General features: G+C 44.4%; 4 protein-coding genes across 5 annotated transcripts; 2 read left to right on the plus strand and 2 right to left on the minus strand.

Moving 5' to 3' along the window:
* Positions 1–14717: 14717 nt before the first annotated feature.
* Positions 14718–15641, plus strand: LOC104254924 (G-protein coupled receptor 55). Its single transcript, XM_009808823.2, has one exon. The coding sequence runs from the start codon at positions 14724–14726 to the stop codon at positions 15639–15641; it is 918 nt and encodes a 305-aa protein (XP_009807125.2). The 5' UTR covers positions 14718–14723.
* A 19504-nt stretch (positions 15642–35145) lies between these two features.
* On the minus strand, positions 35146–59015 carry ITM2C (integral membrane protein 2C). 2 transcript variants are annotated; one of them, XM_059822755.1, is made up of 6 exons: positions 58908–59015; positions 43518–43655; positions 41385–41573; positions 40961–41071; positions 36883–37033; positions 35146–35554 (listed from the first exon to the last, which is right to left on the minus strand). In XM_059822755.1, the coding sequence occupies exons 1-6, from the start codon at positions 59013–59015 to the stop codon at positions 35463–35465; spliced, it is 789 nt and encodes a 262-aa protein (XP_059678738.1). In that variant the 3' UTR covers positions 35146–35462. The 2 variants fall into 2 exon arrangements, with proteins under 2 accessions (XP_059678738.1, XP_059678737.1); XM_059822754.1 differs by having other exon boundaries at positions 58866–59015.
* A 22764-nt stretch (positions 59016–81779) lies between these two features.
* On the minus strand, positions 81780–103435 carry CAB39 (calcium binding protein 39). The gene is made up of 8 exons (XM_059822486.1): positions 103305–103435; positions 94906–95070; positions 90929–91047; positions 87721–87889; positions 86917–86976; positions 86204–86269; positions 85212–85355; positions 81780–84342 (listed from the first exon to the last, which is right to left on the minus strand). The coding sequence occupies exons 1-8, from the start codon at positions 103416–103418 to the stop codon at positions 84154–84156; spliced, it is 1026 nt and encodes a 341-aa protein (XP_059678469.1). The 5' UTR covers positions 103419–103435; the 3' UTR covers positions 81780–84153.
* A 36645-nt stretch (positions 103436–140080) lies between these two features.
* Positions 140081–141941, plus strand: LOC104260037 (transcription cofactor HES-6). The gene is given in 5 exon segments (XM_059822933.1): positions 140081–140202; positions 140204–140282; positions 140752–140847; positions 140982–141060; positions 141496–141941. Coding segments are annotated over 5 exon segments (822 nt in total).
* The last annotated feature ends 2238 nt before the right edge of the window (positions 141942–144179 follow it).

The raw sequence follows: 144179 nt of genomic DNA on the forward strand, positions 1-144179 counted from the left end.
CCAGCAGTCAGGGCAGCACCAGCAAAGCAGGAGGCTGCGTGCAAGTGTCCACCAACTCTGCCTCATGTTGCTCCTCCACAGCAGCCTGATTTTGGGTTACAGCTCGTCTCAGGCACCCGCTGCCAAGCCCCCTTTGAAGAAGAGGTTTGGAGAAGAGGAATAGGTTGCAGAGCCTCTTGGTGCGCTCAGGACCATGACAGTGATGCTCACAGCTGAGCCATGGTTCTTTTAAACATGCCTACTAGTGCATCACGTACAGGTGATGTCGTCCGTGACTCACCTCTGTGGCCAGAAACCTCTTTAACAGCAGGGTGTCATGAATCATAAGGTATAGAAATTTTTTCAAATTATTAAAGATTTCAACTCCACTCTTTTTCTGTGATGTGCTTGCATACTTCTATAACATAAGCACAGCCTGGAGAGCAGCACTGAAGTTGGGGCATGTTGAAAGCCGGTCCCTAAAGGACAGAGTGCATAATAACGCACTTGCTGCGTTGACAGCACACAGCTTCAAACCAATTCCTCTGCAAAGGTCAGTAAGTCAAAAAATACATCTATTATAAAACAATATAAATAAACCACTGTCTGTTCCCCATCACCACAGGCAGCTCAGCTACCAACACACACTGGCAGAAGGATCCCAAGAGCACTTTCAGTCTCTCAGCAAGTGCAGAGTTTCCTATGGGACAAATGCTGGGCTAGCTACGCGCTTCAACCAAAATTTCTTTCATTTTTTAAGTGGTTGTACCATCTAGAGTACCAAATACATCACAATCCTCCTCTAGGTCCTACGGTAATACCAATTACTCCAAATTTTAACATTCTGGGCAACATGTTTCAGTCCCTGAGCATGGCCTTGGCTGAAATACAAACCCTCTTCCATTCCCGAGCGCTGCACCTAAAATTTGGCTCCTTAACCTTACATTTCAGTTCTCAAAACCGGTTTGTGGCTCAGCTGCTTAAATTCAATAAAGGTCCTTACCAAACTTTCCCATTTTCTTGTCCTCTAACCTCCACCTAAAGTAGGAAATTATCCCCTGGGCCAGGGAAGAGAAAAGCCATCTCTCCAGCACCCGCGGTGCTCACCTGGAGCAGCCATCCCCCTCCTCCTGCCCCGCAGGCATCCTCTGCCTTCTTCCACCTTGTGTTGCCCATTCAGCAACCTGTCCACAGGGCTCTTTCCCCAGGCTTGATGCTTGCTAGAAAGCCTCAGCTGGGACTCTTCAGAGAATCTGCCCCAGATTTCCCTCATCAGTGAGAAAACACTGCTTTTTCCTGTACATTGAAAGGCGTGGGATTGAGTCACCTTTCTTCTCATTTCAGTGAGCTGGGAGACCTGAAGATCTTGTGTGATCCTGGGGGTGGGGAACATGGTGCTACATAAAAAGTGAAGAACTTAGGGGAATGAAATGACTGGTGTGCAACACGAACACAAAAACCCTGCCTGGGTTTCCTTCTTGCCGGGAGGTTTGCTGCACAGCACCCAGACCCTTCTCAATCACTCGCCCAGGTTTGCCTTCAGCAGCATGACACAGCCCGAGTGTCTCCTGTACCTTAGTATAGGAGACGGACCTATCTCAAACAAAATGAAACACCTTTAAATAACGAAAACACCTTAAAACACAGCCCTTTACCACAGGCAGAAAGATTTCTGAAGAGATAGCTTATCTCCAAGCTCAGCCCACCAGGAGGAAGGCGCAAAGTGGCAATATTCAGGGTCCCACAGAGCCAGCGCTGGGGCCCTGCCTGCTTTTCCTGCCCTTCTGTTGGGCTACTGGCCCTTGGAACACCTGCAAGCTGGAGGGGGGCTAAAGGCAAGTGGTGCTTCCTCCGTGCCCGCGCGCCACGGCAATGCACGACCTGGCTGTGAAAACTCAGCTGAAAGCAAAACAAAACCCAGCACTCACATTCGCTCTGCGGTTCCCGTATGTACAAAAAGAAGCGTCATGGTGTAACTAGCATCAAGTTAACAAATACAAATGGTTTTACAACAGTGTCACGTACCTCTTTTTTTTCCTAGCCTGCTGCTTTTGTATTGTTAGGACCAGGCTGTAAATTTCTGTCCTGCTGAGTAGCAGCTCCCTCTACCAGTGGTCACTTAGACATTGGTGTGGAAGGTGCTGTTGAGCAGAAGAGTGGCAAGCCACAATTATATAGCGCGTCCATCTGTTTGTGGGGGAATTACAATCAAATGCGTGGGTTTTCCTCCAAACATGTATCTTCTCCTCAATCCAGAATCATAAGCAAGAGTTCTCCTACACAGGAATGGTCAATATTTCTTAGTTTGATAAACCCAGTCAGGTTAAAAGAAGAAGAAAGCACAAAAAGTAGTTACTTTAGGATGGTTACTCTTTTTTCCTACTCGAGAGGAATAAATTTTAAACCACTAGTTTTAGTTCCAGGAAGAGATTTGGCTGAAATGTGGCAGGCTATGTACTTGCTATTAAACTGCAGTTTTAGAAGCTTGGACTCATCTTGATCTCAAATTTGATCTAACTTTTCACAAGTCTATGAGATACAGAAGGAATGCAAGAAACAATATTCTGGATCCTGGAACAATTTACTCAGAAGAACCAGGTGGTAACGCTGCAAAGCATGAACCAAGTGTCAGCTCCGCAAAAACTGAACTATAGTAGGAATATTAAAAAAAAAATCCTGTAGTTAAAGCTATTCTAACACTTTCTCCCCCTCCCCCCTTAATTCAGATCACAAGCCTGACTGCTAAATCAGCATCAAAGCTATAGCCCTAGTTAGTTTTGCTTCAGTGGTTGTGGTTATTTACAAAGAAATGCTCAAGGCCAGAGAAATTTTATGCTAAAATGTTTAAATACTTGACTTTAGAACTGCTTACCAGGAAAACAACAGGAAACGGATGTGGCCTGATAAATGCTTGTAACAACTTCATCACTGTTATATTTATTCATATGAATTTGATTTCACTAAGAATTAATAAGTGTGAGAAGTCTGAAGCATATGCATATCACTGTACAAAATTGGCAGTTAAATAAGCTCCATTTTCAGGCAGGAAGACAGACATTTTTAAACTCACAGCAAATGCTGTCTGCTAAAAGCCCTTTAAACTTTTCACTGAAGGCGCAGAAAAAAACCCAAAAGGCACAGAATGGTGCAGCCTCAGCCCCTGCATAAAAACCCCGGAGGAAAGGAAGAGATGGCCAGTGGAAAGAGAAGGGGGGAGATGGCAAGAAGGAGAGGGCAGGAGCAGGGGCTCTCCCTTCGTTCGGTTAAAACCCAGGTTGTGGTGCCATGTGGGCCCCTTTGTATAGGGACTACATATCTGACTCTGCATACATACTATAGCATATAGTTACATATAGATACAAAGGCTACCTTAGAGTACAGAACCTCTCCCTGCCCTAGTTCTGCAGGGCAGAAACACCCTGCACACACCTGCAGCGAGGACAGACGGAAAAACGTAAAGAAAGCATATAAGGACAAAAAATCCCTCATAATTTCAGCTGAATCCCTGTAAAAAGGCACAAAGGCCATCAAACCCCTTTCCTCTGTCTTTCCCTTCCATTGTGTCATGTCTCTCCCCACGAGTATGTGCAGACAGACAGCAAGCAGAGGCTCCATCACTCCTGATCAAAAACCACCACTTCCACAGTATAAAAAAGAAAAAAACAAAAAAAACCCCAAACCAAACCAAACAACCAACCCACATTCTATTAAATTGCATTTCTTCTTGTCTCAAAGCCAACAACTTAGTAGGATTCAATGGAACAATACAAAGATGCAAAACAATGGGTATTACGGGTATTAGGAAGAACCACTTCCCTTAGATCAGGTTATTTTACAGGTTATTTCTTGAGACAATGGTTGAACCTTTATCTCCCCAGACTCTGCAGTATGACGGGCTCAGAGGATTAAACATGCCATTTGCTGCGTGCTTTTCTGAACACACTTCTAAGTCTGACAGTTACATCCTGAATGTCGTTCAACAAATGCTTTTCTAAGGACAACGTGACAGCAAAACTATTCTGTACGTATTACCCCACAAACATGAATCCTCACACTTTCCTCATTTTAGAGGTAAACCAACACTGAGGGGTCTATTCACACTGTCAAACCATAGGGCTGCTAGTTGACCAGCTTCTTGAGGCATGTTGGTCCGCTGCTTTGGTTTACAACAAGCACTGGTGCCAGCCTGCAAGACAGGAACAAGCCAGCGACCACTGCTCAAACTGCCTTGCAAAGTCCTGGCCAACACGTGCGCCAGGGTCCCTGGGTCCTGTCCCAACCGTCCTGCAGAAGGGCCCCTCTCTGCCCCATCCCATGAGGAGCTCTCCTTCCATCAGCCTCGATGCCAGGCAATGGGAAGATGTCCACAAGGTCATCGGCAGCCAAGAGGGCAAACCACATCTTGGGGTGCATTCAACATAGTATAACCAACCGGTCAAAAGAGGTGATTATCCCACTGTATTCAGTGTTGGTGCGGCCTCACCTTGAATAGTGTGTGCAGTTCTGGGCCCTACAATTTAAGAAGGATGTGAAGGTCCTTGAATGTGTCCAGAGGAGGGCAACAAAGCTGGTGAAAGGGCTGGGAGGAATGTCCTACGAGGAGCACCTAAAGACTTTGGGTTTGCCTAGTTTGGAGAAAAGGAGGCTGAGGGGCGACCTCACTGTTCTCTGCAGCTTCCAGAGGAGGGGAAGCAGAGAGCAAGGTGCTGATCTCTACCTCCTGGTATCCAGTGATAGGTCATATGGGAATGGTTCAAAGCTGCGCCAGGGGAGGTTTAGACTGGACATTAGGAAGCATTTCTTTACTGAGAGGTTGGTCAAACACTGGAACAGGCTTGCTAGAGAGGTGGTCGACGCCCCAAGTCTGTCAGTGTGGAATTTCAGAGTTCCCTTTCTGCACTCAAATGTAGTTATTGCACAGTACCTCTCCTCAGGAGAGCAGCTCAGAAGCTAGCTCTTGCAAAGGTACCCAATGCCAAATGGTAACGACAAGGGACACAAAGCTATCAGAAGTTTTCCTCTTCCTCTGCCTTTCATCTGAACATGAAAGGAATGAGGGAATGGACTTCCTTCTGCATAAACTTCTCGCTGTTAACAACCAAAGCTCCAAAAATCAGCGCCTCAGAAAAAAAAAAAATACTGTATCAAAGGTAAGCAAATTACAAATGTGTGAAAAGGAAACAAAAATGTGCAGACTATTTTCCATGATTCAGAGACACGTGGGATGTCTCACGCATGTTTCACATAGAAGAAAGCAAATGCTTAACACCACTGCTTAACAGTAGTCTAAAAACCATCAGCAGCACTGCAATAGGCTTTAGCGTAATCAAAGTGGTGTTTCAGCACCTATGCCTGTCTTGAGAAAAATTGTGCTTGGCAAGGCGCGAAAAGAAGAAAGCCTTCTGCTAAATGCACAAGATACGCTTGGCCAAAGAAACCAACTATTTAGAAGTACAGATTCTTTCTCTAAGCTGTATCATCTTAAAAGGAATAATAATGGAAAAAGAAATTATGATCTATGAGGGCTCAGCAAATTTCCATAATTTAGGTGAATAAACGATAAGTGCTTCTGCACAAACACCATACCATGAACACACAACAGTGCAAGATCTGCTTGAAGGCCACCACTTCCCAAGTTCAGCTACAGAAAAAAGGAGGGAGAAAAAGATATTCTTCTCTTAATCCTTGCTGAAATCTGCACAGAGTATAACTGCAGAGACACTATGCTTTTATCACACATACACAGTCTCACCCTAACTAAAATGTTACTGAAATTAAATAGAAAGACTGAAAGATTCAAATGAATCACATATATATGGAAAATTACATTAAATACATGTTGCCATATTCTTGATTACTTCTTCTGCGTGTTACTACGTGGTTTCAACAAAGTTTCAACACTTACCTGCCGAGAATAGTTAATTCTGAATATGAAAGGGCAGACATACAAATTATTTCTGAAGAAGGACTTCTAGAAGGTGTGTGAATATCCAGACATGACTGGTGCAATGCTGTGTCTCCTGGGCTGCAGACAGGGAGCTGGGCCCTAGAAAGGAACAGTCTAAAAATAGTGTGTTGGCATTGGGAGGGAGGTGTCTGGATATGGGAAACCGAACTCCACTGCAGTTGTTTTGTATCACCTTTGAAAGTCCTTTTGCTTATCTCTGCTTCAATTCCCCACATGTAAAATGGAAAAGATAACAGACCCTACCTACACTACCAGATGACACCAGAACAGTTACATTTAGGAGAGGAGAGAAAACCTCAAACTTGACAGTGTCAAGCAGGCAAGCCTGCCATGGTTCATTGCAACGTCCTGTGTAGACACCCAAATCACCCTAGAAGTGGTCTGTTTAGGCACAGCAAACACCACACCTCATCAGCACAATGCTCGGCAGAGCTAATACTTAATAAACAGGTTGTAAGTTTAGTGAAGCACCAAACTGACATGTCCAACTATGCATACAACAAGAAGAGAGGGATTTTCATTAACAGCCAAATCCTCTGTGCACTCTACCTCTGGTGATAGCAAAGTTAAATCTTACTACTACGTTATGATATAATAAACGTATGCATTGCTGCTGGCCTGTTAACATTATATAGTAGACCATGAGTTGACGTTTGGCACAATAATGGTACATGCAGTTTACATAATTAAGTAATAGAGCAGAACACAGAGAAAGCAAAATGAATTTTAATTAAAAAAAATTTTTTTTAAGTTTCAATTTTTTTTCCCTAAATAAGTCTTTTGGAAATGTGTAATTTTGTAAAAATATTTCCTTTGAGGAATACGTTATCAATATAAATTCAGGGAAAAGTGTTGTTGCCAAATTCTCACTGCTGTCACTGCATTTCTAAATAATTCATCTCTTCATGCTAATTATCTAAACTCAGAGGTTTGCTGTCTTTCAATTTCTGCTACCTTAGGAAGACCGGAAACTGTGATTCAGCTGGCAATCTACCTGCTTTTTCTGTTGAGCAATTCTAACAAACAAGCGACCTCTACTAAACACTGGAAAATTTAAGTTGTAGTATCGCACAATTTGTTGTTTTGCTTGGTTTTTTTAAGAAATGTTCCTGAAGCAGCAGTTGTTAGGTAATACAGTTCATCAATATCCAACTGGCTCCCTAAAATACTAAAGATACAGGGATAAAACATTTTGGTATTTTCAGCATAAAGATGCTAGATTTGTCTGCTAAATAGACACGCGCATATCATGTTCAATGCATAGCATATATGTGGAAGGCCTTAGTAGAAAAACACTGTGGGATATGGGAAGAGGAAAGTCTAGAACCTAACTAAGAGAGCCTTTATGATCAAGCTTTCCTTATTTTCTACACTGCTTATTGCTGGAAGCACTGTCAACAATGGGAACGCAGTTTCTTAAGCTCTTCCCGTAAACATCCACTGCTGGCTTCAGTCAAAGACAGGATACCATATTAGACACACTTTTTCTCTTGCCTAAAATGACTCTTATGTTCTTCTTCAGTTAAGTATTTTCTCATAATGACATTCAATGAACTTCCCTCCCCACCACGAGGGCTGTCCTAAATATGCCTAACAAATTCTCACACACGCACGCTGTGCCATTACACAGACCCCAGAAACGAGGCAAGGAAAACTGACCTTTCCCATTAAGAAGAAATGGAGCCGTGAGCCATGTGGGGTCTGATCGAGACTCTCCTGGTCACCACGGGGTGCACCCCAGAAGGAGGCAGTTCCTCAGTCATACGAGCAGCCCAGTTGGCTCAAAATGTGTACGAGTGCCTTTTGGAAAGGAGGTCCAGTTATGCAGTTACTTTCCTAGACTTGTATGTGCACTTCAGCACTGCAAAAAATAAAATGAGATCTCCTTGATCATCTTCAGTAACTGATTTTTTTCCCACCTTGCAAAATTACAGCTGAAGTGCCTGTCTCATCATGCCGGGGGAGGGAGGGTGTCTTATGGTTTGGAGGTTTGTACGATCTGTTGGGAAACAATTGATTTATGAAAATGCTGTCTCAAGTCTTTCAAAGGTAACTATGAGTTGAAGCCCAGTGTAGCTAATGGTTTGAGTAGGAAAAAAAATATAAAAATACCTTTTAAGTGTCAAAATGACTCAGTCATTAGGCTGGAAAGATGCATATGCTGTGATGTGGTATGTACGGCCCTCAGCCGCGGTGTGCAAGACCCGCTTGAACACCTGCTCTGTGGAGTCGGAGAATAACTAGAAGTGCAATAACTGCAACACAAGAGACAGATCTCCACCAAGTTGTTGCTGTTGGTGCTGCAGCTTGAGAGTTAGCAAAATAAGGACATAGGGGAATTGCCTGGGCCTTAGATCAGAATGCAGTAGAAGATTTGGGGAAAAGAGTTTCTTTTCCTTTGGGTTTATTCACATTTCACCAGTCTCAGAGCACTGACACAGAAAATACCTACCCTGCAGACCTGGCCTCAGGAGTCCCATGGGAGCATCCTCAGATGATTTCTCTGTGGAAACTGAGACATGCTTCTCAACAAATACTAGATCACTTCAAAACTAAACATGTCAGGGCTCAAAGAGAGAAATCAGCTCACCTGCTCTCCCAAGCAGCAGATTTAGCTCCTCCAGCGTTGAAAGGACCCTTCTCCACTGGGACACTCTTGGCTCTGGTGCACAGCCAACATTTGCTGGTGCCTCCCTCAAGCTGTAGGGTCCTTCCAGAGGGCACTAAACACCAGTGAGAAGGCCATCACTTGGGGTCAGACGTCTGTACCAGCACAGCAGCTTTCTGGCCCTGGCCTCTCAGCCTCACCAGCAACACGTAGGCAGCACTTAGGGCCACTTCCTCTGCAGAAAAGCTCCATTTCGGCCGTTTCCGTGCTTTGGCCCTCTCTGCCCATGACTATCAGAGCTTTTAGCTCTCCGTTTCTCATCACTCCTGGGATGTTCACCGTGTGGATGGTGGAGCAAACACAGAGGCCGGTGAAGACAAGGAGTCTAGTGCTCAGCTGGTGGAGGCAAGTTGAGGGATAAGCTGTCTGAACGACAGGATAAGCTGTTCCTCCTGGTGATCAACCACAGACAGAGACATCATAGGGCTGAAGCCATGTTTCTCATTTCCCCTGTAGCCACGAGATGGAGCAACTCAATAACAAACGGCTCTGCATAGCCACCGGATTTGGGTGATGGGACATTTCATCCCAGTTCTGGCTCACCCCGAGGCTGCAGGCAGCCCTGGTGGGATGCTACAATAGCCCAAGATGAGTACGTGGCCCATGCAGGCAGGAGCAAGCTCCAATAGCCTCCCGGCCCATGTCCCAGGTGGCTTGCAGGGAGAGGTTGGTGTTCCTAGGTGCCACCCAGCAAGGCCTCATAGCAGTCCAGGGAGCTCAGACATGCTCTCAGCCCCCCATGGCAACCCGAACCAAGCACACTCTAGCAGTAAAAGTTTCTCTGGGACCATCCCAAGGCTCCACATGTTGCTGTTATGGCCTCTGCTGCCCAACCTCCTGCTGCTTTCTTCTGGCTGGCTTCCAAAGCCTCCTCCCCAGCACAGAGCTAGAGCAGGCCTTCAAAGATGAGAAAATCCAGGGGCCTGGGGACATGGTAGGACAGGGGGAGGTGAATGAAACTGAAAAGTGGAGAAGACTTGAAGAGCATCTGGGAGAAATCAAGGAAGAAAGCAAGGGGATCACAGCAGTGGATGCTCTCCCTTCTCAAGCAAAGCAAATATTTTTCTCACTGGTTAGACTCTGATTTAGATCAAGAAAAAAACCACCATGCCTCCACTGCACAACCCTTTGCGGTGCAATAATTACTGATTTAGCCAGGAAGGATGTCAGCAGCAGCAGCCCCATACTGATGCTCTTCCTAAGACCCAGGACCAACAACTGAAGAGCCAAGACCATGGCGCTGCTGTCAGTGGTGCCATCCAGTGTCAGGGCACAGCAATGGACCAGCAGTGTCTTGGGATGGCTGGCACAGCCTGGCACTGCAAGGAGAAGGTTGACCCCAAGGACAAGCACAGGGAATCAGCAGAGCTTCACTGGTTGCCACCCAGGGATGCATGCACAGCCTGAAGAGGAGGTCTATGTGGCAGCGGTGATATGGCAAAGTCCTCAATACTAGCAAAAAAATGCACGTGAAACAGCTCTTTTGTCATGAAAAAGGAACAAGATGATGCATTCAGCATCTGAAATCGCACGAAGCAGCAGGTGCTTTGCATGCTGGTGGCATGGGTGACATGCACAGAGGCACCAAGGACAGAGCACAGTTTGCAGGGTGCAGCTCTCTTCTCCCCCGTCTGCAAGAAAAGGGACAGCACACTTGGTCTTGAGGACTTAGTGTAAGTCACGTCCCATTATCACAGAGTAGGTCCTGCGGCAAGAAAAGAAAAGTACCTTGGCTGCCCACAGCTTCCTCACCCCTGCATCACAAGTTAAGTTATGAATCAACAGTCTGAGAGTCCTTCACGGACTATTCCAGCTTTTCCATTATGCTACTCACTCAGTTTCATTTTCCTCTCACTATCAGCCCTCAGCATCATCCTTTTTTACCCTTGTGATTTTGAAGGGAGAGGAGCCTTCACATCTTGTCCCAAGCACATTTGTACCCCCAGCATGCCTTCCTGGCCATTTCTCCTCAGATCCCTCCCTAAAAAACTCACAAGGATGTTTGCTGGAAAAAAAAGCAGACCAACCGCTGGTGGTGGCTAGACTGTGACATGCCAACCCTGCCACTGCTCCCCTTTCCAAAGCGTGTTTCTCTAGACGTGTAGCCACACAGGGCACTGTGCAGCAAGCGCACCCAGGGAGGCACGCTTCTGGGCAGGTGGGCAGCGCTCAGGTGGCATGAGAATATGAGTATCAAAGAGAAAATGAGAGAGAAGAGAAAGCTCCAAGGGTGTGAGGGGAAAACCTTGAATGGGGAAGAGAGAGAATCTGCTCCGAGCATTGGTGTCAGAACTGGGATGTGCAAACCCCAAACCAGGGCAGGAGCACAGAGAGCACACGGGCAGCTGGGCTTATGTCCTGCGCTCACGGCAGCCTCGGTTCCCACCACCCAGGCTGCCTCAGGCCCCAAATGCCTTTTCATGGTAGTCATGCCTGCCTGTGTTGTGTGGGAGTTTTTGTTGATATCGAAAAGGCAGTCACGGTCACAAGACCATCACTGGATACACAGAACTGAAACCTAGCTGAGGAATGCAATGAGGTATTGTTCACTCAGACCTTCTATCATGTTTTTTCCCCTTGGTGGTGTTTCTTTTTTGCCTTAAGTAGAGTAATTTCAATTAAAATACCATGGGGAAACTCCAAGTACTATTTTTTTCTCTCATCTCCTATCCGCCATCTCTCTCACAGATGTACAGTTTGAATTCAGCCAATGTAATCCTCAGTTTTGATACTTAAGGGGTATGCAGAGGACCAAGCAAAACTACCCCTCTGGCCTTTCTTTCCCCCTTTGATAAGAAAATTGCAAACACGCATACAACAGGGGAGAAAAAAAAAAAAAAAAAAATCTTTTTTTCCCTTTCCCCCTGGACCAAATCAGTGCCTGACACTTCCCATGGGTAGATTCCCTGCTCCCTAGGAGTAAACACAGATTTAAGAGTAACCCTTGCCTTTTTTTAAAATACCAACTTGAAAAGAACATATCAGATCACCACTGAAAAAATCAATGATCTCTTTTTCCTTTTTGGTATCATGAAAAGTAAAGGAAACAATGACAGTGATAGCTCAGGATTTAGCTTAAAGCACATTTTGACAGCTAACACTCAACCCACAGATGTTACATACAATGAATAAAATCATGTCTTGTAGAAAAAAAAAAATCAGAGAAAGGTCTATAGGGCCAGAATTTCCTTCTCTGTTACTGGAGACTGTTTTGAATGTGTGACTCACAGAGACGCTAGCCCCACAAAGCCATGTATTTACATCCTTAAATGAGCTCTGTGTGACATACTATGTACATAGTGCGTGTATGCAGATACAGCGTGGGGAGACCGATGTTGTAATGGACATATGTGATGAAACAAAAAGCAGCAGCACTTCGTGCTTTCTGACATCCTGACAAGCAGTTACTTTGCATGCAGCTCACTCCACCACCTTAAAAGAAAACACAAGACTTGAGAATTACACAAGCTGAGGAGAAAAAGTCAACAACCGGAGCTAGAGACAGCCCAAAGGTAAGATGACAAAAAAGAATATTTCATTGTAGTGAAACCTTGCCTTAAAAGCTTTCTTCTTGCTACAAGATCTGAAAAGTAAGTATATTTTACATAACTTGTTTTGCTTATAGCATATCTACATAGTATTTTTTTAAGAATGAGCAGAGCTACCCTTTGCATTTATGCTTTAAATAATATTTTTTTCTGTTTTGTTTATAAATCTACACAACAGACTCTAGTCTAAAATTACTTTTTATCATAACTAGATTTTTCTCAGGTGAAAATCTTGATAAGAAGCTGAGATTTTATTTCTCCAGATCCAGAATTTCCTAGACACACTATAAAACAAACAAAAAAAAGGACTGGGAAAAAAAAAAAGGGAAAAAAAAAAAAGGACTAATGAAATCTCCTACAGAGGCAATGAAGTAAAGAACTTTGTCAATATTTATTACTTTTCAGTAATTCCTTAATTAGCTTTTCATCCCTTTGGCTCTCAGTAATGCGTTCCCTCCCAGCGTTAGACTCACAGTGCTTCACTCCACGAAGGGGACTCTGCAGGAGAGCAGCACATTGCTGAGCCTAGGCCACCCTCTTGTACCGGGCAGTATCTCTGCCCAGGTCACCAATGTAACCCCTCGTCTGCCACGGGCCACCTAAATCCAGAGGTTCAGGGACCCAACCCAGCTCCCAGCAAACTCCCCAGCCCAGTGGCTGCGGGAGGGTTTGACTACCGGGCAGTGAGCAACTTCCAGCCTAACAAGGGGTGCTTCTCCCCTCCAGCCACTCAGATCCCCAAGCGCTTCACAAACTCAGCCTTTCCTGTCCTTTTTTATTTGGTCAAGGGAATTTCATTATTTCCCCTCAGAATTCTCTCGGTCCCTCACAGACGGCAGCAGAGCGGGTGCTGCTGACAGGATTGCTGCCCCACTGAGCCACGTCCCCCCATGCCTTACGGAGAGCTGTGCTGGAGAGTGGAAGGTGCTGGAGGTGGAAGGAGAGAGGCTGTTAAGTGCTTTACGCAGCCAGCAGCACTGCCTGCTGCGGGGACCTGAATAAAACCTGTACCTGCTACAGCAGGGCAGAAGCTGCAGTTGGATCCCTGCCCCTGCCCCTGTCAGAGGTATGCTCTCCTGCACCCACAGCCCTGCCAGCACCCCCAGCCCTGCCAGCACCCCGTTCTCCTCACCCGGCTGGGTTTCTGGAGCTGGTTTTCTCACTGCTGGAATGTAAACTAGTAACTTACAGAATCATCTATCTGGCATCAGTGTGCCCTTAAGGAGCAAACAGCCAACCTGCTCTTGCTTCCTACCAATAATTGTTATTTTTTAAGTAAGAAATAAGTTTCCTTTTTGCTGATCCTGATCTCTCTCAAACCACAGCATGGGAGAGCTTACCTCTGAAACACTGGGGGACTGACTTGATCTGCAGAACAGGAACTTTTACTGCATAGTTGACAACCAGTTGGCAAATCTGAAATGAAAACAGCATCGGGATCAGTAACTCGTGTAGCAAAGGCACTAGGTCGAAGCAGTAACAATTACAGAACGGCAAACGAAAGTAATTTCTGGGCGCTGACATAAAGATCTTTGAAAGGCTTTATTTACAGGTTACAGTTGCTGTGACAGAACTGGCTGGAAGAAAGGACCAGGTATTCCTGTGCATTTGCATTTGTAAGCAATTCCAGCTGAGACCAGCACTGCAGAAACCAATGAGAGCCTTCCCAGTCCTTACCAGGAGAGTCTGAGGGCAGGATCAATCCAGCACCCTTTCTCTAAAGAAGAGAACTACTTCATGACCCCTGCTTGGAGGGCACCTACCTCGACTTTTTTGGTTCCCTCTTTCTGGAGGAGAAACCAGCTGCATGTTTTCTGCAACTGCTGTCTCTGCAGATAGAAATTTATCCACTGTGGTAAGTCTGGCTGGTTTAGGCAAAAGGTTGGGTTCTTAAATATCATTCTTCTTCTAAAGACTTAACCTCTGCTAGAAATAGCCTGTTTGAAACTTCCTACCTGCCTCTTTTTAGCAAGCTTGTCAGAAGGGCCAGCTGTAATCACAATCCCTCTTTGCCTAGTGGCAGTGGGAGAGGGTGCAGGATGGCAATGACTGTTTGGGATCTCCACATTAATAAATACGACGGACCCTCATTCTCTTGGCTCCCCAAGGTCTCTTACAATAGCTTGATTCAGGAAATCCAATCCAACCAATTGCCTCCATCCCCACAATCCAAGTAACCCTAAAATCAGGGGCTGCTACCCTGGCTCTGCAAAGAGATTGCATCACTCCAAGGGGATGGTGTGGTCACATCTATACTTTGCCTAGCCTAAATTATAGGGCAGCACAGTTTGGGGTAAGAGGTAACAGTGCAAGTGAGGCTTGGACCCCAGAAAGACTTGCTCCTCCTTGAGGCACAACCTTGCCCCAAGATCGTTTGGCACTGTGCAGCTCCATGTTACTGGGAGCTGCAATTCAGCACACAGCAGCCCAAGAGGAAAAAGCATCTCCAGATCTGTGGACACACAGAGACCTCATTGGCCTTTGTATCGGGTCTTAAATGCGATCTGCATCCTTCCTTGTGGTGAAGGTGATTTTCTTCTCTTCCAGCATACCCGGAGATATGAATGACACCCATGCCAAGAGCAATATCAGTGCGACCGTGGAACTGTTCCAGCTCATCATGTACACCCCCACGTTTACCCTGGGATTGCTGTTCAATGGGATGGCTCTGTCGTTCCTGTTTTTTAAGGTTAAAAAGCTGTCAGAATCTACGGTCTACATGATAGCCCTCATTTTCCTGGATACTTTGCTGCTGTTTACTCTTCCTTTTAAAATAATTTCCTACCACCTTCAGGACAACTGGAACTTAGGGTCTGTGTTTTGCTCCACCTTGGAGAGTCTTTACTTTGTAAACATGTACGGCAGCATCCTCATCTCCTTCTGCATCTGTGTAGACCGGTACATCGCTATCCGGCACCCCTTCACAGCTCCCACGCTGCGATCCACCAAGAAAGCTGCTATGGTCTGTGCTGTCATCTGCCTGGGCACTTCAGCTGGGACAGTCTCTACTTTCCAACTGCATGGAGAGGGCCTCAACATCTCATCCTGCTTCCATAACTTCGCCAAGAGCACGTGGGAAAATGCAGGCTTGTTCAGCGCCTTGGAGACTACCTTCTTCGGCAGCATGGCAGCCATGACTTTCTGCACTGTTCAGACCATCAGGTGTTTGAGAAAGCACAGAAAATCAGACAACCCCCAAACACAAACCACCAGGGCGGAAAAGATAGTGGTGACAAACCTTGTGGCATTTTTGGTCTGTTTCACGCCTTACCATGTGGCATACTTCATGTACTTTTTGGTGAAGAATAACATCATTCACCCCAGTTTTCAGAAAGTGCTACGAGATGTTGTTCAGGTCACCCTTTGCTGGGCAAACCTGAACTGCTGTCTTGATGGGGTGTGTTATTATTTTGTTTTAAAGGAGTCCTTGGAAGGCCCATTAAAAAACAGTGAAAAAACAGCCACGCGAAAGCCTTGATCCATGTGCTGCATGTTAGTTACTTGGGATGATATGTGGAGATGCTTTCATGGAAAGTGCAAGGTCCTGAACTACTTATCTAAGCAATTTACTTTAAATATTCAGGTCTGAAAATTTTTCATAAAAAACAAAACTAAGTCCATTCCCAGGAGACTGCTCCTAACTTATTTACTTCCATAATGTTTTCTGTTAGCATTTATGGGTAAAAAAAAATTGAATTATTTCCTATAAATGGTGATGCATATCTCTTTGGATGTGATTCCTCTTTACTTTGAAAAAAAATTGTTCACTTATATGTGGTAGCATCTTTCAGCCTCCCTGTCTATATGGCAGCTGCAAACCTCCCCAGGCCTTCAGTCACTACAGGCTTGGGCTGCTGAGAAACAGAGACTTAGAGTTTATGGTAAAAAGCTTTAGACTAAATTCTGTTGCTTCCCCTGCCCTGATCACGTATGCTTGTGCTCCCATATGTGCACACTTGTCAGGTTTAGATTTGCACATGCTATTTAAAAAAATAAAATTATTGTAACTCTAAATCCAAAGGCATCTTTAGGTTAACATGGGTAGAGCAAGATCTCCATGCCATTCCTCCATTGGCTGACTTGCTCTGCAAAGTGCAACACTTGTTTTAGCGACAGGTCCTTTGCCTACCACATCGCACTTCTAACTCATATTGCCAGCAGCTCATGTTAATGGCCTATCCCAGTTCCAGGCTTCCTCACCAGCTCCTCTCCGGCTCGCAGGCTTTTCACCTATCTGTTCCTTCCTGCTTGGTTACAAACCTTGTTTCATGAACAGAGCCAAACCAAACAAGAGCATGAAATAAAAAGCCTGAGTCCAACATAGTGGCAAACACATGGCTCTGAAGGAAAAAACCCCACCTTACTGGGGGATAAGATAAGAGCAGCCCTGATCCCTACAGCAGCAGCCAGCAACATAGGAGCCGGGGGAAAGCAACCTTTCAGACCTCAGAGCAAGCTGAGCACCACCGCCTCCCAAACAAACAAGGCAATAAAAAAAAAAAAAAATCCACCAACAGGAGCCTAACATGCCAGCCAGCTACTTCTTATCAGTGCTCACAGGCGTCTAGATAAACTGATTGACAACATGCTCCCAGCCTGGAGAGAGGCAGCTCCCTGCTCTGGGGACCCCCATTGCTGCCCTTACAACTACCCCAGCGGCCAGCTGCCACTTTCCTGAGCGATGAGGATGATGACAACCGAAGCAACTAGTTTTCATATCCATGTTGAGCTGGATCCTGGCAGTGTATCTTCCAGGCAGAGATACTAATCCCAGCCTTTGATCTGTCTTCTCTCCGTATTCCTGAGAAGGATAATGCATAAACCGTGTATTGATTTCTTCCCTGAGCTAGCGACTCTGCCTGTGGAGACTCTAGTGTGTAAAAGTGAAATTTTTTTGAAGTCGCTATATCTATGTATGAGATTGTACCAAAGAAGTCCAGTTACTGAGGAGGGAAACACTGACCCGACATAGACATAAGCGTGTGCTGGTGTTTACAGAGTCCTTTTGGTGTTCAGCCAATGAATCGTGCTTCTGGGGATACAAGGGCTGTGCATTTACACCAGCCATGTCCTGATTATGTCCAAGTGCATGAAAATAAAACCCACAAGGATATTCCAGCAAGAATTCCCTCTCTGTATCAACTGCCATTTCCACTGACTCCCTCAGTAAATTCAGAATATCTGACTAGCTTCCCTGCCAGCAGACACCGAATCCTCATCATCTCCTTATTCATAACTTATCCCTTAACTAACTGCACTTCAGTAGACACAAAGGTTTTACCACTGAGATTTCAGAGTCCTTTTGGAAGCAGAATTAACAAATAATAGAATAAAATAGTGCTGATGCAGAAGATTTATTTTACATTTCAAAGCAGTGGGCCATGCCAAGAGGGCCTTCACTTTAACGGATAATGCCTGAACATAGGGAACAGGGATTTTGTCAGAACCTCAGGAGGCAGAAAATGCCCAAGTATATGAGGAAACTGATCTCAGTTGCATTTCTATAGCCTGAGGCAGCTCCATTAGTTTTACTGACATGACTTTGGGCTTATACTGCTGTAACTGAGACTAGAAGCTCACCTGTAGTTTTACACTTCCTGTTGCTCAGCTTTTTTTCCATTTTTAAGTATGCCTGTTCTTATTTGTTTGTTATCCTGCTGCCCTTGGTCCCACAGATCATAAAAGTAACTTGCACTGTAATTTCATTTAGAGTGCTGGTAGACAGTAGTGAGATGAATACCAAATTTAGGAATTTTTGCCTTGGCTACCTCCCTCAGCAATAACACACCTCTTAGAAGAGGCAGGGATGTTGACCAAATCAAGCATAGTTAAAACTGTACGAAGGACAAGTTAAAAGCACTTGAGGCATTTCTTCTTCTCCCAAGCCTCTCCCCTAGGCTTCTCCAGCATTTCTGGCCATTGATTTTTTTTTCTAGAAACAGACAGGCTGAGGTGTGGAAAAGCTACTACCTCCCCACAGACAGGGCACAGCCACCCACCATCTGAGCTCCCTGCCTCTACGCATGGCTCACAGTGCCTCTGCCAGCTCTAAGAGAGCACTAATTATCAGGGCAGGGTAACAACTTTCATTCTAGATTTCTGGGGGAAATGATAATTCTGCAAAGGCAGCATTTCCTACTCAAAAGTTCCTGCTGGATCTTATTGCTTGTAGACCTCTGAACATTCACCTTCCAGGTCAAATCTGGTGTCGTCTGATCCATTCTCTTTGCTCAGGTGGGTTGCTGTAACAGCTTTTTCATTTGTAGGGCTTTATATCCAAATCATGACACCGGGTATCTAGTGAGACTACAGAGATTTCTGTTTGCACCAAGAGAATATTAAAAGGCATAGAATGCTAAGAAATAAGAGGGGGAAAAAAAACCCTAAAAATCTGCAATCCAAAGCCATCACAGGCTTTCCAGAATACAGGTGATGATTTATCTGAGGAAAAAAAGAAAGCAAAACCCAGGATTTGTTTGGAAATTATTCACCCCTAAGAACTGAGGACTCATTCCTAACACATACAGTTCTTAGCTAAAAATTGTTAACTTATTCTGAAAGAATAAGAATGGGGGGTAGAGAGCTGTTATGGAGCACCTTTTTCCACTTGCACTTGGTTTTGCATTTGAATAGTGCAAGGGAAAGGGTTTAAAGCAGCACTGAAAGCATAGCGGGTCTTGGGAGGTGGTAAAGCTGCTCTGCCGGGGAACTTCACCCTTCAGGCCAACCGACCCATTTCATCTGAGAGGCCTTTCTCAAAACGCACCCTGAGGCTGCCAGATTTCTTGCCGAGAGACCTGTCTTGCAGACATTCATGCATGTATTGCATTCACTTAAGTAACTTTCCTACTCACTTATTTCCAGGTAAAAGACTGGGCATGTGTTTCAGCAGCTTTGCTATTTCACACTTAAACAAGCCAAATGTCCTATTTCCTGAAGACTCACTCACCTGGGAAAGCAGTGAAGCTCAAATTTAGGTATCCACTAACTCTGCACATCTATCCTTAGCTTTCCAAATTTCTTTTCTTCTAGAACAGCTGTTATCTCGTGTTTCAGGCTGGGGAAGTATCTGTTTGGATTGGGAAGGGAAAAGGTTTACAAGAAAACATCACTGATGATATTTGCATGTAACCACGGAAATCCCAACCAAAGCATTCATCTCCCAAAAAGAAAGAATCAGCACAGGCGCCAGGCATGCAGTATCCCCTACAGATTCCACAGTTGCCTTCTATGCTTTATGAAAGATGTCCACATACAATGAATGGAACAAAATATTTACCATCGATGGTCAGCGATGATGAGAAAAACCTCAGAAAAGCAAGTCTCAAGTGAAATGCATAGGCTTTTATAGAAATTTTCATAGGCATACTCTCCTCTCAAAGTGGTTTTAACATTTCTATTGACACTAGAGAAGGTTAAAATTGTCCTTAGTTTTCTCTGCCAAAAGACAGCACCATGAGCTAAAGATGAATTTGTAGCACTCTAGATGCTAAGGAGAAGCCCTCTGGAAATACTCTCAAAGACAAGAAGTGTGAAATAGTTAAGTTTGCTGTGAAAGTGGAGTACTACAGATAGGCACATGCAGAAATCACACCCCAGCTCACTTCACAGTTATTTCCCCACACAGCAAAGCTGTTTGCGTGCTCTTTTCATCTGCTGCATTTACTGGTGGTATGAGATGGAAGTCTCATAAAGAAGCAAAAATGTCCCAAGTGACACAATATAGTGACTGAGCATTCCCATTGCTGATCTCGGTGCGACAGAGACATGCAGAGTCCTGGACGTGTCCAGTTTCAGTGGGAGGATACTCTGACTCTAAAACTCAACCTGTGCAGCTTGCTCCTAGATTTGCAACTGGCCAGTGCAAAACTACAATTCAATCAAGTGCTCCAGCTCACCTTACTCAGTCCTGTCTTCATCCTTCCTTCCCTTTCACATGCCTCTGCCATCAGCTTTTTTGAGACACTGAATTCCCTAGAAATACTGAGACTTTTCCCTCCATAAGGTTTATTGCTCACTGAGAAACTATTACATAGCAACAAACTCTAATGAATCAGTGTCTTTAGCTACTGTGAAAGGCAAAGGACACCTACAACTCCTCCGTTTATCCTGCATTTTATCTCATTTATTGTTCTTATTCTGATTTTGATACACTGTTACTCCATAAGAATGGTATTTACCACACCATCTAATATGATAAAAAAGTTGCTGTGAGATACTGATACAACCAAAAATCTATGAGGAAATGTTTCCCAGGAAGAAAAGCTGAATCAGTGCCATTTGCAGACACCAAAGGATGTAAACCCTCATGTCTGCTGTATGCCACAGATTCCTATTAATCCTTCTCTCTATTCCAAGACAAAAAAGGCATTAAACTGGGATTATACCTGGGAGCAAGTATCAGCAGTTTAGAGTTAATAAACATTGCCAGGCAATTGTTCATCCAAAACTAAGCATTACAAACCCAGGAAATCCAGTTTAGATTACACTTCAGAGCACTCCAACACAATCCCGACCATTCCCTGTTAAGTATTAACTTTGTGACTACAAGTAAAGCCATGTCCCAGAGACCAGCATCTAACCTGGTCCCACTCGGCCAGCCATAGTATCTGAGACAATGAAGGTCACTATTTGAAATAGCTTTATTCCGTTTAAAGAGGAGCTTAGGAAAGCACGAGAAGTTGCAGACAGCAGAGACCTGTTTGACTTCAGTCACGGTAATAGGAAGTGCAGTGGCTCAAAACCGTCGCAATTGGAAGGGGGCAGAAATAAAGGGATGGGACTTGCGACAGACCAAGGTCGGTGTGGCTGTAAAACCCTGCAGATAGATTTGTTTCCCTCATGCAGAGTAAAATAACTTACTAATAAATATGTTTATGTAGACCATTTTATATGAGCAGTGAGAAGATAAAAGAAAGCCTGAGCTATAAAACACTCTTCATCTCACTCTCAGCTCAGGGTCTCACTGCCACTCCTGCCTGCAGCTGCGCAGAGACCTGTTGGGACCTTGGGGCAAGACCCTGCTGTGTGACAAGGCATGTTTGCTCCCATTTGAGATGCCCTGGGGTATCCCATCCAGCCTCCCACTGAATGGGGATGGGCTATTCTGGGCCTCTCTCACCTCCACCCGTCTCTCACTGCAGAAAAATCACACGAAAGGAGCCACATCACACTTAATGGAAACCCACAGCCTGACACACCTTGCCTTATGATTCCTCAGAAAAACACATTTAGGCTACCAGGAGTGGGAGGAGGTAAAGCAATGGGCTGGGCGCATTTGCATTTGTAACCAACTCCATGCTATAATGGCAAGACAAAACTTAACCCTACACTCAGTAGCAATAGTGAGACCTTTAATGCCCACCGCCTTTGCAACACAAAATACAGGGGCAAGAACAATACAATCCCTTCTTTTGGAACAACGGGGCAGAAACCAAGCAGTATCACTGAGTCTTATCCTAGATTTCATTTCTGGACATAATCACACCGTTCACATTGGTATTATACTTCATGCTATTATGGGTTATCGCTCTCTCAAATTAGCCTGTGTCACTTGCCTTGGGATGCCCATATACACCTATCACAAAACATCTTTAAAAGACATCCCAAATCTCTCTCCCACCTTTTGGCAACCAAATATCTGATCCCATGGGAAAATACACCTATTCTAACTTTAAATCTATCAGGTTGTCTTAACTTGCACAACAAAGCAGCCAGACTGCCAAACTGAAAAGTATTTTGTTTGCATGGGATGAAGTGTTTGTTTTTCCAGAACTCCACTGCATACCTCCAAGAATCTTATTTTCGACATTCTTCCTAGTCACACCAGGTTTACAATCCAGCTCCCACCTCATGTTTACATGTCCTTTAAACACAGATGTAAACAGAACCACATAGGTCACAGTCTCTCTTAACAAAGTTTTGGCAAAACCTTCAGGGTACAAATTATTATTTTCTTGGATACATACAAAATGTCAAAGCAGCAAAGCTTCAAGGTCATCCTGACAGGGAGCTGGGAGGAAAGAAGCACTTCGCTGGTCAGATCGAGGACACCTAGAAAAGTCTTGTGACATTTTGAGTATTAATGAATGAAGACAGCATGAAGTACCATTAGGCAAGTTTCCCAAATCCAACGAGATGAAGAAGCGGCACCGCAAGCCTATGGCAGGTGACAAACCAGAGGAAAGCCATGTTGTGGGTGGCCCACAGGAGCACAGGGGCAGCAGATCACATGCAAATTTCAGTTCTTTAACAGCTGCATTTGCCCCTCGGAGGACTCTGGGGAAGCATCCCTGTCAGAAAGGTAGTTCGCTGATGTAACTTACATCTTCTGTATTGCGGCACCCCACTCTCCATTACAACCACGTTTGCTCGACTTTTGCTGCATACTTAATCCACCTTAAGTTAGAAAGCTTTTTCTGTATCACACTCAGTTGCTGTGGAAATGGGCCCAGTATCCCAGAGGATTAGTGTCTGGAGGGTCTGATTTAATTGCACTCCCTGGACAGACTCAGACTCCAATAGTCAATATTCAAATGAGGAATAAGCAATAGGGATGGATCAGCTCTTGAGAAACCAAAGGTCCTTTTTTCATGCAAATAGCATTCGTTAGGAAGAACAGTGAAGGAGAAACAAAGACAAGTCAGAGACAAAGCAGCAGAACCCTTCTGGGCTGAAGGTTTTTCAAGAGGTATCAGCTGCTCTTTAAACTGTAAACAAAATTTCAGAGCATTTTTAGATTTGCTTTTGTATCCCTAGGTGGGAGTTGGTAGATGCAATCAAAAGTAAGTGTGTGTCCAATTTGCTTTAACTTTTTGTCACTTAGCTCCTATTCACACCCTTAGATGGGAACAATTTTCAGCATCGGTTACCAAACTTCTAAAGGAGAAAGAAACTTTAAGAAAGAAAGACTACAAAAAGAAGGAAAGAAAAATGCAGTAAAAAGAAGAGCGGTGCAAACAACAGCAGCTCTTTTCGGCAGGTGCCGGCTGTGAAAAGCTCCTTTGGAAGATCTTGGCAACAGCACCCTCGACCCAAGGCGAGCGAGTGAGGGCGAAGGCCAGCAATGGGAGACAATGGAGGGCTGAGGGAGCATCTCGGAGCCGGCACAGCGAGCTAACAAGCAGCGGTGCAGCCGTCGGCAGTGCCTGCAGCAGAAGGCAGAGAGCATTTAAGGCCTTGTGCAAAGCACTGCTACATCAATGGGGAAAACTCTAGCCTTAAAGGGCCCAGAGGGAAGACGCCAAGGAAAGGTATATACAGTGACAGCTCTTTGAATAAATCATGTATTTTGCATGTATTTCTCTCAACAGCTTTGCAATTTTTCCTGTGTAAGCCTTGGTGACATAAGACAGCTTTTTTCCTCTTTTTTTTTTTTTCTGGTGGTGGTTTTTTTTGTGTGGTGTTTTTTTTTTGTTTCCTTGCAAACTACACCATTGACATCAGAGCACAGCAAGAGCAAGTCACATCCAACATCCACATTGGGAAGGGCTCGCTGCCGCCCAGTGTTTGACTCCGACCATGACAGCTACTACTTCTACCGCATTTTTTAAAATGACGAAGCAACGACAAATGACAAAGAAATGCCACCCTTCGTGGTGCTGCACATCTCCTGAGAGCAGGCTGCAGCACCAGCCCTTTCTCCTCCTGCTGCCCTCTGCCACAGCTGGTTTGCTTTGTTTAGAAAAACACCCAACCACCCTCAAGTACTTTCCTAAATACACCACCACATTTGGGATTTTGTCTCTGTATTAGGTTTGTGTGGCAAGGTTTTGGTAGCTGGGGGCTACAGGGGTGGCTTCTGTGAGAAGCTGCTAGAAGCTTCCCCCATGTCCGGATAGAGCCAATGCCAGCCGGCTCCAAGAGGGACCCGCCGCTGGCCAAGGCCGAGCCAATTGGTGACAGTGGTAGTGCCTCTGGCATAATAGTTAAGAAGAGGAAAAAAAAAACCTGTGCAATTGCAGCCGGAGAGAGGAGTGAGAATAGTGAGAGAAAGAACTCTGCAGACCCCAAGGTCAGAGAAGAAGGAGGGGGAGGAGGTGCTCCAGGCGCCGGAGCAGAGATTCCCCGGCAGCCCCTGATGAAGACCATGGTGAGGCAGGCTGTGCCCCTGCAGCCCATGGAGGTCCGTGGTGGACCAGATACCCACCTGCAGCCCATGGAGGACCCCACGCTGGAGCAGGTGGATGCCCAAAGGGGGCTGTGACCCATGGGAAGCTCACACTGGAGCAGGCTCCTGGCAGGACCTGTGGACCCGTGGAGAGAGAGGAGCCCACGCTGGAGCAGGTTTGCTGGCAGGACTCATGACCCCATGGGAGACCCACACTGGAGCAGTCTGTTCCTGAAGGACTGCACCCTGTGGAAGGGATCCACACTGGAGCAGTTCATGAAGAACTGCAGCCCGTCGGAAGGACTCACGTTGGAGAAGTTCATGGAGAACTGTCTCCCGTGGGAGGGACCCCACGCTGGAGCAGGGGAAGAGCGTGAGGAGTCCTCCCCCTGGGGAGGAAGGAGCAGCAGAGACAACGTGTGATGAACTGACTGTAACCCCCATTCCCTGCCACCCTGCGCTGCTCGGGGGGAGAAGGCAGAGAATTTGGGAGTAAAGTTGAGCTCGGGAAGGAGGGAGGGGTGGGGGGAAGGTGTTTTAAGATTCAGCTTTTATTTGTCATTACCCTACTCTGATCTGATTGGTAGCAAATTAAACTAATTTCCCCAAGTCGAGCCTGGTTTGCCTGTGATGGTAAGTGCTGAGCGATCTCTCCCTGTCCTTGTCTCAACCCACGAGCCTTTTGTTATATTTTCTCTCCCCTGTCCGGCTGAGGAGGGGGAGCGATAGAGCGGCTTTGGTGTCCCTGGTGTCCCGGGATCAGCCCACCACAGACTCCACGAGAGGACCGGGGGATCCTGTTCCTGCGATGGCCCCTGCCAAGAGACCAAGGGACCTGAAGGCCAGCCCAGCCGTGGGCAGACTGCGCCTCCTCGCAGCAGCCCGAGGGCTTCTTCTAAATATGGACAGCAAAGGGTTTAACAGCTTTCTCCTCAAAGCCATTTGCCAAATTCAAAAATAGTTTCAGTCAGAAAAGCAGTATTACTTTTAAAAGTTTTCTGTACCCAGGGAGGACTTTGCACAGAAACGCTCACAGCTCCGGTGACAAAACGCTGCCCACGGGGCCACATTTCTGTGAGGAAACACTGTGGTCTTCGACATTAAACTATTTGTTTAAGCTTCCCCCACTTAGTTCGCGTTTGGTTGAGCACCAGAACATTAACACAAGTAATATAAAACCAACTGTGAGGAGGATCGAGGTACCGGGCACGCAGGCCCGAGCCAGCAGCTCCCGCCTTCCCTCAGCAGCACTGCCAGGAGCCACCACCCCAGCACGTCTGCCCACCAGCTGAGGGGACTCAGCCAGGAAACCTGCTGAATGATGGGGGTCTTCTGATGAGCTCATTACACGCTAATTTATGCAAGCAGCCCCATACACTATGGCACAGGAGCTGAGCAGCCCTCAGCCCCGCTTGCTGCCTGGGCCCGGAGCCGTGACGGTGGCGGCCGCCAAGCCCTCAGAGGCAGGTGGCAGATACAGACAGACTTCTCCCTGCTCGAAAAAGTCACTCTTTTTGGCCAAGCCAGTGGACACCAGCAGCAGCCACCCTGCCCCATTACAGCTGCACGGGGCTGAGGTTACGCTGCCCCCAGGTTTCACAGCAAATGAACTGAACGCGCGCTGGGAGGTGCAAATATTAGAAGGCATTAATTGATTTTACAGCTTCTGCAAACAGCCCCACATGGAGCTGCCCCTCCAGCAGTCACAGCATAAAAATAATCAAGCACTTGCTGTTAATGAAAAATCTGGGGAAAGAAGTGAACTGAAAATGTGAAGACCCACCAGGTCCCTGCGGGCAAGAACAAAGCACTGCTCTGGCAGAGGCAGCGTTTCAGAAACAGCTAGGCTGGATGAATTCAAATTGTCAAGGAGATTGATACCAAATATTTACCTTTTAGCGCAATTAAACAACTTCATCAAAAGCACTGAATGAAAGCAAAGTGCATTTCCTTTGCAAACCTCATTACAGAATTGACATGCCTTCCTCTCCCCGCTTAACATTTCAACCAACCACATCGTTATTTGGTACCTGCTGTTATAAAGGCAGCTAGGTCTGAGTTCATTTGTTGTTTGCTCATGCATTTCATGGCCTAACACTAAAATACTGGGGTGGGGAGAAAAAGAAAGCATTTATATCCGTAACATCTTAATTGAATCTTTTTTTAAAGCTGTTATAAAGCTCAGAGAGAGATGGTCCAAAATGCTTACTGCAAACCTGCCTCATGTTTCAGAGGGGCCCAAGCTACACTGCAACTGTCCATACTTCATGTTCCTTGGAGAGGTGGATGAGCATCAGTTTTAAACGCCTCCTTTCCAAATACTGTAAAATGCTTCTCAAAGCATTTTTATCAGACAATTCTTTTTTTTCCACTGCTCAGCAACCCAGCCTACTCCCATCAAGGGAGAAGCCCCTCCTGGCAGTGCAGGGGACCTGGCTGTCTTCAACTGAACGGAGGAAAGTGACCAAAATAGGGCAGGGGACAGAATACGCTTAATTAGCCCTCATTTCTTTCTCAGGTCCTGGGCTCAAGCAGAGGCGAGACTGACAGCTGTGACCCCTCGAACATGCAGCTATGCCTGAAATACAACTAAGTGCCTGATAAAGACCTACCTGAGGGCTGTCTCTGTGGCTCACGGGCCAGGGAGGGAGCACACAGCCAGCCAAGGCACGGGGGCTTTGGATGAGCTCAGCGCTCCTTCCCAACAGGTCGTCATCTGGCACAACAGAGGCAAATGCGCCAGCCTGCCCCAAAATGGCTGCATTTCACCATGGCCATCCAAGTGGGTCCCAGGGGCTAACCGCATTTGCCCTGACCCTGACCCCTGATTTAGGGAACAGTTTCACAACGACCTTGCCCACAAAGGGAAACACGTTTAAACAGTTACTGCCAGTGGCGGAGTGGGAAATCACCTGTTTGCTGTTCCCAGCCACATTCATTGCCCCAGGGAGGAGCAGGTGAACCCTCCCGCTCTGTGCCTGCCTCATTTACACCGCCGGGACCTGGGCACAAACAGGTGCTGCGTGTGGTGCCGTGGGATTTTTCCAGCATTGCTCAATAACTGGGTACACTGTCAGTTTTTAAGGAGGAGGTTGTGTTAGCACCTCAGACCCCAGCGTGCATCGAAGACAGCATGCTGCAAGCCCTTTGCGATATGTGCCCTACAAAGGGACATGAGCCGCCCAGCAAGCTGCACGCATACAGTGCCGCATCCAAAGGGGCATTTGAAATATGTATTTAAAGCTCCCTATAACGCAGGGAGTCTTCAGTAGCACTGGGGAAGGCCAAGGATGGGGAGCGCTTTCTGAAGTTTGGAGCTAGCATCCAGCCCCCAACACCAAGCCTCCTGCTCCCTTCCTCCTCAGCTAGTCTGACAGCCTTAAATCACTCTGAGATCTTGCTAAAATCATTGCAAAACCAAAAGCAATCAGCTGCACAACCTGTGGCATGACCAAGCTGGCAGTGTGGGGCTGCCAACCCACACAGCCTCCCCTGCTTCCCCTACTAGGAGCTGGGGCTGCAGGTGGCCATGCAAAGCCAGTCACAGCTAATTTTAAAGCCAGCTTGTAGATGTAGGTCTCTGCTCATGGTTTATTCTCTCTGGGGTTTTTTGGGTGGGGTTTTTTTTTTTGGACGTTTTTGTAGGGACCTCCAGCGTTTATTCTTAGCTTGTATAACAACACAGGAGTCTGCTAGACTGCTCCCAAATATTCCACCTGCAAAATGATCAGTCCATTTGGAGACCAAGCTGAGCTCAGCCAAGTCATAGAAAATGCTGCCTAAAGTTGCTACTTTCAGCACTCAAAACCACAACCACAGCTGTGTCAGGTCCAAACCTTTCTTTAAAGAGCAACTCCACTGGGCTGTGTTTTCCAAATACTCCCCCACAGAGACCATGAACATGGTGCTGCTGATTTAAATAACAGAAATGCTGCTATACATTCAAAAACACTGAGGTATAATTTTCTTTCATTTCTCAAAATCCAGCTTGCCAAATTTCTTAATGCTGTGCATTGGTAAGTCACTGCCCGCTCACCCACAGACGCTTCCCAGGCCTCCTCGGTACTGTTGGCCCCAGCCATGCCGTCAGGAGCAGGCACCCGGGGGCCAGCCGCAGGCTGTCCCCCCGAACCTCCGCAGCCTTTGCAGAGGGCAGCGCTCTGGCAATGCTGCTGACACAGAGGTGTTTTCAGAAGGCAGCCCCAGGTATCCACAGTGCCAAAGCAAGTAAGCTTATTGCTGCTTCTTTGAGTTTTAACATGCAACAATTTCTGAAGAAGGGAGAATGGCTCATGAGGATTGACTGTCGTTCTAGCAGTGGCAACCACAAAATCACCGTCTGAAAAGAGCAAGAAATGAGTTGGGGCCTGATCCAAAGCCTTTACTGTTACTTTACTGAGAACAAGTTGCTCCATGAATAACAAATGGGGGAATGGAGTGACATCTTGGAGAAATCTCTTTAAAAGACAACAAATCTTAATTTGAGAGGTTTTCTTCAACGTTGTCTTCTTTTTTGAAACTTCTTTCCCCAGTCAGACCATGAGAATATTTCAATCATTGCATAACATGATTTCAATTCAATTCCAATACAGATCTAAAAGTTCAAGTATGAAATTACATATTTGGCCTTTCACATTAATTAATCCAAATGAATAGAATAACGTACTGGCTTCCACTGGAGAACAAATTTGTGCTAGTGAGACCGGTTAATTAGAGCTGGCACAAACACATTCCACATTCACTGTGAATAATAATATTCCCAGAGCAAATATTCTCAGAGCAAATATTCTCAGCAAACTTAAGGTAACATCTGATTCTTGATTCTTCAACCCACCCATTTATTTTAAGATTTTAGCAAGAGTGAAGGAGTTGAAGTGTGGGGAATTGTCGAGCAGTCCCTGCACCGTGTGCTCTTCCTGCCTGCCTAATGCACTCAGCTGCAGCCCACCCTCTGACATGACCTGCCTACAGAAGAGGTGTGTAAGCATATATAATCAATCCCAGTTGCAAGGCTGCCTTGCATCTTATATAATCCCTGCAGTATCCTCCTGTTGCCTCCAGCAGGCCCTTAGGCACAGCCCAGTCACAGAGAGGCTGAAGGCAAGGGCTGAGGCTCTGGGCTGTGCTGCACCGCTCCTATCTGAAGGTATTTTTTCAGGAGACGCCTCTTGGGGACTATCCCCTGCGATGGGGCACTGCCCCATGCCACTTTGCTGGGGAGAGCTCTGCCCCACAAAATCCACCTGGAAGCTGTGAGGACCCCACAGAAAAGGGACCATATGAAAGGAGACTATGGGGATGGGGAAGGTCACTTAGTGATCAGCTGAAGCTGTTGTGGAGGCAGCTCCAACCTGAATCAAGAGATTTTCCCTTAATACAGAGACTGTGAAAGCAGCAGCCACAAGCCAGCACACAGGGACACCCAACTGCTATTTCTGCTCAGCACTTACCTCCTTACCTGCAGACACAGCAAGTCAGAGCCAGCTGCATTTCAGAGCAAGCAGGTCTAGTCCTCACGCAAAGCAGAAGTGTCCTAAGTACAAGGGGCCATGCACACAGCAGCCAGGAAAAGCAATGGCCAGTGTCACCCCATCCTAAAGTCAGTCTCGTTTTAAAAAGCACCAGTCATTAGAAGTATCTGACACACAAGGGTGTTCATATTGTCTAACTTAGGAGACTAAGGTACGCAGAAACTCCTAAACTGAGCACTCAAAATCATCCTCTAGAGGTGTCCTTATTCTCTAGGAAGGAACGGCTCCCAATTTCAGTATGACAAGTTGGATGGTCCAAATGTCGCTCCAAGCTCCAGTTCCCTTTTCAGTCACATTGAGCCCTGCTGACAGTAAGGCTGGATACTGGATAGAAAATAAGTGACTTTTCCTGTTGGGGTAAGAAGCAAATAAATAAGAAAAAAAAAGAAAAATATTCAGATCAAACCAAAATCAGGTTCTTTATCTCAGTTCTTTCCAGCACAAAAAAAAAGAAGTAATGTTGACATTTTGGTCAACATAAATGTTTCTTTTAACACAAAATGAACAGTGTTTGTTTTATTCCCATGTTACTCGATCATTTTAATTCAGAATTTTTAGATAAAAATTGTTTCAAAACAAGAAACAAAAACTTAATTACTAAAATATTAAAAGAAATGCTACAGCTTAACATCAGGAAGTTTAGGTGCTTCCACCCACCTTTTTATGCTACGATATTTTTTTTCCAGCTGAAAATATTCACTAAAGCTCAACCCATATTTGTTAGCGACTCTCTCCCCTCAAATCTTGCTTTCTGTTCATTTAATCCAGAAAACATTCCCTCCAATGGAGCTGCAGCACCTCGTTGATTTTACTGGGACATGAATGCCACCATCAGGAATTGTACTTACCAAAAGGACCAGAAACTGGCATTTTCCTGAGACCTGGGACACTAACCTGGGAAGCTATTTCTGGTAGCTTATATAGCTTTTTTTCTCTGGGAAGCTGTGACAGCATCCACAATACTTACTTTTATAATGTCCTGGGTGGAAATCAGAACGATGGCAGCAAAATTCTCGGGAACAACTTGTACATCCTAAGGCACATACATAAGTATGTGTAAAGAGTGAGAACAGGCTTTCATTAGCTTGGCATCAATGTAATATATCAGACAGCTGTTCATGTTGAGCTAAATGGGCTGTAGTAAATTCCCAAGTAAGGACAACTGAAAGTCTTATAAACCATAATAAAATGGGGACCACTCAATTTTCAGATAGGTGCGTCAGGAGCCATTTCACAGGGTAACGCTTGACAAATATTTTCATTCTTCACAGCATAAAAGTGGCCCAACAATCCCTCTTCATGCCCAAAGCCAGAAGGCAATTTGTGGAGAGCAGCTTCCTGCCACCCGTACCAAGCCAGTGTGGGCAGCACAGCCCTTCAGACACCCAGGACACCCTGTGGACCAGCCACCCCACATCCGTGCTGGCAGCAGGCAGCCAACCCCCGGCAGAGCTGCTGCGTGGGACGCCTGCGAGCACAGAGCTTCCCATACCTTGTGGCATCAGCAGGCTGGCAGTGGACAAATGTGCCCGTTGCCCATGCTTGGCTGCCCCCTCCTGAGGGACCTAGCAGCCCTCCTGTCACCTGCCCAGAAGCATATGCGACACATCAACAAGATGCAGCCATTCCCCCCACCAAAAATGGGCTCCCCATCATGCTGGTGAAAAAACTGGTCCTTCATCATCCTGCTGGAGCCTGTGTGGTCCACCACAGCTGAAACATTCTTCGTTCCAAGTCTGCAGAAATCCCAATGGGCTGCATTTCATGGCATGAGACTGGACTGGGAATGCATCTGTAAAAGACTTGTGACAAATCAAAAGCTCATTTACATTTTAGAAGACACTGAAGTCCCTCCCTTCAACTGCTAATTTAATAGGTTTCTAGTATATTTTCTTTAAAAATCCACCAGGGTCTGGAAGCTGACGCTCCTCCAGTTAAACCAAAACTTTTGACTTACTGAGCACTGTGCCTGGCAAAGCTAAATAACAACCCCTGAGCTGTACTGCAATATGCAAGTACTAAAAATAAAAGGTAAATTATATTAGGTGAGAGCTGCTATCACAGTGACCCATATCTTAGGGTTTCAACTGCATCTCTGCCACAGTCTTCCTAAAGCAAGCTTTATTGTCAAGCTTTTACATGTGCCACTGTTCAATCAAATAAAGCTGCCTTCTGCCAGAGAGCGCGAGCAAGATTAGGATATTTCAAGTCTCCTAAGAGCAAGAGGCAATGAACACAACCTCAAGAAATGAAAAACTGAGCAAAGAGTGAATGTTCAAATGAAAATGCAAAAATTTCACAATACAAGCTGGTTTTCTTTGCGCTGGACAAGCCTTGAGGTGGCTATGTTTAAAGGTTACTAGATTTACTGAAATGCATCAGTCATGTTCTTAGTATCAGCATTTCAGCCTTCAAAAGGCGAAAATGTCTAAAGGAGTCAGGTTCCCCGTGGGGTGATACAGAGTTGCTTCCTCAGCCCAGTGCCGACGGAAGGAGAGGGCCGTCAGGCAGAGCTGGCTGGGCCAGCCTGGGAGAAGAGGCTTTGGCAAACACAATTACTGTAAGATGCAGGTCTCTTCTGCAGAACCCCAATAACGGAAAAAGCATCCTGATACTGAGGGTTAAATGCAAAATGCAGCAAAAATATAACAAGCAAAACATGAACTTCCTCACTGACTGACTAATTTTGGAAAGAGGAATAGTCGAGTTCAGGAACAACATTCTGACACTTCCCTACCAGGACGATGAAAGAGGGCGAGAGAAAGCTCGTCAGAACACTAACAGACCCACATTGCTGCGTGCAGCGAGGAGAGGAGGGCCGCCCTCCGAAGGCCTGCCCTGCAGAGCTGCCCAGAAGGCAAGAGCAGGCTTAGGCCACACGCAAACGGACAAACTTCTGCGTAGAAGTCAGGCAGCTGGAGAAGCAAGGCTGAGCGTGAAGATCAGACACTCACAAGCCACTCAAGCAGCAGAGGTGTCTTGCTGCTTCACAGACCTCAGTCTGGCAGTGACTTCCCCACCATGGGCTGCCTTTGGGTCTCCCAGGGAAGCACAGGGACAGGGGAAAAGCCCCTCAGAGCCTGCAGGCACAGGCAGGCTCCGACACCAGGGTGCTCAGCCATGTCCCCACGCAGCTCTCCCATCACCATGGGAAAGGGCCTCCACACCGCAGCATCCTGCCACCGCCCAGCTCCAAGATGCCACCGGGCTGACCCCTCCAGGGCGATCTGGCTGCTGCCTCCCATGCGCAACAGCTTCGTGGAGGGCATCTGCTTTTCATTCCAAACAAACACACGCTTTACGTATCAGAGGTAAAAGATTTTATTGTCCCATGGATTTTTCCTAAGAAGTAAGAGTCCTACCAGACAAAATATACAAAGCAGCTTATGTTTTCTTTCTAGACAACTGCATTCTCTTCCTGCGAAACAATGACCACGTTAGTTCACCTTAAAGAACCAAGATTTGTCCTTACAGCTGCAGGACTGCAGAGTTAGCATATTCAATGACCAGTTAATTCATGCAGAATCAGAAGGAAGGGGAAAAAGGTCTGTATGCTCACCTGAGTGCAAGCTTAGGTTCCTAAAAATGAAGAGAAACACGGGGCTTAAATTTACCAGTTTACGGAACTTCCATTAAGTGAACCAATTCTCTGACCCCTTGTCATCCACTCCACAATGAAAGGTTAGGGCTAGTAGCAAGTTATTGTTGGAAAAACACAACGCTAGAAAAGCAAATATCCCTCTGGCAGTGGGAAACTTTCCTTACCAACCTGCATGAAGTGCACATAATTTTTCATATTACATCAAGCTTAAAGCAGAATGAAACCAAAGTGTCTTCCTCTACCTGTTAAAACTTACTGTTTATAGTCAACTATGTTTACACAAAAAATAAATTCTCAGCCTCTAAGGACATACTAATTCCTATAGCATTACATGACAATTTTGATACCCTGTTTTATTTTCGCATTATTAACTCACAGTATTATTACTTAAAAGTTTTATTCTAAAATATATTCACTTTTTTTGGTTCTGCTGAGTTAGTGATTGTACTTGCATATACTTTATCCTCCTTCTTCTAAAACAACAAGCTCATTTCAACAGATGGTGAACAAGTCCAGATTTGCTGGAAACCAATTAACAAGAATGTGCCAAGTTGAAACTCACCCCATTCTTTCAAGCCAAAAAACTGCCTGCATTTCAAGAACCTAATTAGTTTTAACTACATTTATGGAACAGACGGAAGAATATTTAATTACTTGGCAATTCTTCTGTCTGATGATCAATAGAAATGCAGTTTTGTTCACACAATTTCTCTGGAGTATATTGATCAGCTGATCTTGCCTTGTATCAATATCTGTACTACAATGGTGCCTGCAGATAATGTGATACACGGCTGGACTACAGTAATCACTATCAAAACAACTTTCATCAGAGGAGAATACACTGTTGAAAAAAAAAAAAATTAAAAATTCTGCTTCTGCACTTGCCAGTAACTACCAGTTCTGCTGCTGACACCACTCTGTACGTAGGCACGGCACCCCATCCGCACACAGATGGGATCTCGACAACTCAGGAAGAAAGACCCGTATGAACATAACTCATCTTTCCAGGCAAGCAGAGCTGGCCAGGACAGACACAGGGCTGGAGTAAACCACCCGGCTCCACCTGCAGCCATGGCCTATAGATGGGACATCAGTGGAGCTCTGGCACCTGCATCAGAGATTCACCTCTTTATTTACTTGGGCAAAGTGACAGCAGATCTGCCCAGGATCCACAGCAGATGCAGCTATGTGTTAGAGAAAAGGCTACACAGCCTTGCACTTCACCCTCTGCTTTGTGGCTGAGGAGCAGGGACATGCTGTGTCATTCGTGTCATCCCCAGCCCACCTCGTTGCCCCTTGCCCTGGCCTCCTGCCCACCCTGAACACTCGTCAGGATACCCTGCATTGCTCAGCGGGTCACGCTGAGCCATGCCGCGTTCAGGAGACATGGTGAGGGGTGAGTCCAGGAGCCAGTCATAAAAACAACACATAGTGGTTGCTTCCGATGTTTGAAAATCAGGTCTTCAGGGGAACAGCACACAGCAAGCTGGGACCACCATAGCATGGTTTGGGCAGAAACCCTCCCACTGCTGAGGCTTCTGAATCACCCTGTCTGTAGCCTCACAACTAGTCCTTTCCTAAGTGCATCTGGTTACGTATTTCTGGTCATTACATCAGCATCAAAATGGTAACTCTCCTCTTGCACACACACCTTCTGTCCCGGTGCCAAGGCAGCCTCAAAGTACTAGACCATCCTGAAATTGCTCAGTCAGGAAAAGAGCACCTATTTCCAGCACTCCTGTTTCTCGGCCATTCCTTCTACCCCAAACCTGCTCCCAAAAGAGATTCCCGTCCCATGGTGTGGAAGAAGCTGCATCTACTCCCAGGTTATTTTTGACCACTGTGTAAATTTAAGCCCAGCAAATGTCTCAGGTAGGTAGCAGGGAGCGAAGAGAATCCACTGTGAGGCCACAATAGACCCAAGAGATTAGAGCTGCACAAGCAGGGGCGGGATTAAAAAAATTAAGACAGATTACCATGTCTAAAGAGAAGGCTGAGAGCATGTGTGTGCATGTGTGTGCAAGCAAAGCCAAGGAAGGTTACATCTGGAGGGTGGCTTCATGACTTTTTGCAGATAACAGTTTCGACCACAAAAGTGTTTTCAAAGTGACGAATACGGTGACAGTTTCCAGCCTCACGTCGACTGATACCTAGAAGTGATTGAAAGAGAGGAGAGAGGAAATTCAAGAAATGATAACCTACAAGAGCTGCAGCAAGTGGGGGAAGGAAAGCAGATGAGATGCAACCGCTGAACACTGAAATGCAGGAACAACACAGCCCATACGAAAAGCAGCATAATCCGGTTTTTGGAAGAATAGGCATATTCTCTAGGCCATGGTGCTGCAGTGAGAGCTGCCATGAACTGGGGGAGCCATGTGGAAACAGCTGGTTTCAGCTGACAGCATCTCAGTGTTTGTTCTCTCAGAGACCAGAAAGCCTCATGAAATCAGCAGAAGTCACAGGCTGGTACAGAGCACAGCTCTGAATGCAGCCAAGGAGGGCTTAAAATCGCCACCCCTCTGGCTGTTTGTATCCCCACACGCACTGATCCTGCTATGGCCTCAGCCTCTCCAGGAAAAAAGGAATGCTCCCCATGCCCTTAAACTGCAGGACCTCAATGCTGGGCCGCTCTCCAGGCAGCTACTCCCCTCTTACAGCACACCTGGCAGTGCCCTGCTGAGAGGCAGGACCGTGCCAGGGCTCCACGAGAGCAGCAGCCAGCGTGCCGGCAGCCCCATGCACAATTGTGCAGCTTCTGTTGGGAAAGCGACCACGAACTACAGCCATGGTGGCTTCTGCACCTAAACGCTCTCAGCATCCTGCAGCTTCCCCAGAGATCCAAACCCAAACTGACTATAGGTTCATATTTCAGGTAAGTATCGTACAGTATCGTACACCAGTATCTAAAACCGAGTAAATACAAATACTGAAATTAAGGAGTTTTTTGCAGCAGTGTTACCATTTGTGTATAAGATACATATTGCTGATTTTCATGAAATCATTTTAAGGTAGTCCAATGTTCCCTCTTCACAACTTTTTCCATATTATTAGGAACTTAATTAATTAAAGGCAATTTGCAGATCTAATCTGCTCTGAATAGCTGCCACTGAAGCGGGTGTCTCCATTAGGGTAATTTTCCAAACAGTTCCCAACAGCACTGCTATTAGTTGGGCCCCAGGAGCCCACATGTAAATGAATTGCTGGCTCCTGCAACCATTTTCTCAGTGTTTCTATTAGGCTGATAGATGCAGCGATAGAAACACAGCAGCCAGCACCCATTTGCAGCAGCAGCATCATCCCAGATTTGGGTTTAGATGAATTAGAGGGAAGCACCTCAAAAGATCTCCTGTGTGCTTACACCCACAGGGAAACCTCCCCTCTCACCAGGAAGAGTCCAGCATGGCTGTAACAGCAGAAATAATGACTGTGATGCAGGGGGACAGTACGTTAGGACAGCTGAACACAGCAAGGCTCTTACGTCTCCTCGCGCTCCTCCGCTTCAGCCTGTAGGTCTCCTTGCCGCTGCAGAGGCGGTAGATGAAGGAGCCGAGCTGCTCCATGTCACTGACGTGCTCAGTCGCGATCATCTCCTCCTGGATTATGTATGTCTGAGGCAGATATGTCCCTTTCTGAAATGACAGTTTCCACCAAAATAAAGCACAAACGGTGCTATGATCCCCTCCTCGAGCAGCACTGTCTCACACAGGGCACCAAGGACAGCCAAACTGTGGAAAATTCACTGTTTGAAGGCTCAAACTCCACTTACTGAGGCCGGTTAACATGCTTCCCTGTCCTTGCAGTAAACTGTCCCATGCTACTAGCACAGGGCACACAAAATGGATTAGATCCAAAAACTGAATGTTCACGTAGGGGATGAAGCCAGTGTAGGAACAACCCCGCTATAAACTAATCCCAGTTTTAAAGGAGGGTGCACAAAGCTGTAACTCTGAGAGCACAATGAACCCACCTGGAGAGGGATCAAGGCTCAACCAAAATGCCAGGAACTCCAATGAATATGTGCTTTTTACATTTACTTCAAAAGGCAAAACCCAAAAATGCCAGCCCTGCTCAGATTCCAACAGTTTCCTGAGTTTTCCACATTTCCCCCTCCTCCTTGGTCCATTCAGCACAGCCACAATGATCTCCTGCCCTTATAGCCCACAGGAGTGGGGACTAGAGATGGGCCATAGGCACCACATTTAGAAATACTGCCCTGCGTGGTAGCAGGGGGCACTCAGGGGAAGTGAGCTCTTGGCATACTTCCATCATCCCCGTGACATCACTCGGCGATGCTGGGGCAGTGCAGGAAGGCAGCTCACACCAGGGACTGAGCTGAGGCAAAGCGGCACGCGCAAGCTCCCTGCTGCTGGGGTGGAGGCCACTATGACGACCAGGGTGATGAGTGAGGTTCCTGGTGGGGGGACATGGCAGAAAGCCAGCAGGGTCTGGAAAAAATGGGGAGAGAGAAAATGGGGTACCTGGGAGCACCCCAGGGATGGAGGCCAACTCTTTCCCTGCAGGAAAGAGATCTGCTCAGCATGGAAAACTCTCTGCAAGCTGATTCCCAGGTCCTCAGGGCATCTTGCAGCTGTCTGGGCACCGCTGTGGCAATAATCAGCTGTGTTACAAGTACAACTTGGGCTGGGGGGCACTTCTGAGCAGACTGGATGCTAACTAAGCCACGAAGCAAAGCCTTACTTCTGGTCCCTTTCACTTAAGAAGAGTCAAAGAAATAGAAGAACCCGCAGATCCTGGGGCCTACAGAAATATAATTGGGTGGAAAGCAACCAACAACAGCGCAATTTCAAATATCACCTCTTCAGTTTGCACCACAGGACTGGTTATCTCCATAGATATGTACCTGGAAACACGCTGTCTTAACTTAGCGCCATGCTGTTGGGCTGGCATAGCCTACTGGATCGATAAAGCTCTCCTCTAATGCTGGAGGACTAGACTATTAGTGGAAGTTTGTACTACACCAACACAACAGTTCCGTAAGAAATTCAATTATTGATCCTCAGTGGGAGAGTGCAGGAGAGGGCATGCAATACGTGCAGTTACTGGCAGAGGCTGTCATGTTAACACCCAGGGCTGGGACTCAGGATTTGCCATACCCTTGACCTGGCAAGAGGGCTTAGAGAGAGACACACATGCACACAATCCAGTTTCTTCATTGTTTTAGACTTAAATAGCTGCAGCAGCTGAAGTAGCCAGGAATAATCGCTCCTCCATCGCAGGACTGTGCAACAAGGATGATACCTTCAATTCTCCACCAAGAGTTTTAAGAAAACTAAAGCTTCGAGCATTTTGCGTTCTGCAAAAGGTGTGGATCATCCATCATTTAACTGGGTCATCTCCAACTTCCTGCTGCTACATAGGGGGAGCATCCCTCCATCCTTTTCTCTCAGATACTTAACGCAGCCCTCTTCACTAAACTGTCACACCTATACAGAACAGAGCCTGCAAGAAGCAGCAGAGCTGCCATTTACAGGCAAAAAAATCAGACACAAGAGGCCTGGTAATGCATACATGGTAACAGCAGGGCCAAGATCTGAGCGGGGTCTGGCACAGCCGTGCCCGCACACAGCAGGGATTGCAGAGCAGGCACAGGGCATGTGGCAGCCACACTGCAAAGGGGCACCCCAGCACCAGGCTGGCCGGGGAGGAAAGGGCAAAGGAGCTTCACCCAATCCCTGTGCTGCCACAGTCTGCTGGAGCAAACCACTAATGTTATTTGCTGCACAGAGGTTTGGCCCTAGAAACAGGACTGAAGCCACTGAACACCTTCAAAACTAAACTTTCAGCTGGAAATTAGTCTCATTCATTAGGGACTTGACTGGATTTAGAGATGCAGAAAAGGCAAAAGTCTCAGAGTCCAAGGACCAACGCAGCTCATCCAGCATCCAAACAGGAGCACTTCTGAGCAGGGGGGCAAGTCATCAGGTGATGAAGGTCCCTGCAGCAGGAAAAAATTTTCCCTCTCTGCCTGACACAGGCCACCAGCAAGGCCCCGCCTGTGGGCACGAAGATCACAGGCTCACAGGATAATTCAGCTGGGGAGGGACCTCAGGGCTTTATCCACCTGGTCTTGAAAACCTTCAAGGATTTCAAGGAGGCAGCACAACCTCCCTGGGCAACCTGTTCCACTGCTTCACTGTCCTTATGGTGAAAAACTTTTTCTGAGCTCAAGACCAAGCTAAACACTTCAAAACAATGTCTCTAAGGTGCACGTTAAAACCTCCACAGACAGATTGGACACTTACCCATCCCAATAATTAAAAAGTTATTTAAACACACATCTGCTTTGTATTCTCTTTAAAGAATCAAACACATACGACGATTTTAATTGTACTTTTACCCCTTTTTAAATTCAATTTCTGATAAAGACAAAGCATCATTTTCATTGACTGTGAGTTTATATCTGTTATTTTAGGATGTGACCATCATTCCCAATCTCTCAGGTTTTTTTCTAGGGCTCTGCTGTCAGCTTGTGCAATCCTGCCTTTTCCATTTCCCTCTGCCCCAGGGACTGGTCACCTGCCACGGTCAGAAGCTGTGGCTGGTTTGGAGCGAGTTGTAAGTAAATGTGTGTTGAACCCCAGCAGGGTTCCCAGCACATTTGCCAGACGGTCACAGCACATGCAATTGCGAGGACTGCTAAGAAACAAACTGGGAGTTTGACAAGGACGGGAGATCAGGCATCTCTCAAGGAACAACCTTTTGCCTCTGAGCTTAACCCCTACAAAGTTCATCACACTGCATGTAGCGGCAAGTGAGCAAAGGGAATTAAGAAAGAGTAAGAGTTAGGCTGGGGTGGTTTTTTTTCTTTTCTTTTAAATAGACTGTCACAGAAGGGAGTAAAAGACCCAGGCTCAGCGCTTTGCTTTACCTGCAAAAGTCTGAGATAGATACACACCTTCTGCAGTCTTAAAAATCCTGGGGTTTTTTCCTGCTGATAAGATTAAATAGTACTCTATTTTAAGACGACTGCTTTCAGTCACTGCAATAGTGGCACAGGCTTCTGAACTGAACAAAACCACTAGTACTAAGTCCAATTAATGCCGGCTGTGAGCAAAACTGCATGAGCCCAAGTCCAGTGTTGCAGCCCGCAGCACAGCAGGGAGGGCAGCACAAATTCCGCACACCTCCCCCCCGCCCCAAAAAGGTGAAAGCTGAAGGCCTGGTACTCCGCAAAGGCCACCAAGAGCTCTGCAAATGGCAAACCGCAAACTGCATTGGTAACCACGGCAAGAGCAAAAGGAGGGAAATTTTTCTTTTTTTCCTCAATTCCTACAATCAGTAAACCCCAGAGGGAAGGAATCTGCTGCTTCTGTGTGTCACCGCAGTCAGGCTGATCTGTCATGCCAGTGTTACCGTGGTGTCTGCAAAATTAATATTTCAGCTCAACCCGCTGAAGCCTTCGCTCTACATGAAGGCTCAGCTGTCAGGGCCAAGGCTTACTTCGACAAACACAGCAGATTTCCCACTAGCTTCCAGCTAGCACCCAAGAGCCAACTCAAGAAAAGCATGCAAAATAAGCAGGATTGCAGCTGTACCTTCACGTTAACCAGCAGCTCCCACAGGTTGCGAGGAGGCATCACGATAGTGGTGTTCAGCTCGATGACATAGCATTTATCCAGCGTTATGTCGTGATAAGCTGTCAGACCCTGCGTTCCAAGCACAGAAATTAAGGAATTGAGCCCTTTGCAATGAAACGTGTCTGTGAAAATGGGTGAAAAGAGGGAATTCAGGGAAGACAGGAAATTGCTTTAAGCAACAAACCTGTCCAAGGACCTCCCTTCCAAGCAAGACAAGCAGCTTGGAAAATCTCAGAGAGGGCCTTGGGAAGGAGGACAGCTCAGTAATAAGATCATCACAGACATACGTGACAACAGCGACAGCGCTAGGCCATGAGCACCGTGCTGGTGCACCCCTGCTCAGCCCTGTGCTACGCCCCCAAAGGCCCCAAGAGCTCCTTACTCGCTGGAAATCGTGGATGATATCCGCAGGGTCGCTCCCTCCAAACTGGGGCACTGGGACGTTGATTTGCTCGTAGTTCTCCTCAATGTAAATCTTGACATCTTCGTGCAACTCCAGCTGCCCTTTAAACGGTGAATACAGCGAGTCTTCGTAAAGGACGCCGCAGTGAAACACGCTCTCACGGGGCAGCTGTGGGGACGAGATCCAAGTGGAGGTACAACACTCTTATATCCCAAACCCTATTAACAGCTACAGCAAACATGGGAAGAAACGTACCCATACGAGGTAAAAAACACTTTTCAAACAGATGCTTGAAGATATTTCAAGATCAGTCTTTTTACCAGAAAACCTTCTTGATGAAGATAGCGCAGAACACCCTTGTGAAATGACCATGTCTCCCTTCCTGCTAGTCAGGTCCAAAGGGAATAAAGGATTCCCTGTGGGACTTCATGAGGAGTAATTCAGACAGGCAAACTGACTGCCTATAGGCTTTTAAATTTCATAACCAGGTTGTTCACATCCCCGCATAGACATGGCTTCCAGTAACTGCATTTTTCTACATTAGGCATACAAGCTTGGGGTGAGCAGAGCATCATTTCTAAAGGCACTTGTAGGTTGGATATGGCAAATGCACCAAAACAAAGCAGCTTTGCCTCACTGCAGAACAGGAGCTGCTGCTCTCTAGGACTGCAGAAGCACAAGGTATGGCCAAGAGAGCTAACGCAGGGTGAGCAATCAAGTTTGAGCACCAGGATCACAGAATCACTAAGGTTGGAAAAGACCTGTAAGATCATCAAGTCCAGTCACAGGGACAAACTGCAGCCATTGAAGACTGAGGCATGAAGACCCCATTGCCTTGGTCTCCAAAGCATCTCTGACCATGTTGAACAGGCTTTGCTGTGTAATTAGCTATGAGCTGTCATTTGGTATGGCAGGCAGGCAGTGGGGTTGACAACAGACGGCCCCAAATGGACCAGCGGGCATTTCCCAGTGCCATTCAGCATGCGCTGAGGGTAGGTTTTTTACAGGGTGATGGTCTGAACGCTGTCCATAACCTGGTCGATTACCTTCCCTCAGTGCTGGGGATTTCTTCTCATAAGGAAGTGTCTGCACCAAAAGCCCTGCAACAGGGTGCCATCACACTAACACAGCGGTGTGTGGGAGGGTTGTCACAGGGTTTCCAGATCAGGTATAACTAAGCACAGGTAATAAAGCACTGATCTATCTTAAAACAAAGATTGCAAATTAATTTGACAGCAAGAAAATTTATGGAGCAAGGGAATGTCTAAAAAGACAATACTGCTGAGTGGATAAGTGCTGGCTGCAGAGACGAAGGCAGCTGGCGGTCCTGGGAGAACTCATTCACTAATAGCTGCTCCGCCCCAGAACAAGGGCTTCAGTGCAAATCAATGCTCTGGGGTCTCTCAGCTAAACACTCAGCAAGCCACAGAGCTCAGCAGTTTCCTCCTTAAAAAGCAGCTCTGCCCTCTCTCATTCCCTATGCTCTGACCCACCACAACACAGCCAGCCCAGTGCCTCAGCTAGGCCAGGCTTTGCAAAGACTACGTGGAAGAAAAGGTGCTGAATTTAATGGAGGATGAGGGCTCACCTTCCATACCATCTGCCACTTACTTTTCACTTCTCTGCTTGCTTTATTAATAGCAGCACCTATTTTTGTTACACCTGCAGAGTTTTGCTGCGGTAGGGCCTAAAAAACCTACTGCAAAAAGCTGTTCCCTTGCCTGTACCTCCCTGCTCCCTCCAAGGCTTGCTCTCCCCTCACAACAAGTCACGCTTTCAGACCGCCTTACCCCTGACAGCAGTGACGTTGGGTTTAAAAGGTAGAACTAGCAGGATATTTTTATGGAGTTACAAAAAGAAAAAAAAAGGCAAAACAAAGCCACGAGGGAGGGGAAGAGGAGCGTTTCTGGAAGGCCCTTCCTGCCAGTCGGGATGGAGGTGAGCCTGAGCCTACCGCTTAAGACATGCCTTGTCTGCAGTGCCCAGAGGGCTGGCTCCTGAGCTACTGCAGCGCAAAGCAATAAATAACAGCACCACCTCTTTCAAAGGTTGAAGCAGCTTGTCTGGCTGCTCTGGCTGAAGAGCCAGCAGTCCCTCCTGACTTGCCCCTACCTGGGTGATGAAGAAGTATCTGTACACATACATCGATGCAAAGACCAAGCCCAGGAGCAGTACAAGGAGACCCATGGTCAGGTAGCACACCCCACTGAGCGATGACCTCCGGCCCTGCACCGCAGGAGCTGGCTCCTCCTGCAAGACAAAAACGAGAGCATCAGTCAGCTGCTGCTGCAAGGGATCAGAAAATCAACTATTTTTATGCAAAAACCACACACGGGTTTGTGGTGTGCCACTGAAGAAGGCAGGCACCGTCCTGCAAAGCAACTTCACATCTGACAGCATTCTGGCAAGAGTAAAACACTTCTTGTGCACTTTGCTCTCCCACCCCCCATATATGTTTTTTTTTCATATATATAAAAAATATGTGTGTGTGTGCACATACACACATATATGTATACTCTGCTTCCCACCAACTGCCCAGGACAAAGTCAAGCTTTGTTTCAGTGGGCAATAAGGATTGACAGAAAAAAAGGAAATTGGGAACTAACAGTTCCTGGCTACTGACTATAACAGCATTTATGTATTTATACTCAAAAATTTTTGTTGACATGCTGCCACTGTTGCAGCATTTTTCAGGGGAAATTTTTCAGTTGGAAATTACTGGTGTCAGAGAGGTGCCTCCTGCCCACGCCGGGGTGAGCCTACCCGAACAGCTATGTTGATCTCAACTTCATTTTCAGGCAGATTCCTGCACACCTTCCAGGAATATAGTCAGAGCATCAAAAGAAAACATATCTGCCATTTTTAGAGCGCTGCCCAATCCATACAGATGGGAGCCAGCTCACCTTGTTACAGCCCTCAAAAAGGAGGGCAGTGCAAAGGCAGGGTTACCTCCTGGGGACCACTCATCCCAGCCTACGATGCTCTTGTTATTACTGCTAAAATAACCCTCTGCAATGTTAAGCAGGAAGATGTAAGGCCCTTCAGAAGCAGGTGAAAGAAGCCAGTTCAGAGATGCCCCAGTTTCCACACAGAAGAGCTGAAAGCAGGGAGAGACACGCCAGGGAGGGCTCCTGCAGATTAACTCCCTCTCTGTGGTACCTGATCTGATGCGTTTGATTAGGAAGACACTCTCTCCACAGCTAGCCAGAGACCCGTACAAGCTAGAGGAACAGATTTAACAGGTCTTTTCTGCCCCCGAGGCAAGGGCACCCCAGCACCCCTGTGGCACTGATGGGGAGCCCACCAGTCGGGGAAGCCCCCCCAGTCCCCGGCACCTGAGCTCCATCGAGGTGCAGAGCCAGGATCTGCAACGCTTCTGCTACCTGCTCCACTCCCAGCCAATGCAGACTGCTCCAGCTATCAACTTTATCTTTTCTAGCCACATTGTCTGATAACTGCAAAGACCATATTGCTTTGGGAGTGCTACGATTCCAGCACACCTCCAGGAGAAATTAATCTGTATTTGTTTCTCCTTCACCCCAGCTGTTGAAAGACCCGCAGCACCTCTATTCACTGCCAGCTCCCTACACTGAAGAAGCAGTGTTTAATAGTTCGTCGCTGCTCCTTCAGCAAATAAAGGGATGAGCAAACTGAAAAATACCACATTTTAAGTTCACATCCTTCCCTTCTCCTCCTTCCACAGACGAGGGGCAGCAACTGTGCAAGCCACAAAGAAAAAGAAAAAAAAAAATCACATTACTAGAGAAAGTTTAAAGGGTCTCTGACATGAACTGCTAGGACAGGAAAGTCATGCTATATGTTAAGTGTTTCACAAAAACAGATTTCCCCAGATATTTGTCATCAAAGAAAGAGTGCAGACAGGGCGGGTAAAGAGGAATGAAAAGGTCTCCTGCTACTGACACCAAAGCAGGCTGAGAAAATGTTTAATGCTTCACCAGTGAATTACATCTGAAAAGGTGCCAGGTTCCCATGATGGATAATGCACTGCTTGCTTCCTCGATGAGCTGCAAGTGCTAACTCCATGGAGAGCTTGGGGAAGAGGTTCAAAAGGACACAGCAGCTCAAAGAGAAAAAAAAAAATTGCTCCCACTAGAAAGAAAAACTGTGTTTGACGAATGGGAGAAAGGGGCAAATAAGCCCTCACTGGTTTGCTATTTGCTAGAGCAGCTCTGTGCTCTTTGCACAGCCAAAGACAGAGCAAGACATCCCACCTCTCACCACCAAAGTAGATGAGTTTGGCTCCCTACAAAGCATCCCTGGCTTTGGGAAAAATGCCCGACTTTTGCATTTTGGGAGAAGGTGGGGGAAGCTAAGCAGAGGTTTGCCCTGGGAGAAGTTACAGAACACCAGGAAAAATGAAAAGAGACTCAAATTCTGAGGGAGGAAAGAAAAACTCAACAGCAACCATTCTGATGGAGTGGAGATTAGGCAGTGAGGTTAAAAATGCTGCCAGGCAGGCTAAGGGGAACAATTAACCACAGTCCTGCAAAATATTGCGTAAAAATCACCCACACAAACCCTCACTGAAACATGCATCTTTCTCCCATCTTTTCACCAGCTTTTGTCACTATGAATGAATTGCAATTTAAAAGCAACTACACGGCAGTCGGCACCCGAGCTTTGGGCTGGAGGGGTTCTCAGTGCTGACAGCCCATGGACGGGGCAGTGCACAACCTGCGTTAATAGCATTTCACCCAGGATAACAAATCTTCACCAGGTTGGAAAAATCCATGAAGCTTCTTCCACAGGCTGCTGCCCCACTCGTGCCACAATGTACCTCCTTCCCCACAGGACTGCCACTCCCTGCAGTAGAAATGTGGGTATTTTAAAAAACGGGAAATCCATCGTAGCTGATTTCCATCTGTTCTTGACGTAGGAACACCTGGCTCCCCAGCAAGGGAGCAGTTTTCCCCTAAGCTAATCTTATCATAAAGAGAACCAGGCTGTTCCAGCAGCAAGCTGCAGGAAAGCTATCCCCTTCAGAAAGGCCCCAAAGACCAACTGGCACACCAAACCACGCACGGCGCTCATGCCGCAGGGCAGACTTCACAGATCTGGCAGCTTTGCCGACCTCCATGAATTTTGGCAGTGGGAAAAAGAATTAGGCTCAGCAGTGGGGTTCTCCTGAAGAGCAGATCATGCCTTCGAGACACATGTTTTCACTGAGGACAAAAATCAAAATATTAATACGCAAAAATGCTGTCTAACAATATTCACCAGATGTTTAACAATATTCCATAAGAATTCTTTAACCAGATGCTCTTCTTGCAACAAAGCCATCCTACTAATTTTCTGCCTCAAATGACTATGGGTTTTCTTGACCAAGAGAAATGGGAAAGGCTAGGGTCAACCATCCCTGGGCAGAGGCAGGGACAGGTATTTCAGTTCAGCAAATGGGCCTTCCTTTGTTTTTTCTCTTGTTTTAAACACAATATTCCAACAGGTGGGCACATATTACACAGAAGTCTACATAAGGCCCTTCACCCCCTCTCTGGGCTGTGCAGAGGATGAACATTCATTTGCTTCTCTGCAAACAAATGGATGGAAAACCGACAGCAGTGGAAGAACAGCGCGATGTCCACGGTCCAGGCGCTACAGATGTGCACGCCAGGAGGATGCACAGACAGACCCACAGCTCTGTAGAGTATCCCACTGTGATTTCAGGACAGGAAAATCCTGCCGCTCCACATGATGATCCTTTCTTTGCTCCATATTTCTTGGCACCACCACATGCTCCAGTGCTGGTGCAGGCAGCGGAGGCCACCACTTTGCTGACCCTATAGAAAGGGCCAGGCCAGCTCCCTTTCCAGTGGGAAAACTGGGAAAGGCCGTGGGCAGAGCTCCTTCCCCTGCGCAACCCGAGGGGAAGGCACAGCTTGCTCTTCCTCCACATGGGCAATGGGGGAAAGCCTCCATCTCTCAAGGAGAACGCCTGCGCATCTTGGTTTTCTGCCAGGCATTGTCCTGCTAATTCTTCATCCCACCGGGCGAGAGACAGAGGCAGCTCCAGCACGCAAGCCTGAATAACCAGCCATGCTGACTGGGCTCCAGTTTGCAGGCACAATTGCTTCACAGACACTCAACCCAGCGCTTGGCAATATAAAATATAAATAAAACGGGAATTCCTTTCTTTGGATGAAACAGGCTCTTCACCGTGCTTCAGTGCCCTGCCTGCTCACGGGGCTGGCGCAGGAGCAGCGGAGGGGGCAGATGCCCAGATGGGAGAGGATGAAGTTATGATACAGACCATTTGGTAGAGGAGGCTTGAAATTAGCCTGGGGGGGCAGGGAGGGAAGTCCTAATTCAGTCTTTGGGGATTTTCTTCAGAATTTCAGGTCTCAGTGGGGACATGATGAAAATGGCTGATATCCTGTTATCCCTGTTTGTTACAGAATGGCTAAAGAACGTCTCTCCTACAAGGGGGTGGGGGACAGAAGTCTGGCTGTGCTTTACAGGCACAATGTCTGGACAATAGCATGGAATTCAAGTCCAAAGGCCAGAGTAAGACAGCAGGGAAACCACCAGCGCCTGCCAGGCACTGCCGAGGGCACCTACTGCTGAGAAAACTCTCCTGGCTTCGCGGCGCTGCAGACACAGGGACAAGAAGGGTTTGCAGCCCGGGGCTGAGCTCCCCAGCCCCAGGTCAGCAGCAGCTCCGGCCCTGCGAGGCCAGGGAAGACAACAGCCTGCAAGCATTTGTTCCTGGCTGGAAACTTCACTCCCTGGTGCCGGCGACTGGGCTTCCACAGCACCTCACTCACCCTCTGCATCCTTCCCCAGCCTGCAAAGCAGGACTAATGTCCACGCGAGAGATTTTCTTACAGCAAGAACTGTGTAGGTTCCCAGCAGGACTACCATGCCCTTGTATCCTCTGTCTTTTTGAAGACCTTAGCCTTTTAAAAGTCTTTGGAGGTCCTGAGCCTTTGGAATCACAATACTAGCAGGAGCTGCTAGCAAGAACCATATCCAGTGAGGTGCTGTCTTTGATATTTCTCATTAATCCAGTACAGGCTTATGAAAAATAGGTATTTGATTCAATCAATCCTTCCTCACCAACATCTTTCTGAAGATAACAAAAGTGAGGAAATTAAAGTTGTCATGTCATGCCTCGTTCCCTCCTGAATTGTACATCGCCTCGGCAAAGATGGGCTTGGCTCACGCCCTTTTTCTGTTTCTTCAGCTTTGGAAACAGCTCTGAGTTCTCCACAAACCATTTTTCCTGCATTCATGAAATGCAGGTTGGAAGTCTTTCATTTTAGGTGTAGCAGGGCCTGAAAAACAGGGGACACAGCTCGGCAAGTATCTAAATATACACCCCCAACAGGCAAAGAAGCTTGGGGTGACTAAAAATAGTAGATGCGATTTTGACGACCAACAAGCGAGGAGAGAAATGCATTGCAGAGTAAATACTCAAAGGGATGTGGGTTTGGAGAGGAGTGCTATCTGAAAGGCAGCAACATATGTCATCCCTCCCTGGGAGGCTGCTTGTTTCAAGGGAGCAGCAGCCTGAGCTCTCAACGTAGAAGATGTACTGACGTAACTACAGCCACTACACAGTCTGCCACAGCTTCCTAAAAGGACATAGGCTCGAAACCTAAGAAACCCACATCAGAAAATCTAACTGATCTTGCCGTTTACTCATTTCTGGTAACCAAAGGCCAATATGCACTAAGGTGGGGGGGGGGGGGGGCGGGGAAATCAGTTCACTGTCTCTACCTCCAACACATTAAGTCCCATATTCACAGTCAAAATCAGTTACTGCTTTACAAAACGTAAGGACTTGCGACAGCGGCACCTGCATTGACTTCAGACGGAAAAACCCCACAGCTGACTGCTGGAAAACCGTAGCGCTGCCGCAGTGTGCATAAGCTGGTATGGACTGACCTCTCCTCTGGTGCACCGGGCTTGGCTTTGAGCGTCACCTCTTGGGAAAGTGGCCCCCATGTCCGCACCGAGGCAGCCTGCTCTTCCTGCACACGAAGCAAAGCCCTCTCATCCACCCACCCCACAGACAGCATCCCGACCATGTGCAGGCGCTGGGCACTGCTGGCGCCAGCGCTTAGAGCTGCTGCTCTGCATGGTAAGAAGCACCAGAGACTTTGTGGGATAAATTGTAGGGTAAGGAGATCCAGACCTGCCTCCCAGAGACGACGACTGCTTTATTTAGGCATTCAGACCCAGGGGAGCTCCTCATGGTGAACAGCCCCCAGGGATGGCCAGAGGGAACAGGGATGGCCAGCCAGGGTTCGGGACTGGAGCACTGGTCAAGCTAGAGCTCTGGAGAAGGGAAAGTGAGAGACCATGCGCAGGGAAAAGGCAGGCGAAGGAAGACAAGAAGGGGGACAGGAAGAGAGGTAAACCAGCACAGCAAAGGCAGTTCATCCTTGCATCCACCAAAGCATCTGCCACGCTCCGAAAAAGGCTCCTCTGCCAGATGAACAAAAAATGAGTCCTGCCCTCAGGAGCAGTTATGCTCAGGGGGAGGAGAGGGAGTGAAATGAGGAGACACACCAAGGGGGGACCAGCGGCTGGGCCAGCGCCCTGGCAGAGAGTCACAGGGGTCAGTGCTCAGCACCAGCAATGAGAGAACTCTGAACGAGCCCATTACCTGGAAGGAGAGTCCTTCCAGGCTGAAGAGCATTTCTAATGCTTTAGGTCAGAAAGGAAAACGATGTGTGCATGCATGGAGATATATACACACACACACACACGTACGTATATATGGGACACAGTTTCCAAGGCAACCGAACTCCCTGCGCGCAGCACTTGAGCAGCGCTTGTGCAGGGCACGCAGCAACACTTCCACGGAGAACACAACTGATGGCTTGTGGAATCAAAGATGCCTGAAAGCAAAAAAAAAAAAAAAAAAAATTCCAAAAAAACCAAAAGGGCTGTAATTAAGAGACTATCACAGCCGAAGGCAAAAAGGTTGCAATAAGTGAATCTAATCACATCTTTAAATGACACCACAGCACATGACTAGCAACAAAGCCACCTGCCTCAGGAGTCACTTCGCAGCAGTGGAAATTAGAATATCAAAAACAACCACTGGCTAATTAAAACCCCCAGCTTTGTTGCTATACGACAAAGACAGCAAGATGTTAAAAATGCAGCCTAGCATGTAGGAGCTCCTAAGCACTCAGTGATCATATTTTCCTTCTCCCTCCACAGCAAGAGAGATATAAACCCCCCACTTTTCTCTTTTTTTCCATCCCTTTCTGGAACTAAGGGGCTTTTTTTCTTCTCCCTCTTTGCACAGGGATGAGGAATTAATTTCCTTTTTTTTTTATTTTATTTTTTGGCAGAGGCACAACAACTTCCAGCTGGAGTTTTTCCAGCCTCCCTTTCCTCTTTCCCAGGAGTAAAACCATTCAGAGCATTAGCAGAGCCAACAAAGCCCCTGGTAAAAATAAGGCTATTCTTACCAGGCACATAGCTAAAGCCCCATGCATCATACTGAACAGACACGCAGGCAGAGAAAAAATAAACAGCTGTGCTAAAGAGGCAAAAAAAAAGTCCCAACCTGGGCGTTTAACAGCCCGACTGCCAAAATATGGAGTCCAATAAACACAGCCTGATTTCCAGAAATCAACAGGAGCTGCAGCCACTCAGTGTGACGCTGGGCAGAATCAGTCCCTGCCCTGGGGCAGCTCCACCAGGACAGCTAAAAGACTCTGGAGCACCTGGGCAGACCTCACCTGGGAGCAAGCACAGCCACGGGAAAGCCAGGGGTGTTTGGGTTTTTTGCAACCCTGAAGTGGGAAGGTGCATTAAAAGGGAATTTTCCCCAGGAGAATGGAGGTTAAGCTTTGACATTGGGTCACAAAACCTACCCAGAGCAATTAAAGACAAAAGGCAGCTCAAGCAAGAGTGAAGCAGAGCAGCTGCTCTGGGAATAGGGAAAGCTCTTACATCGAGGGGTTGGCAAAGTTAAAGAGAGAGACTTGATTCAAAGGTAAAGACATATGCAGGTGAGCAGACACCTGACTCCTTAAAAAACTTTTGACCAATGCCAAAAATATTCAAGAACATTGAGAAACTGATGCAAGGAAATGCCAACAGCTTTCAGCTTGTTCTCAGTGTAGTGTCTTCCTTCTCCTCCCAGGTGAAGTGAAAAGAAGGTGCTACCAGCTGCCCACAAAACCAGCCTGCTTGCTTGCACCTTCACGCGTGGCTTGGGAAGAAGCAAGCCACAAGCTTGACTGCCCACCAAAGCAACGAGCTGTCCCGTGGCAGGACAGGGGGATCATGCGCTCAGGAAGGAGCTGGACAGACTTCCCTTCTGACAGCCACACACTTACCTTTTCCCAGACTAAAATTGTACAATTGCTCCAGCATAAAACAAACACACCTACCAACCTGTGCAAGAAGCCCAGGGAGTCCTGGGCACAAGCCAAGAGAACTAGCGACTGATTTTGCAAAAGGTGCAAAGGATCAGGTGCTGTCTCAACACATTTGAAAGAAGAAAATGTGACAGGGAAAAGACCTCCACACACATCAAAAGGTTTCACACAATTTCACCTGAAGTTGTACGCTTTCAGTGATGGCTTTGGAGCCTGATGAAGCACCAGAGCAGAGCAACAGTGGGGCAGAGGACTCGCTTGAACACCACAGCTGGGCTCTAACCACTGCTTCCCCCCAGGGAGCTCCATGTCTAGATAGTTTTGGGGTCCAAACAAATGTACAATTTAAAACTACAGCACCTACCTCTGAGCTTCTACACTCAGGCAGATGGAGATGGTCAAGAGCAAACTAGCCATTTTGGATGGTGCCAAGGGCAAGGCAAGCACTGCTGATCTGGTTGTGGCCAATTAAGCCATCGCTGTCTCACCTCACTCGTCCATTAGAGGCAACTGATTCCAAAAAGGCTAGTAGAAAGCAGGACGCAGCCAGGCCCAAGATGCTTAGGAGTTGGAACAGCCAAGGTACTGCCTTCTGCTGGCTCTGCAGATGGGAGGCGGCATCCGAGCTGTAAACCCCGTTCTGTTTGCTCCAAGCAGAGGGGTCAGAGTCCAGAGTTTCCCAGAGTTCAAGCTGAAGCATCTTAACAAGGAACCAGCTTTCAGGTTACAACGTTTGTCTCTTCCCTGAAAATCAGGACTTACACAGTGTCACACCACACAATGAAGTAACCGCTCCCTTTCAGAAACACTGTCAGCGATTATCTCTTCTCCCAGCAGCAGCATAGGAAAACCCTGACAGTCAGTCCTACGCTCGAAAATTCACCACAAAGAAACAGTGTCTAGTTTAACAACAGCAAGAGAGAGGAGGCAAATTTACCCTTCTCAGCTTTATTGTTCAAACTGACTTCAACGGTAGGGCATAGCAGCATGGAAGACAACTCTGCAAAGCAAGTGCAGAGGCATGGATTAAAAAAACCAAAACCCTTCACACTGTCCTCCCTCAAACGGTAACACTGGCCTAGGTTCCCACACATCGCCTGGGAAGAAAATCACAGAATCACTAAGGTTGGAAAAGACCTTTAAGATCACCAAGTCCAACCATCAACCCAACACCACCATGCCCACTAAACCATGTCCCACAGTGCCACGTCTACACATTCCTTGAACACGTCCCTGGGCAGCCTGTTCCAATGTTTGACCACTCTCTCAGTAAAGAAATTTTTCCTAATATCCAGTCTAAACCAACACCCATCCAGAAGTGAAAATACCTTTTCCACCTCCTGTATACCTGTTAATGAGCAAAGTTTTGGTAACGCAAAAGCAGGAACTGCAAAACTGCGCACAAGGATAACTCATCCTCCCTAGATGCTCCGTCTCCCCAGTCTGAGAAGCAATGCTCTGCTGCATGGGAGCTCCCCTCCTCTGAGCAGCCACGCAGCCCACCTGCCAGGCCACCTCTCCCCGAACAGACACGCAAGCAGCACGGCGCAATGACGGGGTGAAAGCCAGCATTTCGCTTATCGCTGCACAGCACAGGGCTTCTTACAGTAGAGCAAGGAGGGCTCCTGTCCTATGGATGGGACCTATAGCGCTGCAGCATTAATACATGCAGTGTATGCATGCCTCAGACTTGCATTTGGTTAATTTCTACCCTGTAAAACTGCTTCCTTTTTAAAAATATTTCTTGGTTTTCTGTGTTTTGCCAAAGAAATTGCTGTGCCCAAACTGAGTAAACACAACGTGTTCTTCCCGTGTAAAGAGCACCAACATGCGAAGTTGCATTGGCTTCAGCTCTCCTCCAGCTTTCGGAGAATGCACATCCCTGGACAGACATTTTAAGTTTCTCCATCTCTTCAGTCTACATCTTTTTGGTGAAAGAGAGCTCCGTGTTTCCAAATTCAGTCACATTTATAACATTACTGCTAGAAATAGTCATTCCCTCTCCTAATACCCCCACCAGTTTTAGCCGCATCCTTTGTCATGCTTAGCTGGAATATCAAATATTCACGTCCGGAGTCCAGTAAGATACCCAAGTCTAGTATTTCACTAGAGCAGATCCTGTAAGAGTCCAGAGACATTTTTTCCAATTCAGCCCTTTTCCTCCACTTCCAAGGCATCCCCAAACCACGGAGAACCAAGAACCAGTGACAATGCTTCTTTTTAAGCTGATGACTCCATACAGGGCACAAAAAGAAGTCATCACTTAGCCATGTGGATATGGGAGGGTTGGGCAAAGGCCAGGAATAATCTTCTGTTACAGGAGGCAGCTTCTTCAAATTAGTATCTACCATGTTTAGATCACTAAATCAAGACCTCAACGTGGTGAAAATGCCCACAGCTCAGGATCATCAAGCCTGGACTCAAGCCCACAAACATGTCAATAAGCATAATCAATCCACATCACTGCCAGCTAGTTTTTCTCCCTCCCTCTGGATTTACATCTTGCTTTCTGAAAAAGCCTGTTTAAAAGACCTTTCCTCACATCCCCTTCCCTTGCCATCTGTCTTCCACCTCACAGCGTCCTGCAAGGAAGGCACTCACAAAACCCAGCATTGCATTGGCACTGCATTTTTCACCAAGGTGGCGTGACTCTGCGTTACAAGGCCGGCAGAGATGCCTGCACAGCCAGCAAGAGCCACTGCTCCTCCGCCTGCCCCATACGCCAGAGCCCAGCTCTGGAGCATCACCGCTCACAGCACGCCGGTGCCCCTGGGAAAGCCAGAAGTGGCATTGCTGCCTGTCCTGCTCCGATCTGCTGCCGCCTCCCATGAAGCACACGTCCTCTCGGGCTTGCTCGGGTGGATTCAAAGCATTCACGGCTCACCTTCCCCGCCTGAGCAAAGAAAAGGCAGGGGAGCGGGGGCACAGGAACAGCCCCAGCAGTTAGACGTTGTCTGCTAAGAGCTCCACATCCACAGTGGACCTGCTCCTCACCGGGGAGTTGCGTGGTGGCAGTCACAGGGAAGGGAGCTTCCCGGGCACCAGGGAGTCAGCCGCCCCCTCAGGGAACACGCTCCCCAAGGGTTTCAGGGCTTTCCCCTGCTCCTTCTGTACAAATGGGGCAACCGCTCGGTGTGGGAGCTGCCGCCAGCTGCCCCAGGCTGGCAGCAAGGAGGAGGCTGGGGCAACTCGGCCGTCAGCCGCCCGGGGAGCGGCAGCCCTGAAGTCAGGAGGCTGAGGCACAGCCTACAAAGAGACCACACAGAGAGACAGAAGGGCTGGAGGGATCCAGCACCGAGCAGCAAGCAGCTCCTTGTGGGAAGCTTTTCCATACAACCAGGAAAGGCGTGATCCAAAGCCCACCAAAAGGAAGTCTTGACAAGTCTCAGGGAATGTGGATGAGATGAAAGGCACAAAACCAAAGCGTGGTATTACTGCAGCCGACAGCAAAATATCAGTCGCACCCACAGGACACCACTGGTGCACACCAGAAAGCCCCTCGCAGCCCTTGGGCCTCTGCCAAGGTGTTTCCGGGGGGCTTGCCAGTGCCTGTGGGTATGGAGAGAGCTCTCCCAGTCCTCCTGCTTCGTCCATAACACCCTTCTCTCCCACCAGCCAGACCTAGCAGTCACAGCCTGAGCAGACACCGTCCGCCCCTCGACGTTCATCCTTCTGGCAAGCCGAAGATGAACACGATTGCACACGCCGCCTCAGCACAGCCTTTCCCAGATGCAGGACAACAGGTTTTGCTTTCTGCTTCCTCTCTATGAAAGCATCCCCCCGATGCACACAGATGTCTTCCCATCGTCTGCAAACTGTCCCGGTCCCCACGGACACCCGGTCTGCGCTGCGGCGTTTGCTGTAAGGCACAATTCACCCCGGGCCAGCAGGGAGGAGCGGTTGGCAGAGCCCTTGGCCAGGGCAGCTGAGCAGCCAGCCTCTGCTACGGACAGGGCAAGGGGAACGAGAGGCGCTCTTCCCCTCCAGTTCTTATCATTTACCCCTCGTGAAGCAGAAGATTTTAATGAAAACCCTTCTTCTCTAGCTCTTGCACTGTCTCTGCAGAATAACTAGCTGCAAGTATTAGAGGGGTTTACATGGAATCAACCCAAAAAAAGAAACTAAACCAAATTTTGACTGGAGAGCTCCAGCCATGTTTTACTCAGTTCCTGTGGATTTCAACATCCGTCACAAACACAAGGAACATATTTCCCAGAGCAGTTAAAGACACAGAGTATGTACTTATTTCCATTTCAGATTGTAAACCTGGAGTTCAATTAAAACTCACTGAATATTATTTTGCATCTGAGAGAATATTTTCCAACAAACACAACAAATTATTTTACTGACTGCATAACCTCAAACTGCCTTCTGCTCAAGGCTGCTACATCCTCCCAGCTCCTACTAACGACAACAAGATTGTTTCTTTTATAAGCCCTTAAAATGTTGCGATTGCCTCATAATTACGTGGATTTTTCTGACAGAGTTCAAACTGCATATTCTTTCCAATTCAAACTGAGCTGCACAGGGGAGAAACAAGGCCCAGCACATGTGAGCTTGCTGTCAGGACTCCTCATGTACTACTTTTCAGGACACATTAGCATCACAGACATCTTCCTGCCTGCCACATCTTTGCATTCACGGAGCACCTGCCAAAATTTACAGGCTGCGGAAGCGGCTGCTGAATCATTTCCCAGCTCTGGCTCCTATCACTGGGATTGAAGTTGTGAGATCAAAGAGGAAAGGAATGCAGAGCATCTTGTTTGCATGTCACCAATGCCATTTTGCTGCAAGGCAGCTAGAGCAAGACACACACAGACAGGAATTATTGGCAGCAGGAGCGAGAGCACAGCAAGAAAGCCTGGCTACGGAAAGACCAACCCCACAGGTTGGGTGTTTTACAAAGCAGCACACTCCCTCAGTCCAGCTAAGTGCAAACTACAACCAAAAGAACATTACCAAAGAATCCAGTGCCTTAGATGCCCTGAAAAATAGCATCAGGAAAAGGCCACCTTCTTGTCAGTGGATGTGCTGCTCCCTGGATGCCCTCATGCTGCACTGACTCACTGCAATCTGCTCCTGCCCTTCTGTCATGGGTCTTAATGCTGATTTTCTCACATGCCCATCTGCTGGAATTAAGAGACTGTTGAAGAGTCTTTGTTCTACATTCACATTTTTATGTTCCTTTGTAGCTTATGTGGGCTTAGAAGAACAACATAGTGCCCCCCAAGAGTCAGAGAAAGGCCAAAGGCAACATAAAGAACCCAAAATTTATTATTTGCTACCTAAGCCAATTTCATTCATCTGGCAGGACCTGAATTGGAATAATTTTGATTGGTGGGATCTGGCAGCACTAATGATGGAAATAAGCGTCTATTACTTTTATTTTTTATTTTATTTTTTTTAAACTCCTTTTCTTACAGCACATGTGAGAAGGAACCAGATCCCGCCAGAGCTCGTGCAGGATCAGCAGAACAACCGACTGCCCAGCTGCAGAAAGCTGGCTTTATGGCAACGTGAGCTGGAAGTCCAGTGTGATGGTCAGCTTTCAGGGCTGGATAGGAAAGGTGGGGAAAAAACCTACCACCTTCTTTTGTTCATCATTAGGAAAGATGAAGTCTGGAAATCACCAAGAGATGACAGTTGGCCACATTCCCCCATTACAGGTTTCTACACAGCTCCTAGGCATTAGATTAATAGATGCAATCATGACAGACTGAGCACATTCAGACACTGACAGCACAGCTGAGAGCTGCAAGGACATCGTGCGTGATGTGAGAGATCATTACGACATAAGTGACTTCCTGAACTCTGCAGAACTGAGCAATCTCCTGAAGCCCCTACTGCAGAGCAACTCTCCAGGGCAGGTAATTCCCACTCGCTCGATAAGGCACGTGAGGAGGGACGCTCTGCACTGCTGCTGAATGGAGCAAAACCAAAAGCTCCCCCATAGTTTTTGGAGTCAGGGAGATAATAGGGTTTGATAAATAATCAAACTGCATGCACAGTCCGAGGCATTTACGAGGAATACAGAAATGCCATTTAAGTCTCCTACTCTGATACAGAAGCAGTGTAACAAGGTGGACTTGATGCTGTGGGTCAGGCCCACCTCTCTGGACAACACCCTCCCACTCCGCAGTGTGGTACCTACCCCAGCGGGTCCACCCTCCCCGAAGAGCTTGCAAGCTGGGGGCTCTCTAGCACAAGAGACTTCAGAAACACTCAACTCCGGGCCAAACACAACAGTGCCCATTTCACTTTCCCCTCCTCGAGAGGGGCACCGGCCATACCAACACTGGTATGTACCCAGCACTACCTGACAGTGCCTGCCCGTGACTCAGGCAGTCTGGATGGGACTCGACGTAACTCTACCCCAAGGCCCCAGCCATGCTCTGCATCTGCTAGGAACACCCCAATGCCTTCATTCACCTCGCGTCTGGCAGGATCCCAACCTCCACAGGCACGAGCACTCGCTCCCCTCCGATACCCATCACCTGAAGCCAACAGAGCACTTCAACTTCAGCATGTCAACTCCCATCTTGAAAACTGCAAAGCATCTAGAGAGCTGTGTGTGCTCTTATCCCCTTGCTTCTCATCTTGCTCCAGCACCAGCTGTCTTGTTCCTCCTGCCTCTTCTCCATGCCAACCCTAAGCCTTCCAAGATGTTAGAATTTGAAATCCGCCCACGAATGATCAATCCCAAATCGCATTCCCCCAGGCAACACCAGCCAGGCCAAAGGGACGAGTTCTGATGCCACTTGTCCGCGCCAAAGGGACGAGTTCTGATGCCACTTGTCCGCGCTGGCCATGCACTTCAGTGCCCATGGATGCCGCTCCCCGTGATGGCGCAACTATCCCCATCCCCTCCCTGCTTCTCCAAACTTCAGATGCCTCCGCACCCTCTGGGACGGGAGCTAACATCCCTCAAACCAGAGGCTTTTGTCGCCCCCAGGGCGCCTCTCCGAAGAGGAGCGACCGCCGAGCAGCCACCCGGCCCCACGCACGCACGCACCTTCCAGCTCTAACTTAGCAGAATAAACCCGGCGCAAAGAGGGCCACCACCGGCGGCACCCGCCCGCCCGGGGCCGGGTCGCACAGCCCGGGCCGCCGCGCCCGCCCGCCCCTGCCCCGCACTCACGGCGCCCGGCGGCAGCAGCACGGCGCCCGCCGCCCCATCGCCCCCCGCCGCCTTCTCCTTCTCCGGCTTGAGAGCCGCCGGCGGCTGCTGGACGCCGATCTTCACCATGGCCCCGCGCCGCCGCCGCTGCCCGCGCCGCCGCCGGCACCGCCCCGGGGAGGGGCCGCCGCCGCCCCCGCCCCCGGGCAGACCCCGCGGGCGCTCCGCCGCGCCGCCTGCCCCGCCCGCCACCGGTGGGAGCGAGGAGGGGGGTGTCCCCCAAGCCCCCCGCCGAGGGTTGTGAAGGCAAACGGGGGTTTGCAACGAGCGGGGGCGCGCCCGGAGCACCAGCGGGCTTCGGGGGTGCCCGGGGGGTGCGAAGGCCCAGCCCGAGTCTGGGGGGGTAAGGCCGACCTTCGGGATCTGCCTGCCGACAGCACCCACGGCTGCTTCCCCATCTCGGCCGAAAGCTGTTTGCCCCCCCCACCAGCCACCATCAGCTCTTGCTTCAAGAGCTTTTGGCCACAGCTCTCGAGCCCTTCCACAGGTTTGAGGACACGGAGGGTGCAGCAGCCGCCCCAGGAAGACCTGGCTCTTCACGGTGCTAGATCTTCTGTACAGCAAGTGCACCTCTGAAATCGGGGCAGGAAATGGAAAAAAACCAAAATAAAACAAAACTAAAACAAGCCGCCGTGCCTGAAGATGCATCAGCCTGGAGCAGATGCACACAGAGTGCGGAAGTTACTCGGGAAAGCTGGGAAAAACCCAGCTGCTGTTCGTTTCAAGGCCCGAGACCAGAATCCATGAACTGAGAGCGTTCAGATGGCCTCTCCCCCAGGATCAGGTCTGGGCAGCAGAACAGATGGATTACCTTCATCACGGGGACAATGATCTAGAAAAATCCCTTCCTGACAAAAGCAGAGTGTGGCCTGCAGAAGAGAATCTGAGGCAGCTGCTTTTGTGCCACTGAGTCTGGTCTTGTGCCACTGGATGCTAGTTGGGATGCAGCAGGGAGCAGAACTGCCTGCGAGGGGCTGCGGATACCAGGGCACTCTGAACAGCAGGGCATTACCTGGCTGTACACAGGATTCACTTGCACAGCAAGGAGTAAAGAACACGTTGACAGTTTTGTTAAGGTAATAAAATGGAAAAAAAATATTAACAAAACCCTCTCTGCCAGGCGTGGGTAGTCAGGAAAGTAGCAAACTGTCAGTGGAGAAACACAGCAATACCCTTACATTGATTTGGTCCACTTAAACATAGTATTTATTTATAATAAAGTCATTAGGAGCATTTTCTTTCAATCCAGAAGGATTCATTACGTACTTGAGTGCTTTACATCATGATATGAACTAACCCATTGATAAATTAGTGCCAAATTTTATTTGCAAAAGGCATCTTTGGCAGGGATTCAACATTGACTCACAACAACAATTGCTCATAGTGCTGACTTGCCATTGTTGAATATTTAGAGCCGCTCAGTCCTCCTGGCATCCCGCCATGTGGGTAAAAGTTACAGCGGGATTGCAAGTTTTGTGTCACACACAAATAAGGGGCAGCATTTCCAAAACAGCCCCTAATTTTAGGAGCTCAAACTGAGGCAAGATGGTCCTGAGCTTCTGGCATCAGGAGTGCTTACAGCCAGATCCAAACATCTCACACTCAACATGCAAACCAAGAGACACCATCAGGATCTTCCATGACAAAAGCTGTAAGGCAACTGCTAACTACTCTAATTAGAGCAAGGAAGTGTCCAGAACAGGAGCAGAAGGGCAGAAATCCCTGTGCCCCAGTCCTCTCAATCCACCAGGTCATCCTGCTTCCTACCCCCTTCATCACTCTTGGGCAAAGATTTGGCCCTGCCTTCTTTTAGGTTGTGTGGCTACAGTCTTCCTCACGCGCAGCTCTCTGTATGAGAAACGCTATGTTACCTCCTTTGTCTCCAGTCTGATGGTCCACTGGGCAGCTCTCATCACAGAGAAGAAATCTAAAGCCAGGATGCCAGCTGGGGAAAAGTGATATGAAATCTCTCAATGCATTTGATCAATGGCAGAGAAAGCTTGACATGAAAATCTTTAGTTTAAAGGCAGAAGCTGTAGAAAATTGGGGTTTGTTCTTTCCATTTGCGGCAAACATGCTTCCACCCCCCATTCCCAATCAGTCAGTCTGCAGGACTGGTGGGACAAGCCTGCAATCAGGAGAGCAAAGGATCCTCTTTCTAATATTTAGGTCATCTGTGAAAGATACCAAGAGAAATAAGCATGAGGCTCCTGATGTTCATCAGGGCTCCTAACAGAACTTGTCTATTGATTTTCGCAGAGGCAAACAGACCAAAAGGCAGCACCACACCACACCAAGCCAGTAGCAGAGCACCAGGCAGCAGTGACAGTGGCTCTGCCCTTTCTGTGCAAGTCAGGTGCTGGCCTGTCAACTGCTGAATCAAGCTGGGTCTTCTCTGGAGTACAACAACTAATTTCCTGTTTTAAGTGGAAAGTAGTATTGATCAAACATGCAAGACTGACATCAGAGCGTGTGTGTTGGTGGAGTCCCCTGGTCACAGCTCAGAAGCAGCCTGCTTGGACCAGTCTGGCCATTCTCCATCAGGAAACCCCACCTGACAGCCCACTGCCCTCCCTGGCCGCTGGTTCTGCAACTCATGCCCAGGCATGGCTTAAGCAACGTCACCCTGTAAAACATGAACCGGCCCCCAAAAGCACCCGCGGAGCAAAAACCGTTCCTGAGGACAGGAATCCTGCAGGATGCTGTTAATGTTACATGCTGTTAACATGCACTTTAAAAAAACCACTTTTTTTAAATTATTTTTTTCTTTTTTTAATAGAAATATGCACAAGTACCTTGAACAATCTACCAGTTTGCAGTATTTGTGAATACAACTGGAATACTCGTATTAGTTTTACTGTACCACTAAAAAAATTTGCAGGACTGGCGAGGAAGGAAAATTATTCTCAGCGTTGCAGTGAACCCAAAACAGGTATTTTAAAAACTTGTAGGAAAACATCCAAATGATTATAAAATGGGTCAACATTAAAGGTCTAAAACTTTAAGCGTCTTTACTTACTTAACATTTCAAAATTTAGTATCAGTCACAGCCACGTCATTCCGAGGCATCTCCTGATTTCAATTACATCTCTGGATAAATGGCTTTGCAAGCATTAAGAAAAATCACCCTAGTAATCATATGCCAAGTTTCAGACTAAAAGAATTTTTCAATAAGAAACCTCCTCCAGCTATAGGCCCTTCAGTCTGAGGCTTAGAGGATAAATACTGACAATGAACTTAACGTTTCTCGCTAACGCAGCTTAAAAAATGTGTCTCTTGCCTTGCAGCAGAGAAGTGGCACGCTGCTTATAAAACATCTTGCTCAAATCTACTGTCTTTACTAATATTAAGCAAGCAGGTTTCAGTTTAAAACTGCCACCTTACTGACTTCATTAAAGCCACCTGATATTTTATTAGTCTTTGACAATTACATGCAAGAGATGGAATTGTTAAGTTGAATCCCAGAAACAATTTACTTGACAGATCTTTCATTAAGCATAGCAGCACGATAGCACTTCTCAAGTAATGGATCGGTGAGAACTTTATAAACCTTTATTACAGAAACTGTCCATTACCTTGCCACTTTTCACCTTTCAAAAAAGTACCACTTTATGTAGAAAAAAAAAATATTAAAGAGAAAGCACAAGATGACTGCCTTAATATATTCTGAGCCAACCAAAATGTGTTTGTCATTTACTGAGCTGCATCTATTTCAGAGGTCTACCTGGTTTATTAGTAGTCCCTCATTATATCAGGCTTGAAGAAAATGCGAATTTTAGAGTCCTTAAATCATTCTGCTTTTCCACTGCAGTTTCAATAAGGGCTTGTACTAGGTAGTACGCTGTAAAAATAAGCAGAACTCAGTAATGTGCGGAAAGTATACTTTTATTTTCCCTTCCTGTGCCATACTGATCAGCTGGGTAGAAAGCAAGAGACAGGCTGGGCTAAAGTAAAAAAAAAAAATCATAATCACTCTTAAAGGAACAGACCACAAATGCAGAGGATGCACTCATGGTTTTTGCTATTACTTGTATAATCTGCTTCCAATTACTCCACATAATTGCATGAGGCAAAGCAATTACCTGTAGCCAAAGGTAGCGAATCAATCCCGTAGTTTCCATGGAAAGTTACAGCATTCAACTGCAGCTGAACTGAGCTGAATTTCTTGTCACTCCTGGGTGTGCATGCCACACCAGCCGGGGTAACATGTCGATCCCCACTACAGCTATCATGGATCGGGTCTTTTGTTCCTTCTTTTCTCTTCTTTGAAACAAAACTGATGGTTAGGCAGCAGCAGGAAGCCCTGGGCCACCTAGGAAGGTAAATGGAAATCTATTGCCATTATGTACTTCAAAAATAACAAGTGAGTAATTTTCTCCTAATAGTAAGAATTATCCTGGATTAGTCTCCCTCCCGGAAACTAGCGAGCTCCAGGTATCTCAGTTAGCTCTCTTTTTTAAACTCTAGTCTATAAAAGGATAACACTTAGCATCCTTCAGTCAATATTAAAAAAAAAAAAGTATCCATATTTCAAAAAGTATGCACAGACCAGATGTACAATGGATTTGACCTGAACCACTACATTCAGTTAACCACTGGTAGCAGGACTGTTGCAAGCCAGAGCCAGGATGCTTGCTAACGTTTGGTTACCTGTTCTGGCACCAAAACCCCCTAACAGGTATGTGCAAAAAAAGTGGGGAGTGATGGTGAGAAAGGGAAGGAATAAGGTGGCTTGGAAACAGGACCTTAAATACCCAATCTGAATTTTTATGTCATAGGTTTAGCAGAGAGCATACCAGAGACAACAAAATTACCAGAACTGTTGTACAGTTTATACTTTTTATGATTTAGAGGGAGTTTTTCTATAAAGGTATCCACAATTTATCTGGAAACATGTTAGGGGTTCCACAAACCGAAATACTTTGGAAAACTCTGCACAGAGTACTTTGCATCACTTCTGGAAAGGCTGTGAGCAGCAGGGAGGGCATTCAAGTTGGTGGGAAAGCACTAGTGAAAAGAATAGGATACAAGCCTAAAAGCCAAGAAAGTCCAGGAAGTGGGAAGGGCCCTATTCCTCACCTTTATATATGAATACAAGTGTTAAAATACAGATTAGGAACAAAAGCAGGAGAAAGGGAATGTAGGGGAAATGCTGGTTTAAGAAGATAAAAGGCTTGGGACTACATTTAAGTAGTTGTGGGAGAAGGCAGGTAGGAGGTCTCATCCGCACAGAGTTCAGCTGCATCCTTCCCCAGTTACCAAAGAGTCCCAAAAAGTGATGCCCAAGTACAAGAGATGATGTAATCTGAGCTCTTGCTTCCCCTTTCCCTTCTGTCACCTCATTTCTAGTTCTGTATTCAAGAACTGGACTTCTTGCTCTACCTGCACCAACTTTGTAATATTCTGCTTGTCTTGACACTGAAAAAGGCCAATTGATGTGGAAAAGCCAGGCCCAGTTCTTCTCCGGAAGCAACAAACTGAATCAAAGGCCCCTCCTTCCTGCCAGGGACCTGCAAACCAGAAGAGTGGGAAGGGATTTTGGGAGGCTGGCTGATAGCCCCCTCACCATAAGGACTAATACCGTGAAGCCACTAGGCCTGGCAAAAACTATCTTCTGAGACAGGGGCAGGCAAGTGTTCCCTTGCCAAAGCAGTGTTTGAACCAACAGGCTCATGACATGAAGTTATTTAGTGCAGATGCAGCATAGTATCAGTCTTAGATGTGGGGAGTGAAACATCATTGACTCCAGTTCCTATGTTGTCAGGTGCCTGGCTCCAGGAAAACATGCCTGCAATTACAGTTCAGAGTGCAATGCATATTTTAGTCAGCTACAAAAAGCTGGGTAGTTTCAAGATGTATGTATAAGCTTACACCAGCAGACCCCAGTTTTCACCAGCTCATGCCCATCCATCACGTAAGTAACGTACCATGAGCAAAGGCCACCCCGCTGTTTTCTTATCTCTCAGTTTTCCTCCTCTTCAGGGCTTGCTAAGAGTGAGTGAGCATGCTCAGCCTGAATAAAACACTTTCTAGCAAGAGCAGAACACACTGAGGAGACAGGAGTGTGACACTGAATACCAGAACCAGTTCTGCAGCGGATTTTCTGCAGGAAAGGAGGAAAGAAAATGTGGTCTTTTTCCAGGAGTTTGACTGTTGAAGGACTGGTTTTTAAAGCTCAGAGATAATTGCTGTGGTGCTTTGTGACAGCCACATCCTCTGAAGGAGGCTGCTGTCTCTTTAATTAGCAGATCTCGATGAACATCTCAGGGTTTTGTGTTACATGCTTAGAAAACTACCATTACCTTGAACCCTCTTGGGGATAAAGTATCACAGGACACTGTAGTAATACTACTAATCCTTAGGAGATGGAGACATCAATGTTAACTGGATGTAGGACCGAGCAAGAAAGAACCTGAATCCCCTCTCCCCGCTTTCACTTCTTCTGTCTTTATTGAAATCCTTGCCTGGTGCCCAGTCTTTGCCCAAAATATTTGCCCAGCAGGCACCCTCCTTCTTGCCCTGGTTCCTTAAATTTGGTACTTCTTTTTGGTGCCTTGTCTTTGAATGCAGTACTGAAAATACACATCAAAAAGATGAGAGAAGACAAGAACAACAAAACCACGGCCAGCACGTTAGACAGACATGCAGACAAAAATGTGTCACTGAGAACCCAAGCCAAACAACTACTTGGACATCCTCAGTTTCACCTTCTTTTTGGGAGGGTGACTAAGTGAACAACCCTTTTGTTCAGACACCTTGTTTGTCATACCCAAACCTACTGCAAATTGGGTCACATGGAAAGAATCTGCCATCCCTCCTAGCAACACACAGCATCCTATACATACCCGTAACTTAATTAATATCTAGCAAAATCTCAGTATTGCATGGTTGACAAAGCGTTTTCAGTGCAAGAGAGAGAACTACTTTTATTTATAGCATCAGCACATATTTTACAAATTCAAGCAAGCTCGGTGTCAGCAATTGGCAGAAATCGATCTAGCCTTCACTATGTAAGTATCCTCTGCTTTGCAGCCTAAATGAAATAAAAGCCAAAGCCAGCATATTCAACCACATCTAGTAATCGCCAAGCTCCTGGTTAGAAGGTCCCAGGGACAGCTGATTTCTCTAACCTCAGAAGCCTCTTTTACTCTGAGGCCAAGTCTACCTTTACACAGTACCCAGCGTGGCCTAGTCAGCTCCTCCTTCACCCTCAACTGCTCCCACCAATTTGGCCAGCTTGGCCCACTCACCCATCAGCTTTTCTGGTGAACAAATAAAACTGCTTTGTAGGCAGATCTGCCCACGAGCCACTACTCCTCAACTCTGAGAGAGGAAAATTACTGAGAAGAAAAAGGGTACCAAAATTTATTCTTAGTCTGAAGTGATGGGAATGATCTGTCCACTTCCCCTTGCACTCACCAGCTGAAACACATTCAAAGCATTAAAGAAGCTGAAGGGAAACACCTGGTCTAGGAGCCTTCAGCTTTTCTTTGCTTCAGCTCTACAGAAGTATAAGCAATTCAATATAGAACTAGAAGCATTACCTATTCCCACCTATTACCTTTGCTCCCTCTTCACTTATTACTAGAATTAACTATCCTTGACAACTTTAAGATGAGAGGTAGAACCTGAAATTCAGCTGATGACATGGAAGCTGGGTTTATCTTCCAAGGGATTGAGGAAAAGCAGCTGACATTCCTTTTGGGAAAAAAAAAGAGTTGTAGCTACTCACTCCTATTTACAGTGTCTGGTACACGCACATGACAGGGCTCATGCTTCGCAAACATGGCAGCAGCACTTTAGCCTGGTGATCTTACAGACCAGGGATCGACATCAGGGCCCCTTGCAGAATTCAGTCCTGAAGGGTATTTTTCCAGGACTTTCATCTTCACCCAGCTTGCCAGCCGTAGGCAAATTCTTTCTGCCAGAGTCTGCCTCCTAAGAGACTGAGGAAGAAATAATATTTAATGGTGAAACACTTAGGTTTCACAGAAGCTTGTTCTTCTTTCTCAAACACACACACACTTCACTGTTGTTTCTTTGAAAACTGGCCTAATCTCACATGACATAGAGGGCAGCTCCTCATTGATTAGAAGAGACTGCTTCATGGGGTCAACTGGACTCCACCACAATTAGAAGCCTATAGTGCCAATGGACAAGCAATGAAAAATGGAGTTAGATTAGCTCTAATCCAGCTAATTACATGGGCCCAATAGTCATGCAGCTAAAGGAAGCTCTCTACACTCTCTTCTTGTCCCCTTACACTGCTTGACACCTTTCTGCCCAGGAATAAGGGCAACCCAAATTACAAGTAGATGCCCCACATTACAAGTAGATGCCCAAACTACACTGCAACCTTTCTGTATCCACCCTCTCTTTGTAGCGTAAACATAGCAAATCCAGATGACTTTATGTACAGAGCATCTTCCAGTGGCAGCCTCCATTCCCCTGTGTTTCTATCTTCAAGGCCTATTAAGTTGTATTCCTCCCCACCAATTAGCTCTCTTCCCAAGAATGTGTATTCTGCTTTAATACTATATATAAGAAACCATCAGCTAGCAGATCATGTGGACACAGCTAGTTCCTGTTCTGCCAGTGAAGATGCTGGTCAGTAGAGCATTTAAGGAGTCTTGTTAATGCCCAGAGGCAGTATTTTCAGGTTTACATTACAGCTGGAGTGCCATGAACATATATTCTTCTCAGGCTTTTTCAAAACATTAACACAGCTGCATCAACAGCCACGGAGTTGGCTGTGCCAAGAGCAGGCAAAGCTCCACTACTGTAGGGTGAGACATCAGAGCACTCTCTTGGACGTTTCAAGCATGACTGGGGTTACCCTTCAGGGTATTTCCACAGATTTGCTTCTGATGAATGGGCTGCCATATTCTACAGCTCCCCATTTACGTTGAGATTTGTCCTGAATTTGATGAAGTCCCGGGGTGCACACGCTGGCCCTGCTCCATCTTCATGGTAAGCCTGGAGTGCCCTGCGTTAAGTAAGACAGGAAGTTGGCAGTCTCATTTTTAATCGCCCATGGTTTTGATTTCATTAGTGTTTTTCCAGATTTTTATTCATCCCCTGGAAAATCTTCCAAAAAGCAGAAAGTCTAGTCAGCCAGGTCAGACTGTGGAGGATGATACACCAGTTTGTCCCTCCACAAGTCATCAGGACATATTCCCTACGTCCCATCCTGCTCTGCCAAGAGGAACATAAAAATGCCTCTTGCATTATGTACCACCATATAGGAATTTTTAAAATCTCCTGCTATCTTTATTGTCCAAGTGAAAAAGATGACACACTGTGGGTAATGGAGGGCATATACTGTGGGATTCCTGAAAACACACAGCCAATTTTTATAGAGTCATCAAAAAAGAAAAATCAGTAGTCTTATGAGCTGCTCTCCCACTCTGTGCTCTTGTGCCTTCTGAATAATCTTTCACAGGTCTCAGTGAGACACACCAAAACATGCTGGTGTCTGAACCCCAGAAAATCTCTTACCCAGCAGCATACATGGTTGCATCCCTGAATGAACATACTACGCTGTTAATGAGCTGAAAACACCTCATGTATCAAAATCACTTCTTTTCTGGGTCAAAAAAGAGAAGTTAGTGCCCCACAATCTACCACAAGCCATACACAGAATATCCACGTTCCAGACATGACCCTGGAACAGCACATGACTGCAGGTATGCATGATGGCACAAGTATACAAAAAATCCATGTGGATGCCTAAAGATGTACACTGAGTTGGCTCAAACTCCTCTGGATACAAGTCAAAATATTATCTTCCCTCGTGAGGGACAGTCCTAAGAGGCAAGGGTTCAGAAGGCAATAAGGAAAAGCATTACCTTTCTTCAAAAATCTCTATCTTAAGTTCGATGCTTGGGCATAAATATCAGGTCTTTTCCAGGACACAGTTCCAAGAAAAAAAAAGGGCAAGAAATCCTTTACTTAATAGTCTCATTTTACAATTCCTGTAAATATTTTAAAAGGGCAGCAGAGAATCCCAGGGGGACACAAGATATAAACACCTTAAAACACTCCTGTTTGTTAAAATTCATATTTGATGAGTAATGGAGCCTCCAGGTTACTATAGCAGCAAGATCCATCACCTAGGTGACCAAGCACTAATGTTGGCAACATTAACCTATCCCTACATACACACTCACACTGTGCACATTATCAGACTCTTCATTTCTTTCAAGATGTTTGTCTTCATACCAACAGATGGATAGTAACAGACCATATGGACAGTCTCTGTGAGGAGTGAGCTTTCTTCACAGTATCAGCCTGCCTTGTTAAGGAGGACTGTTCTGGAGGGCATCACCTGTGAAGAGCTGGGCACCACAAGCATCCAATACATGCAACCTGATTTACTACCAGAGTAATAAGCAGCAACAGAACTTGCATAAAAGTTATTAGGAAGAGCTTCTGATGGACAAAGAGGTCACTTAACATACTAAAGGGTCTGAAGTATAAATCTGTACAAAACAGCAGGAATCTCCTGGAAAACGCATTGGCAAGGTCTTCCCCCAAAGCAGCATTCCTTTTGGGAAGTCAAACTTTCACTAAGGAACACCAAATCCAATAAAATAAATTCCCAAATCAATACATTATTTATTATACGGGGATGATCTATTCCAAATAAACCTGTGCTTTCTATCCGTTTAAGGCCTTGCAAGCAAGTCTTCACACCACAACACAGCAGAGCAGTTCATAAGCTTTCCCTGAACCACTAGCTGGGCAACAGACCAGGAGAGCTGTACGACATAATCAGACTTGTGACATAACTCAGACAGGGTCTGGGTGTCTTCATACTGCACTGCATACGGTTGAAGACAGGTCCTTAACTACATGCTTTCGCTAAAGCTGTTTAACTCTGGATACCCGAGATACACTCATGAGTACAGATGTGTTTACAACCAACATATCACTTTGATTACAAAGATTAAACCCAAGACTCCTGAAAAATACTGATTTTTTGGTAACAACATTACATAATTGGTAACTTCCATGGTCTAAAGGAATTTTGGTTGGTTGGGTTAAAGGGAATGAAATTGGGATTTTTTCCCCTTTTGTTAAAGGCTGCCTTCATAACCCATAAAGAAGTTAACTGAGGCAGAAATCTCTTTCCCTCCACTTTAATAAATGGGGATGACTCACTGTTTCCCCATTTTGCTTTAAATATCCTGTCATCGTTGCGGTTTGCTTTGTTCAGCTCTTCTCTCAACTTCATATAGCGCCTGCTGTAATGATGCAGGAAGCCCTCTGTGGTTCTTTTGCCCTTTCAATACATCTCATCAATAGAGCACTCTGACTTTTAAACATCACTTACTTCACTTGCCCAGCAGATACTTGCAACCCCCAAAGACAGTGTTTCTTTGATCACACTTTCCTAGATAGTAGGAGATTACATTGTCTTGACAGAACCAAAAAAATACGTTATACTTTTTCAAGCCTTTACCCTTACTAAAAGCACACTTGGATTTTGTGCTGCAATCTAAATTTTCACAAGTAGAGTGAGCTCTTACAGCTTCACTGACACTTTGGTAGGTAGGGAAACCTCTTGAATCAAATTTATTTGTCTGAAACCTAACTGTTTCCTTCCTTATCTTTTGACCATCTTTCACTGCCTATTGCCCCATGTTCCTATGCTAAGTAGAGACTATGGCGTCTTTTACCTGCTTATCCACGCTTAGGCTGAGCAAAGACCATTAGAAGCCAAGCCCTTTGTAATTCTGGAGAACAAAAGAATAACTCTGCTCCGGATAAAGCCAGTTTTCTTGTCTGACTCTCACTGGCTGATGACAGCATAACACCAGCAGAGGAAAACAAGATCAAAGTAGTGCTGGATCTGAGAAGATAAAAGACAAAATTCAGGGAGAAAGGAACCTTGGGCAGATGAGAGAAATAAGAAATACATTTCTACAGCAAAGGATATTTTACACCGAGGCTAGACAAGGGCAAAAGATGCTAGGAGAAAACAGGGCCTCTCTGTTTCAGGAAAGAAGACATCTGCTGGCAGAGGGCTACTGGGCCCTGAAAGATTCAGCCTCAACACAGAGAACACTTGAGCAGTGGAAAACAAAAACTAAGAGCATGGAAATGAATAAATGTTTTATTGTTTGCTGAGAACTGTACATTCTTTGTCATGGACAAATGCAGCTTGAATTTTGCAAAGCTTTTGTATCTGCTTGCTTCCATCACGAAAACGCCCTTCAGAGGTGAGCCACTAACCAGGAATGCCCAAGGGTTCCCACCCCGGTCAAAGGAGAGGCTAAAGCTGTCGGGGGGGCTGAGGTTCAGTCCTGGCTGCGAGAGCCGACCAACAGCAGCAGAACCCAGATTCCATGAGACAGAAACCAAAGGACACCCATGCCCTGATTTGCTGACATCAGACAGTGAACAGTGTCACCTTGAAACTGTCAGATGAACTAACCGAGGTGAACAGTATACATCTATGTAGTTAACTGGCCAAGGAACTCCCCATGTTTTTTTGTGTGTGAATTATATGAAATAATGTTTTTCTAGTTCATACCCCTAACAGTCCTCTTCAGAGGACTGTATATCCAAGGTCAGCATGTCTTTCTGGACAACTGGGTACCTTTAATGAATAACTGAACTTTAAACAGTGAATTTAATTAAAATGCATCACTTTGCTAGAGAAAATAGTCAGCACTTGTGACATTACGCAATACTGCACTCAGTGCAAATATACAAGATAAACAAGGACCGTTTGGGGTTTGCTTATCACCCTGCATGACTTAACTTCCTATTACTTTCTACCTTTTCCTTTTTAAATGCATATTTTATATTTAGAAGAGATAACAGGCTAACTGAACATTTCAGAACTGCCAACAGCTACTCAGGTGGAAATCTTGCCATTATGAGATTGCAACCACGCTCAACTCTTCAGGAACAAGACTTCCTTCATTAAGCATTTCGTTGGTCTTTCCTGCAGGAGCGGTGAAATGCTGAGTGCTTTGAACTCCATAACCCTGAGAAATGAAATGGGTCCAAAATGTTGCCTAAAAATGACTTTCATCTTCATCACTCTCAAAAACAAGATGCAGCAACTGGAAAAGCCAGTAAGAACTCGTCTGTTGTTTCAAAGTGCAAAAGCAGCTCTTGACAGCACCTGAAAGGCAGTAGTGTAAAGCTTCGTATTTTACATAACGACCAATAAGAGAAACTTTATTCGTTTCTTTGTGGGGGAGGCTCACACTACAGAAAAAACAGGATACGACTGCTTGAACAAAATCATCAAAGGAGGCCTAAAAAGCAAGTGGGCACAGAACCTCTGGACTGCTTCTTTCCCCTTTTTATAATGCATAGAGGACATGAAAGGGGTTTTTCAGTAGTTCGTTCTTAATTTTTTTTTCTCCTGCTTCTCTTTTACATGAAAAATTGAAGGCTTGTCTAGAATTGAAAGCTCTGAGGCAAACAACATCACACATGCACAAGTCAGGATCAAGCACACTGCTAAGGACATTTGGTTAGTGCCCATCTTGCATTGGACTCTCAAGGCTGCAAACGGAAGTCAGCAAATCCGAGGATTCAAAAATCAAACTAAACCAAACCTAGTTCAGTTGCAAGAAATATTTTTAAAAGGCAAAAAAAATAACATCTCTAAATTGCTAATGGTTTAGCTTAAAAAAGCCCTCCAAAAATTCACAGCTATCCTTCAGCAGAGGAAATTTGTCCTTCATACCTGGCATGAAATTAAAACGCCTTTTCATTGTCTTTGACAATAATTTTTATTGATGGGTCTGGGACTGGATATTTATTGCAATTTGGTCTGTAGACAGTCTCTCCAGTTATGTCTGGAAAAAGTCCCTCTTAAGGAAAAGGAATAATCAATTTGTTCATCTGGTAAGATCTCCTGTGCTATTGGGACTTCCAGTGTCTGGATAGGCTTAACATAACTAAAGTCCATGTCTGGGACACAAGTTGGAGATACTTGATCACAGCCTGTGAGCTCAGCCCTAAAAGACGAGCCTGTACAGTCCACACGAGAACAAAAAGACATGCATCAACACACTGTGGAAGGACACTTAAGCATTACCACATCTTGAAGCACTTCACCTGCCTTTCTCCCTCCTTCTCCCTTCCCAACATGATATTGTCTTGCACTGCCAAGCCATGTTTCCTGTCCAGAAGCCTGCTTTTTTCCCAGGATGTGTGCTAAATTGGGCAATGCTTCCATGAATAGGCTTTAAGTTACCTTTTGAGACAGGCTTGAATCCCAAATCCTTTTTCTGCTGAAGGGAACGTCACTTTCTCAGTCGGCTGGTCTCTTTTCTGAGTAGAAAAGCAGCAGCAGAGCTGTGGGAGAAGGACTGGAGACTATTATTTCTTGTGTATCAACAGAACCAACTTGAACATTTAAGTCTGTTGTGCCTGCAAACATGCCAGATAATTTTCTGCCCTGCATACTTCTTATAGGAGGAGGAAACCTTTTTCCCTCTCAGACTGGTTGTTGGTGAAACTATCTGCTAAAAAAAAAAAAAAGCAGCGTCATCTTATTTGTAAAGTGAACACTTTGGATTTGGAAGTCAGTAAGAGGAAGCAGATACGGTCCATCTGATGACATTTTGCCAGTTTCCTTCTCAGAGCAGAACTGAGCTTTCAAAACAGAAAAATTATTGTAACTTATTTCCCTGTTCCGCATGTGTGTTTTTGGTGGATTGCCACTGCATGTTGAGTTAGGGATGCTAAGTGCCTGCTCGTGTTCTCAAATGCATGTGGCTACGTTGCCCTAGTTAGGATTAAATGATACATTACACCCCAAGTCATCCGCTGCTAATGCCTGCTAGATGTTTTCTGGCATCAAGTTTTTGAATTGGAGCTCGCTGGGAATTTTCCATAGGTGAGATCTTCTGAAAGAGAATTCTGTTTCTGAAAAAACAGAAATTTTCCATGAGGGGAAAAAGATTGTTTCTGCCAAAAACATTTTAAAAGGTTGGTTTGTAAAGAGGATTGAAACATAGCATTTCATTTTGAATTGACTTGGACTAACCAAACTGTGCAATGCCCCTGAGGATCCACATCAACACTGGACACTTTCGGATGGAGACAGTCCAGCCAGAGAGCCCTGTCTCAGACAAAGCGAGGGCTGTGACTACAAATTTCACATGGCCCTGCGTGACTACCTCATTTCTGACAGCCACGGCCGCGAGTGTCATTGGTGCCTGATGTGCGGGACAGGGGGTGGCATTCCCCAGTTACAGAGGGGGCTAGGAGGTTACAGCAGACCCGTGCAGGAATCTCCACCTACAAGACACCTGCCCAGACACAAGTGTTCCAGTGAGGGAGGAGGCACTTCCCAGTAATCCCCAGATGCCTTCTGAGCTAGCATTTCCACCTCCATGTGCCTTCCTCCCTGCTAGAACCACCTCCTCCTTTGGAGAGGAGAGCTTCCTGATCTCTCCCATCCCCTTCCTCTCTCAGCTCCCATCCCTGCTTCCTCACCCCTCATACCTCGACTCCCACTCCAGAGTAACATACCCGCTGGCTGCTGCCACTCAGCAGCTCCACAGTGACACTGGGAATAGTTGCAGCTGTCTCCTCCTCCCCATCCCACTTCCTTTGCTGGCTGCCTTCACCCCACACAGAGGCAAACTCTGCTTGGCACCAGTAAACTGGGCAATGCACACATGTAGAGCTGCAGTGGCCACCTCCATGCTGCTTCCCACCTGTAAGCCTGCCACAGGGAACATGACTTCCTCCAGTCCTTTGTTCATAAAGCAAAAGTTTCTCCTAAAGCTGGGAATGCTCCCAAGGCTTGGTTTTCATTTGTTTCTTTTTGGACCTCTTGTACCTGGCTAAAAGGAGGTCCTCCTCTGCCCACGGAGTACTGATCAGGAATGCCTTGAGACCTGGACTGTCCTAGAGACCAGCTCTAAAGCCCTCCAAGCCACCAGCAAACATCTCCTATGTTTCAGTGGGCTCTGGATCAGGCCACAGTATGCACAAAAACATCAAAGAAGCCAGATCCAAAACCTGAAACTGATGTCACCATGAACAACCAGTGTCTGGCCCAGATCTGCTTCTGTGCCCCCTGCTGATGTGGAGGCAAAATGGGCCAGAAAAACCACCCGCTTTGGCACAGAAGTTTTCTTTGATGTGTGGAGAACCTCAGATCACAACTGCCAGTACTCTATCTGTGTAGAGATACCTTCTCACTTACCTTCTGCCACCTGAAGTTAAAGGCCACACTGTAAGATAAGGACAATCAAATTAAAACCCATCTCCTGGCCATCACAGGACTTTTGACCCTTGATCTGTGGACTCCTTTTTTTTCCCCTCCAAATAAAGCAAAACCTCCCTGTACCATGAATGTAAACCTGTAGACACGGCAGACCTCTCAGAAGCAGACCACACGTCAAGAAGTTCAACAGCTACAGGTTGAAGGACCTCACTCCAGCAGAGTGCTCCAGACAGCGTTATTTCCAGCAGCCTTCAAACAGCTCTGAACTGTGCCAGCGGCCAAAGTTGGAGAGGTGTGGAAATGTTGACACAAAAAGCAGATTCACTCAGGCAACAAATAACTGTGACATGGGTATCATCACCCAGTGCTCTCTGGGAAAGGCTGCGGGCCAGTCCTGAGAACGGCCCTCATGTCAAGCCATGAAGTCGTTGTCTAGGCAATGTTTTGAGCTCATTTGTCCATTTGGTGTACCAATTTAAACGCTCTTTTATTTGCAGTTGCCTTTTCCTATCCTGAGAGTGCTAATAGTGAAGGGAAACAGGGTCTGGTTGAGATATCGATGCTGCATGCAAGCTGCAAGGGTCCGTCTGAGCCTGGGCACTAGGCGCATAAATTAGTCCTTAAACCTGTCACATCTGATAGCGGCACAGCAAATCAAAGTACTGCAGCAGAAACAGTCTTTTTAGGACTAACGGACCAAGAGAACAGGAAATCAAAGATCTGATCTCCTCTGCTGAGTTCAGAAGATTCAGTGCAGACTGATGTCTAGTCACAGGATGATAAGAGATACCATTTGACTGTTTGGAGAGCAAGGTTCACCTCTAATAACACCCTGCCAGCTAGCTTGAGATCAGGAGACTGTCCCAGCCACCTACCTACAGCACAGAAGTGACAGGAAAGATTGCAAAAGCTTACTCACTGGCAGAGCCCATCATTGACACCAGAAACCCAAATATAAGGGTTTATACTAACAGGGCAGCATGTTGAAAGCAGAGGTAAAACACTGGCTGCTTTATAAATCTGTTATTAACTCCAGGTATTTAGTGCCCCACACAGCTATGTGTGGGTGTTGATAGCACCTGGTGTCCTAACATTATCTGGTCAACCAACCCCCATGCCAAACCTGTGGCACCTCCACCGTTAGTAAGGTTCACTCTGGTCAAACTATGCTAGTGCTGGCTCCCATCCCTCTCCATATCACCATCAAAATTCTCACGTGCCTGATGAAGTGCTGGGAGTCCCGTATGTGCTGCACTCATAATTGACTCTCGCTTTGCCTATTTGCTATTTTCTAATGATATACAAATAGTGGCCTATAGGACACCACATGTTGCCTGCAGCAATGATACTGGATGATAAACTCTTTACAACTGGAGAAAAAATTATTACACATAAATAACTGCACTTATTACATGAGATTCAGCAATTACAGAACACTCCCCTAAATATCCAAAAGAGCCCCTTGGAAAAAGGACTGAAAAGACAAATGGCAGAAATTGGAAGGGAAGGGCAAGAGTGGAATAAAGTGATTTTCCAAGAGGATTGGGATTTTGTAACTGAAAAATCAGACTCTGTAAGAGAGGGATTAACTAACAGAAAACAGAGCTGCAGAAGATATCCTTTATGGACTTGGAAGTTCAGAAGCAAGGAGCAGGAGCATCAGAAGACATAAAGAAGATTTACAAACCATCATATCCCCAGACCAGAAACAGTTCAGCTCACATGGCTGACTAAACACAGTTATCTGAGTCAAAGACGGGTAACACAAAACTGCTGTTCACACTGCAGAGCTGTGTTAGGGGAATGCTGACAGCTCGGCTGCAAAACTGGATCTTTTCAGACCCTTTGCTTCACCACTTTATCTTGCTCCATGCTCTTTTTCCTGGAGGTTTTTATCTAATGTGGAAGAAGTCTGTTGGATGAGGCACAGCCAGTCAGCCAGGAGACTGCAGAAAGCTGAATCCACAGCGAGGGGCAGCTGTACCAGCAGCAGTGCCAACTCTCTCCTGCCCAGGAGCTGGCAACAGAACCTATACAGCTGGTGGAAACGAGCTGAAACCACAAGCCACACAATAAATATTTCACCTTACAACTTACCTGTCTAGCAGATGTTTTCCAAAACCAGGTTGCAGTTTACTGCTCATTCTGAAGAGCCATCAGCCAACATAAATATCAATCCAATTATTAGCAATTTCTAGGTTTTGCACATCTTTATTAGTAAAATAAGAAGGAGTTTCTTTCTGGAACTGGGATGTCTAAAACTGTCAATAACTCACTGTACTCATGAATTTAGTCTAATTGCTTTTTCCATATGAACCTTATACACATTACAAACTGTAACACCACCTGTGCATAGCTGTCATGTGTTACTAATTGCCAAAAGTACAATGTGTAGTCAAGGCAAATTTAATTTACACCAGTCAAGGCTAAAAGAAAAAACGTAGCTCAGAAGAAACATTCAGCTAAAAGAAATGCACTCACAACTTAATGCTCTTTTAAAAGTTTCTGTACAAAAGTTTAAATTACCCCACGCTAGCTTTCAGTTTATTCTTGTATCAAAGATATAAAGCAGAAACATTTTAAAATGGTAAAGTAGCCATAAGGAAGGAGACATGTCCTTTTCCCTGATACTTTAATAATTATGGGTTTGCCACCATGCCTCTCCCACCTGCAGGATCCACCCACACTGAGTGAATACCCAAGCGAAGGGAAGACTGGCATTGGAAACTAGAGAGCTAGACTCCAGCTTCCCAAAGAACACCAAGAAGCAAGAATACTTTCAGCTACTGTCCATCACAGCTCTTTCACTCTTTGCTCTTTGTAAAATATCTGTTTCTTACGTTAGATAAACTGAAGCCAAAATTCCAATCCTGTCTATATAGTGTGTACCATATTACGTATATTGCACTTCGATGGCCTACAACCTAGTAGGCAAACCATTTTGTCTTTTAAATCAAGTAACAGATATTTACAAGCTATTCACAACCTCCAATGAACTCACCTTACACTTCTCTGTAGGTTTGTAACTGTTCCTGCTATGTTAGCTTTATCTGTGCTTTTTTTCTTTCCAGAACATTGCTCTGATGTGACTTACAACTAAGATTTGACCCTAATCTGCATGTCTACATTTCATAAGGGCTCCTCAAACATGAAGCACATGCAGCAATGCAAAGTTAAGCCTAAAGGATTTCCCGACTGTTCTAATAGCCTGAAGAAAAATTACAAAAACCTAGCACTGCCAATACACTGGTTTTGTTTGTGAGATTGTTCTCCTACTTCTTTAAGAAACAAGTTCTAGGGCGAAAACGTTTTATGTAAAAATGTAGTATTATTGTAAATCCTTAAATGCTGTTTTCATGTAATTGGATATTAGCTGGCATGACCCAACACTCTCTAATTCCACAGACGGAAAAAGATGAGGAAATTCAGCTGCTGCAAGCTACGTTTTACAGCCAGGTGAACCTTTGCACCTTTTAGTCTCTCCAGACTATATTTCTCAACCTGTCTAGATGCCTAGAAGCCTGCAATACAGTCTGATTTCTCTTAATAACACATTTTCTTTTAATTCCGTACAATCTGTAGAAGCTGTTAAAGAGCTGAGGCCAAAAAGTTGGCTTGCTCACACCTCAGTTGTTTAAACACTGTACTACACATACCACATGCTTCATTTACATGCCCTGAATTATAGTTACGAAGGCTTATTTATTAATGTTAGAATACACAACATTCTTAAACTTGCCAAACAGCCCTAAAAATCTATACAGCTTCTATTCTTGTTTTTTGCTCCAATTAAACGCAAATCTAATCCTCTCCTGCAAGTCTCTAAGTAACACTAGACGATATTAAATTCAGTTCAACATCCATTTTAATAGTAGAACCTTGTTAAGCAACACTCACGTTTTTATCACCCTGAGTTTCTTCATGGTGGGATGTGAGGCATTCCCAAAGGCTGCCACGAGAGAAAGAAACACGAACTGTAACAGGATCCGCCATGATAGCTCAGTATTTGCTGGGGAAGAAATGGAAAAACACCTACTGTTGATTTAATTTTAGTCAAGGAGAGCAAACAACTCCAGTCAGAATCATTCATCTTAAATAGCAGATACATAGCTGTTCTAATAGATATAAAAAGTAGCATATATATTTATTATTTATTTCCAAACAGATCCACCACCCCTAAAACGTATCTAAACTATAACTTTATATTACAGCACACTGTTTATCCTCCTTCCTTCCAGACATGCCCTCTTGACCAATCCTTCAGTGTTACCATTATTAGGAACACATAAGGCAATTCAGCTAGTGTCACCTCCAGACGTGTGACACTCTCCCTTGGCGAATGTAATCCTGCGTACCGGAGGTACGCTCAGCCTCACCACAACACAGCTGGCAAACTCTCCCGTGATGGATGGTAAAGAAACCTTTAGCATGCAGGGTCCACTTACGAAAAGCAACAGAAAGCCAGTTCTGGCCAGGGCATTTCTGAGCAAGAAAACAAAATATCCTTACTTTCGTTGTGTAAACCAGAATCTCCAGTGAGCCCTCTATAAAAGAGCTTGCCTTTCTATTTTGTTGTGAATACAACACACTTTCCACAAATCTAATTATATGTTGGCTGTATAACTCAGGGTTTTGTGGTGGTGTTTTTTTAAGTAGAGGTGAATCAACAGGTATCTTTAAACAGGAAGCAGAACAGGTCTTCTCTCTCATGAAATAGTCAATTTCCTTCAAAGAATGCAATATATTGAAGTGTCCCTCTCCTCCCTCCCTTTAACTTCTTTCCATACTTTGATTTTTTTTTTATTTTTTTTTTATATTCTGACCTGCCTCTAGTCACATGGGATTTAAACTGGATCTACCCAGGTACACTTGTAAATACAGATTACATACACTGCAAACAACTCTTCACAAGTTCAGCGTGCTCAGATTAAGTTGCACGCTGATTTAAAGAGCTAGCATGCAAAAGAACAGTTATTTCTTCCTAATTATGATACTAACCATCAACTTGAATTACAGTATGTTGAAAAGCTAAAAGAAACAGCACTTAAAACAGCCTTACAAAGGCTAAAACCTTTGGAGAAAGGAGTACGGATATACAGAATCACAGAATCATTTAGGTTGGAAAAGACCTTTAAGATCATCAAGTCCAACCATAGATTTCATGAGAAATAACCAAAATGATGACAGAAAATAAAGGTACGAGATGGCACCAGCTCAAGTGAATAGCCATGTAAGGGAAAGCAATACAGACAGGAAAATTAATCCACAAAGCAGCCAGCAAAGGTCTAGAATAAAGGGAGGAAAAAAGGGTAGCAGCAAAAGGAAAACGGATAAAGTTGCCTGCTAGGAATGACAGAATCACAGAATCACTAAGGTTGGAAAAGACCTGTAAGATCATCAAGTCCAACCATCAACAAAAAAAACAAAACCAAACAAAAAAAAAAAAACCACACCACCATGCCCATTAAGCCATGTCCCACAATGCCACATCCACACGTTCCTTGAATACCTCCAGGGAGGGTGACTCCACCACTTCCCTGGGCAGTTCATTCCAGTGTGTCGCCACCTTTTGTGGACTTGGCAGGCCACAAACAGAAGCAAACTTACTGAAAACAGCTTTGTCCATGACCTGCTCCCATGGGCTCTGAGGGCAACTTTATTCTGATTCCTAGAGATGGCAGCTCGTAAGGCAGGTCCAACTCTACGGGGGAAACAAATTTTAAGAAGTCAGTGCAACATAACCTTGCATTTCCCATGCCTCCTTCCGCCAGGACCGTTTCATCCCAACACCCAGTCAAGTACCCAACTTGACCACTCGTTCTTTTAATTAAAATTTGCAATTTGTTTGACTACCAGCATAAATTACTCCTTCCCCTGTAACCTGTGATCTTACTGTCAGTGACGGAGAAAAATACTAAGATTTTATATAAAGGCTCGAACACCTGCAGCCTCTAGTGGAGGCTATGAAAGACCAAATATTTTTTATCTGCAAGGTAAGTACATTCCTGGCAGGAAACCAGGTTTTTTTGCTAAACAAAACCATCTGAAGAATCTGCATCAGAACTCCTGAATGTTTTTTTGTTTTTGTTTTTTAAGTGTAACACACTCTCTTGACACCCTGCAGAACTCGGGGTGTTACCTGTGAAAAACAGAGAGGCAGACACCTTCAAAGGCAAAGAGACTACAGGATTTGCTAAGGAAAGAGTTATCAATTGCACACACTTTCAGCTCCTGAAATTTAGAGAGAAGGGAAGGGCCAAAAATTACCAAGGATTCACTGCCACTAATCCTACCAGGTCCTGTCTCTAGACATGACGCAGGAAATAGCATCTCCTCTCTTTGCCCTTGGCCATGCAAAAAAGGAATAGAATCAGCAAATAATGCTACAAATAGGCAAGAGAGGCTACAAACAATTAAAATTGATTACATTTCTAATAAGCACTTTGTCTTAATTTCTTAAATATGTTTTTCCAAGCCAGAGTTTTTCATGATTTAAAATTATTTCACATTTAAAAGGGAGAAAGCTGAATGCCTCTAAGGCAACAGAGGAGAACAGAGACACATCCACAAGAAACTCATCCTCTTCAGTAACACAGTAAAGAACACACGTTTTTCTTCAAAATTTTATTTCAATTTAAATTATGGGGCCAGCCAGATTTTTTGGATAAGAAACGCATTTTCCTCAGGAGAAATGAAATGCTACCACGGAAGTAGAATTACAATTTTATACATCTCTTATTAAAAAAAAAAAAGCAAAACCAAAAACCGCTCACATTTAAATAACTTTTAGTAATACCCTTAAGCCTTCAAGCAGATAAGAAACCACTTCCAGAACAACAGTTTTTTTAATACGAAGAGCACGTCAAATGAGCTTTAATTTAAATACAACTTCTTTTTGAAAGCCAACATTCAAATGTTTCCATATATTAAAAAAGTCACCATAGCCATTGTTTCCAAGGCCTAATATAGAGTAACCTCTATCCCAGTCCAAATGTTTTCACTTCTTTACATATGTAAATCTTTAGCACATCTACATTTTTCTAAAAAGGAAGCCTTAAATGTTATGGTGAGTAACTTGGCAAATAATGTTTTCCTCCACTCAGCTATGATAAACCAAAATATAATAGACTGTTAGTGCTGAGCTATAATACCATCTCATGGCCAATTCTGCCTGCCCGTGTTAAGTGATCTTCAGTAAGAGTAAGCTATTTTCTTTCCTGTAGGCAAAACGAATCGATTTGCAAAGGACACATTAAGAACCTTTAAAAGACCAATTACGATGTTAAGAGTAATTTTAACCAACTGAGTGAAAACACTCAATTTTCTGGAGCTATCTGACTTCCCTTGTGAAGGCTTTCAAATCAGCTTACATGTCACTCAGGAGCTTCACCTTGCTGACTGCGCAATATTTTAATTAGGAAGAGGACAGGAAGCAACAAACATTTTCTCAGATTCAGCCATGCAGAATTTGAACTTTCGGACTCCAATCCGTAAGTTTGCTTGGTTGTGATCTTAGCGTTACTATACGATGGATGGATAAAATTTTAATAACATCATTTAGCTATACTTAGTAGATTCCTTTTGTATGGTCACAGTAACAAAAACATGGTGCAAAATCAGTTGGGTTTTTTGTTTTTATAAATACTGATAGTTTGCAGCATTAAAGAACAAAATCAACAAAATTCAATCTCTTTGTTACACTAGGACATCGATGAAATTGTTTCTTGAAGTTGGAGGGAATTAAATCATTCACTTGTGCAACTACTGTACTGAGTTATTTACTGTAAGAAAGAAATGATGTGCTGCAGGCTCCCCAGAAGTAAGAGGAATCAATATTAATTTAGCATAAACTTTGCTATTTGCAGAGCTGGTGAGCACAATGCTAGTTTAATTGAATAAGGCCAATATTATCCAGTAAGAATGAAGTATAAAGGGTTCCAGTTCTGTATTTCAGCCTACCCTAATTGATGGCACCCCATTAGATAAGTGAATACAAAGAATTTGTTTGGGTTTTTTTTTCCTTTTAATGCTGCAGTACTTAAGATTGTTAAATCAGCATTTCCATGTGATCTGAAGTATTCAATTACATATGAGCATTCATTTTGCAAAACTCAATATTAGGTAATAGTTACAGACTAATACAATAACATTCCTCTGCTGTACAAATTAAATCATATTTTAAAGAAATGAGCAGCCTAGGAGTTATATACAAAAGAAACCAGCAAGCATTGTTGAAATGAAATGCAAAATGTCACTGCTAGGTCTACTGTCTGAAATACCTTTAAAGTAAAATTAACGAAAACCCTTAGAACATATTTCCAAGTTTACAAGTCAATTCTCAGAAAAATCAAATCATGTCAAAAAAAATTCTATAAAGCAGTGAAAGGCATATATACATTTTTCCTTATGAACCTTGAGATTTCACTCTTTTGAAAGTTGCTAAGTTTCAATATCAGTTTATTTGCAAGACAACTGTTTATCCAAGCTCACATCTTAGATACATTTCCCCTTTGATTACAAATAAAGCACTGCACATTTTTTTTAAATCAAGGCATATAATCTTACACTATGGTGCCAGGTATGCACAGGTCACATTGTGCTCATATCTCAAACAAGTTAAGTGCAAACATACAGATTTATTCAGATTTGCAAGCATGCAACCTGTTACTTAACTACATTAATACCTTCGCTCCTAAACCAAACTAGTATCTATATGTTTGCTTTCACGAACCTAGAATCTTTCTTTTCAGGACTCCTAAAACAAGCAGTGTCTTTGAATTCTGAAATGACACAAATATCAAGAAAGTCCACATTGTGCAAGAAAGCAGCAGCTATGTTTTTCAACTTGGACTAAAAAAGAAAAGAGAAAAACAAAAACCGTTCACTGAACAGCAGATTAGCAGTAATGTTCCTCATGAATCGATAAGAGTGCCTGATGCTGAATATCTAACAGCAAATGCTGAATTTGGGTTTAATATTTTAAGGGTTTATTGGAGATTAAGCTTCTTGCTGTGCTGGTCTCTTCAAATCCCTGATCTGTTTAACTAAATAGGTCTTCTCATCATTAAATTGTTCATCCTCGGTCCTGTCATTCTGAAACTTGCTGAGGAACTCAATAAGTTTGGTCTGGTTCTTTAGAAGGATGTCTAATATAGGCTGTGTCTTGTTAGGATTGGCTACAAACACCTGCAAGAAAATAAAAGGTATTTAGCATAATATTAGGAAACAGAAGGCTAAGCTAAAAAATAAGCCCAGCCAACAAAACAGAGATGACAGTAACTTAAAATGATGTTTTAATTATTCCATATTTCAGTATCTCTACAGAAAAAAAATGACGGAGTAAATGCAAGTTTTACAATAAAATTACTCTATTTTTTTATTAGAAGTGGAACACCAGTACCAAAGTAAATTCAATTTGTGGGAGGTGATCAGCCACAACACCCTCTGCAGAAACCACTGAAGACACCTCACGGTTAAATTCTGTAGCAAATGCATGGTTTCATATTACATACAGCATCAGATGGGTATCTTAAAGTTCACTGAAAACTTTTATACCTCAAATTATATCTCCAAGCTCTTAGCTATTTGCTTGTCCACTGCAAAGTCCGAAGGTATCTGTTATAGTGTGCAAACTACAATTTAGGCTTTGAAATTTAGGTGACCTGAGTAAAATACGGCTATCCTTCACAGATCATGCAGCATGATGAGAACACTTTTGAACTCCAAGGTGCTTCATGATTTCACATGAAATCATGCATTCCTCCTTATCTTACTGCACTTCATCTTTTGTAATTCCAAAATTTTCTAAGAGGGATTATACTGACAGTCATATGAAAGTCCCTAAGTGGTTTCTGAACAATTTTCAAAAGACACAAAGATAATTATTTGTAAAGATGGATCATAATAAAGATAAACATCAGCTCTCTCTTTATTTAACCACTTAGCAGACATTAAGATAAGCTTCAATTAGGCTCAGCTAAGTAGTTTACTCAACTAAACAACTTCTGGTGGGGTTCTTTTGTTGTTTGTTTTATTGTGTTTTTTTTTAAACATACCTTAAACACATGAAAGGCCTCAAACTGAATGTTACGACTCTTGTCTCGTAGAAGGTTCATCATTAGTTTGAGATTTTCAGGTTTACTGATGTACTTCGTCATAATTGTGAAGTTGTGTCTGTCCAATAACAATTCACCAAGAAGCTAAAAGTGGAAAACAAGCCCGAATGAAAAAAATTACTGACATTGGACATATGAAACAACTTTTTCACAAGTCCTTTCAAACACACTGAGTAGATAACACCAGTCTGTAAATAGTAACAATAGAACTCAAACGTCCTGAATTTCTATGTGCAGGGTACATTTTCCTCTTATTTCGATGATGCAATTTCTCCTTTTTCTCAACAAGTGAAAAAAAATCGCCTTTTGTTTCCCCTTTGTTACGGAAGAAAAGTATTTTTCATTCTTTTTTCCTCATGATTTCATTATTTTTTCATTTATACAGAAGCTATACCTTACCAATAAGAATGTGGTTTTAAAAAACAAACCAAACCCCCCCCAAATATATTTTTAAAGTATTTCAAATGCAAAATATTTACACTTCTTTTGCTACTTTCTGTGTCCAGAAGGGAGTAAAAGGATATTCGCCACAAGTACCACCCTTGCTACAAGTTATGTATTATATTTACACTCACTCTTTCTGACCTACTTGAATGTAAGATTAGTATTGCTTTGGTCACACCATGTGAATCTTTATTAACTTATTTAAATGTACCAAGATTCGTTGAAGAAAAAAAACCAACAAAAATAAACATACTTGCATATAGCTATTTCTGCATAGGGAGAGAAATGACTTGGTGTGTGCTGGACACTAAATAATGAAAGGACTGGACTAAAGAAAACTAGCTGATCCCAAGAATTAAAACATATGAAAAATTAAAATAAACACTATCCAAGGCAGTTACTGAAGCCATTTCAATTAAAGTCAACCCACCTTGAAATTAAAGGAATTCTCTAACTTAGCTTTTAAGAAGAAAATAAAATTGCCTTACCTTAAGTGACTGTCTCTTTGTCACATAATTTTCCGAATGAAGTAACTTCTCATATTCACTGAAGAACTAAACACAGAATAAAGAGAAGGGTTAGGACCTTTCCAAGTGTCATACGCACTCTTCTTCTAAATGATTGGAACAAACTGGAGGAGATACAAATCCATAACAAAAATGTAAACAAAATCTGAAATGTCAATAGGTTCCTGTAAGTCACTACTGTTTAAACATTATATATGCTTTAAAAAAAAAATTATTTACTCTTTTAGGAGCCTTTAATGTTTAGATTACAATGTGGTGGCAGTAGTTATCTCATTATTTCTTAAACTATGACAGTTCCTGGTACTGAAAACTGTTCATTAATTTCAGGAGTCCCCAGCAGGTGGAGGAGGGCTACCTTCTATTCTTTGGTTGTTACGGGTTAATATAGACAAAAGAAAAAGACAAGGAAAGGGTTCCCTCTAGCGGAAAAATCAGATCTAGTTTTCACAGAACTGGATTTCTGCCACCTTCTCTTGTTTTTACACCTTTCTACATTCAACAGTAAGGTCTTGATCTCAATTGTACTGCTTGGCAGAAGTTACTGCAAGTTCAATTGGTTTAATATTGTATGTAAATTTCCAAAACCGAAGCTAAACAAGGAATGAAAATACTGATTTCTTCAAATAAGATACATAGCACTAGAAAATTCCGACTATTAAAACGTATCTGCTCACCCTATCATAATGTTGTTCCAAAAATTCTGCACTTAGCAACTTGTGTCTTGTAAGCAAATCCTGTAAAAGAGCACAAAACCAGTATTTTCACTAAAATATTGAAACAGCACATATACATTCTCATTAAACAGTGAGTACACAAGACATCCAATAGAAAATCTTGCTATTTCATCCAAGAAATTTAGGACATGAATGCAGTTACCTGGACATTGCTAAGGATCTTGGCATCACTTAGGAGAGGTCTGCTCTGTGTTATGTTAATTCACACAGGTAAACAGCCTGTGGAATTATCACTGAAGAATGCTGTTTATGGATCAAGGCTATGCTCTGCACAGAACTATGCACAACCAAGGTTAAGACCCACTGTTTAATACTGACCAGTATTATGCTTATAGTTCCATAACTGTTTGTTTCAGAACAAAAAAAAATTTCCCCAGACAAAGCACCAGCATCAAATATACTCAGGTTCGTAATGGAATGAAAAGGAGTTTGCTCACTTGAGTTGGAGACCACAGATTTAAAAGCCCCTGGCATGGAAACGCCCATATATTCAGCTAACGCATGATAGTTTAAAGCTTGCTTTCTGGAATAAAAGTTATCGGGAACATAGTGTGTATATATATATTTAAAGGAGTGTCTTGCATTCTGAGAAATAAGGAAGAACAGTGTCGAGCTTACCTATTTGCATCACACTTATTTATTTCCTTCTCCCTAGGCTTGTTTTGCCCAAGAATGTAACACACAACATCTGGGTTCACATAGAGAACTACAGAAATAATAATTCAAATGTTGTATGTAAATTACCTTGAATGTGGCAAATGCATCCGAAGCAATGTCAAATGTTGACATTTCCACGTATCTGAAGAAATCATAGAATTGTTCTGACCACAAGATTATTTTAGCAAGTGGTTCATGCCTGATGCATTCTCTAAGCATTATTCCACAATTTAGAGCAATTTCTGGAGATTCGTACCTATTTAAAAAGAACAACAAAGATTCTTTATAAATACTTTCACAAGTTAGCACTGCAGCACCACACTGCTAATTATGGTTTTCAGTGCTATCAAGTAAACAAAAATTCAAAAAATTAAGAGGTACTTATTTCTGCATTAAACTCCACTTTTAAATACTTCTACGAAATATTACTGAAATCATTGCCAGTTGAATGCCAAATTACAGCCAGTACAAATGACTTTCACAAACTGAGAAACAAGACTAAATAAAAATATTTTCTTCATACTCAAAATCAGTTTTCTTTTTTCATATTAGTGGGAATGCAGACATTCGGAAAAGCAGTAAGTGATTTATGTCTTGAAAGCTGTTTGCTTAAACATGACAGCAATTTACATAAAACTATCCATAATATGAGCATGAAGGGTTAATAATACTGGACATAAATTCAGTTCTCCTCTTTCATTAAACCATTTTTCAGCATCACTGCCTACTCTATATATCACGGGCTTCAAGCTTGAAATGCTGGCAACAGTGTCCTCTGACTGTAAGGACGATACTGAACACCTTCTCTGTGCCTGAGTCTTTATTGCCTCTAGCAAAGTATCTGCACCTTCTTACAAGACACTTCTGGAACATGTCCATCACCGATTTGATGGAAATGATGAAGCCACCCCTGATGGCCTCATTTAGAAATTGTCACTAGACTTCCTTGGCAGGCTTCCTGCTCAAATAGTAGAGGGTTCTCTCAGCTGATTTTAGCATATGCCAACAGCGGCTGCTAAAATCTCACAACAGTGTGTTTAAGACTCATTTGATAGAAATACACCTTGGCACTTGCTACCAGCTCCTTGTTTTCCCAAGCAAGCTAATAGTAGGACCCTGGAAGAAGATGGGACTGCCTTTCCAAACCAAGAACTCATCTCAGCGTGTCACAATATAAGCTATCCCAGTCTACAGAAAAGTTATGTCTGTTGTTCCTACCTGATTCTGGAGCAGTCAAAGCTTCTTATATACCTTCCTGCCTCCCACTTAAAGAATCCTTCATCCTATACCATCAGAAGCTAATTTAAATTCACCAGAATAATTCAGGAGCAAAGTATCATTGTGCATACTAAGCACTAACTATATTACCATAAAAAAAACATTTCCTTGTGAATTAATTTTCATGTTAAATCCTGCAATACTTTCCCATTTAACCTGTCACAGAGATTTGAAGTCTGCTGAACTTTTTGCAACTCACCCCATAGTTTAAATTTACATAAATTTGACTCAGTTGGATACCAGATGTAACATTTAAGTTATTAAAGCTAACTAAATGCCCATTTCAAACATCCTGACTTATGAAAATGTGTTTCAACAATCCCTGTCAGAATAATGCTGTCTGAAGAGTGACAACACAGACTAAAAATGAGGACGAACGTGTTACAGCCCTCATTCAGTCACGTATCAATGACAGCATGCCGAGAATGTAGCTTCACCTCTCTGCACCTCAAATGTCTTTGCCTCCTGTAAATTTTTTTTAATAAGTACTGAATCAATATTTTCTTTTGTCTTATGCCACAATTAATAATCTTTTTGTCCCTAACATTTAAATCTCACTTCCCCCCAAAATCAGGGCTGTAATGCGGGGGGGGGGGGGGGGGGGGGGGGGAGGGGGGGGCGTGGGATGGACAGGATGGGATGGGGACGACGATGACATGGACAGACACGGGGGCGGGACGGGGACACGGGGACCCACACCCAAACAAAGCACTTCTGGCAGACGAGTGTACATCTTACATTTGTACAAATTGAAGCAAATATTCCATACCGCTTCTGGTGCTAAACCTTTGGAGTCAGCATGAAACGAAAAGATGTAAAATTCCTGCTTCCTCCACAGAGTTATTTTCTTGTACAATCCATTTTCCAGTGGCTTACACAAATGGCCAAGATTAGGTAAACACAGAGATGTTACAATAAAACAGCCTAGCACACCGTGTATGTGGCAGGTTAGTTAGCATCTCTAATTACTAATACGAACTAGGAGGAGGGAAAAGGAAAACCACAATAAAGCTTCCTGTTTAAGTATTAAAAATATACTTGATTATCCTCACATCTCAGTGCTACCAACATAACCCAGGCAAGTACCTCACTGAGAAGCATGGCCTTTCCACACATCCTCTAGCTATCCCAGTAGGTGGAATAAGTACTCATCAACTGCAGTAAGCTTAGCCAGCAGCTTTAACACAAATTATAAAACTAGTACTTGAAATAGCTGCATTTTTTAAATGGTTTATTAATATCTGATTAACTTTTCCATCCCAAAATAACACACTGGAACTGCAATTTTCAGAACTTTCTTAATTAATGTTATCAGAAATATGAGCAATTCTTTTTTAATGGAGAGAGCACATTCTCAATTTTTTTAAAAAATCTTATTTTAACATGAAAATGTTAGTAACACCTCACTGATTTCACGTTTGAGATCCACAGTTCTGCCTGTATTCAGTATGGCATGATTCTCCAAAATCCAGCACACCAGATAATACAAGAATAGATGAAGAACCAGCCATCTGGCATGTACCATATGCCCCAAATCATTCTTTGTTTGGTCAAGTTTGAGCTGATGCATTTGTGTCACTACAGGAATATAAATCCTATCAATAAAAAGTCTAAGACCAAACTAAGACCAGGGGATAGGACATAAAACTGGAAATGACAGTGGTTAAAGGAAAAAAACAGTCTTTAGCTCTTAATGAAGGAGTAAGTTCACAAGGAAATAAATAGGATCAAATAGTATTCTGAAAGGACAATGTCTGCACTACCCAAGTAAGAGTATTTTAGGTTACTAACAGTTCTCAATTTTCAGTCATATTTCATGCAAAAGTGTATTTTTGGTGTTTTATTACTCAAATTTTCCTTTACTTAGGGGAATTACAGGCCCCAAGACAAAAAAAAAAAAAAAAATCAAGCATAGTGCAAAGAAAGAAAAAACATTTCAGAACTCACTGCTTCTCCATGAATTTAAAAAATTCTTACTTCATGTAAAAGAAATATTTATGCTTCACAGCATACATACCCTTTTAATAGCATGAACAATATATTCTGTTGAGTGCAGATGTATTCTACTGTGGGAGTTCTTGTACCAATTTGCCTTCTGAGAATGTTGTTGAAAATTTGCGCAACATCTTTTTTGCCCTGTCAAAAACATTAGCAGTTAAACACATAATATTCAAGTCCACTAGGCAAGTAACAATTAAACATTATCATAATCTCATGCATTCACACCATGAGAGTTCTGCAGTTCAGTCAGCCTCTGTACTCTGATTTTAAAGAGATCAAATATTCTGTTTCTTTATACACATTTCAAATATGCCAAAGCACCCAAAACATTACATCATGTTGCAGCCAGATCACAGGTAATTTACATTAAGCAGTAATGCCAGTTGGTGTCTCATCAGATACTTCTACGCAGCATCAATCTCCTGGGCTTGTTTTATACTTGTTTTTGCTAATAACATACCAGTTTTTAACCGTGCTCTTGCCTGAAAATGTGTTTCTTCAGTACTCCATTATGCTCCCCCCTTGCCCAGGAACACGTAATGCCACCATTAAGAGTATGCAGAGCATTTCTGACTGCAGTCTTAACATCCAACTTGAAACTGTAACTTATGGAAGTTAAATAAATAAATAAAAGCTACAAAGAGAAATCATCCACTGACCTAAAATGCAAGTCTTACATTTTTCAGTGGAGAATAGAAGTATAAATAAGACCAGGATGCTGGAATTCAGCACAGATCATACACAAGAAAATACACAAGGATAGCACCAAACACTATAAAAGGAGCTGGCAATGTTCTCTTTGTTGAATATATACACATCTCCTATTTATTTCTTCTGTCAGACCACAGGTACAGATGGAAAATTGGTATGGACATGTAATAAAAAGCTATTCATAAATATAAGCGCTTTTCACTGTCATTCACACGCACCATTTAAAAGCCAGATTTCTGCAATTAACTTTCCATTTTGGAAAAAGCCTAGGCTAACTTGTACTAAGCCTGGACTTGCAAATAAAGGCCTGTTAAGCAACTCCACCTAAAGGTCCCCTGAATGTTATGCACAAAAAACATACGTAGATAATGTTTCCTGACAATCTCTAGCTGTACTATAAATGCCCTGAGTAACATCAGCAAGCTTTTGAGTAAAACATAGGGCATATTTAATTAGCAAGAATTTTAAGAACAGCAGCAATTATTCAGAACTATTTCAGTTTTCTAATCAACATCAAGAAGATTGCATAAGAAAAAAAATCAAATGTTTATAAAAATGTAGGAGGACTGTAGTTTTACAAATGGCATGTTTGTGAATTACCGTGGACAGTTTTGCTAGAGCGTTGTTTTCAGGATATAAGAGTTTGTTTGTAAACGCTTGTTTTCTCAATTACAATTCCATTGAAAGCCAGCCCAAAGCAACACCAGAACTCTTTGTTCTGAAATGAGTAGAGCAGTGTTTCCAGAAATTGCTTTACTCAAACTCCACATAATATAGTCATCAACTCTCATTCACTAACATTGCCAATTTTGCGCTGGATCTCACAATTTGTTTTGGATTCACCAGCAAGAACAGCATTTCCTTATTATGCACATAATTGAACTGATAGTGGTACACAGTAATACCAAAGCTAGTTATTGTTAAAAGGATGCATTACTAAGTGATCTCATGGCCTAACAAGGGCAAATAGACACTGAACCCTGTGCCAATAGTCACGACTGCAAGAGGTGAGGGAGACTGTGCTAGTATTGTCTTCTGAGCAGAAGGATTCAGGCTCCCTTATGGAAAAGGCGTTTTTGTTTTTTGTTTTTTTTATTCATTTAAAAAAACAGGAACAAAAAAACCAGTTCCCCAGGGGATACCATCTCTCCTACAGACACACTAGCACAAATCAGCAGGGAGATAACTGGTAAGTTTGTAAGACTGGTAAGTAGATGGTTGTGTTGACTGCTCTACTTGGAAAGCAAGCTTCTGGATAAGGATATCATTTTAAACAGGCCTTTACATACAGGACAGTCAGTCAGTTTCTTAATTAAAAAATTAAAACTTAAATTCGTTACTTTTCTGGTTTTCACTTTGTAACTTTGCTGGGGTTTTTTACCATACTATTCAGATTCAAATACATTTGAGACAGTTTAAGAGTCAAAGTGAACAGCCTGTCTATTAATTAGCTGTCTATTCCTGTTCTACGAGGAAACCTTCTTCAGGAATGAGAGTGAAGTTCTTGACAAAAAAAAAAAAAAAGAAAGACATTTACTTCATCACTGAATGACTTCAAGCTGTGGTGGGGCACCAGAAGGAATAAATGCTAGACCTACTCTTCAAGTTTAAGAACCAACAAGAAATCAAGTTCGTATCTCCATCAGTAACGGAGAAATCCTTTCCAATGCAGTAACCCCCCAACCATAGAGATTCGGGATATCAAAGCCAGCATCTGATTGACTTTGTAACAGCTGGGAAGCTAGTATAGGTTTGGAGCACAGGTGTATTAACATTAATTCTAGGTAACAACAATAGCTGGACAGTCTGCCAGATCCCATCCTTAAAAAGCAGACATGGTCCAGCCTAGAAAGCAGCGTGAATGACTTGTTCTCTTCTCAAGGGGGAACTGTCATATCCTCATGTAACAAAGCAGCAGAAAGTCCACAAGCAGGAAACTACTCACAATCTTTTCAAGTCCCCTTAGAATAAAATGAATAGTTCTCCTTAATGAGAGCAAGCCTGTACAAGTTGTTATCATTCTTCATTATCAGGAGATAATGAAGGTTTCCTTCACTAATAATCGGGCTGAGTAAACACCAAGCTGATAGGAATCTAGAGGTCAGCAGAATTCAGATGACGTTTCATTATTTCCTTTCTTCAACAATTAAAGGCCATCACATTTCAGCATTCCCTCTCAGCTTTTCCAGGTCTCCTTGCTTATTTAACAACCTGAATGGTTTATGTTCAGTATAAACAGTTGTTTGGGTAGGGAAAAAATACCACCGTATTACAATTAAACACAAATCAGAGGGAGTTATGGGTGGGGTGGAGGGGAGAGAAGAAAGAACAGGGAAGAAAGCTATTGTTTTTAGAAATGTCATACTACAATAGGACTTTAAACTGTTGTGTTTGCATTGTGAGCAACTTGTTTATGAACAATACCATTTTTAAGCAACCTTAAGTGGGATGGTCTTTATGGTCAAGGCTGTGGAGTGAGATACATGGGTTTTGGCTCCTTTCCTAGACAACCACAGACTTCTTGCGGGACCTTAGGGAAAATCGGAAAATCCAATTGTACTGCAATTTCTTCCAACTAAATAGGGTGATTTTTCACTATGGCACTGGGAAGCTAAATTACTCCATGGGATGTTGTGACAAATGCCAGATAGAGGTGTGTACAGAGATATGTTTGAATAAAAATAGGTATTGCTATTTTGAAGTAATCAATAAAAACTTGGGTTTGTTGTTTTTTTAATAAACAGAAAAAAGATGAGGTAAACAGAAAAAAAGGTGCATCTCTTGTTTCTAAAGGGAGAGAGGAATACCGGACTGTTATTAAACTAACAGCTTTACCTTAAATATTTAAAATTCTTCATAAACGTTACAATAATTCTCTTACTTTTCCAAGTAATTTAATTTAATGAGATGAGAATATAGACATGCCTTGTAGCATTGTAGCCTGTGTTCGCTATGGCATTACTATAAGAGATTAACCCTTCTGTGTACACAACAATTAAGAATTATTCCATAATTTTAAAAGAACTGTATCATCAGGATTAGAGGCTTACTCTACTTCAATTTTGTGTGGTTTATGTGCCTAAATTCATAGACTTCGTATTCTGTATTTGCTTAATTTTATAGGTAGTTTGGAACAATGAGTTCTCTTTCTAATGGCTTTGTCCCAGCCAGGAAAAAAAAAGCTGAAGATCGAAAGATGTTTTAAGCAATTTAAGTGGCAGCAGTTCAGATGTGTTTATTTTAACATACACAATATAAGAAATGTCAAACTTCATTTCTTACCTCAAAATCAATTAGCTGCAAGTCAGCTACTAGGGTACTAAGAAGACCGCTGTTGTACAGCTCTTGAGCAAGCTGTGCCACAGCTTCTGTCTGTGGTTCTTTTTCATTTGTGCCATACAAGATTTCTTTCATGGCAACAAGGTTTTTTGAGACCTCCTCAGTGGCCTATAGAAAATGGGAAAAGAATACAGTTAGAGCATAATGTCATTTGTCTTTGTAATTGTACACTCTATTCTTATAATCTTCAAACTACCATTAAGGGGAACAACAAAAAAAAAAATCAGGAAATGACAACTTGTTAAAAAAACAATAGATAATATTTCTGCAAATAAGACTGTTATATGTTATTAAAAAAAAAGCAGAGGCAAGACACACGCAATTTATTTGACAAGTTACGGAAAGTAAAAATCTCTTCCTTTTTACTGCCTTTAAACTTCCCATTCAAAAATCCCCTAAACAATAGCAATGGGATGAAAAGAACCAAACAAAGTTTCCGTTCTATAAAACAGAGGTACGCAGGATCAGATTGGAAAACGACGTGGAGACACATGCCTGTCTCTAGTGAACTGCTCAGAGAGACCAAATGTACCCCTCCTACAGATTTTGCACTCATCAGGTTTTGTCAAATACTAGGCTCCCATTCCAGTCAGTGGGGATGAATTTTTTCCATTCCAACTAACAAAACCTCAAAGAGAACCTCCTTTATTATCTCAGTATACAAGAACAAACTGGCAAATAGACCCAGAAACAGGTGCACTCAAAAGAACACAGCGATACAGGAGACAACTAAAAGTCTAGGATGCTTCCCATTTGAAATTCATCTTACAGAAGACAGACAGGTCTGACCTCTCACTTAGGGAAGCTAGCGTAAGGAATTCCTAAGTTGCCGTGATGGGCTGGAGCAACATTTAGCAGCAGCAGCAGTGTTATCTCATAAGTAAAACTTAAAAAAATAACAAGAACACTTCTAAAACACCCACTTCTGAATGTTAAAACACAGTTATCTTGGAGAAAAAAGAACTGCTCCTTTCAATATATGTTTACGTAGCTTGGGGGCAAAACACTGAAAATAATCATCATAAATAGCTGTTTTAATTATATCGTATTGGTTCTTCACATGCCTAAAAAGTATGAATGGTTTGTAAGTGCACTAATTTTTAGTAATTAAATGAACCTGCCAACAAGGTATGCATGCACTTTGATGTAAAGTATTTATGATTGGTAGCACATGGAAAATTAATGAAGTAAAAAAATGACCGCTTTCTAGATATTGCCTGTTTATAAGGGGTATATAAAAAGATTTCTCATTTGTGTGTTAAATCTAGAGAGGCTTCAGATCAGCATGACCCATGCACTATTCAAGCCAAAGCCATTCCAGCTTTGCTAGGTATGCAAGTAAGGATTCCATGACCTTTAAGGAGGCTCCATATCATTTTTAGCTCCTCCACAACTTTCCACTCCCCCCTGCCTCCCTTTCCTTGCTAACTGCAGTTCCTAGTCCCAGTTGTCTCCTCCTTAATCGAAATTCCAAAGGATTTTCTGTGCACTGTTAGTAAGACAGCGAGAAGCAGGTGCTTGATATGACTGCTTAGAAGACATAAAATGAGAAAGCCAGCTCAACATATTGTAATAGTATTATGCCACACAACTGTTCTGTCTTTAAAAATTCAGAAGAAATATCTCTTTATGAGGAAAAGAACAGGTACATCTGTCAAACGTGGAGATGTGAAGAGATGCTTTTGAAGTATGACTACCAAGAAAAGAGGAAGCAGCAATTAAAATTCTACTGCACTTTGTCCCTGCACACCAATTTAGAAAGCAAGATGAAAGAGGAAGAAAGGCAGAGGTTCAAGTAACTACCTATTTTAACTAAGACGGTGGCAATATTGAGGGCATGCCTGCAATTAAGAATGCCAGTGGAGAATTTTTCACACCAAAAATGCAAAAGACAGAACAACCCCCCAAAACTTTAATAATCACACTTGAAGGCTCTCCTTCACTACCACATCAAGAAAGACGCTAGCAATGGAAATGCTTACAAACAGGACAGGAAAAACAAAAGTGTTTCCAAACACTGAGTGCCTTTTTTTTTTTTTAAAAAAAAAAAAAAAGGCCTTCTGGCCTAACATGAACATACAACTCAGCAACTTCAAGAAGAGTCTTTCATTTATTTCACATGCTCTTCACAACTGTCAAACCATCTGAATGTGCTTCACTTGAATTTGGAATGACATACAGCTTCAGTGGGAAGCAATGGTTAGAGACACACAAACATAGAACAACTTAGGTTGGAAGGTACCTCAGGAGGTCATCAGGGTCCAACCACCTGCTCAAGGCAGGGCCAACCTGAAAGTCCTATCAGGTTGATCAGGCCCATGGCCAGTCATGCTCTGAACAGCTCCATGGATGGACACTTCGCAACCTCTCTAGGCAACATCTACTAATGTCTGACCAGCTTCATCATGGAAAGACTTGCTTGTTATCACTTCAACTTAGGCCAAACTATTATTTCTGGATACATACTGCATATACAGGGATATGAGGTTTTCTGAAAGTATTATGTCAACAACCAAGGTCTTCTGATGCACTACGCTTCCATAAAATATGACATTTCTATAGTCCCTCCTCTTCTACTCTAAAACTCAACATCAAAAGGACTAGAAATAGATTCTTACAAACTTGTTCTAGAATCTCTCTACATTCCATTAACTCTCTAATATATTCCAAATACATGATGTGCAGAGCTATTTTTGCCATTTCAGATGCAGAAAGGAATTTACACCTGAAAATATGCTACATTAAACATCAATGTCAAGAGCAAAGTGAAAAACTAGCAAAAAAATTTAAAAAAAGACAAAAGAAGGCTAGCTAGCATTACTTGCAAGATTTCCTGAGATACTGAGATCTAAATAATTGCCTAATTTGCTGCCTTAAGAGAAAAAAAACTCTAGAGAAAAATCAAAATGCACGATGAAGTCCATCCAACAACCCATGATCAAAGGGAAAGTGGAATTCACAATCAGACACCATATATAAAAAAATATATATTCTAATATAATATATAAGCAGGGTATATTTTTATATACAGTGTATATATACACAGAATATATACTGTGTATATTATAATATATAATCTATATATATATCTTTTATCTTTTTTTTTTTCTCAGTACTGAGAACAAGCAAGCATGTAGCAACCTGAGTTTTAGAGAAAAAATTCTATGACAAGTAAAATTCAAAATTCAGTGGTACCAAAGAATCAATAACATTTGAGGACAAGTCAGGCTATACATGTAAAAATGTAAATTAAGGAAAATAAACAAAGTACTTATTTCTCTATTTTTATCAAGGACAAGAAGGCATTATTTAAAAATAAAATTAGACACCATGAAGTCAGATGTATGACTGTTACACCAGAATCAGTTGCATGTCTTTATAGCTATGAACCATTATAATTTATTCCAATCTCTAGAGTATTTCACAGATATTCCCAAAATTTACTTTTTATTTAAATTTAAATTCCTTAAATGCTAAGCAGTTCAAATACCAAATCACAGAATCACTACGATTGGAAAATACCTGTAAGATCATCAAGTCTAACCATCAACAAACACCACCATGCCCACTAAGCCATGTCCCACAATGCCTCGTCCACACGTTCCTTGAACAATACTACATATAGACTTGTACAGCTGGAGTATTTGCGTTTTATGAAGCAACACTTGCCTTTACTTACAGAAACAGTACAATAAAATATAGAGAACAAAAAATATAGAGTCCTTAAGTATTGAAGGTGAGCTCAGCAGGCTCCAGGTCTATGACTAGCGGTTCTATCCACATCAATAATGCATTTACATAAATTGCACTATTAATGAAAACACCCATCAAAAAGGTAAACTAGCTATAATTTTGAGCCTGTACTTGGTGAATATTTTTACTAGTCTAGAGCCGTATCTATAATAAGTAACAAACACCATTTTAATATTTCTATTTAAATTGATCGGATTTCAATACACTTACAAAAACATGCAATACTGTAAATATATGATTATCTGCAGTGTCACCGGTTTAAAACCCAAAATAATTACATTATTTTTCAGCAGACATCTAGCATGAAGATAACATTAAAGAACTAAGTTCAATTAGAAGAGAAACACGTCTTCTCACCCATTACTTCCAAAACAAGCCCCATCTTTACCCTTTGAGTAACAGCTCCATGGTTAGGCAAGGCAGACTACTTAACTTTTAGCCTTCTTTCAACCACAAATTAATTGTACACATGTGCATAACAAATTTAAAATTTTACTGCTTTGTAAATGACAGTGTTAACTCACTGAATGAAATGTGATCTATGCCTATGGCAACATGACATCATATTACAGTTGGACAGCTGAATCAAAATAGCATATTGCATTGTCCCATGCATACAGTATACTGTCCATTGTATAGAACTGATAACTTAAAGAAGGAGACCAATCATGCCTGCAGTAGTCAACCCGCACGGGTTAACAACATTGCTGAAACCATTATCCAAAAGCCAAAACTGGAGCTGTTATGAGCAGGTTAACCCAAGGTCAGAGGGTAGGGAAGAACAAGTTTATTACATGAGTAAATATTTACCTTCACGACAGTAAACGTGTGCCACAAATCAAGTGAACTGGTAGTATAAAAATAAATGCTGATGTCAGCCAAAGAGGAGGAAGACATGCAAATAAAAGACTAACTAATGGGCTAGATCAAGGGTAGATCCCGTTTATAAGAAAGGAGTTTTGCTTCCCCTTCCCTTTAACCCCCCCCCCTTTCTGAAAAAACACAAGTAATGGAAAACTAACAGCACATGTGATGAACATGTTTTCAGTTATACAGCCCTTGTTATTTCAAGTTTCCGTTCCGAAATACTAACAGACAGCAAGCTATGGCCTCTATCCTAAGTACAAGACTGCAGCCAACAAACAGCCAGAGTCCTGGTACACGAGGCAGACTGTCAGCAGCAAGACACAGCCCAGCTTTTACAGCCACTTCAGATCTTGGTTCCTAAGCAGATACCACAAACTTAAAGAACATTTCAAACTGACCTGGAGAATTACCTGGTTAATTTTCCTCCACTATTCACAGAGCTCAAAAAAAGGTAGATTAACATGCAACTAGAGTTCACTTTCTGAATTTCAGATTTTAATTTATAAAATGAATTTTCCAGTATTACAGGGCAGAATGATTCATAATTGAACAAGATTCATCGTGATTACTACTGTTGTTTTACATCTTTTGCTTTGAAGAATCTCTTCCACTTTTATTATAATGAACTACAGGAACACACACTGTCCAAGCTTTAAAAATCTTTCTTACTTACTTTGCTTTTTCTTCCTCTCACAAAACATTAAGAGTTTTAAATTTCAGTCTAAGCACTGAAAAAAGCTGAGGTATTCTCTTCAAACATAATTAATTACACTTTTAATTTCCAGGGAAAATAATTTGGCTGATTTTCTTACAAATCTGTATTCCCAAGTGTGTTAGGAAACTGTCAAAGAGCACCCTCTACATAGTAGCAAACTAAGTATTTTCATAACAGCATTGTGCTGCTACTGCATGGTAGGAACGACAGTGAACTACGTATTAAAAACACTGTGGTACTGCAGTAGAAAAGTACTAGTTTTGTCTCTGGAACCTCAGCCAGCCAGAAGGTACAGAACAAAAGGGCATTTACAATTAATTTAATTTTGTGGAAGAAGTATTTAAAAGAATGATTAAATTTTCAAACGTTCAATTCACTTCAACATGTGCTGAAATTTTTTTCAGGCTAATCTACATATACATTTCAAATTCCAGAGGTTCAAGAGTAAAGAAAATACGCAACTGTGTGTACTTAAGAAACAAAGTAGTACAGAAAAAGTAAGTATTCCCGGCACCCAAAAGGCTGTCCTTACCACAAACAGTAATCAACACTGAATACGTACCATGATGCTTAGCCTTGAAAGTTCATGGTTGTTATTTGACAGGCTATAAAAGTACACCCCTGGATGAAACAGCAACAATGAAGCAGAAAACCACTAAGGCAGACCATATTTTCTACAAGTCTAATCACTAATAAAATGGAGCTATAAAAAAAGAAAAACTCTGGCATTCTTCTCCCCTTTTCCTAAAGGGTAATAATTTTTGTGCTTTATGTGCAGTGAGTTTTTCTATTTCTGTTCCACTACTAGCCACTGAAGTCACCCTTTTCATCAGCACAGAATTCTTCTCCAAAGGAGGCTAGAAAGTTACATTGCAGAAAGGATCATTATAATAAAAGGGGTAGTGAAAGATAAAAAGACACCTAAATATTGAGATGTGGGTGTGTAGAAATTTTTCTTCTTTTTTAAAAATGGCTACTGCTCAGACCCTTGCTGTCTTTTAACTCCAAAGTTACTCCAGTCATTTTTATAGACTGGATAGGAAAAGGGCACAAATTCAGTGTTTAATCAGAGCTGTACCCTCAAAGATGTGATGACTAGTCCGTAAGATGAAGAACGTTCTCTATCAAACCAGCAAACAACCTGAGAATCTGAGATCAACTGCCACAACTACAGTCACCTTCATGGAAGTCTTGGCTTGCCAACGAAACAACTATCTCCTGAAGAATCTCTGTATGGAGATGTGGGCACTTGTGGTATGAATGTTCAGATTCATCAACTGGTCTCCCTTGTGAGTAACAAGGATGACAGGGGCCAGCACTACCATACCCAGCTCAGCCTTGTGAATGTCAGTATTTAACCCTCTTCACGCTTAATCTAGTGAACATGGGTTGCCTTCTTTTCTCCTTCAAGCAGAATGTGTTGCTTTCTGTATGGCACAGGAGAAACAACTCTACAGGTTTAGCATATTGTTCCTTGTCAAAGCAGCAGCCTCACATAAATGAGGTCTTTAAAGAATATGGAGGTATGGGATTAAAGGCCAGCAAGAAGCAAATGGTACATAATAATCTTCAGCTACAGCATCAAGAACACAGGAATGTGATACAGTGCACAGCTATGCACAATGGAATGAAGCTGGTCTGTTCCCCATTAGAGGTCTAAGCAAAAAGAAAAAGATGACACAAAAGAGCACGGATTTTAAGATCAAGCCACATCTCCAGGAATTAATGAGGCTGAGATGAAGGAGGCAGTGCCATGCCTCATCACAGACTCTTCAGAATGCACCTACCCCTCCTCTCCTGACAGATGTCTTTATTAGAGAAAGAAGAAAAGCAGCAGCAAATGAAAATCCTCCCAGCCTCCACACAGGCCTGCGTAACAGGCCATAACATTTTTCTCTCCAGCAAAAGAGAAAAAGAATCAGGGAAAAATACTATGGTACTCTGAAAGAGACCTGGAATATACCGTGTGCTGGCATTGGGGTAGAAGATGCTGATTTTAAAGAGTATCAGAATAAAGATGGCAATTCACTTAAGACCCAGATTCTCCTGCACCTAAAAGTAGTAGTGCCAAATCTAGGTGAAACTTGATGTAGAGAAGCTGGCCACACTCTGCTTAAAAACACTGGTGAACATGAAAAAGGTTGTTACTAACTCCTACACATCACTCTGTAAGGATGCCAAGAACGGCATAGAACGGTTAAATAATGCTGGGAGAGGATCCAAGGAGGGTATCATAGCCTGCTTCAAAAGCTGGTAGATTGGAGAGGGAGATGTTTTGTTTGCTTGGTTTTTTGGTTTGGTTTCGGGTTTTTTTTTGAAGTACTGAAATCTATGCCCCTGCACTGAGTTTATCAGGAAAAACTTCATCTAAACAGTAAATACCCCTGCCATGCAAGTCACTACATGGGATGCAGCTGCACACAGGCTGAACTTTTAGTAAAGCTATCAAGACTACCAGTTGAGAAGTAAATGACTGTGAACAGGTGCAGATCCTGGAGTAGCAAACCATCCTAAAGGAAACTGCACCAGCATAGCAACTTTTCACCACAGCTTCCTGTGGGCTGAAGAAAAGGCAAGGAAAGGTAAAAGTATATCCTCTACTGACATCCATAGAGACACAAAGCTCCTCAGTTTCAGTAACAGAGACACTCTGCTCTGTGAACATCTGCATGGACAAGCACCAACAGAACTACTGAACAGTAGTAAAGCCACTACAGTGGACACAAGCACCAGAACACTGTACGGCTGTGAGCTGCTTAAAGAATGCAATGTCCTATGGTTCCAAACCAAATTATTTTAAGTATTGCAACAGCTGCCAGTGGCATAAAAATGCAAAGCCAACCAACATAAAACATACCTGTTCAAAGGTAGATAATAACTTGCCCTTTATCAGAGTAAAAAACCCAAAAATAATTCCTAATTGAATCAGTTTCAAGAGCTGTAAATTTCTTTTTTTTTTTTTTCGCCTTTCAATTACTGTTCAGCAATTGGAAAGCCCCAACTGTACCTTTTCTGCCTTTTTGTCAGAGATATCTTGCTTTTCTAGAACTGCCATACTTTCCTTCAGGTTCTTCACTATGTCTGCAGGAGACTTGTGGGACTTGCCAAAAGGGAATGGCATGATTGCAAGCCACAAGGTCTTCCTTCTACAGCTCCTGCTTCACCTAAAAAAGGAGGAGAGAAAAAAAAACATGTCAAAAATAGAAACATGAGGTCAGTATAACAACACACATGAAGATCAAGAGAGAGTAGCAAAGGTATTCATATGTGGAATAACCATCCTTGACAGCTGAACTAGTGCTTGACATGACAAACTTAAATGCTTGTGTTTCTAATTCTTTTAAAACACAAGATACAGAATCTAAGAACTCCCATTAAGGTCATTATCTTATGCTACAGGAACAAATTAAAGAGTACATTAATTACATCCAAAGCCACGTACTGTACAAATGCCACATATGGGCAAGACTAACAAGAATAAATTATTCCAATTAATGCTGTCAAGCAAAATGCCTTCTTACATTAGGTCTTTGACACACAAGTCATCATGTCTCAGTAGCTCTGCAATGACTGTCCGGGTACATGCTTTTACCCGTATTCATTCCACAACAAATGCAAAGTAGACCGCAAAGCCTGCACTTTACTGCAGGAGCTACAAGCATGATGCAGATGAGGTTACAGACAGCATATTCCTATGTCAAAACACTTGGTAGGTGCTGGCTTTTTCATATCGATACTACCATAACTTCATCCTGAAATACAGTCTCACCCCCACTCATTTTATGGGAAACAAAATTTGTCACCAATAACAGGGATGTAAATAAGGCACTGGAAAACCTTAAAACCAAACACCTGATATCTTTATCAAAAAATAAAACTTCTCTGATAGAAGCAATTTTCCTTTCATAAAAATATTTGGCTCTTGAATCCAAATACATTAGTTCCTCTGTATATTTATATATATTTGCTTTTACACACACACACATTTGCTTCTGTGTACAAAATAGAAAAGCATTACTAGTATAAATGAGTATACAAAAGCTTTTGTTACTAAACACATACACCCCCATTTAAACAATAATAAAAACTTCTTACAAGTGAGTTCCATAAAACATACTTCTAGAACTCTAATCTAGACAGAAAACAACAGGAAATCCTGCATTAAAAATGCTGACAATGCTACTTCTGCTAGACACAAAAGACAGCTGAAGCTGACAGAGCAGAGATTACACTGCCAATACAAAGAAGTGATATTACCCTGAAAGTTAGTAATTTCTATCTCCATACAACATCCGTGAAGTTAGTAACAAGTCAACTATAACCAGTACATGTTAAGGTTTCTTATCTAATACCATGCACTTTGATCCTTTACTACAATACCAGCTCATTCACCATGAACTCCAAAATGTTAATCCTGATCTTATTCAATCATGTTTTGATCAATGATTAAAAATACCAATCTGATGCTATTTTTGAGTTATTTTCATTTTTAACACAAACATGTTGGCCTGGCCCAAGGGCAACAATTTAAAGGTGAAGAACAAAAGCACTCGGATCTTTAGCCAAGAAAATTTCCATAAATAGGTATTTCGGGTAACCAGCTACAGAGATCATACCTTCACTGTTGCACACCTGCAATAGACCTAACACAGCTGATAAAAAGCGTAAGTTTTTTAATCAGATTACTTTCAGATAAAAGTATCAGCATGAATGTTGAAACAAGACCTTCCACCAGCCATTTCCATTCTTTAACAGATCACAAGGACTTTCTGATGCTTTTATTTTGTAGTGTAATAATTGTCTTATTATAGTAATCTCTCATTCATAATCTGCACAAAGAAGGGGTTGTACCACTGACATTAACAAGTGCAGGACTGGTACCCTAAGAAATGAAAAAGTGCCCACAGGTCATTCCTTGACAAGAGAATTTTATGCCTCAGCTTTGTCACATGTAGTGGAACAGAAACCTACCTTTAAGAAACACATGACTACTCATTGTTATTTAATGAAAATGTAATGGCATTTAAAACAATGTTCAATTAAAATTACAGTATTTTCACACAGGAATTTTTTTTTCTAGAAAGAGACAGCTGTGAAAATAAGTACAAGTTCCCCACAACATAGATGACATACCGCGAGCATCACAGCGACATTTGAAATTCCCTTTATCTCTCCCTTTGATTACTACTCCTGCCAAATTAAGATGTGCCCTGAAAACAAAACTGGATTCTTTCTCACTTGCGTATCATTGCTGATAATAATAGTATTTAACAACTACTCAGCATATTCATTCTGGAAGATGGCCATGCACCGTAACACAGCAGGATTGGCTCAAAAAGGTGCTAGTCTTAATTCCTTGGATTATGTGTTAAAACAGAATAAAATCCAGTAGGAATCAAAACAGTTCTTTGAGAGAATGAAAATATTATATGGAATCACAAAATCTGGTATTACAGCACTATACAAACAAAAGAAATCAAAACCAAGAAAATGTCTCTGCACATTCATTTTCCGGATCACAACTATGTTACTTCTAAACTAAAAGACTACATGGATAACATATATAACATACAGAAATATAGAATAATGACAAACAACTGTCCTCATGCTGTGCCCAATGTCTAGGTTTGCAAAACTTGATCTCCCTCTAGACAGTGTTCAACAACTTTTTTAAATTAAGTAGTCTACCACTTTGACTTATTCATGAAACCTTCCAGGTTCTGCATAAATCAGATATACCTACATGCAAACACAAGTCATACACAAGTTTTACTGTATGTACTAGCATATCTAATAGAAAACAATCAATTAATAACAGCTCACGAGCATATATTTATACTAAACATTTTTTCCCAATTCCACTAAGATTCTTTATGAATTTCTCATACGCAATTTAGAAAAAATCAGGAAAGACTGCCAGCACCACTAAGAAGGAAATCCACAGCCTTGATTACTGAAGGCAACATTTTGCTTCAAGGTATTTCATTTATTATATAAAATAGAATAAATGCATTGTTTCTCCTATTTCAATTTTATCACTGGAAGGAATGCAGTGGCACTGCCAGGAACATCATCTGGGGCCTCATGACTGAAGACCCCACCAACCCTGAAGCAAAACTCTATTACTGAAGAACCTGTGCCACATCCTGTAAAAAAAATAAAAAAAGCAGGAGCAGTCCTTTGTCTCTCAGAGCTGTACTTCATGCAGCAAGGAGAACATAGACAGGCTGTTCCCTTCTCAGCCCAGCAAATCTACGCCGAGCAGCACTTTGTGCACAATAGACAATGACAACATCTGTGTGAGATCGGAAAGAACTGCAACTACCCACATCTGCAAAATGAGAAAAAAAGGAAACAACATCAAATGACATCTTCTGTAAATAAGAATAGACCTTACATCATGTCAAAGGATAACTGTTTCACATTACTAGCACCTAGTTGTCTTGCAAATTCATGATAAAATTTTGATTGTGGCTTGAGGAAGGGATCACAGGAGTCTTGAAGAGTTAAACTGCAACAAGTACATAGACAGCTCTGTGCTCTGCTGGGCTGTTTTACTTTATCTTACCTTCCCAGAAACCTCACTGCTTTTATCCATTTGTTAAAAGATACCATGAACAATATTACACAAAACTCAGGCTTTCTTAGGCATGCATTTTATTTCACCAATACTCAAGCATGCCAAACGTAAAAAAATGTAAGGTCCTCAAAGCATTGGTGTCACGGCCACATTTAGACATCTTAAATGACTTTATAAATCCAAATGGACCGTCAAACAACAGTATGGCATGCAGCCAAATACCCAGAGATTTAAGCTCAACTGACACAGAGTGACTGACACACACTCAGGCACACTGGGACATTTGGGCTTTTGTGATAACAACAGATAGTAGTCCCACTGTTTCAGATAGTATATAAATTTCCAGCTCTGTCAATGCAGCATGCATCCGTGCACAGTTTGCTTTATGTATAAGGCTTTGTATTTTTTATTCACTGCATTGACCACACAATCAATTAATGTCCAATTTAAAACTAATGAATCCCATATACAAGATTGGTTTTTTACTAAGGAGACAACACTTCAAAGCATTTCTCTGTGAGGACAGCCCTCTTGCAGCACAAAAATGCTGCAAGAACAAATACAGAAGCACGATAAACAAATCCCTCTCTTTTAATAAATTTTAATTCTCTGAATAATAGATTCACTAGCCTGAGTATGCCCTCTCTTGTAATTGTTAACTTTTTTTATTTCAAGGGTCAGAAAATGTGCTACCTGTGTAACAGAACTGTGTGCTACAGTTTAAACCCCGATTACGTAACAGTAGAAGGGGTTTTTAGTTGTAGGTGGTGTGCTTTTTTTTTTTTTAAATAAAGACTATTGTAAGGTGCCTGCATGACTATTTTCAAGAACAATACTGGTACAAGAAATAGTACAATAACACTCATGACTGCAGTGACATGTGCAAAGAGTTACTCCACAGACAAATGAATTACCAGCACTGAAGTCTCACTGATGCAGGCTTTTAAAGTGATAATGAAGGTGAAGGAATACTAGCTGTATAAGCAAAGACATAAAAGCAAACTCTGCCTTTCTGCTTATGACATACCATGAATTACCACAACATTAAAAAGTTGGAACTTTTTCCTCCGCATAGAAATACAATCCATAATAAAGCATCAAATGAATTAAAGTATTCACACTATTCTAACTCAGAAGAGCAAACGTCCGCCTTTCCCCCATGCAAAACGCTACTTAAATAACATACAAAAAACCCTACATTCCCAATTCCGTGAAACAACCAAGTACAATAAACTCAATTTCTTATTCTATTGTAGGCCTCACAGTTTAATTGCACAGTATTAAGTCTTCAGCTAGATTTTGTTGCCTTGTTTACACACCAAGAGTTTAAGGTGACTGCTTTTAGTAAGCTCCTAACGAGGAAAAGAGGAGGAAAAAAACCCTTCAGCCACTTCCTGGCTACAACTGCACATATTAAAAAAAATCCAAGCCTAGTGAAAAAGCACATGTAACATCCAGTTAATGTGCACATAAGATGAAATCTACTGCAGATCAAACCAAATCAACATAATTTTAGTAAGGTCAAATAATTAATGGTAAGGTTCCCCAAGACAAATGAGCCAACCCAACAGCTGGCCACTGCCGCCGGGGAGGGCCCGTTCCCCCTCTGCTCCCAGCACCGCACTCCTTCCACTGCTTTTACGCCAGGGCCAGATGACCCATCCGTGAGCTGATTCAACTCACTAAGCTATCAGAAAACTAACACATAAAAGGAAAGTAAGCAATGAGTAGTGTAGGGAATGTAGAAAAAACATCCCTTTGACCAGCAAGTAGTTGTGAATCAACTCCCTCATCTCATGATCTTACCACAGGGGCACTTCATGGTAAGGCTGGAGCTGAATCAACAGCAGGACTGAAGGGGGAAGGTCACTCTCCTTCAGTTATTTTGAGTGGTCTGGTATTCGTCTGAATGCCCAGTGTGCCAATTGAACTCACCAAAATGGCAGAAGACAAACCCAACAAAAATGAGGAAAGAAGAAAAAAAGATTTCTGAAAGGTTCTTAAGACAAACCAGTACAAGGCACTCAGCTGTGAGCCAGAGCCAGCTCAAGAAAGGCAGGAGGAGAGGAAAGAGCTGGGGCAAGCAGGAGGGGAGGGCACACCACCTCCTCCCCCAGGTAAAGGGAGGCTGCCAACCTCTATCCTGAAATAGTATCATGCATCAGTTACATTCAACAGTGTTAATACCACGTAGGAGATTGACTTAAGCAAATACAGTTGAAGAACTTAATGAGTCTACAAAGGCAAAATACCTAGATTCACAATAAACAGTTGGGTCTACTCTGTATACAGATTTTTAATTGACAATTTATCAGTTTATTACTGACAAAACATGCTGCATCTTGCTAGCAAGAGGCATGTTTGTATTAAAAACATAACACAGCAAGTTCGTGTTTGTCCTGATAGAACTGATTTCCCCTCAGAACCTGTTCTTTTGTTGTATGCCTCTTGGATTAACAAGGATCATTAAGCTAGTATTGAAAACAATAACATAAATCAGTTTTCATCAGGTCTTATTGTTACAAGCAGCTGTTAGTTCAGCTAGAATTCACTGCTGTGAAGTCTGGTTGGAATGATAAAAACAGAAATAGATCAAGAAATTATGCATTTTTAAAAGCACTGCCTCACTCTCAGACATGCCCAGCATCCAGAAGGAAGACTGACAGCCATTCCTTTGATCCAATAACCATTTTTTATGCAAGCTACCATGCTCCCTGGGAAAAGAATATTCAAGTACTTCAAAGCCAAAAACAGACACCATATTAGCTATTCAGCCCTCTTGTACAAGATTATAGAATTTTACTGGTTATCAGGGTATTTAGCCAGACTTAAGTTTTTGACTGCGGTTTCTGTAAGTACCATTAGCGAGAAGAGCAGCAGCTGCCCCACGCCGCACCAGGGCACGTGCGGCAGCTGGCATGGCAGGACAGCAGCCAGGTGCCACTCTGAAGCATCTGAAATACCACTGCCAGCTCATCACTGCAAATTCCTGGCTACAGCACGTCTTCCTGAAAGGCCTTACCTTATTGCAGAAGTACAGTCAGCCGAAGGCAGCATCCACCATTTCCTTCAGTATATTATTTAAATTGAGTACTCACACTTGTCATTAAAACATTCTTCCACGTTTTTCACGTGCTGTTGTCTACTACATCTTTCAGTACCCTGGTTCTGGATATGTGGTTTCCCACTAGATTAAATAATTTTCTAGAGCCTCAGCATTGTACCAAAATAATTTTTCAATTTTCTTTTTGATATGCTAAACAAATTGAAACATGACAGCCTCTCATCCAAAACACATCTAAATAGCATAGTTTATTAACACAACCTCACATGCAAAACCTTCCTGTCATGGAGGAAATGAGACTGATAAAGAGCAGAAGCCACACCTCAATCTATTTCAGGGCATGAATTGTTTAGCATAACCATGGCTTTACCTGCATAAGCATGCCACTAACAGAATGGCTATGGTTGTAAATGGTAATTACTGGCACTACCAGGTGGCAAAATTTAAGAGTATACTCCAGCTCTAAGGCATTTTTGCTATCCTCTAAATATTTCTGCACATCTTTTCAGCATTTCTTTCAACAACTTTAAAACATATATAGAAGGACTGCATCAACTGTCTCACATAAGAAATAAAACCTTTGACATAATAAATGGCTAAAGCAATCAATGATCTGTTTGGCTCTGTTGTGATATTTTGTGAGGAACGTAATTTATAAATATAAGTTTTCTTGCAATACAGGCACATTCAGCTCATACCTGGCATGTCCCACCCACCAGCGAACACTAGCATTTTCCTTAAAATTCACTATTAACTTGTTCTATCAAGTCTGCAGCACACAAAAGCTTTAATCTGATTCAAAAGCAGTTTCACAACTCTGCATCACAGAATTATTTGTGGTGTGACCCACAAAGATTAAAATGGAGAAAAAAAAAATCCCCTATCTACAAATGGTAACTTAATTCAGAGAAAAATGAAAATCATGAAGAAAAAAATGCTCTGCTGTAATACGGATGAACAATTAAGTGAACAAAACCAGATCAATTCAATGGATTCAAAAAAAAGGAAAATAAATGTCTATGCAAAAATGCAATATATAATGTGAGATAGCTTCTCACTTTCTGAAAATTTCAAAGCAATTAAGTCCCCAGCAGTTCACAGCCCTGCTTGTTTCTTTAGCACCAAATGCCAGCTGATGCCTTTCATTAGGCAGGCTTCTCTCTCGCCATTCAATTACTTTACTGATCCTTCTGCCTCTTCAAGAGCCTACTTTTCCAGCAGACACCTGCATCATGCCAGGGGAAGAGAAGGTCAGCTGCTGCCATTAGGCTCTACTAGCTCACTGCAGCCTCCTAAAACTACGTTACACTTTGTGACTTGTACGTTACTATATTCATTGCAGTTCCACATACAGCTACAGAGCTTTTGCAGAAACTTAAGTAGAAATTGGTTTTAAATAAGGCTGCTGCTTTTAAGGGGCTTCAGGGATCCAGCATAAGCACAAAAGCTTGTTAATACTAGTGCTTAGTATCTGAGATCCCAGCTCTTTCTCCATATTCAAGAAAATCTTATGACTCAGCTTCTTTCCCTGGTGTGCTGTTTAGAGTTACCCCACCCATTCATTTCCCCACAAACCTTACTGCTATACTGCAATATGGTATACAGACAAGCATGTAAATGCCTCACCCATTCCTTGGTAAGTATGTTTAAAAAAAAATAATAATCACAAGTTTCACCACCAAAAGCAGCTACTCTCTCTAACACACTGCTCACAAAAAAAGAACTTACTTCAAGCTTCGAGAAAAGTTGTCAGACAATATGCCCACTTCTGGCCAGGTTGAAGCTCAAATAATTTTCTCATAACCTGGCATCACAGTCAATCCCCGGCTGGCTCAGATGCCTTTACCGCATCATCACAAAACCCAGAATATTTGTTACATGACAAAAAATGCTGCAATTATGTACATGCCATTCTACCCACCCCTGCAAGCAAAAATGCAAAGCAAAAGAGTCTCCTTTGTAACTATTTCTGCTCCTTGGTATATATTATTCCCATTCCTTTCCAGAGGTTTTCTCTTTGCATCAGATTTCTGATATACATCTAAGGGTTAATTTTGAGAGCGAAGAAGTGGCAAAAGGGGAGGCAGAAAGTACACTGCAGTTTAATCTCTGACTTCATTTCACATAGTGCAATATGGTCTACAGTTAACGTGTTCCAATAACTAAAGACAGCTGCATGAGTATCAGAAACCACACAGGCAAAGGACAGGAAACCCCACTACCACCGCAACATCAGCATTTAGTTTTAACCAGAAAGCCGGTCCAATGGACAGAGGGAAAATAGATTATCTAAACCAAATTAGTTACGTAAGGAAGGAAGATGAGAATCGTACGTACTAGCACAAGATAGGAAGGGAAATGCATGTGCGCTTTTTGGGCGTTTTGTTTTGAAGAGAAGTTGAGAACAATTAAACTGAGAGAATGGTCCTGGGATTGCTCCAGGTGCAATCCTCTAAGGTGCAATTTTCTTTGAAGAATATTCTCTCAATAAACAAAAACACAGACACTCAGTAAAGCCATTCTCTAGAAGCACAAGTAACAAAGCCAGGAAAAAAAATTCAAAATGGATAAAGTATTTACCCAAATAAGAAACATGTCATAGTACTACTTTAAAAATAACATTTAAGAAGATCAACAGTATTTTTCCCATGGTTCCTTTACTTCCTTTGGAGACCAAATTCTGTGGACTGCTAGAAATTTCCAACATTCAACCTAAGTTTATCCAAGTTCAACACATCATAGCTCTTCATCTAACTTATCTGAAGAACAAGAGATCTTTAATAAACATAGCTTACAAAGGAAGAAGATCACTTAAGGAACGACAACATTAAAGCATGAAGTTAATGGGCTATAAACAGTGATCCCGATATAGCTCAGGAACATCCTAAAAACACTGACTTAAGAACTGGGAAGATATATCAAGGAGTATCCATCTTTCCTAACTGATTACTACTGGCCCCTACCATAGACAGAAAAAAACAAACTAAAGCAGACTAAGACATCAGTCTCTGCTTTGACATATTACACCTGTGAAGGCTTCCCTTCCAAAATAATCAATGTGGGAGTTCACAATTAAAGACTATTTACATTAGACTACTGTACTATTCACCTCAGTTCCAACAGCCCTTTACAAACTAGCTGAGATGACATGCAATCAAGCATAGTGTAGTGTCTCTGGGTTTTTTGCATTAGCTTGACATAACTGGGGCTGAAACCCAAAACAAACAGGCACAGCAAGCTGCACTGCAAAAAGATGTCGAGTCAACTGGTCAAACTCCTGAGAGGTGACTCTGAGACCACAGATGACTCCTCAATTCTGCCATTTTTACCTCTATTGAGAGATCTCATTGGCGTGACACAAAGATTAAAATGTAAATTATTCTGAGATCAGCCCTTATGAATCCAAGTTGATTCTTGCTACAGGAAACCAAAAGAACTTGGCACATTATTCAATGATTACATATCTCCTCTGCGAAAGGGAGTTCCTGACAAATAACCTATGGGAGTTATGTACTGAGTCACAGAGAAAGCAGGAGAGGGCAATCAATAAACAACTCAGAATCATGACCCCACCATTACACTGAATATCTTCCTTCTAGTTCATTACATCCTCCATCAGTAAAGGGAAATAGTTGTTCAGTTAATTTTTTTTCCTTAAAGTATCTCTTACCTAGTACTAGGAGCTATTGAACAGGCAATACCTGAGCTGATCCATAAGGTCATTATCCATTTGATGAATCTGCTTTCTGTCGAAATATTTCTTTGCCATGGTCCCTGGCACTTAAAACACAGTTCTGATGACAATACAAAGGGTTTACTGACACAGCTCTGTTGGTAAATCCTACTAGAGCAGACACAGCTTATATTAGTAAAAAACACAACCTCTGATCATGATAACTGCAACTGTGCTAGGACTTTACTGGTTAAGTACCTTTATAAAGAGTGCTCTTTCCTTCACACTGCCAACCAACATCAGAACTACCATAAATCAAGTGTCCAAATTTCCCAAGCAAGCTGCGTGGAGGTATCTTTTAGTATGGAAGTTTCACCGAGCTTATTCTCAGATCAAAATCCCTGCTTCCTCTTGAGTACTCTCTACCAAGGACAATGTTCCCTGTGGGAAAACAGCGCGAAGATGAGCAAAATCAGAGACTGGCCAGGAGCCTAAATACTCCAGATCAAAAATTAGTTTCATGGGCATCACTTGAAACAAGAAAAAAAAAAAAAATCAATACATTACAGGCCAGAACACATCTGTGATATTCAGATGTACATCTATCTCATTGCTACCAAGACACCAGTGTGTTTGTAAGAAATAAACTTATGAGAAGTAGCTGGCTGAAATTTAGCCTGAACAAGACTGTCAAGGGTTCAGGAAAGAGAAAATACATTGATAATATTATCCCTCTTTTCAACTGAACTAGGAGTCACTACTGAATTGATGATCAAACCGTGTGCCATGATAATAAAAAATAAACAAACAAGGAAACAAAACCTTAAAGGATAATTCACTCCATTCTCCCAAGAAAAGAACCAGCCACAGCGATACAGAAATTCCACATAAATAATTTCACGATCACAATATACCTCAAGCAGCTATAAAAAAACCCTGTCCTTTACACAGTTCCCTCAAACAACCTCTGTTTCTCCTGTCAGTTACATGTTTGGTCTAAATCTTCAAAGTCACTAATGGATTTGATTTCTGATACATAAACCACATTGGACCTCAACTGCCAAGACAGGTGTGTTCCTTTGGGGCAAGGCAGATCACAGAGCATAGAAAGACATATTTAAGGGCAGAGATGATGCATACCAGGGTTAGGAGAACTATCCATGGCACAAACCTTCAGGAGAGATGAGACGAGAGCCAGAACTTTTAACACCATGCCATTGTATTTTCATTTGTAGCAAATATTTTGAGACAGACAGAAAGGAGTTTCAACTTAATCCTGAACTCTACTTCATGCTACAAAATGCGCTGCAGCATAGGAATCAAGAAGAGGGAATGATCTAGATTGCCCCCCAAAACACATCCAAGCTCTTGCCATGCCAATCTAAGAGTCCTTTTGATGACTGACAAGACACCAGCCCAAAGACTTAAAATAGAGCAGGACACAGGCAGCGTACACATTCTGAAAAGCCAGATATTCCTGCAAAACCCATGTGAAAGTCCTTTTCCCTCCTGACACCACCCAAGAGTTCCAGTTACTGAAAGTTACTTGTACATTACATGGGAATAGAATAGAAACAACATGCCAAATGCCTGTGGTGATCCATCAGATATACATACATGCTACTTTTCATCTGTCTTTCCCTTTTGGGGACACTTGAGTTAGCTTTCCAGGTAGACCCCATCACAGCAAGTGAACTTCTCTGCTTCCATCAGAGTTAACAAATACAATAAAATACCAACCTTGGGACAGGCAAGTAGAAGGCCCTTATAAAAAGTTTAACATTTACATTTATTCCAGCCAAAACTCACAAGAAAATACCTTACAGTTCCTGCTTGCTAGAACTAAGACAAGTTGCCCTGAGTTTCAAAAAGCATTTTTGCGTAAAAATAAAGGGGGGGGGGGGGATACCACAGCAGAAAGGTACCTTTCCAAAAGGAAGACTTCCCAACTGATCTTACTTCAAAGTGGCTAGCAATAGCTGTTACAGATGTGATCCTCCAAGGTAGAACAGCCCACAGGGTTCACAAAACGTACTGAAAACCAGCACTGTTGCTATTTTCTTTATAGGAGTCAGCATCTCTCCTGCAACACACCTAGAGGTCCACAAACCAAAAGTGTTTGAGAGCAACCAGTCTAGAGACAGTAAGTAAAAAATGAGGCATGTAACAAGAAGTGACTAATATTAGGCCAACTAACACAGTGGAAAAACTGAAGCATCTCTGAGGGACAGTTCCCTTATCTGATCTGCTACAAAGAGTTGGACTGGAAAAAGGAACTATCAAATTGTTTCGCAATACTAAAACAAGAGCTCCCAACTTTCCTCTAATGCAATTACTGTGTAATGCTACCAAGATAAACTTGAACACTACCAGAAGAAGTTATCATCTCTAAAAGTTTACCCAAGGAATGATCACACATCATCTCTGTAACTACTGAAAAAATCATTCCAAAGGACAGCAGATCTTCCAAAGGGCTGACACCAAGCTCAGGTGGAAATGCTTGCATTTTAGCTGACACTTACACTCCTGCATTGTGTATTATTAATTATTTCAGCTACATCAGTATCCTGTCAAACCCTTCTCTTCCTTAGAGCTACATGGAAAAAAAACACCAACCTTTGAAATTGTTAATTGGTGCACCAGCTTAACACTAATTTTATTTAAATAAGGGATTATAAAAATTACTTTGAGAGGAGTTTACAACAGTATAATGTCATTGCTTTCTACATCACCAAGAGGCTTCAATGAAACAAGAGCTCTTAAATCAAACAATCAAATACTCTAGAAATAAAAATTTGCAGCTATCAAAATTCACAGCCTTGGTAAACTCTGAAGTTATTCAAAAGCTTTAATTGTTTCCAAAGGAAAAATCTTTTCTATGCTAAAAGACTTGCTCTAATTACAAAGGCGAGCCAAAAGAAATAATTCTCAAAAAAAAAATTCTATACTGTAGTTCCATTTTCAACAACAAAAGTAATCAACGTATTAGGAAAATGCTAAATTTAAGAAGGAGAAGGTAAGATTATGCTTTCAAGACTCTAGTTTAAAACTATAACCTAAGGCTTGACTGCAGTCAAAATGGTTATAAATTCAGCAAGATCATCTGCAATGGTATCTTTAAAGTTCCTGAAAATAACAAAAATAAAATGCATGCAGTGACAATTTTGGAATCTGATCAACTATCCATTAGATACAGAAGTAAATGAGGGGACTTCACAGAATTCAGATATCTATTAAAATACTTTTTTTCACTAAGTCAGACAAGATTTAAATAAACAATGTCTAGCTCCTAAAAATACAGATTTTAATTTTCCCATTCACAATCATTTTAAAATTAGTTTAGTTTGGTTGTCTAATTTAGGGACTTGATGAAAGTCCAGATTTTCTAGTTTTGGTATAAATCTCAGAGGCATGAATCCACAACACTGGAAGTTAGAGTACCATAATAAATAGAAGTGACAAGTTGTAGAAATTTCTGCTGTACTTACTAAGACTTCTCAATGCTTGTAAGTAATTCTGAAAGTTAAAAATAACCCATTTAGATTCTTCACTTCTGGCCAACAATCCTTCTCCTTGCTCACTAAAGAGCTCAAGAATGGCTAATTCTGAAACACAGATTTGACATTTCTTCCTAGATTTGATACTGTTAAGTCCTCAACCTGTGTAAACACAAGAGGGGCGACTGCCAATGCCAGAAGGAGAGCAGAACTACTCCTCAGACTCCACTCCAACTCAACTGCAGCACCGCTGAGACCTTATTCAGTGCAGTTCCTAAGGGAAGCAAAAAGCCTTGCATGGTCAGTCTCAAAGGAAAAAACATAATCCATCTTCTGTTGGATGTGCACTATAAATCCATGCCTACATTGCTGTTAACATTTTTTATACATATGCACACACGCATATATACATATAAGATCCCAAATGAGAAGGAAAGCTCACTAAACAGAGTAAATTTCTCTTCTCTAGATAAAAATGTACATATACAGGCAGGTAGGAAGGAATAAGTACAGTCACCAGTTAGAAAGCTGGGGGGTTGGGGACTGTTTTTTCCAAGTTAAAGGAATGAAGAAAACTGACATGCAATTCTTTCACAGAATTTAAAAATTCCAATACATTCAATAAATTTGTCATCACACACAAATGCCCTGAAGTTTTTGTGACTTTTTTGGAAAATATTCCGTAACCCTGAAATAAAGAGGCTCTTTTGGATCTAAGGATGTTAATCCCCTCACCATAACACATGGGTTAAGAGTAACACCAGTCAGACTGCACAGTTATGCCAGGACTCTGCCCAAAATGCTCTCTGAATGGATGCAGTTCCTAGCAGAGAAACTGTTTACTCCAGCTCCACCCTATTACAGAGTTAGCAGTTTAAATATTGCTCAATGTCAATTACAGATGTAAAACGGAACTATGTTAGTCAATACTGATGAGTCAATATACTGCTTTTCTTAGAGGTTACAAATCTAAATAATCACATCCAGAAGAGCACTTGTTTAGAAAACTTAGAATATTTTCAAGAAGCTTCCTTTGCTGTCGATCATTATCTGTTAAATCCATGGAAAAAGACTATTTGACCTGGTCACTGGAGCTTGTGTTTGCTTTCAAACCATGTTTTAAGACAAACTGAATTTCTCATGTTCAAATAGCAAGGCCCTCAAGTCCAACACCCAAGACTTCAAGATTTAAGGTTTTCTAATTATCTTGATTATTTTAGTTTTCCTCAACTGCACTTTTTTTTTTTTAAAGAAGCCTTCATTCATTCCACTGACAAACTATACCAGACTACAAAAAAAAGATGAGTTTTCCATAGGAGTTTTTCCTTATTTGATTTTGAAGTTGGAAAGCATGCAATGAGGCCGAGGACAGCAAAACTAGGTCCCTCAGTCAAGTACTGTCCTGGACAGCAGAATTCCACCCCAAATATTCCTTTCTCACTAGGTAACACATAACCCAGGTGCCTAACATGTGGTCACCACTTAAGTGCCCATCCTATTCTGGGAGCCCAAAATGAGATTCTGAGACTAACAACTAATACGATGGCAGCAATTCAGGTGCCCGAATGATGAATGCCGCTGCAAATGCACTAGAACAGCACAGCTGATCTCCAACTGCCCCTTCAGAAAATCACAAACCTCCTGCCTTTGGCAGATGCCTTGGAGCATCTAAAATAATACTAGATATCTATGTTTAGGCAACGGAACCTCACATCATGAATGGATGCCACTGGAAAAAAAAAACTTTGGAAGCATAAGCTCTCAAGTGGTCCACCAGACAACAGGCACTCAAACACAGGAGAAAATTTTCTGTGCTTAAGCATCATTACCTGAAGAAAAGGGGGAGAATCACCATGCTGCTGAAGAACACTGTGCAATGTACTTTCATTAGTATCTGTGAACCAATGAAAAACCCACAAGAACCTGAATCCTCCTGTGTTCAGAGAACTGAGTTTTATGCAATAAAGCAAAAGACCAAATACTACATTGCGACTAAACAAGTATGTGCAAAGGGTGCCCCTTCACTGAACATTCTCCTGTGCGCTGACGGAACAAAAGGTCCTGCTGAAAAAAACCTCAAGACAATCACATAATCAACCTTCTTGTACCAAATCAGTATAAGCAAATTAGGTTCTGAATATTTGTTAACTTTAGAGAGATTAACTCGACTTTCTCAACACTTTTCTGATCTAGTACTGAGCATATACAAAGTCTTTATCAAGAACCGTGCCTCAACTCCCTCCCCTATGAGGTATCTCTTTAAATTCCCCCGTAAAGTTTCTCCATCACTAACAATCTCCAGTCAGAAGAAACTTAGGACTTGAATAGCAGGTGTTACAGGTTAGAAGAACAATGCATTCATAAACTGTGTGGGAGAGACTTCTCAGTGCTCACCTGTGTTACACTCAGTGCATGTCTCTATCACTAAGGTCTCATTTAGGTAGAATAAAACCCCCTACATTTTCTTTTCTACAATCTTACTTCTCTGGAACAAACTTTTCTTTTGCTTTTTCTTTGTCTATACACGATAGTCAATAAAGTCAAAATGTTATATGCTGGTTAATTTTATAAACCATTACAATACATCAGGCAAAAATAAAAAATCTTTTGACATATATTAGAAGGAATATCATCTGCCAAAGCAGTCAGGGGCATGCTTCACACATAACAGTCAAAGTAAAATATAATGACACAAGTGACTTTTGCCTCATTTCTACAACTGTAGCAAAAACTCTTGAAACTGCTTACCCAGAAGAAGAGATCAGAGACTCCATTGCAGCAGGATGCTGTGAATGTGTTCTATCAGCACACACATCTACCGCACCATACAAGATGCTACTGATAATTCAATGTCTACGTGGTTTTTTTTAAAGCAACCTCCTCAGCAGATGAGCTCGGAGCTGGCATGGCTCTGAACAAATACTTGAAAAAAGGTATTCATCCATGGTAAGCCTTCCCAGGTGAGCTCTTGGCCAGTGGAGTAAAGAGAAAAACAATAGGGAAAGTCACACAGCCGGCTTCGGCCTGGCAAAATCCGAAGCGGCACCAGACACGGTAAGTCGGAGAGGGCTTCCACAACTGTCTGTTCAACAGGCTTTCTTCGTATTCCTGTGCACTAGCATGCTATACTTAAAAGTCAGTAAATAAAACAATAAAAACTTTTCAGAAAGGTATTTTTTCAGATGTCAGCTGTTTGCTTGGGCACCTCTAGCAGCCAGAAAAAGATCATGCATTCCACATTTCTGGGAACACTTCTCAATTTTTTCATTGTATGTTTTAACACAGATAACTTCAAAGGAGGTACGGCATTTCACACACACGAATGACTGAACATTAAGCACTTCTCTCGCAATCACGCGTATTCAACTCCCTGAAAAGCTGACATATTAATTTAATTTATAGCCAAGTTCTATCTTAGCTATTTTTAAGTGTCACATTTCACATCTTGCAGGGTTTGCAGTTAAACTTTTAGTTACATTCTTTTAGTAAGAAAAATGAATTTGTTATCAATACAAATTGATTTTAAAAAAATACACGAAAGAGTGAGGATCAAAAGCAGCACACAGCAATTTTTCACTGATGCAGCCATTTCACTGTGAAACATTTGACAGTATACCTGAACATTTTAAAATAACTCCAACTAGTAACTCCTAAATAACTTCATCCAAAGATGTTTCTGAACTTAGAAAAACATGTTACACTAATACTACAGTTCTGTACTAATTATAACTTCTCAATTTTTCACCTGTCTTGCCATACTTAACTTTTTAGCGATGAATTCTCTGAGTGTTTGAAGGGGAGGAAAGAATTACAGAGCGAACAGATCTTTACAAAGGATCTAGGTATTTTATTAGAAGCAGCAGATTTCCAATAAACAGAAAGATTAGCTACAACGTTCAGCGATTTCCCCCAGAATTTTATGCCCTTGTGGATAGGCTTAAAATTGGCTTCCTTTTAGTGTATTTGAAGTCCACAGTCAGGAACTTTTTATAGTTTCTTTTGACTATATGATGTATTAGCTAGAACACTCAAAACAAGGGAGTTCGAAAGCAAATTGCAGCTGTTTATTTAAACCTAAGTAATTTACTTGCTACATTAATGTTGTCTGAAAAAAAACAGGCCATGAAGGCTGCTGAGGAACAACCGCAGTTATTCCTGTAAACAGTCAGTATTTTGGCTGCTTCCAGTTTGGATCGATCCTAAATTCAATCCTTTATAAAGAGTATCTAAATAGGGACAAATGAATGTGCCATTTTATCATAAGGTGGAATAACGAAAGCACGTAAATCTGCTCAGGCTAAAGACAGACCAAACTCACATGACACCAGTTTAAGCCTTAGGTACTCCTGAAGCATGCATCCTAAAAGCCTAGCTCAAGTCCGTTAAAATAATTCAAGACAGCCTCATCTTCCAATTTAACCTTTGTGTTTGCACTTGTGGGGGGTGGGGAAGGATCTCAGCATAAAGTTTCACCTTCTAACTGAAGACATTCAGCTTCCTTCTGGCTCACACCTCTACATCTTGTGGTGCAAGAAGCACGATATTGAGAGAAAACATGGGGAAAGAGAGAGCCCAGACGGAAGGGAATGAGAGCTGAACTTGCAAACAGTTCAGACTAATAAACACCCTAAATTAGACAACAAATTGGGGAAGTAGCATTTTAAAAGTTCTCCTGTTAAACAGCACAATCTTGAGCACTAATAGCAAAAGGAATTTTTTATCTCGCTTGAGCTTTACCTACAGCTACACAAACACAGTTACAGTGAACACTATGACTTAGGATCAATGAACAACTAAAAAGGTTTTTGTCCAGTGTGATTAGTATCTGGCTTCAACTTGCAGCTAGAAAGAACTGATAAAAGTGCACATAGCCCACTGTTTCCTTACCAGAAATTGCTAAATCTACAAAATTTCAACTGTGCAATGTAGAAAATATGACAGTTGAAATTCAACTAATATTTTTGCTTTGCACATTATTCATACAAATAGCTGCAGGCTGTTATTGTACTATTAATTTTGAAGGAGCAGGTGAGTTAAATCTTATTTTTGATAGGAAGCTGCAAGATGCCTCCAATTACACAAAGGTAATCATACTTTAATAGCTGCTCTTGTAATTAAACCATATTATAAAGTGTCAGAAGTACAGAAAAGCAGGGCCAGAAGGGAATTCAAAAGGTCATCTAGACTCCTTCCTGCTCCCTGCTTCAAACCAGCATCAGCTATTAGAGCACCACTCCAAAACTCTACATGCACTGCAAAAAAAAAAAGACATAATTTTAGCAAGTGTTTAAAGCCTCTAAGTGCATTACAGAGATTATCAAAGCTTTCGGAAAGATTTTACACAAAAATTAAGGCTGCAAACATCTCATTAAAGAAATCTGCAAAAACTCAATACAGAATTGATTCAGAAGGGAGGACACTGCTCGGTAATTCTAATATTCACAAAAATCCCATAAAAAACCTAGAAAGTACAGCATGCACAGTGCAACAGTAAGGTCTCATTTGACTACCATCCATTAATTAATTAGAGACTAACACATTAGCTTCCACAATAGAATGCAAAATAGAGACCACTCCCTTCTGAATAAATGTTTCATAAAAGTAATCAAGGAATTCCAAGAGGTGGAGTTTTCTTAATATTATCACACCCCACTGGGAATACACATTTGTCTGCGCTTGATAATACCCAAAGAGCATAGTTATCTCTCAAAGACATATTGTCATAAAGTATTACTTAACTGGTACTTTTATTTAGTCTCCTTTATTTGTATAAATACATATATCTTAAAAAAATATATGAATTCTGTTTTATAATTCCCCATCTACAACCATGCATTAAATGCCTACAGAACACATCAAAGTTTCAGAACTCCGTGTCAACGTAAATAAGAGAACACAATTAACTTCAAAAAAATCAATGCTATCAACATTTAGAAATATTCAGCAGCACGTTAGTCCACACAAACTTACATTACAAGACCTTCATTCTGCTTGCTCCCAACACCACCAGATGCAACCTCTTCCTGTACTAAGGTTCTTTTTCTGTCTGACCAAGGGAAATCCCCAACGACACACAGATCACACTACCATCGAGATTACAGCTTAAGTACAAATACATTTAAGCCAAGCATATACTAGCTGGCTGACTTAATAGTTTCTCACATCACAAGACAACCATGAAGCTAACTGTAAAATACAATATTCTTACAACAGCGAGTCCATGACAGACAGAATCCTACCGAGACACAGTGCCATGGGGCATCATGCCACTCTTACAGATCAGATAAGCCGCCACTTCATACAGGACAACCAGGAAAAAAAAATCAAGTTGTTTCTGGCCCCGAAACAGGTACCACGCTTATTCTAATTCACAGAGTATTTCTTGGCCTTTTTTTTTCCTCTGCAGTTAAAGGCATGTGCCACATCAACAGGTATTAGGTACTAGGTGTTAACTAAAGGTACGCAGTGTTTTAAACAGTAAAAATCTATTATTTAAAAGCTTAGATGCCAAGGCGCAAGCTCAGGATGTTAAATTTCCTCTGACAGTATATGATTTCATGAGCTCTTCGCGTTAAGGAGGAAGATGCATTTCCTGATGATGAACTACGCTGCTGAAAGGAAAACACAGGGCCTTGAATTAGAGTTTCTGCCAGGTAAGTTTAAAAAACCACACACGCAAAAAACTTCACAATATTTTGATGCTAATCAAATTTTATTTCTGATCGACATTTAAACTGTTCTTTCAAGCATTGTTACTTGCCTCACTGAAACTAAAGAGTCTAGGTCATGTAATTTAATCTTTGACTCATCATGCAAATTAAATCACACCATTCCCATAAGACAGCATATAGGTTTTAGATAAATCTTGTGCACCTACATGATCACTTACTAAAAATTAAATTTTTTTCTAAAAAAAAAAAAATAAAATAACTACACCACCACCCCCCCCAAAATACTGGATACATCCTAGTTTCAATACTAGCAGTACTTCACAGATTTGTAGGAAAAAACAACAAAAAAACTTTTTTTCTTTTATGGAACACAGAGCTCGTGCTGTGTTAGCTTTCTGTGGGGTAGTTTGCAAAAAAATTAGGCTCTTAACAGCCCTCACCTATAGTTATTTCTGCACAGAAGCCTATCAAGACTACGAACATGAAAAACAATTGTAGGAAGAGGCCTTAGACCTGGACACTGAGAGCACTGCGTAAGTTAGTGCCTGCTCCGCACCGCCAATCAATTCATGTAATAAAGGGCATAACAAAGAAAAGGTTTTAACGGGGTTGTTCTCCTGACCAAAAGGCGAACTCGGGTGATGGCTGCTCACCTACATCTCCCCCTGCCCCTTGGCTGGGACAGAGTATTCCCCCCCACTGCCCAGCCCAAGAGGTGCCGCGCAGCAGCGGCTCCCTCCCACCCCAGAAGCGGCGCCGTTTCTGCGGGCTGAGGCAAACCCTCCGCAGTTTTGCCTGTTAATTCGTTACCCGAGTACGGCATTTGAGGAACTTCGGGATAAAAGGCGCTGCCGCACCAGCGAAACACAGACGCTGGTCTGCACCCTTCCTCCTCAGACTGCCTCCGGCTTTTACACACAGACGTACAGCCCCCCCCCAAACGGCACAGAGCCCCCGACGAAGCCAGCACCAGCCGGGAACTGCCCCCGTCCCCAGGCCGCCAGCGAGCCCCGGGGAGGCGGCGCCGCCTCCGAGGCCAACCTGGCCGGCCGGACTCGGCCGGTCCCTCCCAGCGCCGGCCGCCGCCGAGCGGGGCGACGGGGCCGGAAAGCGGCGGGCACCGGCCGGGCCAGGCCGCGCTCCCCGGCGGCCTCCGCGGCCCGCAGGGCACGGCCCGGCCCTGCCGCGAGCGGCCGCCCCGCACACACCGGCCGCGGCGGCGCCGCCTCCCGGCCCGCCCCGGCCCCGCGCAGGGGGCCGCGGCGGACAATGCGCGTCGGGGCCGGCGGCCTTCGCCCCCCTCACCTCACGCACCGCCCGCCGCGCCCGGGCCCGGCCCGCCGCCGGCCTCCCCCCGCCCCGCCGCGCCGCCTCGGTACCTCGGTGCGGAGCGCGGCCTGGCGCCTCCTCGGCGGCGTGTCCGGCGGGGCCTGCCCCTGGCGGCCCGACCGCCCCGGCTCCGGCGGCTGGCGGCGCGGCTCCGGCGGCTGCAGGCAGAGGCGCGGCGCGGCCCCGGCTCGCCCGGCCCCCTCCCCCCCCCCGCCCCGCGCTCTGCTGCGTCGCAGCGGCCCTTCCCTCGCCCGGCGGCGGAGAGCGGCGGCGGCGGCGGGCGGCGGAGCGCGGCGACGCTTCCGCCCGCTGCCGCACGCCACCGCCCCCTGCCGGCGCGGAGGGCCGAGGGCGGCGCCCACGCGGGACCCAGGCAGCGGCCGCGGGGGGCGCGGGAGCCCCGCGAAGCCCCGTGCCTGACCCCCGGTGGTTATGCGTTACTAATACTGAACATTTATTGTTGTTCCTTGAATTGTTCGTTACCATTTGTTATTCTTTCCAGTCTTTATTATTATTCTTTTGTTCTTTATTAGTATTTAGTATTCTTTTAGTATTTATTATTATTTAGATTTTATTATTTGGTATTTATAGTTTATGTATTTAAAATAAATAAATAAATTATAATTTATGATTTTTTCTCTTTATTATTATTATTTCCCCCTCTCCCCTTTGCCCCAACCTCCTGCGGACCCTCTGCACCCCCTGCACTGTCAGAAAACTCTTTTTCCACCTCGCGAAGCTCCGGGCTCAGATGTGGGGTTGTGGCGCAGCATTGTGCCTTGGACTTGGACTTCAGCTGGCCCCGTGCATCAGGTTGCCAGTGAATTGTAGTCCAAAGGTTTTCTGCTAGTTCCCATCGCGGCGTGGAAGGGCTTCAGGCTCTTTCTGTGTCCCTGGCAGGTAATATTCATATGTTATTCTCACCATGACAAATGCAGATTAGCCTGAATCAAAAAACCCTCACATCTCTCCCAGCATAGATCAAGTTGATATTGTCCATTAGTGCAGTATAATGCACAACGTGATTTTAAAGCAGAAAAAAATACTTTTATGGAACAGGTCATGAATTTCTTACAAGCTATGAGGCGAAGCCTTGCCCCCACGGGTCTGGTGCATCACTGCCGTGCAGTTGGGGACTTGCTGGCCTGGTTTCCCAAAACATCCTTAAGCTCCTCGTGCTCTGCTGCACTGTACAGCTCCAGCTGACAGCTTCTATCCAATTTCTTTTTAATTACATGTCTCCACATCCCTTTCCTGCACTTCCCCATCACATTGCTGGGGAGGGTTTGGGTCGGGCTTCTCAATGCCCTAATTTTTTCCTGCAGCAGCCCATTGCTGCTCTGAGCTTCACGTGTCGCGGTTGCCTTGTGGGCCGTACAAAAAGCAAGCGGCGTTGGGTGGGCAAAGCTGCCTCCTGCGGCCCCACGGGCTCCCACCGGCACCTGCGCTGGACACGGCAGCTCTTGGTGGGTGGCTTGGGGAGCTAGGCATGGGTGGGCTGCAGCCTCTCTCACCTAGGCTGTACTCACAGCTCACAAGTGAGCTCCTGTTATACAGAGTCAGAATTTACTCTAGCCACACTGAGGTGACCAGGCAGGTGAAAAGCAAAAGCGATTTCTGTAGCAACATGTGAATTAGTGTAATGGGGTTTCCGTGGGCAGCTGGACCTACACACTCCCCTGGGGATGGCAGGGTCTCTTCTCTGCCCCCACGCCTGGTGGGTATTCCCTTCCCCCAAGCTGGAAGATTACCAAATTAAAAAAAACCCCAAACTCAAACATAAGCAAAAATAGTCTTCATACCCAGACAACAAATACCATCCCCAGCTATCCGAGAAAACACAGTGGTGCAGCGGCGCTTGGCTGGCATTCCCAAGCAGCGTGCTTGGCTGTTGTGCTGCCCTGTGCATTGCATTTTCGGATGTATATCCCGTGTACACTGCACTAGCTGTGTCTTTTAGCAGCCTGGCAGCAACCTCCAGTATTTCACAGTCCAACTTTCTCACCCCTGTGAGATGGATTTTCACTCCTGGACCCTTCGCATGTCACCACCTGCAACATCCCATTGGCTTCCCTGCGCAAAGTCCCGTCGTTCTCCTCCAGTTCCCACCCTCATGGCTCCCTGGGCTCGACTGCGACATGCTGCGGGAAACAAGTCCTAAGAGCAGAAGAAAAGAGATTGCTGGTCCCATCTCCCACGTGGAAAGCTCTCATAGAACATGTGAAAAGCTCAGCCAACAGCTCTCCTTGAATCGGCCTGCTTAGTCAGCTGTGTGCTACAGCTGGGATGCAGAAAAACACTTCCGACCCCACTTGCAGCCGTCCCTGCGTACGACAGCATGGAAGTGCACAGGAATTTGCACAGGGCAGCGTGGCTGGGCAGCTGCACCAGCACTGGTTTGGTAGGGATGCTTCCCTGGTCTGGCACCATGGGCTCCAGGGCCAGCCTGGCAGTGTGCTGGTGGCACTGGGGGCTACCCCAGCCAGCCCCGCCGTGCTCAGCACCTCACCGGGTAGGACATGGGGGTATAAGCAAGTATATATGAATATATGTATGTATATACACACTTGCTCTTATATCTTTATATAAAAAGAGCGTAGATATAAGGGCAAGTGTGTGTGTATATATATATTTATATATACTTGCTTATATCCCCCAAATATATACTTGCTCTTATGTGAAGACGTAAGAGAAGAAGTAGCTCTGGACCCGGACCAGGCAGGGGGACACGCTGCCTGCGCAAGGTGACGGGGCCTTGGGGAATGGCTTGCTGAGCTTGCCTGGGCCCATGGTGTGCGGTCGGCGAAACGTTGGCAGTTCATGTATCCCGCTTGTGAGCTGGGAATAGCTGTTTTCAAAGCCAACGTGGAAAGGGTGTGTACGTCTGAGTTCAAATTGTTAATCTGTAATTGTGCTAAAAACATTCAAGTTTAAACAGATACTATTCAGGGTCCTGACTAGAAAGAAGAAAGAATTAAAGGCAAGCACCGGACCAGGGATTCAACACCAGCTCCTGGAAAATAGACACTACTGTTTCACAAATGACCATTGGCAAAAAGATCACGCAAGTAATAGGTTCAATGTAATTACCGTCCCCATGTAGGGAAATCCCTGAGAAGAGAGAGCATGATTTTTCTAAGCTCTTAGAAGCAGGAATTAAATTCAGCATGTGAGAAAGCTCTTAGTACACCAGCAATTCACTAATTCACAGCCATGACTGAGACATCCACTCTGAATGAATTAATTCGTGCAAATTAGGAAGTGAATAAATGTGATTAAAACAATTCAAGTTACTTCACTGGAAAAAAAAAAGGTAGTTAGAAAGGCAGGTACTCAGGTGCCCTGCTCAGGAGGGACAGACAGCTGAATGGGATCCTAGGGCTTTTTGCTGCTGGTTTGAGGTCCCAGGGAGCTCTGCAACTCAGGTTCAGCCCCTCTAATCACCACCCTGCACCAACGAATGGTGAAACTGGGGAAAAATAACATGTCATCCTGTGAAATTAATCCTCCTTCAAGCAGCTCTGGTTTGCTCACCTCTTTTCTTCCTTTGACAGTAGCTTACGCAGAGCCGCTGTGCCCCGCGCGGGACGCCGGGTCCTGCACGGCAGCAGCTAGCTCTCCAGGGCCAGCCTCCCTCAGCTCTCCTCGAGGCCGAGAGCTGATGGAGGCAGGGAGGCTGCCGAGAGCACCACGGGCTCCTGCGGTTCTCCCAAAAACCAGGCTGGGCCAACGCATCCCTGCGAGAGCATCACGCTGGCAGGATGTCATTCACCCCAGGCTGGTTTCTTTAAGAGAGCAGCAACACAACTGCCTCTCAAATACGATTTTAAAGTAGGTCCCCAACATCCCTGGGGGTCTCTGTCCCACCTCATCCCCAGGGATCAAGGCTGATTTCTTAATCCCTCTGCTGCACCCTCTTCTTCCTCAGTACTTCACGCAGGGGAACTAACTCATCGCCTGGTTTATCTTTTCTCTTTTCCAGGGCTGTAATGCAGTAGGACACGGGTGCCCTTTCCCTTTGGAGGGTGTTTCCTCCTCACCCCACTACCCTGCTGCAGGGGCAGGTCCCGAGTGCCTCTCCTCATGTCCCACACGGCGTCCCCCCGGTCTCGCAGCCCGTCACGTGCTTGTGGATGTCACTGCCCATAGCCCAAACGGGCACAATCCCAAGCAAGGTAAATGTCACTCCTACAAAAAGCCCCACGACGAGTTTTACTGGCAGTGGTGCACGTGAGAGCTCCCCAGCACGAGCCCCACTTGCACAGAGCCCAAACTGCCATAGGAAAGTGGGGCAGGGAGCAGAAAGGTAGAAGTAACTGCCTGTACCTCGTGCGTGTCACCACCTCGCCACGCGATGGGTACGGAGATGTTCCTGCCAGCTGCACGGCCAGGTCCATAGGCACGACACGGACCATTTGAAAAAATAATCTGTGTCTTCTTCCCAGCTGCCTTGACAAATACACAAAAAGGAAAGAACGTAACCAACACCCAGTTTATGATTCAACTGGGCACGGGCATGCATTGGTGTCATTCAGAGACCAGAGCCCCCATGCCTGGTCCCTGGCAAAGCGTTTCAGGGAGAAGGCTTTGGGGAGAAAATATTAGGAGTAGGGATGACTGCAGTTACGCTGAGTGTCTTCTACTTAAAGTTTGGAAGAACAAGAATCCTGAGTCTTTCTGTGGACTTTGGACCAAGCTGAAGTGGCTGAATTTAATCACTCAGGTTTCAGAAGTGCCTGTGACTGTTCCTGAAACTGTGTTTCACCCATTCCTGGCTGGGGATGTTCACTGCAGACTCTCAAAGCTTTTCTCAAACATCTCTGGGTGAGCATTTTGTTACCTTTCAGTTAATTCAGTTGATACACAATGAACAGACTCTCACCCCCCAAAACCTATTTACAGTAGAAAGCACAAATAAATGTAATTGTCATCCATATCTGTTGTTGGTTTTTTTCTTACAGGGATGCTATGGTTTAACCTCAATTCAAGGTGCCATTTCAGAATTAAAACACATTTTAAAAAGAGTATTGCAAATCACAAGAACTAAGGGCAGCATGTAAAGATTGTCAGAAAAGAAAAACAATTGCCAGAAGAATCATAGGAAGAAAATCTGTTGCAAATTCCTTTCCTGGACAGCAAGAAGAGCACTACTTCATTCTGCAGAACCATGTCCTTTTAATAAACTTTTTATTACTGGGGAACAATTGAAAATTATCTATAAAGAGCAGCACCTATTCCTGCAAGAATCTACTACTGAAGTCAAAACCAGATTTCCATCAGTGTGGTAAACATGAAAGGAAATAGCAGAAGTCGCCCTGAAAAACAGCACCATAGAAGAATGTATTTCCTGAGCTTAAAAAAAAAAAAAAAGGCAAAACCCCAGTCAAATACATCCACTAATTCAATAGAACTGGAAGCAAATACATCTACAAATCCCAACTCACGCAGGAAAGACACGAGGCTGTGAACACTGGTGAAACGATTAAAAAGGATATTCCGTATATTGGCAGGAGCCTTTAGTTTTCATCCTTTTAACACCTGTACAGTAAGCAATGGCAGAAGAGAGCTGGTCCAGGAACCTGTGCACGTGCCCCCCAGGCAGGCAGCTCGCACGGCTGCTCTCGGTGGGCGACGGTTTGCTCCGCTGGTCACCCAACATGCCTGAATGACCATCATCCCCGTGAGCCAGCCTCGCTCCACGTGCCCGTGCAAGGGCTAGCTGCCACAGAAAAATTTCACAAGGCTTTGAGAGAAGAGAGGCTGAACTACTGCAGAGGTACCGCAGGAGCTTTCTCTACTGACCTGGATTTACCCACCGATCTTTCCAAAAAGACTGCTTTTCTTCTAGTGTTTCTCAGCACTTTTATTCTCCTGCTTTTAGTGAATCAATTCTAAAATAGCAAATTACTGGAGGAGAAAGGTTTTCCTGGTTATGCCGGTAGGTTAAGGTTGAAAGCCAGGGAAGGGGAACCAGAAGCCACTTGCTCATCCACGGGGGAGCTGGCTTCACTCAGTGACTCTTCCTCAGGCTCAGCACTACCAAAACAACTCGGGGGGCTTTCCCTGTTCTTTTACATTTTAAAGAAATTATGAACCAATTTTACTAACTTGGTTCATATTTAAGTAGCGCCTGTTAAGCTTTGAAACCCACACCCTCTGGATAATGCTGCTACGGACTTACTTAACACTTTACCCCTTCAAAGGCCTTTGCAGAAACTAATTAACTAGCTCCTACAGCAGAAAACTGCTGCAGCGAACGGCATGGGCTGAGTGCTGCTGTTCAGCTGGATTCGGTCTCAGCTGCTGTGGGGCTGAGTTAGCACAGGAGCCATTGCAATGTCACTTGACGCTTAAATCTATGTCAAGCCACTCCAGAATATATGTGCAGGGACCTTCCCCGAGACTCTTCAAAGCTTTTCTGTGCCTCTCCTCTTCCTCCTCCTCCTCCCGATGGGATCCCTGGCTCCCAAGGAGGAGGGGACTCCAGAGCTCTGCTTGTCCCCACCTTCAAAGTCAGGCACTGGTTTTGGGAAGGGCTGAGCCCATTTCCCCCAGCTCAGTGGGATTCACCTTCGAAATCGAGTTCATTTTTGTTCTACGGCAAAATTTGCATCTTCTGTAAATCTTCTGTGTGCAGGCGTGCAAGTGAGTCGCTGTCTGCACGTGAGTATACGTATGCCCCAGGAAAGGGGAGACAGGAGGAAACATCCCCTTTAAAACACAACAAAACACCCAGCCGATCGCAGGCATTCTTCTGGAAAACTCCTTGGGGAGCTCACGTGTGTCGTTGCCTCTTTTGCTTTTTGACAGAGCGAACCCAGGGCACAACTCCTAATGTTCTAGACAAGAAAGAAAAAAAAGGGTTGTGACAGTGGGGCGTTATGATTTTTACATGCCTCGTTATGGAGAAGCTAAAACAAGTGCAAGCTCTGCTTTTCCCCTTCCCAGACTGGCTTGTGGAGCATCACCCATCTTCTCGTGGCTCCTGACTGCCTCCTCACCCCGTGGGGGGTGTGGGCATCCTTCTGCCGAGTGACCATGCCCCAGGAGCTAGCAGGATGCCCTACACCCTTTGGTTCCTCCAAAGGAATAAGAAATCCTCATCCCTATAAAAAGGACAGTCTCCTAGATAAATTTGGAAAGGAAAAAATAGGATAAATTAAAGAGGAGAGAGATACGGTTAAAAGCAGACAGTATTTATAAAACAAAAAGTGGAATAAAACTTTTTGCTTTAATTGGTAAAAAATTTAGATGTAAAAATACAGGTACAAAAAAGTCAGCTTAGAGAGCAGGAGGCGATTTTATGTACAATCCAGGTTGGACTTGGCTCACAAAGACCGGAGACCCTGTGGCTCATGCCCTCCCATCCTAAACCCTCGCATCTATCTTCTGCTGTCCCAGCAGCAGCTGGGCTGCACCAAGGCTGAACCAGCAAGCGCAAAAAAACCCCAAGCGAGTGTTTCCCCACTTCCGCGGGTGCTGCAATCCCAGCCCTGCAGCACCAGAAACACGCAGCACGTCGGAAACGCTGCAATAGGCCCGGTGCCCTCCCGGCTGCCCCGCTGTCCCCCCGCAGCAGCAGCCCACCTGCCCATGGCCCAGGACAACGTGCTGGCAGGAGGGCTGCAAGTCGCTCTCCCTGCAGCGCATTACCAATGACCGGCCTCGTTGCCTAGTTCGTGCTGACAAGGTATTTTGTGTCAGGGGGTCAGGATGTGGTGTCAGTACACGTATACCCATGGACTATAAAAAGAAAGTGGCTATTGGCACATGGCCAACCCGGGACGAGAGCCGTGTTTACTCAGTGTCACAGAAGAGATATTTGTCTCACAAAGGTGAAGCTTAACCCAGATCCTTCTACGGCCTTGGGAACCGAGAAGCTAAGAAGAAACAGGCTGTGCGGGATGTGCAGGGGCTGGGATACGGGATGTGCAGGGGCTGGGATACAGGATGTGCAAGGGCTGGGATACGGGATGTGCAGGGGCTGGGATACGGGGTGTGCAGGGGCTGGGTACGGGGTGTGCAGGGGCTGGGTACGGGGTGTGCAGGGGCTGGGTGTATGGAGCATGCAGGGGCTGGGTGTACAGGGTGCTGAGCCATGTTTTCCGATGCTTGTGGAGCCAGGCACCCATGCGGATGTTGCTGTGCACGTGAAGCTTACTGAATAAACCAACCACTTGCTGCGTTATAGATGAGGCTTGTTATCAGGGGACATCTGGTAACCTTACATACACAGAGCTGCCCTACTGAATGAAACAACTCCTGGGATGCCTGACGGGCAAAGTTCAAGAACCCCCTCGAATACTCCCTCAAAGCCCCCTCCACCCTCTCCACCATGCTTGGCTCTTCCCCCTCGTGCCACCGCTTTGGCACAGGCAAGGGGCTATCCCCTATCAGCGTGTCACCCCACACACGGCTCATCAGATTTTCCTCTTCCCGTAAGGCACTCTTGGCCTAGGAGCCCTGTTGCAAGCGGCAGCTTTCTGGCTGTGAAGCAGCAGATAAGACTTTGCCAGGGCCAGGAGCACTGCTAACCTGCCAGACGGGAGACGGCTTGAGCAATGGCAGGAGCATCAGCTGATCCTTAACACAAAGGCTGGATGGGGGTGTGTGAAAGAAAAGCCGAGAATTACTCAGCTGGTACCAGCCTTGTAATTATTTCCCATCCCAGGAGTCCACTCCTGAAGATGGTAGAGCCAGCTGGTACTGAGGAAGCCGAGCTGGAGCTAGCAAGGTTTGGTGCACTCAGTAAAAAAGCCGGATCGAGAGATGTCAACAGCATTTCCAGAAGATGTCCAATGCTACTTCTGGAGCTGGACTTCACCTATGATGAAAATACTGCATGTAGCACTGTCCAAGGCCATATATGTCCTCCCTCTCTCCACCTGTAAATGTGTTTGGAGCGGGTGAACCTCCAGCTGCGCTGCTACCCCATCCGTGCCATGGTGAATTGCACAGGCCCTTGCCTTGACAGGCCACCACTTGACCACAGACATCAAGACTTATCTCCCAGATTCCCTCTGCCTCTTCCCCACTTCCCCACACAACTCTCGCCCAGCCACAAACCCCATCGCCTCCCAGCCCTCCGCCAAAAACCATGATCTGGTACAGGCAGTGTCACCCCAGCCCCAAGGATTTAACCGATGCAGCCTTCCAATGCAGAGGCTCTGGAGCAGCCTTCCCCAGCACAGCCACAGCTCCCCTCACTGCGAGCTCTGATGGTGCCTTTGGTCCTGTGTCCCCTCGTGGATGGCGTCTGCTGCATCGAGGCTGCGCTCTCAACCGACTCTCCTTATAATAGCAAATGACTGCAAATGCTTTTCTCCACGCCCCAAGCACAGATAAATCACCCTTTGCTTTTCTGCCCCAGCTTATTTCCAGCACTATCCTGTCCTGGCCAGGCTGCCGGGCATGTGGTCCCCCTGCGGACCCTGCTGCGCCAGCCTCAGAGAGGTACAACATCCCCAACCAAGGCCAGACTGGAGACGTAGCTCTGGTCCCCCCAGGCAATCCAGCCATGAGTAATCTCCGAGCGGCTGTGGTTTACGTGTCTGCGTGCTGGGAGCCAGCCTGCCTGCCCAGGCACCGCCTGCACCCTCCGGACCCGGCACGTCCAGTCACCACGCCGGCATGTCCTGCTGCTCCTCACCTTCCTCTCTTCCTCTAACATTTTGGGAGCAAAACACCCCTGGGCCACACAGGGCTTCGGGATGGGCTGCTTGGGATTTACAGCTATCGAGAAACCTCCAGATTTAAAACTTTTAAAGGAGAGCTTTACCCCTCATTTTTAAATCTCAACCTGGAACCAGAACTGACCTTCTGAAAAACCCGGACAAAACCCCCTTTATTCATAATGACTAAAGCCTCTGTAAAAACAGCCTCTCCTCGGTGGGTGTTTGCTTACAGCAAGGCGAGTCTGGAGCCCGTCCCCGAGGCAGGGAGCACGGGGTGTGGAGGGTGCCCTGAGGTTGCACGTTGGGGCTGATCTGCTTCCGTGCTGGCAGCGGCCGCTGCCCCTGCCCTACCCTGCCAGCTGCCTGCCCGCTCCTGCGGCTCCCCAACCTGCGCTTTGCTCCTCGCGTCACAAACCCCATGTCACTGCGTGTGCCAAAGGCAAAGCCTCCGTGACAAAACCAGACCCAGCAAAACCACTCACAGCTGGGAGGGCTGGAGGGGACAGGACACCCTCAGCATCCCTCCCATTCACCTGGCAGCCCACGGGCACCTCCTGCGGGCCAGGGACCCACGCTCCCACACCCAGCCAGCAGAGACACCTCACAAAAGGGACAAGCAATCGCTTAACTGCGGACAAATCTGGTCCAGATGTGTTCCCAGCCTGGAGAGGAGCAGGGATGGAGTGGCCCTGCCATGAGCCCCACGTCCAGCAGATTGGGCAGCGCTCAGGAGCACCCGCTCACCTCTCCTCCCCTGCTCCCTGCTACTCCATGGCAAATCCATCCCTGCAAAAGGCTCAGGCATGTTAACAAGGCTGTTGCATTAGCCAGCCAGGGACCTGGGCTGGACTCACGGGCCACCCCGGCGCTGCACAGGCCTCCTGGTTAGTCCTGCCAGGTTGCGAGCTGGTGTCCACAGCATCGCGTCGAGTCGCAAGAGGCAGGAGGGACCTGGGAGTGGGGGTCTCTGGTGACACGCAGCATCCTTCCTGCAGCGTGGGGCTCCTCAGCCCAGCTGAGATGGCTCCTGCTTCCCAGCCACCGTGCAGGTAGGGCTCTGCTGACAGCAAAAACACGGGGGACACCCACAGCAAGGGTTTGGGCTGCTCACCCCAGCACTTGACCTCCAAAGAGGCAACACAGCTCCACGTCACCGGGCTTTCCCCTCCAGCCCCAAACAGGGAAGAGGCACGGCCGCCCCAGCACGGGCTAGCCTCGCCGGCCGGAGCGGCTCTGCCCTGCCCAGAGCCCAGGGAAAAAGGATCGGGACAGAGATGAGGCAGAACAAAACTTGGAGGACTTAGAGGAATAATCATGGAGTTCCTCAGCTTTAACGGCAAACCAGAATTAGTTACTTGCTTATGGGAATTTTCTTGGCTCTGCTCCCTTTTCTCTACCTCTCCCTTTTTTCCTATCAAGTGTCTAAACTAAAATAGTACCAGCTCTCATGGCAAAAACTTATTTTGAATCATTTTATTTTACCAGCCAGAGAGAAGGGGAGAGGGTGAACGAAAGGTTCACAGAAAATACTTTTTTCTCTCAATATTTTTGCTTTCCATTAAAAAAATCTTCTTTCCTCAAAATCAGTTTCACAGGGATCTTTCAACTGGTCCTAATCAATAGGGCTGGGTTGCTTTTTTTATGATGATCTTGGCATAACCTCTTATTTAAAAGCTTAATTAAATATGTGTACAAAGATGCTGTGTCTTGCCACATCCTTGCTGTCCCACAGTTGCTCCCCTCCTGCTACGTTGGCCGGGGGGGCTCGCCAGTGCCTTGGCCGGTGCGCGTGGGACAGCCCAGCCCACCGGCCGGTACCTGCCCTCCATCTCCTCTGCTGCCTGACGCACAGGGCAGCCCTCTCCCGCGCAGCTGGGTCTGTGGACCAGCTGATGCCATTTAGCACCTCGAGACAGACAGTCCTTGGCCAAAGCACCGCGTTGGATGCCCCAGAAGGAGCAGGCAGGGGGCAAGGAGGGGACACCCTGCTTGCAGCCCTGGGGACGCGGCCAAACTCCCTCATCTCACAGCCCCCGGTTGCCCCAAACCCCTCCCCAGCAGCCCGGGGGCCACTGACCATTTCTCTGCTGGTTATTAGATTGTTCACGGCTCTCAGGTTTGTTTGAATAAGCCCTTTTGTTCGCCGGTGCTTTCCCACGTCCCTTCGTTCGCTAGGCAGTCGCGTGTCCCGAGTCAAAGAGGAGCCCTGGCCGCCAATCCCCAAAGAAAGTTTTCTTCAGAGCAAGACATCTGCGTCGGAGGGAACCTGCCAACATCTGCCACACTTTCCCCCTTTTCAAGAGCCTTTCTTTCCCTCTTAAAAAGTGCAGGAACAGATGTTAAAAGTTGTTTTCTTTCTCCAGGCTGTGAAACGTAGACAAATAGCAAAAAAGAAAACTCCAAGCAGCACTGACCCCTTTCTCTTTCCTTTTTTTTTTGGAAAGCCCAGGAAAAAAGGGAGGCTTTGTTTACGAAGGAGAATCCCCTTTTCAGTGAAACCTGGCAGTGGGCAACGCAAAAGGAAAGCGGGAATTTGCAGAAAGCTGCCTTTAATGCCCATTTGCATTGGCCTGTTGGGTCCCTACAATCCCCAGCACAGATGTCAGCCTTCCCCCAAAGGCAGGGCAGCTCTCCCGCCCGCACTCCCCCGCCTCCAAAATAAAGGCCTTTGCCCTGACTGAGAGGTGTAAAATAACTGTTTACAGGAAAAGCTGCTCTTCTTTTTCACTGCAGCGCTGTCTTACAAATGAACCTTGAAATGAGCTCACCCGGAGCAGACGCCAGCGGGCAAGCCAAGGGTCTCGCCCCGCCGAGGCTCAGGACTCAGCTGCCCTGCGCGGGCCGGGCACTGGGGGCCACCGCGCTGTTCTTGGCCCCCCGTCACACCCGGCTGTCCCTGCTACCCACCGCCTCGCCACCAGCATCCCCCCGCCTGCTCGCTTCACGGAAGCCGCTTTGCCGGGGAAGGCTGCACGCAACCCTCCCGCAGAGCGTGTCCCTCGCCCGGGGAGCTCGGCGGCACCTCACAGGGCAAGGGAAGTGGGAGGGAGGGTAAGGCAGCAGCAGCGAGTCCAGGCTAAGGAGGAAAGGGAGGGCGAGGGAGGAGGTGCCACCACCACAGAGACCCGAGAGACCTTTTCTGGTGGCACTGGGGGCTGGCCAGCCCCTGGGCCAGTAACATGGGGGGCACACACAGCACCCTGTAGCCATGGCTGGCCAGGGAGAGATGCCAATGGGCACAGGACGTGTTTTTCAGAGCTTTTAGGCAAGTCTGCATTTGCTGACACCTCTGCCATGGTCAGTTGGGCCAGGAGCCAAGGTGGTCTCAGGCTTCCCCCCACTGCCCTGACCACCTTGGGAAGGTGCCTCTTTCTGCACAAGGTGCTGGTCAAGGGGTGTTTGGGGGGGGGACGGGTGACTTCTCCTCTTCCCCACCCACCATCCGAGACAAACCCAGCTAGAAGCTGTGTGCCCGGGTGACAGGCAGGTGCTTCCAGCCTCGAGCACCCTAGCAAACTGGGTGCACCCGCTCCGTGCCCCCCACCCATGTGCAGGGGAGAGCCCTACCCCAGACCACCCGCTGCCTCTTCCACGCCGAGCTGCTGGAATTGTGCGGCGAGACGGATGCCTCAGCGACGTCTTTTACAAATACCGACAACACTCCACTTCCCCAGGTGGGCTGGAAGAAGCTTGAAAAACCAAAGTCGTCCTCACTCGTGAGCAGCCAGGGCTGGCTGACGTTGAGGGGCTCCCTCATGGGGTGGTGGGACCTCCTTTCTCTGTCTGTGCAGGGGACGCACCTGAGATAAGGAGCCCATCCCTGCTCCCTTTACATGGCACAAAGGACAAGTTATTAACCTTCCCCTCCCAAACCCTCCTCTCCCAGTGCAACAACCACACCAACCCGTCTCGGGCCCTTGCCAAGTAGGGCGCTTATAAAACCGGGTAACTGCACCCCAGCTCTGCATTTGACTGACAAACAACCTCTGTCTGCAAGATACCATGTCTGGGGACACGTTTCCATGATGAGCCCAGGCAGCAGGGTGTACAGACATGCTGCAAGTATGTTTGCATTTACGCACAGGCAAACACACACCCACGCAGCGTTTAAGCAAGGGACGCGATGTCCTCGCTTTTATCGCTGGGGTACATCCCCACCCATGGCTGGAGGGGGGGAGAGAGGGTTCTGCAGCCGCTGCGCTGCGCCGCCGGGTGCTGGGAAATCCCACCGGTGGGTCAGGACGGCTTGCGGTGCTTCTGAGCCGCTGCGGCCGCTTCCTCTCTATTTCAATAAGGTGACACATTCGACACCAACCCAAAGGGCTTCACCTGGGGGACTCAACAGGACACTGCCAAATCCTGCTCATTAGCAAAGCAACCGTCAGAAAGCAAAAGCACAGTCATGAAAAAAAGCCATCATACTCCCCCCCAGACCAGGCAGAAGTGAGGAAGCATAGAAGTGCCAAGACTCCTCCAAAGGCCCGTCTGCTTCTGCACTAGCATTTCAGAGGAGCCAAAACACCCTTCCCCCCAAAGCCACCCAAGCCTCCTTGCAACACGGGGGCAAAAAAATCAAGAAGTAAAAACCCGACAGAACTACCTCACCTCTAGGGTCGTTTGCATCTGGAATGGCCTGTGAGTCTAATATTAAATTCTACTCAGCAGCCAAAAACTAGGAGAGTTGTGTATTTCCTACATCCAGCCATGTGCAAGGAAGAATTTGGGTTCCCAAGAGGTAAATAAAGTTCCCATGTTTTCCCTAGAGGATTTCTGTGATGGAAACAATGTTCCTACAGGCATCTGCTGTCAACAGTTTTTAATCGATCATCATTACCTTGCAATAATAATTCCTGGGAGCAGGAACTCCTAGCTCAAGTAGTCTATTATTAAATGAAGAGGCTGCTTCAAAGACGTAAAATGTCTGGGGCTTGGGTTAGCAGGTAAAAAGAGGCATCGCTTCAAGGAGATAGAGGGGAAAAAGATGGGTAGAAGGCATTTTCCCAGGTGTAACTCAACGGTTTCCCGGCTATTGTTTCCCTCCCTGGGAATCGGTGCAAATTGAGCGAGGAGCCGTGCAAGCTGCTCAGAGCGCACCCATTTTCCTTCCCTTCTTCCCTAACAAAAGAGCCCTCCAAAGCCTGGCGTCGGAGGCTGGACATCTGTCGCCGTTTGGGGGGGCCGGCATGGTCATTGAAAAGAAGCAGTGACCTGTCAGCTTTGATTGATGGCCACAAACCTCCGGGCTCGACCCCTTGTGTGGGAAAAGAAGTCCCGCCAAGGAAAGTCCCCTTTCACATGCTAATTCTGGGTTATAAATACAGCAGAAGAGCAGCGGAGCAGCAAAGAGCCCGTCGGGAAAGGGAGCGACCCACTGCCCGAGTGCCACCTTCCCGTCCCGTCCTCCCGAGGCCTGGGGTGGGCAGGCTGGATTACAATGACCGCCGCAGCCGCTGCCGGCGGCACCCACAAGCTCACCAGCACCAAGGAGGAGAGGAAGGTAGGTCCCCTCCGCGCTGCTGCACGGGCAGCCCCAGGCGTGGATGTCGGCACCAGGCATGCGAATGATGAGTGCTGGGCTACAGGCACTGAGAAATGGGACCATTTCTTTCCTTTTATTATAAAGATGCTTTCTCTGAATTTAACCCATATGGGTGTTTTTTCTGCTTCCTTTTGCCACCTTAGAAAGGTTTCTCTCTGTTTCCTTCATTTGGGTAAACTCTGCTTAAAACGAGTGAAAATGGGACAACTGAGACCATGATACCACCTAAGGGACAGGCCATAACCGGAGCTGGAGACGGCGCACTGGCGCACTCTCCATCCGTATCTTGTCCCTGCCGAGCAACGCGTCACCCGGCGCTGACTTCACGCAGGGGATGGGGCTGTCTGCCCTCGCTGAACTGCAGCAGAAAGAGGAATTAAAAATAACAACTGCAATTTTTCCCGCCTCCTTTTCTTTTCCCTGCCAGTTAAGGAAACCCCTCATTGAGCGGAAGCGAAGGGAAAGGATTAATAACTGCTTGGACCAGCTGAAGGAGACTGTTGTGGGCGCGTTTCATCTGGATGTAAGTGCTCATTTTTATGCTGCTTTTTTGTGCTTTTGCTGGTGGGGGATTGCTTTGGCGGGGTCCCGCTCTTTTGAGAAACTCAGCATGGTACAAACCCTTCACTGCCTCTAACTGCCGCCCTCTCTCCTTAGCAGTCGAAACTGGAAAAAGCAGACATCCTGGAAATGACGGTGAAGCACCTCCAGAACATCCAGAGCAGCAAGCTGATGGGTGAGTGCCGGGGCAGGAGGGTGCCAGCGGGTTTAATCCCCTGGCAGCTTGGCAAAAGCGGCTTCCAAACGTGCCGGGGCCCGGGCCGCTGCTGGGCTTTGGCTTTCCCCGCTAGATGGGGAGATGGAGCCGGGCACTGGTTAACCCACGGGAGGTTTTTTCCCCTTCCAAAGCCGCTTTCTGCTTTTTGGCCGAGTTTTGCCCTGGGTGGTGGGCAGGAGGAGATGGGGGCTGCCCGCCTGGGCGCCTCGCACCCCACATCACCTCCCCCCCGCGCCCTGCAAACGATTCACCCTGCAGTAAAGCCCCGCTGGCTTCAGCAGCGAGCATCGCCGGAGCCCGCACGCAGGGGAACCTGGTGAATGCTTTTAAGCAGGAGTGCGCTGGGCAGCTTTTCCCCGCTCACCACCTCCCCTTGTCTCCTCTCCAACGCAGCTGACTCCAAGGTGGGTCTGGAAGCCCAACAGAGGTACAGCACCGGGTACATTCAGTGCATGCACGAGGTGCACAACCTCCTCCTCACCTGCGAGTGGATGGACAAGACCCTCGGGGCGCGCCTGTTAAACCACCTGCTGAAATCCTTACCCAGGTCTGGCGAAGACGCCTGCAAAGCGGCGTTAAGGTCTTCAAGCCCATCTCAGCAGCCTCTCTTGATGCCAAAAAGCCCCCTGAGCCCCAAGGGGAGCACTCGGGGCACAAACCCATCACAGGAGCACTTCCACCCGGCGAAGAACAAGCAGGCTTCGAAGAATTCCTTCCAGCTGCCGGCGCTGTCGGTTTTCAGCCAGGTTGACGCTGCACCTCCCAGACAGGTCCTGCAGCCAAATTTTTCCCATAACAACCCTAGAATGGGGTCATTAGATATGTGGAGACCATGGTAAAGTGCGTTTTAAAATGTTTATCCTAACCTTAGACACTCTTACGTATGTATCTTATAGATATGTTTCTTTAAAACACTTGTGGAGCAACTCTGTTCCTGTAGGTGTACTAAAGACCAGGGTACTTCAAGCCGAAGTAAACCTATGTGTAGCCTGCATTGTAGAAGGCTGCTATTATTTTTTATTTATTTAATACATCTAAATTATTGTATAGAATCCTCTCACGCTCTTTAAGTGTATATTAATTATATAGCTTTCTTGCCGTACATTCTTAAAGTCATTAACTTCTTATTAATAAAAATACAAGACAACAAGCGATGACCCTCTCTGGCACCAAGCTTACCTCTCAGATCTCACACAAGCCGCTGAGGTCACTTCATTGGATAAAGAGGTAAATGGCCAAGCTCTTCTGCCTTTTATTTTTACTATTATCCCTGTGCAGCTGTAGGAGATTCCGGTTCTGATTCCTGTAAAAATGCTGCAGTGATTAAAGAAAAAAAGAGAGAAAGGGAGAGACTTGGTTGGGACTTTCTAGGCTGTTTAGAAATGCTCTCTGGATTGCTCACTTTGGCCGTGCTGTTCCCAGCCACCAGGACATCCTGACATGACTGTTAAACTCGTGAGCTACATGTATGTATATATATGTTACATATAGTTATATTTAGGGATTATTTCTTTGTTTTCATAACTAAAAGTTCTAAATAAACTTTTGGAAGATAACGACTGATACTTCTCCCAGCCTTGTCCTGTCTGCTCTGAATAAACAGTACTTGGGGATCTGCTTTTGTTTTTTTCTTTCACAAATGGTTTTTCCTGAATGCGATTGAAAGAGATGGTTTGGTTTTTGCCCCTGATGCTTTGTAGAAAAAGCAGTGTGCACCACACACACACACACAGACAGAATCAGCTGGATCACAGTAACACTTAAAAAGTTATGAAAGAGTTGGGTTATTCAGCCTGGATCAATGCTTTAGCTTTTACTTACAGGGGAATCACGGAGAGAATCTAAACAGCAGAAGGTAAAATTCCCTGCAAATTGGACCAAGGATTCTGGAACAAATCTGCTTGACTTGTTGGCAACATTTGGTCCCAGTTTTTCATCTCAAAGGCAGTTAGAAGTTCCTCACAGTTAAAATAAAAGAGCAAGGAGCTCTTAAACAAACACCGCGCATACTAATTAATGGACCCACAGTTCAGAGGGGCTCATTATGCAGCGAGATCTATTTGATGAGGTGCCGAAGGAGTGAAAACCATCACCTCTGGGTTTAGCATCTTGTTCTGTGAAGCTCTCCCTTTTATCCAGCCCTCTTGAAAAGCCAGTAGGAGCCGGGGCATAAGGGTGGTAGGAGAAACAACCAGCCTACACACGGCTGTGCGGAGGCACGGCAGGTTTCTTCAACCATGGGGTCAGAAGGCAAGTAAAGACACAGAATTGAACAGATCTTACCGCAACCTCCGTTTCCACTCTCTGCCTGAAAATTAGGACTTCCCCCTTTACTGATGGGAACCTCCGGAGTGACCACCAATAGAGAAAATACATCCAAACCATCCCACCGCAAGGATCTGGGTGAGGCTGGGAGCTGGGGCCAGCCCGAGCAAACAGCAGCAGCCAAGTGCACAGAATACTCACAGGCAGGGAAAACATTCAGGCAGAGCACACCGCAAAATCCTGGAAGAAGAAAGGCATTAAAGACCTTCCCGGTTTATTATCACGCATATTGCTGAGTTTAGATAAAGCCCCCATGCCACACAACCCGCACGGCTGCACCCACCAGAGGAACCCCCATTGCCCAGGGCTGGGGGCTGCACACCAGTGGGGCAGGTAAGAGGAGCGGGTGGGGCCTGAAGTTTTCATTTACTTCTAGATGGTGTCAGTAGTGCATCTCATGGCACTTGTGGCCACCTCATTGTTACGCTGAAAGAGGCTGTGATGAAAATATTTTACTGTGGTTTGACAGCATCAACTTAAAAACATACTTTCCCCGTAAAAGCTGTAAATCCCCAGTGACTATAATTATCGGCTATGGTTACCGTGCTGAAAAGAGATCAGTGGGAAATATGTATTTCTCGCCATCTCTGCCTGTTTACTTTGCGCATTTGAAAAGACTTTGTGGTTAGTGAGTTTTATTATTTCCTGTTTCTAATCAGTAAGGTTTTTTCTGTTGTGGGTGTGGACAGAAGGGTCACGTAGCAGCTGGCAAGAGAGTTTTAAAAATAGAAAAGTGAGACTGCAATACTGGG

Source organism: Gavia stellata, chromosome 11 (genome assembly GCF_030936135.1).
Source record: "Gavia stellata isolate bGavSte3 chromosome 11, bGavSte3.hap2, whole genome shotgun sequence".
Classification (NCBI taxonomy): Eukaryota; Metazoa; Chordata; class Aves; order Gaviiformes; family Gaviidae; genus Gavia; species Gavia stellata.

Coding starts and splice junctions, on each gene's coding strand:
- ITM2C (XM_059822754.1), bottom strand. CDS start 59,015: ATGGTGAAGATCGGCGTCCAGCAGCCGCCGGCGGCTCTCAAGCCGGAG. Junction 43,656..58,865: donor CGGGCGCGGCGGCCCGGGCT/GTGCGACCCGGC, acceptor TTTGTCTTGCAG/GAGGAGCCAGCTCCTGCGGT. Junction 41,574..43,517: donor GATACTTCTTCATCACCCAG/GTAGGGGCAAGT, acceptor TCGTCCCCACAG/CTGCCCCGTGAGAGCGTGTT.
- LOC104254924 (XM_009808823.2), top strand. CDS start 14,724: ATGAATGACACCCATGCCAAGAGCAATATCAGTGCGACCGTGGAACTG.
- CAB39 (XM_059822486.1), bottom strand. CDS start 103,418: ATGCCATTCCCTTTTGGCAAGTCCCACAAGTCTCCTGCAGACATAGTG. Junction 86,977..87,720: donor ATGCATTTGCCACATTCAAG/GTAATTTACATA, acceptor GCTCTTTTACAG/GATTTGCTTACAAGACACAA. Junction 86,270..86,916: donor TGGAACAACATTATGATAGG/GTGAGCAGATAC, acceptor TTCTGTGTTTAG/TTCTTCAGTGAATATGAGAA.